General features: G+C 39.5%; 1 protein-coding gene across 2 annotated transcripts; it reads left to right on the top strand.

Annotated features, from left to right (window-relative positions):
- The first annotated feature begins 4,155 nt into the window (after positions 1-4,155).
- Positions 4,156-110,313, top strand: wnt7bb (wingless-type MMTV integration site family, member 7Bb). 2 transcript variants are annotated; one of them, XM_057837362.1, is made up of 4 exons: positions 4,156-4,775; positions 34,882-35,108; positions 96,736-97,007; positions 108,698-110,313. In XM_057837362.1, the coding sequence occupies exons 1-4, from the start codon at positions 4,702-4,704 to the stop codon at positions 109,175-109,177; spliced, it is 1,053 nt and encodes a 350-aa protein (XP_057693345.1). In that variant the 5' UTR covers positions 4,156-4,701; the 3' UTR covers positions 109,178-110,313. The 2 variants fall into 2 exon arrangements, with proteins under 2 accessions (XP_057693345.1, XP_057693344.1); XM_057837361.1 differs by lacking the exon at positions 4,156-4,775 and adding an exon at positions 9,585-9,936.
- Positions 110,314-125,110: the final 14,797 nt, after the last annotated feature.

The following is a 125,110-nucleotide window of genomic DNA, read 5'->3' as shown; positions in this document are numbered from 1 at the left end:
GAATCACGAATAATTAAGAATCGGAAATTTTGCACACCTCTAGTATATTTACACCAAAATATATTAACGGGTAACACTTTATTTGACAGTAGCATCATAAGACCAAATGAACCACCACGAAGCTTTGAGAACCAATTGGCTGCAAAGCTCCATTGCTTCAAGAAGCTACATTTGGCCATCACTGCTCCCTTAGGGGAGACAGTCAACCTCTGCTGCCTCCTGCTGTCAAACCGGTTGTCATCCAACAAGCCTCCTTGCATGCATTGCAGCGCTACAGATGTACTGTAAATAACAATCAAAGTTCATGTTCTGTGTTAATTATTTCTTTAGCTACTGTTCGAGTTGTTTCATTAATTGCTAGTTATGGTATTTGGTAACACTTTATTTGACAGTGGCGCCATAAGACTGTCATAAGACCAAATGAACCACCATGAAGCTTTGCAGCCAATTGGTTCTCAAAGCTGCATGGTGGTTAATAGCGTCATTGCTTCATGAAGCTTCATGAAAGGGAGTCCCTTTGGGGAGACAGTCAACCTCTGCTGCCACCTGCTGTCAGCACGGTTGTCATCCAACAAGCCTCCTTGCATGCATTGCAGCGCTACAGATGTACTGTAAATAACAATCAAAATTCATGTTCTGTGCTAATTATTTCTTCAGTTACTGTTTGAGTTGTTTCATTAATTGTTAGTTATGGTATTTGGTAACACTTTATATGACAGTTGCACCATAAAACTGTCATAAGACCAAACGAACCACCATGAAGCTTTGCAGCCAATTGGTTGTCAAAGCTTCATGGTGGTTCAAAGCTTCATTGCTTCAAGAAGCTTCATTTGGCCATCACTGGGAGTCCCTTGGAGGAGACAGACAACCTCTGCTGCCACCTGCTGTCAACATGGTTGTCATCCAACATGCCTCCTAGCATGCATTGCAGCACTACAGATGTAAACAACAATCAAAATTCATGTTCTGTGCTAATTATTTCTTCAGTTACTGTTCGAGTTGTTTCATTAATTGCTAGTTATGGTATTTGGTAACACTTTATTTTACAGTGGTGCTATAAGACTGTCATAAGATATTCATAATTGTGACATGACACTGTCATGAGCATTAGTGAATGCATATAACAGATGTCATTTAGAGTCATCCAGCAAATTATCTCACTTTGGAATGGATGTAAAAGATCCGAGCTGGACATAAATGGAGTTTGTGACATAATTTTCCAGATGACACTTAATGACATCTGTCATAAGCATTCAGTAATGCCTATGATAGTGCCATATCATAATTAGGACGTTCTTATGACAGTCTTATGACGCCACTGTCAAATAAAGCGTTACGATAGACTTAATAATTATCTTAACGGGACAGATTGCCCAGACACTGCTCCACCCCTTCTAGCAGGGGGCCGTCCTACACTCCGCTTCAGTCGGTCAAAGTCGGTCGGAGTTATTCTCAAAACACATGCAGCTATCCAACGCCGGATTTAGGTTGAAAAAGTATGAAAGCTGTACAGCATAAACAGGAAGGATTGTTTCAGGAGTGATTTGGTCGAGGAATCACAGTAATTATTATATTATTCGTACCATGCTTGCATTTTGAAACATTGTGAAAAAAATCAATGAGAGAAATTAGTCGCTATAGCATTGGCGTCATAGTTCGCAATATTTACGTAAAATAAATGCTAACTGCACGTTTTATTTATTTATTTTTGCTTTTAACCAAGAATCGGGGATGTTTTACATCCACATAAGAATTCAGGCATTTAATTATTTATTCACAAGAATTTTCAACGGAAAAAGCTCTTTGTTTTCATAAGGCGGCCACTACATTTGCTTACTAAGTAGCATCATAGTTCGCAATATTTACGTAAAATAAATGCTAACTGCACTTTTTTTTTTGTTATTAACCAAGAATCGAGACTGTTTTACATTCATGTCTATAAAGAATTTAGGGATTTAATCATTTATTCACAAGAGTTTAAAACTGAAAACGCTCTTTGTTTTCATAAGGCGGCTGCTACATTTGCTTACTGACTAGCATCATAGTTCGCAATATTTACGTAAAATAAATGCTAACTGCATGTTTATTTGCTTTTAACCAAGAATTGGGGATGTTTTACGTCCATATCTATCAAGAATTAAGGAATTTAAGCATTTCTTCACAAGAATTTTCAACGGAAAAAGCTCTTTGTTTTCATTAGGCGGCTGCTACATTTGCTTACTGACTAGCATCATAGTTCGCAATATTCATGTAAAAAAATGCTAACAGCACGCTTTTTTTTGGTGTGCTTTTAACCAAGAATCGGGGATGTTTTACGTCCATATCTATGAAGAATTCAGGGATTTAAGCATTTATTCACAAGCATTTTCAATGGAAAAAGCTCTGTTTTCATTAGGCAGCAGCTACATTTGCTTACTGACTAGCATCATAGTTTGCAATATTTACTTAAGATAAATGCGAACTGTACTTTTTTTTTTGGCTTTTAACCAAGTATCGAGACTGTTTTACGTCCACATCTGAAAAGAATTTTAGGGATTTAAGCATTTATTCACAAAAATTTTCAACGAAAAAAGCTATTTGTTTTCATAAGGCGGCCGCTACATTTGGTTACTGACTAGCATCATAGCTAGCATTTATTTAAGTAAATATTGCTAACTGCACGTTTTATTTATTTTTTTTGCTTTTAACCAAGAATCGGGGATGTTTTACATCCACATAAGAATTCAGGGATTTAATTATTTATTCACAAGAATTTTCAAAGGAAAAAGCTCTTTGTTCTCATAAGGCTGCTGCTACATTTGCTTACTGACTAGCATCAAAGTTCACAATATTTACTTAAAATAAATGCTAAATGCACTTTTTTTTTTTTTTTTTTGCTTTTAACCAAGAAATGAGACTGTTTTACGTCCATATTTGTAAAGAATTCAGGGATTTAAGCATTTATTCACAAGAATTTTCAATGGAAAAATCTCTTTGTCTGCGATTCCACTCAGTCAGCTTTGACAGCCACGCCAACAATGCAGGCCCCCAATTAATCGGCCCCGCGTCCTGTCAATATATTATGAAGTCTATGGTGTTACCTATTAACCCAAATAAATCAACAAATAAGCCACGCTGGACTATAAACCGCAGGATTCAAAATGAGGGGAAAAACAGTAGCGGGTTATAAAATTACGGTACATGTAACTCATTCAAAGTGATAGATGTCTAATTCATTTGAACTGGGAGCGACTGGCAGTGAATGATTGCTGCCAGCAGTCCCAGTCAAAATCATTGGATGACTATCGCTGTCAATGGCATAAGGTTAAAATGAAGAGCTGAGACAAAAAAAAAAAAAAAAAAAAAAAAAAAAAAAAAAAAAAAACATGTTTTTTTTTTTTTTTTTTAAAAATAAGACAGAAGGCAACTGTATTGGTATTTGTAGGTTGCCTTCTGTTGTGAATTTAAATTAGATTGTCGCCAGTAGATGTCCATTCCATTAGAACCGTGAGGGTGACAGCGAATAAGTGGTTCATTTGCTACCATTCTTCCCAGTTAGGGTTATGGCTTGGAATTCTACCCACATCAATTGGAGCCAATGAGTTAAACTTTCCTGTGTTATTATTTTTATTCCTTATTACACACGATTTAAATCCAGAACCTCTCAAGTGTGAGCCAGATGTGCCAAGCACTTTACTTTCATGCTTCTAGTCTGAAACATGAGTTTGCCTTTAAAAAGCCGTAAGCTCTTATTACATGCAAGGCTATTAAAATCCTAATTCAAACAAATAGTGTACTTGCATGATGCTTTCCTGAGTGGTTCCAATTGTCATCAGACGAGTGCTTCCCACGCTTTGTCAGCAGGGGGAGTCTTGTGACGTATACCCGCACTCAAACTTGGTACACATCTGCTCAGAACCCAACCGCAATCAACCCCGGGTGATGGGAACGTTTTTTTTTTCTTCTTCTGAAATAAATTTACGTCTTTTTGTGCGCAATTTATCACAAATCAGCGTGACTGACACATCCTAAATGACTCCTCCCGCATTTCTGACGCCAGTTGTGCGTTCTTCTCATTATCATTAGTCATTATTATTATTAGTCACGCTTTGTGGACGACATTCCACTTGCGCCTTAGGTCTACGGGGCGTGCTGTTGTGGCGCAAAAAAGCCGCAAAAGCGAACCGCTCGTATGCAAAGCTGCAAAAAAAGCCCCCCTCTCTTTTTGTGAGTATATAAAAGGCATCATTTCGCATCATCGCTTTGTTTTGTTGCAACACGGCGAGCGTGGAAGGAAAGCCCGGCCCCAATATCATCTGCATATCCACGCGTGGAAGGAGGAAGGCGGAGGAGGAGGAGAAGAAGGCGTAAACCTCTCCCGCAAGGCTTTCCTTACCTGTTTGGCAGCGGGACACTATGGAGTTAATTTAAAGAAAGGTGCTCAAGGAATAATCAAGCAGAGAGGCCTGGACGCAAAAAAAGTCCTCCATTCTTTTTTATTTTTGGCTCAGATCATCTCACCTGCTGCTTTTTCGGACCGGACCATGGACTGCACCCTGGGGACGGTTCCACACGAGCTGGGTGCCGCGGAAAAGAGTCGCCATGCGTGCATGTGGAAGGGATAGTTAATTCGGCTAGAGTTAGGAGGCCTTTTGTGGGTCGCTTTGTGGTTACGCATCTAGTACGTCCAGTGCATGGCCCACAGACGGAGTGGCAACGACCATGCACAAACCCCTCCGAACCTGGACCTTCTACCCCGTGTTCCTGTGTTTGGGCATCATCTACCTCAGACTTGGGTGAGTTTTACTTATCCTAATATATCAGTGATTGCACATTTTATTCATAGCTGCTTATCAACATTTAAATGCACATTGATTACAAAGCTTCAACCAGTGCTTTTTAGGTGTCATTCCCACCCATTCAAGTTGCTGTCTGCAGCCATGCATACCTTTTTTTCTTTAATAGCACCACACCAGAGTTGTATTTCCACATTCCATTGGCCCAGACTGAGTTTTTACCTGTTTAGCTTTAACTCTCCTCATCCCTCCCCTCACCGCCTCCGCTCACTTTAAAAGAACACACAAGAAGACACTCACAGTGTCGGGAATCACTGAGTGGAGGAAAAATTGACACCAATGTGCTAATAATAGGGTAGATTGATGCACTTCAAGGGCAGAAGTCTCCATGCGAAAGAAAGTACATATTAAAGTACATATGATGAATGGATGGGAAAAAAATATGGCAATCAGAAATATAAAAAAAAAATTTAGGCAAAAAGGAGGTGTGATTAAGTCAGAAGGTTATCAACTCAGTGATCAACTGTAATATATGTTTTGAATAAAAGTGCAAAAATGTGGAGATTTATCATACAGAAAAGTGGGATTTAATCCTAGAAATGCACCTACTGTGGAATAAATGTAGGCAATCCTACATCGAGATAAAAATTAGATTAAATCCTATATGTGCACATTCTATAGCATGAATATATATCCTGTGTGATTAACTAAATTTCCCTTATTAGACGGGGCTTTGCAAGGCTAAGGCCCAGATAGTAAAATTAGTATAAAATTCCTCATTCATTCCTCATTCCTCAATTCATTTTTTTTTTTTTTTTTTTGGATGGTGTTTCTTCGGCACGCCGCACAGCCTATTCAAATATCAAAATTTGCGTGACCCAGGGAATTTATCAAATGACCCTCAGAAATTTCCCGAGTTTAAAAAAACAAACAAAATGCATCACATCCTACAATTTTTGACCAAATCACATAATTTACACATAAAAAAATCCAGGACGTTAAGGGGCATAAATGTTGTATACTGAATTTGGCAAAAATGTATGGTTCCCCCAAAATGCGCCATGAATTTTTAATGATATGCCATTGACAGCCATGTACGTCCAAATTTCCCATTCATTTTCAATGGAAGAAAAACATAAGTCCTTGCGATTTTTGACCATTTACCATGACAGCCCATTGACATTCAACTGGCGCCCATGTAAGTTGATGCCATTGACAGCCATGCACGTCCATGCCATTGACGGCCATGTACGTCCAAATTTCCCATTCATTTTCAATGGCAGAAAAACCTGTGTGGTTGTGATTTTTGACCAAAAACTTACCATTACAGCCCATTGACTTTCAACTGCCCATGTAAGTCGATGTCATTGATAGCCATGGAACAGGACATGTCCCCAAATCAATAGGAGGTGACCTTATAGATCTGTATCTACCACATCAAAGCCCCATCATAATTCTCCAGAAATGGCCGTTTCCAGTTAAATTATAAAATTCTTTATTATCATTCAAGATTATTGAGTGCATTTTACACATTTTGTACTGTGTAGTTTATGGATGTATTTTGTGCAAAAGAGTGATTTTGGTGATTCATTCAGTCCTATAAAACAGTCAATTCTAAATATATTTTAGTGAAAATACACCTGCTGAATTCAATAGTTTTGGTACCTTGCACTGCAAAATAGATACATTGCTGTAATATACAGATTGATAGAAAGATATGGTACAAAGTACATGCTTATTTTTGTACAGTATCTTGCTAGAAGAGCATCCTCCAATTGTTTGTTTGCGCAGGTGTTCCTAATGGTGTGGCTGCTGGTGATCGTCTAGCCAGATAGGATAAATATATAAGTAGGGAGAATAAGGAGAAGCTCTTGTGGAGTGGAGCATGAAACACACTTCAAGCTCGACGGATGCTCATATCACATGACAGTGTACTTCTACTATGAATGTGTGTGTGGCGCGCTTACTATGTTTACTAAGCCCGACCATTTAGTTCATTCCTTCCATCCCTTTACTCTCACTAAATCTTTCATTGTACCCTCTTCATTTACGATGACTGGAGCCTGCAGGTGTTGACTGACAGACCCGTAGCAACACAATCGCACATGCACGCACAAATCTGTCCAACTATTTCTATTTTCTTGCCTGGGTCCATATCCAGCATGACAAGTTCATCTTCAGCAGCATTATTATTATAGCAATTGTGATTGCCGTGTATTGTACCTGCAAGGGTGTGTAAACTTTTATGCTTAAGAGCCTCGTTTCGTTTTAGTTCCCAATGAGATGGATGCGTTGGAATTGTTATGTTGTTAGACAAAATATGTGTCATTAACCTATAGCCCAAGTTATTTTTTTTTAACTTGATGTAACTATTTCCATGAAAAATACATGTTTGCTAAGAATCATGTTTTGAATGAAATTGGAATCGACGAAACTTTTGCTTTTTGAAATGGATTTGTATGTCAGTGTCATTGCTTTAGAGTCTGAATTAATGGGACTAAGACTACGTTCACAATGCAGGTCAATTTTTTTGTCGATTTTTTTCCCATATGCTGACATTTTCATGCAGTATGAACTGTCCAATTCTGACCGAGGCCTTTGTCATATGTGAATATAATTCCAATATGTATACAATTCCTTCGCACTATGACCACTTACATCTGAACTGTACGTCATTAACAAGTGAAATACGTCACCAATGTTCGACAAAACAAACAGCAGACGTGAACGGGCAATAGTGGAAAAAGGTGCAAAATAATAGCTTTTGTTTCTTGATACCGCACAAGAAGCTATCAGGCTAAAAATATGTTGGCTGTGGTCACATAAAATCCTCAGAAATTGCTTCAAAAAAAAAAAAAAGCTTCAAAGAAAAAAATAAAAACTCTGCGAATCACATGTTTGTGCAATATGAACAGATACACAAAATTATAGTAAAAAATCCAAATGACGTACCGCAAGCAACACGTCATTTCCGCTCATTAATATTCATGACGTTAGCAACTGTTGCTAAGGCGGACACACACTTCCGTTTGTTCCCAATAGTAAATGAATGGAAATAGTGTACGAAGGAGATTTTCACAGAGCTAAACCTACCAATTCTGTCCGAAAATGATGTCCCTGGTGCCAAATTCACTGGATTCCATTTGAATTTTTTCAGGTCATTCATTGTCAGACAGAAGCAGCACGGCAAAACACCACGCTAAAAATCTGTAAAAAATGTCAAAATGGCTTACCTCGTCACCCTCTGAAGGACCATGCCCCCCGACAAAATGTTTACTGCATATAAAATGTGAATGGCTTCACCTTGCTGGTGTTAAATGTCTGCGCAAGTTGATACATTCTTCACATTTTTTCAGTTTTTGGTAGAGGTGCACGATAATTATCGGTCCGATAATAGGAATTATGACGTCATCCCAATAAACCCGATAACATAATATATTATCGGCCCTTTTAATAATATTTTTGGCACGGTGTCGGATTGGGATGTATGTGTTTGTTTCCACTCCTGTTTTTCCTGTATGCAAAGCTTTGTTACTGTCTTTGTTTTGTTCATTATAATAATGTTCATGTCATCATGAAAATTCTGGTTCGGTCAAAGGCAAATCTATGCTGAATCAACCACTAGTATTTTTGACCTACAGGTGTTCAAAAACTCAGGTGAATATACATTGAAAAAGGATATATAGATTATCGGTTATTGTATCGGTATCGGCCTTGAGGAGCAGGAAGTTATCGATATCGGTATCGGTTTCAAAAATCTATCGTGCACCCCTAGTTTTTGGTTTCGGGAAACGTATGAAGAAAACATTCTTCAAATGTTGTAATGTCTAGAGTCGTTTCTACAAGTTCCATATCAGCAGCTTCAGCTTGATCGGCATGTTCGTTTTTGAAAGATTACTGGAGAAAACTAGCAGAAATATAATGGTTTGTATGCGAGGGCATGTCTATAATGTTCCACTTCCGCTTTACGATGCAACATCATGGTCTAAAAATAGCATTCGTGCGGTATGCTGGTGGGCATCATGCGTAGCCTAATGTAGCCTAATGTCTAAATTTTACACAATTCGTTCCAAAAACAAAACAAAAACAAACAAAAAAACATTTTTCATTTAAACTTCAATTAACAGCAATTAATTCAATACTGAAAACGTTTGAAAGGAAAATGTAAAATTTTTCAACTTTTTTTGTATCCAATGTGATTATTTACAACAAAACATACATTCTAATTAGAAAAACGTGGGGAAATTTACAATAAATATATAGGACTCTTGATAATTTAACAGCTAAAGTGGCCGGGTTACAAAACAAAGTCCCCTGTATATTTCCCACAGGCTATACTTTTCCCACCCCTAATATAGAGGCTCTTTCAACCAGGATTTCTGTGCAGGATAGTGCAACTTGGTGCTATTTTAGAACCCTAGACAGTGGTGATATGGGAATATTCGTCGTATTCCAGCCGAAAGCTTGCATATAACACCAACTTGTGGATGCCGACTGACTCATCCTGCCAAAAAAATGTGCTGATCCCCCCATCCCTACCCCACTTTTTTGCGCGCAGGGAAGCTGCGATGACGGTGTTTGTTGATGTTTGGGAGGGAGGTGCGCGGGGCAGATAGAGGGAGAGAAGTGCGGTGGGTTGATGATGAATGAAACCTCGGATCAGTGTCAGCCCCCCACCTCCCACCCCACCGCTTCCTATTGTCCCGCCGTGGCAAAGTGGGCGGACTGCAGTCGTCACCGGCCGCCCAATGGCAGCCGCGACTGCGGAGCCGAGCGCGCACAGGCACTTTTCTGCCATGCGAGGTCCCTGAACGCATCTCACCCACCACCACCGTCACTGCCGCGGAGATATGTCAGAGCCCATCCCGGCCCCGGCCTCGCATATACGGCCACTGCAGCTCGGAGCGGCGTGACTCAAGAGCTGGATTTTTTATTTTTATTTTTTAAGAGAAAACTGGGAATTAAAAGCAGAGAAGGAGTTTTTTTTTTCTCTAAACAATTATTTTTTTTCTTTGAAAGTGTATTTTATATCTCATCTGTCTGAGGCGCTTAAGGCGCTTTCGTTCCTCCATGTCATCATGATCCTGTTCTCGTCGCGCAGTGTTCTGCTGTCAGTCTACTATCCGCAGATCTTTCTCATCCTCACCAGCGGCAGCTACCTGTAAGTGGGCACCAATTGGCCGGACGCTTAATGAGCTCTTTTGCACGCATCAAATTTCCATTTATGTCATATTCTGTCATGCTCCTACTATAAAACTTCCCAATTTAACACACTCAATCAGACACCACTGGAACAAATTTTCACAAACTTCTGCATGCCGGCTTCATTTTGGCCACAGAGTGGCAGAGATGTTCAAGCACGAATGAACCACCCTCAAGAATTTAGGGGGGGAAGTATATTAGTGTTATCTTATGACCTCATCATCCCAGTGAGTCCATTCATCACTTGATTGACACCCTAATGCCCCGTGGCTTTTAATTAAACACCAATCATCCCTGCAGGATCCGGGCTTCCAAAGTAATTACTAAGCCATTCTTTCGCTCTTTTGCTTCCTTTCTTGCTTTCTGCCCGCTTCCTTTGCTGCCCGGAGACCCCAAACCTGCTGCTAAAATAGATGTGTGGCTTTTGGGGGGGTTTTCCAAGTTAAAAGTGGGCTCGCTCAGAGCGTACACACAACCCAATTCATGGCTTGCACATTAAAGCCATAAACGCATTGTTTATTCGGATCATGCAAGTTTCCTGTTGGGGTAGAATAGTGGTTAGCGCATCTGGCTTGCAGTTCTCAGGTTCAGGTTCAAATCTACCATTACAAAATTCTCCTATGTGCTTGTGTGGGTTAAATCCACCTCACTTTCAATGTATTTATTTTAGTGCAGTCAAATTTATCGCGTCAATGGGCAATAATTATTTTTTTTAAATAATCACGTTAAAATATTTGACGAATTTAACGCATGCGTGGAATGACCCACTCATGCAGTCCCTCAAACAGATTAAAATGACGCCCTTTTTTGCACATTGAGAGCTTAGAGGCAGAGAAAGGAGAGTCGACACAGGCGTTCATTGGATCTTGCCGTTTATTGGCATAAGCTTTGGCAACTCCTTCACAACAAACAAATGTATCATTTAGTGAAAGCACAACAAAAATAATATTCCTATACCTCTCAAAAAAAAAATAATGTTCACAAAAAGAAAAGCACTTCAATCTGTGTTAATGAGGCCCTATTCTCACACAGTTAAAAAACAATGCAGAGAACTGGTATTCCCAATCAAAATAGCTATGCAAAATACACATTAAACTTAGACTTTGGTCAAACTCTATTCAAAGATTTCGTTTAGCTCTCGTTTAGCTCAACCATACACTGGATGGCAATATTTAGTCACAATATACAAACTATCAGAGGTCTCGTACGTTGTGAAGGCAGCACTCAAATGAACGTGAATCACAATAGACCCAGTCTAAAAAAACAAACAGGGAGCTACAGCGTCAGTCGAGGGACAAAACGCACTCATTGGCTTGATTTCTAAGTAATTTAATACTCGCCATTGACACCTTGTGGTGTATTTCAATCAGCTCGCTGACGTCAACAATGGCGAGCTAATAGTTAATTTTTTGATTGAACATTTTACAAATTTTATTCAGGAGAAAACATTATGAGGGGTTTTAATATAAAATTACTATAACTTGTACTAACATTTATCTTTTAAGAACTACAAGTCTAGAAGGTATGTTAATAATGTTAATGCCATCTTGTGGATTTGTTATAATAAACAAATACAGTACTTATGTACAGTATGTTGAATGTATATATCCGTCTTGTGTCTTATCTTTCCATTCCATTTCCATTTACAGAAAAATATGGCATATTTTTGAAATGGTTTGAATTGCAATTAATTACGTTTAATTAATTTTTAAGCTGTGATGAACTTGATTAAAAATGTTATTTGTTTGACAGCCCTAATTTATTTATTTATTGAAAAGCATGAACGGTTTATTGAAAATTCCAAATTGTCCATAAGTGCTGCAGTTTTGCTGCCATTCTTCTGTCAGTTAGCTGGGATCGGTTCCAGTTCACCTGTGACCCTAATGCAGTGTTTTACAACCTTATCTGAGACAAGGCACATTTTAACATTGGAAAAAAATTTGCGGCACAACACAAACTAAAAATGTTCCAAAGTGACTTTCTGTACAGTATATTTAATCATAATACCGTATTGGCCAGAATATAAGTGTTTTTTGCATTGAAATAAGACTGAAAAAGTGGGGGTCGTCTTATATTCAGGGTCTAGGCATTATATTCATTCACGACGCTAGCTGGCGCCAGATACCATTGAAGCAATGTTCTGTCATGATAGATCTCAGCTACTCTCAAGTTTAACCAGTTTGCATTATTTTATTGCAATGTTTTTCCTTATTCAGATTTGTTTCAAGACGACAGTTACAGTTAGACTTCACTTTGATGGTTAATGCAGTGATTGCAATTTTGTTATTTTATCACACTAGATTGGTTTATATACATTTCAAAAACCAGAAGCCATTCATTTACAAATGTTATTGCACTTTAGTTTACATATTTAAATATTCAGGTATTAAGATTTGAATGAGGCAAATATCTCATCAAATATATTGTTATAATCAGGGGTGCACATAATTTTTTTGCCCAGGTTCTCAGAGGAGGACCTGGAGATGTGACCTGGTCCTCATTCAGCTTGAGAGCCGACCCGCCTGATGCGATAAATTTATGACAAGCTTTACTTAGAGCCAATTAACTTTAATTAATTATATTTACAATTAATGCTTGATTAACATCAACTGGCACAACAAAATTGCCATTACTTTGAAGTGAAATGTAAAGCACCATTTCAAAATAAAGGGCATTATGCGGCTCCCACATTAACTCCAAGCCTTTTTAAAAGTGGGATGTCCTCCTCATAAGACCTCATTGAACGTGCATGTTTAGCTTTGTAAAATGCGAGCAAAAACACGTTTGTCAGTGCATGTCGCTGTTCATTACCTTTATTCCGCCCTATTCCGCCACTTGTCCATAGGGCGAGTGGGGTCCTGTTTGACATCGATAGTTTGCTTAATTCCCACATGCTCTCTGTTTTTTTCGTGCTTTTCAAAGTTTGGATGGCTGAAATTCTTTGACCCTACATAAAATGCGCTGCTCTTATCGGCAACATTGGGATTCTCACGGCACATTTTGTACCGCATTTCCGTGCGAGCATCATTTGCTTCTAGCCATGATGCCTCCTGTAGCCACTTTTCAGCAAAAGTCCTTTTTTTCGGTAGCTCCGGTGACGTCTCTGTCGTCTGTCTGTCTTTAGACGGGGGTGGGGGAATACGGAAGTAATTACTCAGTGTGGCCTGCCTCTTCGACATTTTGAGAAGTTATTTTCTCATGTCCGCCGCAAATACAGTGGTCAGCCATTGGTACGCAAAAGCGTATGGAAGCCGTTGAGGGCCAGCGCGTTTGTCTACGTCCAGTACGCATGCGCGCATGCGGACCACTTATGTGCACCCCTGGTTATAATCATTTGTATCAGATGTACTGTAATTATTTTCTGGATAAAAATTAATTTGGTGTTCAAAAAGTCTTTTTACATACTTGAGTCTTGAAAAAGAGGGGGTCATCTTATAATCTGGGCCGTCTTGTATTCGGGCCAATACGGTATAATTCCTCAATATTTATACATACTCAGTGTTATGGATGGAATGTTAAAAATAATGAGGTAGGTTTCATCTCATCCCCGGTGAAAGTATATCTGAACGAAACATAGCTTTCACTGTATTGCTTTGCGTTTGAGTCTTCGCTTAAAAAAAAAAAAAAATCTTTATTTATTTTTTTATAGCATGACTCATACTAGGGCCTTCATCTCAGTCAGAATCTTGTGCAGGGTTCAGTTTGGATTTCAAAGTTGTCTTTCTTAAAAACCTATCCGTGTGTGTCAGATTCATTCTTGGCTGCGTACGAGGGAGCGAGGCAATTGCTCGTCTTGCAATCAAGAACTTCTCGGAATTTTATAGCCATCAGCCATCTTGCTGTCCGCGACAATGTGGACCCCAGCACGTCTACTGTACATCATTTGATTAGACTCGTCAAGTGTCGATATACACAAAAGTATCCTTTATCCATAGGACAGTCAATGCTCCCTCTGCGTTTTATTCCAACACATTGTTGTGGACAGCAAGGTGGCTGATGGCTAGAAATCCGAGCAGTTCTTGAACGGGACACGAGCAATAACTTGCTTGCCTGCACCTGTGGCTGATTGTCGTTCAAATTACTGCCAGGGGCTACCCTCATAGCGTTATAAATTAATTTTAAAAAAGCGATATTGGATCATTTCTCGTGGCACACCTGGCGATTTCTCATGGCACACTGGTTGAGAAACACTGCCCTATTGGACCTTATGCAGAACGTATTGTAACCCATGAAAACTGGTTGGCAGACTTTGTGTGCAGCGATAACTCCAGGCTGATGAAATGATGTAGTTTAAACTGATGTGGTGAGATCGTGATCGCTATCTTGCAGAAGCACAACAGTAGAGAGGAACATGTTTTTCTATCTAATTGTGTCAACTAAGATAAGCTGCTTGTTGTTTGTCATCTATAGACTTCAGCATTCATACTTAGTAGTTTTAGTATAAAGTATTTTGTGCTTTGTAAACGCAAATTATGATGGCAATGTAAGTAAAATGGACAGTACCTTAGTAGTCACATCTATGATGACGCATACAGCTTAAAACCTTGGTCCATTTCTGTGGCTGGAGTTTTAGCTGTCGCTTGAAAATGCGATGGACCATCGACACAAGTGATGAATTTTAACTTGTGCTAGTTTGATTTCATTATACTGTATAACCTTGCTTTACTTCCAAATTACAATACGTGACATTGTCGTACATTCAAACCTGGAGCTGTATGCTTTTTATACAGCTGTTGTTGTGGTTGTTCTTTTTAATGCAATATAAATATCTGAGTTGAGAGACACAAGTTAGGATATTATTGAAATATCCATATTAATACAGTGGGAGCTTGCAATGCGATTTTAGTTTATTCTGTGAAAACATTTGTGATGCAAAACCATAGGGGGAGTTTGACTTTTGGGGCAGGGGGGAGGGCACAACATGTTAAAGACCCCGAAACGCAGTGTCAACAATAAAATTAACTTAAAAGAATATTTATAAGTTGAAAATGAGCGTTTTTTTTTTTTTTTTCTTTCCCATCATTCTTGAGGGGAATTCTAAATCAGGCTGCTTAGGACAGCTATACTTTTCGCCAAGATCGTCATCCATTGAATATGGTACGCCTGGCGGTGTCGTGCCAATGTAGTTACCCCCGTAAAAACTGTATTCCCTGGGCGGAGCCACTGGGCTGCACTGATTTGCTTAATTTCCGTGTTTTGGTGATGTAGTTATCTACAAGGTTTTAAAACATGGTCCATCCATAAATAAATCTTTTTTTTCTGTCGTATAACGTACTGAACGTAAAAAAAGTTAATGTTTCACTGTTTTACACTTAGGATGACCTATAACTGTTATTACTGTAATTCAAGTCCTGTATGGAGTTTCTCCAGTTTAATAAACGTCAATGTCCAAAAAACAGGGTGTTCCAAAATGGTTGAACCCATTCTAAATGCCCATATCTCGGAAACTACTTTATGGATCTTAATGAAACTAAATACATTTTATGTTGAAAGTCATAGGTTTTATTGGTTACGGTAAATTTACAAAGAAAAGTACAAATATTTGTTGGTTCTATGAGAGATTTTCATAAATGTTCAATATGAGCGCGGCCTGTGACTCTGCACACGTTGAGTCGGTATTCGAGCTTGTGCCAAACTCGCTATAGCAGGTCTTCGGTAACAGTTTTCAGTGCAGCTGTAATTCTGTTTCAGTTCTGGTGCCTTCTTTGCAAAATTTGTGAAAAAGGCACGCTGCACTGTCTTCGGTGACCGAGTCTAGCAATACTCTTACACGCAAAATGCTTTTTCTTTTATGTGGCCGGCATTTCTTAACCTGAAAACATAGAAATGCCTAACGTTACACATAAAAACTAGGACTGTCAAACGATTAAAATTTTTAATCGAGTTAATTACAGCTTAAAAATTAATTAATCGTAATTAATCGCAATTAATCGCAATTCAAACCATCTATAAAATATGCCATATTTTTCTGTAAATTATTGTTGGAAGGAAAAGATAAGACACAAGATGGATATATACATTCAACATACGGTACATAAGGACTGTATTTGTTTATTATAACAATAAATCAACAAGATGGCATTAACATTATTAACATTCTGTTAAAGCGATCCATGGATAGAAAGACTTGTAGTTCTTAAAAGAAAAATGTTAGTACAAGTTATCGAAATTTTATATTAAAACCCCTCTTAATGTTTTCGTTTTAATAAAATTTGTAAAATTTTCAATCAAAAAATAAACTAGTAGCCCGCCATTGTTGATGTCAATAATTACTTACACAATGCTCATGGGTGCTGAAGCCTATAAAATCAGTCGCACCCAAGCGCCAGCAGAGGGCGGCAAAACTCCGTAAAACACAATAAACAAGTGAGCGTTTCACTGTACCGTCATTTAAATCTGTCTGAGTGAGGCATCTGCGTTAATTGCGTCTAATATTTTAACGTGATTAATTTAAAAAATTAATTAACGCCCGTTAACACGATAATTTTGACAGCCCTAATAAAAACGTGAAACGTTTCGACACAAGCTATGAAAATTTTAGGTCATTCCAACGTAAATTGTCAAAATTATTGGCCTACGAAATGGGGTCAAACATTTTGGAACACCCTATATATCACCATTGTTCTTTTCTTGCTTCAATTAATTTTCTAAGTCGACATACCTCATAACTTACCGTAATTTCCGAATATAAGGCGCGCCCGAGAATAACGCGCACCCCAAATTTACTTTTAAATCTAGGGGAAATTATTGTAAAATATTCTATAAATAGAAGAATACAAGAAAACAGAGCTCGTGTACAGATACAGAAATGTCATTTTACTGACTGGTGAAACACAGCACAAACATAGCACATTGGTAGTTCAAAACATTACCGTAAACTGACAATATGTATAATAATAATATGTATTATGATAATATAATTTGACAACTTCTCCAACTTACCAGAATCCAGGAGAGAACAAAACAGATGTGGCTTTTCTTTTGAAGGAAAACCGAAAGCGTGCATCGCTGTAGACTAACAAGAGGAACTGTTGTTATTTGGGTTTGAGTTTCCCGAGGGACAGATATAGTTGACGGACACAGAAAGTCTGTGTTGTGTTACATTTGTTAAGGTCCGAGTTGCGGAGCTGCAATAAACGTTGACTCAAATGAGTTCAAGAAACTAAATTCTGTGGTTTATGAAGAGTGAAAAAAGCAGAATTTAACACAGACGGAACCATTCGACCAATCAGAGGGAAGTATTACAGTGTTATACAGTGAATTTACCGGCGGAACTTATGTTGGCACGTTGTATAGTTCCCGGGGGGAGGTATTTTGTTGAGGGAACAGCCGGAAAGATAGTTATATTCCGCGGGTAGCATGTGAGACAGACATTGCAACCGTATTTTGTTGCAGCCTAAATGTCAATAAAGCAACGTGGATTAGCTCCGTTGTTGGATACTCCGCCTCTGACTCCTTCCCTAGCTCGCTATGACCGAAACAAAATGGTGACGTCACGTACCGTAATGGTCGGCAACGGATCGCCGCATACGTTTCTTCAACACAACATGGTAGTGTCAATGAAAAAAAATCGGTCTTTATATACCCGTTCATAATGCGCACCATGATTTTAGTACAAGTTGATTTTGGGGGAAAAAAGTGTGTGTTATATTCGGGAAATTACGGTATGTTTGTGTGTGCGCTCCAACGGCCAGGGGACACAATTTTTGATGGGGGTAACTACATTGGCAAGAGACCGGTCTTGGCTCTGATGTACAATTAGAGTCTTTAGTGGGGCAAATTGAAACTCCACTCACCATTTTGACAGTGCTCTCTGGCGTTTCATGGTCCACATTTTCAATTCTTTGTTCTTGCTTAGTAGTTGTTGTCGCTTTTGAAAGCTTAGGTTTGAAAAAAATGACATAAATCTATCTTGCCTCTTCGGTCCTTGGTGGTTTTGGCTAAGCAAAGCATATGGCCGTCTAAGGTGCTAGTCACATGATTTGTTCGAAAAATAATTTTGACCAATTATAAAAATATCTTTTTTGTGGTAATTTCATTCATATCTTTACAACTTTTAAAGACAATATTTGACCAGAAAACTCTTAATCTTAAAATCATATATAGGAAAGTCAATTACATGCAATGACACTTTTCGGCCACCGGGGGTTGGGGGGCTGGTCCCCCTGCCCTTTCCTTAAACTCCACTTATGTGCAAAACCTCATATTGTAGCTCAAATTATCTTCACAAACTGATATGAATGAAGTCAATCAAGTCACAAGTTTTTGAATAAAGAAAACCACTCTCTTTAATATTGTTCTCTATAAAATTGAAAAAAGTTTGAACGTAATTAAACTTAATGCAGAAGCTCTTTGATTATTTAAATTAAGTAACGATTTAATGCTGCAGTGGAATTCATTATGCCGCTCCTTCTGTTGTGCCTCTTCACGCCACCAGAGGGGGGTGTAATACAATGTAGCAGGGACAAATGAAGAAGACTTCAATACTTAAAATGACTTGTTAGATGTGGTAATAGGAGTCGTTTTAACTAGGGTTGTTCCAATCATTTTTCTTTGTTCCCGATCCGATCCCGATCGTTTTAGTTTGAGTATCTGCCGATCCCGATATTTCCCGATCCAATTGCTTTTTTTTTGCTCCCGATTCAATTCCAATCATTCCCGATAATTTTTCCCGATCATATACATTTTGGCATCGCATTAAGAAAAAAATGACTAAAACTCGGACGAATATATACAGTACATTTAACATACAGTACATAAGTACTGTATATGTTTATTATGACAATAAATCCTCAAGATGGCATTTACATTATTAACATTTTTTCTGTCAGAGGGATCCACGGATAGAAAGACTTGTAATTCTTAAAGGATAAATGTGACTTTGTATATTGTGACTAAATATTGCCATCTAGTGTATTTGTTGAGCTTTCAGTAAATGATACTGTAGCCATTTAACTGTTCTGGCCAAATGCATGATGGGAAGTGCAACCATGACTGTGCGTACTGGTACCAATTGATATATCTTCTCTGCATTGGAAAATAACATAGGGTGTTAAGAAAAAGATCAATTACTACCTTTCTTCCCTACATTGCTTCCCACGATATTTCTAATCGGAGGGAGAGGGATTGTAAGGCTTTAGCCAATTAAAAAAAGGCTCCAAAGGCTGCCAAAATTCAATCTACTCATTTTACGCTGCCTTATAGCTCTATATATAGGTAAAACGGCGCCATTACAGATTGAACGTGACAATGCGTGAGTGGGTCGTGCAGCGCATGCGTTAATTGTGTTAAATATTTTAACTTGATGAATTTTTTAAAAAATTAATTGCAGCCGTTAACGGGATAAATTTGATAACCCTACCTTAAGCCTAAACTAAAGACTCTGGATGAATGTAACATATTATGTCTGTAACGTTAAATACAATTAGAAAACGATTTAATCAAAAAAAAATATATGTTAAAAAAAGGCATGTCCGATATTTTTTTGGCCGATTCCCATACTTTGAAAATGACGTGATCGGACCCGATCGATCGGGACATCTCTAGTTTTAACTCATCCGCTGCTATTGCAAATGGACGTCGAATCCATTTGAACTGACATGCCAGCCCTCAAAGTTCAACTGAATTTGATCGCTATCAGCTCAATAGCAGCAAGTGAGTTAGTAGAGGACAAAAAATACATGCCTGTGAGGAGTGGTATATTATTATTTTACACTAGGGGAGTGACAAAATATTGAAATAGTGATATATCGTGATACTTTTCATCCCCAAAAGGTTATCGATACGCTTATGCCACGAATCGAGATATCATTTTCAAAAGGTGTCACTGTTTGGGAAAAAAAAAAAAAAAAAAAAAGGAACCAACAAGTTGCTACCAAAATGTCGTCATAATAGTGTCTCTGTTTACTCTTTAGCTGCCATTGACGGTGCTCGACGCCTAATCCATTAAGACCGGGAAAGGCGAGTTTCATTCAAAACCAGAGCATTCAGTCACTCTCTCTGATTTTTGGGGCATTTACAGGTCACTTTCTGTTCATTTTAAGGTATCTACAGGTCGCTTCCTGTTGAGTTTGAGTCACTGCTTATTCATATCCAGGTCATTTCCTGTTCTGTAGCCCAAAATCAACAGGAAGTGACCCTGAAATGCCCCAGAATCAACAGGACATGACTGAAAATCAACAGATTAGGCCCAAAATTACCTCGTTGCCTGGCATTGGCTGCCACTGCCATAGAAGTGGGAGGGGCTGTTTGAAGTAGGAGGGGTTAATTCACTGCCACCCTCCCAGTTGAAATGGGTTGGACATCTACTAGTGATAAACTTACAGCAGAAGGATGAAGATATTGTGTTTTTCTGTTTATTAGTTGTTTAGTAGAATGATTTCCTGACCAATGTATCGATAATGATTGTATCGCCTTATCATGAGATCGTTATCGTGAGCTTTGTATGGCAAATCGTATCATATCTTGAGGTACCCAGAGGTTAATTTACACCAGGTTCAAATATCCCTCGCTGTCAGTGCTGATTTTAGCGTGTCACTTCTGTTTTGTTACATTAGCATTAATATGACAAGGTCTTGTAATACATGATCTTTTGGTCTTACGTTTGGTTTGACAGTAAATATCAACTAGGAGTGCCATTGAACAACTTGATTTCTGTGTTTTTGATGAAGTCTTTGCTGTTTGCCAAACTTCTGTTCATTGTGAAGAGCATTGATTTGAGTTCACATGGTCGGATATCAAGTTCGTGCGTGAAAATCAGCACAAATTTACTCCAAAAACTCACGTCAGATTCATCCTTATCAAGGCATCAACTGTAGCGTCTTTTTATGCAGGGATACTTTTGAGAAGTGCATGCATCTGTCCATTGTGAGTGGAGCGAGAGCATCCCATTCAGCCCTAAAATTAAACATTTCCTGCTCTTAGGGTGGGGGGTGGAAGAAGTCCTCCATCAAAGTTAAAATGTGTCCCAGACATGATTTTTTGGAGTGCATTCCTCTGTAAGATTCATGCCTGGGAGCTGAAGCTGTGTCAGAGCGGCTCACACAATGTTCCATGTGACGCGGAGAAGGTAGCTGCGCAATAACGTCTGTCGTGACGTCGGCCGCCCACTTTGTCTCAAGGCCACACGACACAGTGATGTAAGACCCTCTCGCTTATATGGATGCCCCCCCACCTTTTTTTTTGTTATGCTTGTCAGGTCACGTTGGCAAAGATGTCAGCGGAATGTGGGTTTCCACTCTTAGTCACTCAGAACGGAAGCGGAGTTCCCATCCTCTCTTGATCAAAAATTCAGTTCATTCAGAGATAGAACGGATGAGTTTTTATTGTGGTTTTAGGTAGTATACAAGGGAGCTGCTTCATACCTCGCGTTTTTGACTCGGGGGGAGGTTAATGAGCAATCCACCAATGTTTTTATGCTGTTTAAGCTCGTAAGTGTTGCTGATATGGATGCACTGTTACGCCTTTTTGTGTTTAATTGTAATCAATTATAGTTAAAAACCCAGTTTTTATGAACATGGCTTTACTAAAAATAACACTGTATAGTAAGCCTGCACAATATTTCATTTGAACATCGTCATCGCAATGTGCGCATATGCAATAGTCACATCGCAACACTTGCAACTGTTTTTTTTTTTTTTTTTTTAATGTTAACTATTGTTTTACCTAAATAAAGCACCAACTGTGCAGATCCTGGAGCTTAGATCACTTTTAAATACAGCAAGCCTGGATTAAACGGCATTATTGATTTGGGGAGTCCCCGATCTGATCACGTGTTTAGAAATTGGGCCGTTCGCGTCATTTTTCAGAGGATCGGAATCGGGTGAAAAGGATCGAGTTTTTAGTTGAAAAAATATATTCATGTTATTCAGCTTCATGCTCGTACAGCATCACATCCTCTCACCAGGGTCACCAGTGCAGCTGCCGTTTGGTATTTAACGTTAAAGATGATTGACAGGTTTGTAGCTTATATCTGGCTTGAGGAGCCTCAGTAGCTCTACGATCAAAGTAGGGCTGCAGCTACCGATTATTTTAGTAGTCGAATAATCGATAAACTATTTAGTTCGAATAATCGAGTAATCGGATAATGAACATAAAAAATTAAAAATACCTGAGCTGTGCCTCGAACGGTATGAAAAAAATAAATAAGGATCTATGTACAACAAAAGAACAATTAGCTAACTTACATAACAAAAGTCCGCTAGCCAACTATTTTTTTTACAGTGCTAACTGTAAACTAAAATACGAATGTATTAAAAAAAAAAACTTTAGCGCAAACAGAAACTTATCTTAGGTTGGTCTTAACAGGGTGCAGCTGGATTCAGCCATGTGAAATGAGGCAGACTAGAGGGCAGTGTATCCACCCAAATCAATAAAGCTAAATGCAAACACTTTCAAAACAAACCATTACAACGCAACTTTAATTAAATGAATACTCGAAGTAGCAAAATTTAATTAGAGTATGTTTTTTCTAATCGAATACTTGAGTTAATCGATTAATCGTTGCAGGACTAAATCAAAGGCACTAATGTGTTAGTCCTTTTTAAACTTGTAGCCTAATCCTGGAGCGGCCGTGCCAACTCATTCATTGTGTAAGTCAGAGGCTGTTCTCTGCAGAGTGAGCGTCAAAGCGTGAGTGAATTTGTGTAGACTTGCTCAATGAAGCCTACAAGCATTTTATTTTATTTTTTTGAAATAATTCACATTATGAAGGCGGCACATTGGGACAGCAGGGTTTCCCCTTTAAACAAAAGATTGTGGTGCACTGCCACACCAAAATAATGCCATGCCTTGCAAATGAGTTATTATTATTATTTTTTTTAAGGCCATTTCAAACTAGCGGCAGCCTAGTGTGAAGGGTTCAATGGCAACCTATTCATTGTGCATTGTAATGTCCGTAACTAAGTGCTACCCCCTTTAGAGGCGATCGGACCGGGGAGCTGTGACGTAAGCGAGTAGCAAGAATGAGAGAACGGGCGAGATAGCGTGGGATAGCGATCGCATGTCGCGGCAGCCAGCTGTTGTTATGTTATAGTTTTTCTTTCTTATTTTTGCTACAATAAAGTGGGTAAGCCAATACCGACTCTTCTCCTTTGTCCGGCCGTCCGGGGCATTACAATATTTTGCATTGGACTTTTCGATGAAAGTGAGCGGTGGACGGCCGTTTTGGACGGAACGGCAAGTTTGAATGAATTTGCGCCGAGAGGCGGGGCCCAAAATAGAGCCTTGCTCTATTGTCACAGCGCCGCCGCACTAATGTCAACAATGCATCCAATAGCAGAGGGGCAGGTGTACTTATATCTGTGCTATCAGGCTGTGGCAGACAGATATACTCAACTACGGCAGATGAAACCTTGATAAATGTTCTTTTTTTCCAAGTTTCGGGAGCTCTGGGACACTCGGAAATTGAAGTTAATACCTATCCTTGCTAAGCTAAATGGTACCTCGATGTGTGTTTATGTGGAAATGTAGTTCATGAGCAAAAAAAAAAAAATTACCTTCTCACCGAAACTAGTAAAACTCTTTACACAGCTATTAGAATTTCCCCCTACTCCTTGAAATGGGTCCGTTAACAGAAGGACTAAAATTGTTTTGGTAATGTTGTAGGTCTTAATTACAATTTCAATTAATTCACACACACATTCATATTCACAAAGTGTACATCATTTCATAATGCTGAGCAAGGATCATGTGTGAGTCAGGTCTCCTTAAGAAGCTACTCATAGCTTATAACCAGGAGCCTGCTTACATTAATACAATCATAAGAAAAATTATAAGAAGAGCAGAAAGGATGAATTGCCGCATATTATTGTCTTCTCATACACTAAATACACTCACCCCCCCCCCCCCCCCCCCCACCACACACACAAAAAGAAATACTTCCCAGAAGAGGATCATTTTTTTTAGCATCGTTTTGAAGGAGGAGATGGATTTCAACACATTTAGCTTGTCATCGAGCTCATTCCTAATCAGGGCCAAATAATTGAGAAAATAAGGTTTATGAGATGTAATTCGTACTATTGCTACGAGAAAAAAAAGTCTTATAATTTCATAGAGTAATGTAGCTGTAATCAGCTACGCATTTTACGTACATGTACCGTACCAGAGAGGTACGACATTAGCCTGGCTAATGAAATATTTCAAATAGATCTTTGTTACGGTTCTACTTGGGAAAAAATGTGAAAAAAAAAATCTCATTGTCATGATATGACGCAATTTTGCTGTGAAACAACAAGGTGAAGCAGCCCACCACCATAGCTTAAAAAAATCCTATGGGAAACCCTTGACAGTGGTTAGCACGTCCACCTCACAGTTCTGGGATAGTGGGTGCAATTCCGGCTCCGGCCTTCCTGTGTGGAGTTTGCATGTTCTTCCCATGCCTGCGTGGGCTTTCTCCGGGTTCTTGCCACATCCCAAAAAATCGTGCATGGTATGCAGATTGAACGCTCCAAATAGTCCGCAGATGTGTGTGTATGCATGAATGGTTGTGTGTCTATATGTGCCCTACGACTGGCTGGCAACCTGTTGAGGATGTACCCTGTCTTGTGCTTGTAATTAGCTGTGATAAGCTCCAACAACCCCGCAACCCTCGTAGGTATAAGCGGTTCAGAAGATGAATAAAGGAAATAATTAAATGAATGTTATGGAGAGTGATTAAAAGTACATTTTGTGCTGGTGCACCTTAAAAAAAGTTATGTGCAACCAGTGCAACCAATGCAAAAAGTAAGTGTGGAGCCTTGGCAATTTCCGTATATTGCAATGTTAATTTTTTCTAATGTCGTTCAGGCCTATCCCAAAAAGAGCTATTCAAGTTTACTGGTGAAAAGTGTTCTAGTTTTATTTAGAGGTGCACGATATCCATTTTTTGACACCGATACCGATATCGATAACTTCCTGCTCCTCAAGGCCGATACCGATACGATAACCGATAATATAAATATATAATTTTTCAATGTATATTTACCTGAGTTTTTGAACACCTGTAGGTAAAAAATACTAGTGGTTTATTCAGCATAGATTTGCCTTTGACCAAACCAGAATTTTCATGATGACATGAACATTATTTTAATGAACAAAACAAAGACGAGAGCAGTTTTGACTTCAAAAAAGTGCTCATGTTAATTTTTTCAAATAAATATAATTTGAGTCAATCACAATCAGTAGTCAATATCATTGACTTCCCCTGTACAATGAGCACTGATCTAAAACAAACATAAACTCAACAGGGTTGTGCTTTGTCAGCAGATAAAACATTTGGTTCAACAGGAGAGGAGACTTTTGTCGTCTTGGTCCATGAAACAACTTTCTTAACATGGCAATTATAGATCAGCAAGCCAATCAATAACCAAAAGACCTCTCAAGAACTTGTAAACATAACACTGTAAAATGCAAACATTTGCCAATTGCCATAGTAAGGTTTATAACTTACTGAAGGAAAAATACACCCTCTAGAACGCTAACAAAACTTTGCATACTGGCAAAACAAGAGTGGAAACAAACGCTCACATCCCAATCTGACACCGTGCCAAAAATATTCTTAATAGGCCCGATAATATATAATGTTATTGGAGTTATTGGGATGACGTCATAATTCCTATTATCGGACCGATAATTATCGTGCACCTCTAGTTTTGATATCACAATATATCACAACTTCCCCAAAAATCGCAATGGTAGTTTTTTCCAATATCGTTCAGGCCCTATATAGAGTAACACATTGTATGGTCTGACTTTTTAATCCTTCAGTCCTTCAATTAAGGCCGTGTATTACATTAACATCTATCGGTTCTACTAATGAAGTTGATTTCGACCATTTTTTTTGAGTGATATTGGATGTCAATGCCGACACTTCAAATTCATTCTGCTCAAAACTATACTCGAGTGAAAACAGGAGTTCAGAACAGTCAAATAGGACAGGGCAGGTGTCTTCCATCCAGTCACAATTTTTTCGGTGGTCAATCAAAGATATTTTGTCGGTAATTATTCCTGACTTGCATGAAACTAAGTCGAAAAAGCCATTCATCGCCATTGACTGCAAGAGCGCATGTCGCCGATCGCACAAACTGCCGCTACGGCTGAGTTCTATTCATAGTCATCTTTGCGACCGCATTCAAGCGAAGGGGACGTTTAGTGTGTAAGAAAGTGGGAGCCAACACAATGAGACTGGTTTGTATGGAAGGGATGTCGCGGTTGCTATGGGCGACCACATATACTGCAAAGGGTGACGCCGGGGTCAGCGGAGCAGCAAGAGGGCAATGAGGTGAATGACACATACAAGCGAACAAGAATGACTTATTTCTTTTTACGAGAAGTTCGTTGGTGGTTCTGTCGTGGAAATTCAAAGTTTTTTTTTCTAATTTTACGAGATTTTAATTTTAACGAGGCAAGCACTTACTGTTTTTTGGCCTGCTCTTAGCCCCTGCAGCGAGGCAACGTCACTTTGCTAACAGCTGCAGTTGGGTTTCATTTAGTTTCAATGTCTGGTTGGAAAAAGCCGTTGTCAAAAAGCGAGTTCTGGCCATCCATCAAGTGTTTTGCTCTTAATCTCCGACCAAGAAAGTTTTGCATGTGTGTGTGAGAGCTCAAATCCCCACTGGAATAAGTGGTGGTGTCATGATCCTCTCCTGCATCGCCTCGCTATGTCAAACCGCTCTCTGTCGGCGACGTCATACTTGACTCGGGCTTCCAAGTACCCCCCGAAAGTTTGCATCTGTGTGGTTGCGAATTTGCGATGTCTTTACACAGTCACAGGCAGGGCCCAGTTGTGTTTGGTGCTAATCTGTTTGGCTGCAAGCATATGTTTGGTGGGAAGGCGTGGGTGTCATCTCATAAACGGCATTTAGTCACCTTTAGATTAAGTGTTTTGATAATGCGGCCCATGTGCATGTCGTAAATGTAAAAGCAGCTGCAAATCATAAGGAATGATTTATATTTATTCTTTTTTTTTTAATGATAATTGGCTACCAAATCAAGTCTGCATCATCATTGTCATCATCACACGTATCGAAACCCTGTCTGGCAGTGCAAACCTTCTCCAGTGGGAAGCAGCATATGTGGGTTTATCCAGGAGGTTTCGTTAGTGTTTTTTGACTGGTGAGGTTTCCATGGACATTGATGATCCATCTATTGAGTGTATTTTAAATGAGAGCATATGTGGGTGGTAACTACATGAACTGCCAGTTTACATTATATACATACAGTATGTTCTCATTCTATATGGCTATATTAAAAAAAAAATATTAGGACACAGTTCAGTCTATTTCTGTTGTGCATAGTGGCTGTTACCATTGTTAATTAATGGGAGGAGCTACTTCTTTTTATTTTATTTTGAGTCTGTTTGTTTCTAGATTTGTCCGATATTAATAAGTAGCTGATAATATCCGCTGATAAAAGCCCTTTATAATAAGGGTTGTTCCGATCATGTTTTTTTGCTCCCGATCGTTTTAGTTTGAGTATTTGCTGATCCCGATATTTCCCGATCTGATTGCTTTTTTTTTGCTCCCGATTCAATTCCAATCATTCCCGATATTTTTTCCCGATCGTATACATTTTGGCAGTGCATTAAGAAAAAAATGAATAAAACTCGGACGAATATATACATTCAACATACAGTACATAAGTACTGTATTTGTTTATTATGACAATTAATCCTCAAGATGGCATTTACATTATTAACATTCTTTCTGTGAGAGGGATCCACGGATAGAAAGACTTGTGACTTTGTAAGTTGTGACTAAATATTGCCATCTAGTGTATTTGTTGAGCTTTCAGTAAATGATACTGTAGCCATGCCCAAATGCATAATGGGAAGTGGAACCATGACTGTGCGTAGTGCTACCAATTGATATATCTTCTCTGCGTTGGGAAATAACATAAGGTGTTAAGAAAAAGATCAATTGCTACCTTGCTTCCCCACATTGCTTCCCATGATATTTCTAATCGTAGGGAAAGGGATTGTAAGGCTTTAGCCAATTAAAAAAAGGCTCCAAAGGCTGCCAAAATTCACTCTACTCATTTTACGTTGCCTTTTATCTCACTATATAGGTAAAATGGCGCCATTACAGATTGAGCGTGACAATGCGTGAGTGGGTTGTGCAGTGCATGCATTAATTACGTTAAATATTTTAAAGTGATACATTTTTTAAGAAATTAATTACCGCCGTTATCGGGATAAATTTGATAACCCTACCTTAAGCCTAAACTAAAGACTCTGGATGTGTGTAACATATTATGTCTGTAACGTTAAATACAATTAGAAAACGATTTCATTAAAAAAATATATTAAAAAAAGGCATGGCCAATATTTTTTTGCCGATTCCGATACTCTGAAAATGACGTGATCGGATCCGATCGATCGGGACATCTCTATTTATAATTATATCGTATCGGATAATATTGACATTGATTTTTTATTATCCGTTTTGGGCCAATATGCATGCTGCCTTCAAAATGAATGTGGAAGCCTTCTGCGTTTGTACAAGGGATGGTCACAGCTTAGCACAACAGCTATTGCCTATTGATGAAGTGGTGCAATATCGGCACTTTTTCCATAACTTTAATTGAAGTTGTTCTGTTTTTGTCACAGAATGTTTATTTGGAAAACATTGAAATGTTACATTTATCATTATTAAAGAATCCTGTGGGGTATAACAATACAATTAGCCATAATATGTTAAGTCCACGACCGCATATACAGTATCGGTTTGATATCTGTAATGGATTTTTGGTGTTGGACATTATCAGGATATCGGTTATCAGTTAAAAATTAATTATCGGACAACTCTATTTAGATTATGCAAGGTGGTTCTTATTTTGAATAATGTACAGTACATGCGAGGAGAGACACCCTAGTACAGTAGTTCTCAAATAGTGGGTGGCGCATGTGACCTCGGGGACCATACTTTTTTTCCCACTCTAGAATAAAGCGTAATTGCACATCAACTCAGTGGGTGGCAGTGGTGCTCTCATTTTCAGAGTGTGCGCAGTATTTTCGAACCGAATAAGAACACACAGAAAAGAGTACTGGAGATATGAAGAGCTAAGACGAAGAAATATGAAAAAGCGTATGTAGCATTTGGCTTTAAATACAGTGGGAGATGAGGACAGACCAGTCTGTTTACTTTGTCTAAAAATGTTTGCAGCGGACAGCGTGAAGCCAATCAATTAAGACGTCACTTAAAGACATTAGACCCCAATCACATTGATAAGCCGCCTGATTTTTTTTCAACGAAAACATCCTGAATATTGCAAACAATTGTCCGCTTTGTCAGTGTTACATCAGTAAACCGACAAGCACTGTTAGCAATATCATCATATAAGGTGGCATACCAAGTTGCTCAGTTCAATATAACCCGACACCATAGGAAAGGAGCTGCTGCTGCCTGCGGCAATAATAAAAACAGTCCTGCTGTCAATGACAGTTGTTTTGTTCTATTAATTTTTGTTTTTTCAGTCAAGTTGTTAGGCATATTGTCCTCATGAGTTAATGTTGCGAAGCAATTTGAATTAATATTTTTACAGCTTGGATGTGACTTTTTTTTTTTTTTTTAATTCAGGCAAATTGATGCGTTTCAAGGCTTTTCTGTTACATACAAAACAATGTTAATAAAGGTATATTTTATTGTAAGTTGATTCATGTTAGTTTTTTCTTGAATATTAAAAGGACACATATTATACATCCGAGTTGTACTTATAATCATAGTTTTATAGACAAAGGATACTAATTATAGTGGTGGCAGAGAGTAGGGGGGTGGGGGCACGAAAACTTTACTTCTTCACGGGGGGGGGGGGGTGGAACAGGAAATCATTTAGAAGCACTGCCCTAGTGTGTGTGATGCACATGTGTGAACCACTTAATAAAGACTTTTGTACAAGGTGGTGCTTATCTGGAATTACTATCAAGTGATTCCGACAATGGCATTGATGATGTGACGCATACAGTGTATGTGTTGTGTATTTTAAACTCTGTGGATTATTTCTGGTCAGTCTTGTTTTATTTTTATTGGGCAAGGTAGTGGAAAATGCATTGATTATATTAGAGCTCGACCAATATGGGTTTTTCAGAACCGATACTGATACCGATTGTTAATAGTTAGAAGGGCCGATAACTAGGGTTGTTCCGATCATGTTGTTTTGCTCCCGATCCGATCCTGATCATTTTAGTTTGAGTATCTGCCGATCCCGATATTTCCGATTGCTTTTTTTTGCCCGATTAAATTCCAATCATTCCCGATAATTTTTCGCGATCATATACATTTTGGCAATGCATTAAGAAAAAAATGAATAAAACTTGGACGAATATATACATTCAACATACAGTACATAAGTATTGTATTTGTTTATTATGACAATAAATCCTCAAGATGGCATTTACATTATTAACATTCTTTCTGTGAGAGGGATCCACGGCTAGAAAGACTTGTAATTCTTAAAGGACAAATGTGACTTTGTATATTGTGACTAAATATTGCCATATAGTGTATTTGTTGAGCTTTCAGTAAATGATACTGTCGCCATGCCCAAATGGATGATGGGTAGTGGAACCATGACTGTGCATAGTGCTACCAATTGATATATCTTCTCAGTGTTGGCAAATAACATAGGGTGTTAAGAAAAAGATCAATTACTACCTTGCTTCCCCACATTGCTTCTCACGATATTTCTAATCATAGGGAGAGGGATTGTAAGGCTTTAGCCAATTACAAAAAGGCTCCAAAGGCTTCCAAAATTCACGCTACTCCTTTTCCGCTGCCTTTTAGCTCTCTACATGGGTAAAACGGTGCCATTACAGATTGAGCGCGACAATGCGTGAGTGGGTCGTGCAGCACATGCATTAATTGCGTTAAATATTTTAACATGATACATTTTTTAAAAAATTAATTACCGCCATTATCAGGATAAATTTGATAACCCTACCTTAAGCCAAAACTAAAAAGACTCTGGATGAGTGTAACATATTATGTCTGTAACGTTAAATACAACTAGAAAACAATTTAATTAAAAAAAATATATTAATTAAAAAAAGGCATGTCCAATATTTTTTTGCCGATTCCGATACGTTGAAAATGACGTGATCTGACCCGATCGTTCGGCATCCCGATCGATCGGGTCATCTCTACCGATAACCGATTTTTGGAGCCGATATTAATTTGAAGTAAAAGTGTAAAAATTGGGGTTAAAAAAATTGAATAATGCAAACACTGAACTTCATTGGATTGCATAAAGCATGTTTATTGAATCAGACATATAGAAAATTACAGCTCCAGAATTGTCTGAATTTTCTAGACTAAGAAACATCTCTTATAAAGTAGAATAAAAGGTTGAATAAATAGCTCTCTGAAATGTATCCACAGCAAAGGAAGCCCTGATGACCTCATCTAAGTATCCTTGAGCATGATACTAAACCCCACATTGCTCCTGGTGCTGCGTCACCAGTAGGTAGATGAGAATATAGTGTGAAGCACTTTGAAGGCTTTAAAAAGGTGTAAAGGTGCGATACAAGTGTAACTCCATTTACCATTTAACCAATCAGAGGAATACTATCGCAGCAGACAGCAGGCAGGAGAGAGAGGTGTGGCTGCATCTAGAGCTGAAACGATTATTCGAATAAAATGAGTAACTCGATTTAAAAATTGATCAAGGAATCGTATAATTTTGCCAGCTGTAAGCATGACATTTGGCCCGGACTACTTTTAATGCAGCCCAACGCGTTGACGCCACTTGCGTACAGGAAGAAGGCAGAGGCGGCGGATATATTTGATTTCAACCATTCATAAATATAGAGGTACGACGAAGAAGCCGATGAAAGCGAAGAGAAAGGCACCAAGAAAAAGCAGAAAATGTCAAAAATGTGGGAGCATTTCAAGCTGGACACGGTTTCATGTATTCACTGTAAATCAGCGCTTGCATACCACTACAGCACGTCTTCAATGCTGCAGCTCCACTGAAGGCATCCACATTACTCCAAGAGAGGAGGAGCGACACTCAGGAGTCTCAGGACCAGGTCAAATTAAGTTAACGTAGCGCTCATAAATAAGATTAACGTTACTATTAGAGGCGTGCAAAAGTTCCGATTCTTAGATTATTCGCGATTCGGCCGTGGAAGATTCGAGAACAATTCACAAACATCCAAATTCTGATTATTAAATTATGCCAGGTCAAGCGGAACTAAAACACAGTCAGTGTGGTCTTCGGGATGCAATGAGGAACGGACCAAGATTAAATATAATATTCAACTCCTGCCGCTAGATAAAAAAAACAATAATACCTGACTGCGGCAGACAGCCTCTACAAATACCGCCCAGTTGCTACAAACCACATAATGCGACGGTAGATATCACATGTATATAAAACTACATGCGAAATAACAGACTTGCCGGCGTTAATAAACAGCCGCCATCTTAAAGCAGTAGACTTCTCTGGAAGGCTCTGTTGTAGGGAACCAAATTAACTTTTAATCTAAAATACTCCCAAATCTGCAAAATCTTGATTTTAATCGATCTTTTAAGGATGAAACAGTTTTAAAACTTTCACATGTCGAAAGTAGACAGAAGGGAAATTATGGAATAACGGGAGCAATTTTAACAACTTTAACGATTTATTTACAACATTACATTAATTGAGTGTAGTTTAAAGCTGCTGATACAGAATAGGGACTTGAGTATTTTATTTACTGTTTTGAACTGTTAACTTGATACTGAAAAAGTAGTTTGTTTCAGTCTGAGAGGATTTTTGGACGATTTTGGAATTAATGTACGAAACATTAAAAGCTGGGGGGGGGGTGCGTGCATCAATAATCGATTTATAATCGAATCGTAGCCTTTGAATCGTAATCGCGATCGAATCGCTAGGTGCCCCAAGATTCCCACTTTTAGTTACAGTACCTTGCTAACGTAACGTTAGCCCTGCGAGGGCTAGGTTTCTATTAATTATGACAACTGTCGATGCGTGGCTAAAGTGTCTTTCATACAGGCTTTATTTAATCTGTAAAAACACAGTGCTGTCGGGTGATGAGGGTGTAAAATAAAAACATAATAAAGCTTACTGTCAATTTTAGCTCAGTAGTCATTGATTGATAAAACAAGTAGCACTGGAGCCAAATGTGCTTCAATACAGCAGGTATCACACAATTATTTTGAACACTGCAAAAACTCCAACTCATATCAGGACTTACAATTTAGACTAATTTAAAACTTAATTAAAACTTAAAATTAGTTTTTTGAGTGAAAGCAGCGAATTTGTTTTTTTTTCTAGTCACATCTGAGATGCAATTGTTGGCTGTTTTTAACACTGTACATTTAGAATAAAGACATTGATTGTCTAAAAATGGTTCAATATGAGGTGAAATGTTTTTTTTTAGAATTGCTCTTTATCTAAAAAAAAATGTTTTACCCGGATTACTCGATGAAATTTTCAGTAGAATACTCGGTTACTAAAATATTCGATAGCTGCAGCCCTAGCTACATTTGAGATGAAATAACCCAGTTTTAAATGGATTTTTTCATATCGGCAGGTCGGATTAAAAGAAAAAGGCAGATACCGATATTCTGTACGTCAAATTTCCAAATATCGTCGCCGATGATCGGCCCGGCAGATAATCAGATAATCGGTCTATCTTTAGATTATATTACATGCACTGTATGTTCGGCAAGCATGTGATGGTGTGTGAGCAAGTATGCGTTGGATTTATTTATTTATTTATTTTTTAATGACTTCGGGGATAATATTGAACGGTATTTATTTATGGTGTATTCTCTTGATTAACTGGCAGAGAAATTATTTCTCTATTTTTTTGGGATGGAAAATCACAAATAGTCTAACTGCGGTGAACCCCCCACCCCGACGGGCTGGATGGGTGGGGGCCGTGGCCCTGGGTTGGCGCCTGCGTGGTGTCTCCGCTCGTCTGCGTGGCTGTCGCGCGCTTGGTGGGGCTCGCGTGCGGCTGGATGTGATAGGGCGCGCTCGGGTGGAGGGTGCCGGGTTCTGGTGGGGTGGCGTAGGGTCGTTCACAAACGGGCTTACACTCACAAGGGATTCACACAATTACTGGGTTTCAGATCACAGAGCGGATTTGTGTACACTCTACCCCTTTAAACCACTTAGCTTCTAGACTCCCCCACCCCCGTTCCCCTCTTTCCCTGGTCAACAGGCCCCCCACATGGTGTCAACCGGAAATACATCTAGCTGACGATAGCACCAACACATTAGTAGTTAGTGTAGACGATCAATGTATTTCTTGTTGTTGTTTGTTTGTGTTTCTTGTCTTTCTTCTCTTGTGTTTCTTTTCTTCTGTTCCCCCATAACCCCTTCCTGTTTGCTGCTTTGTCATAATAAACGAGGTATGTTGGATGATCACAATGGGAGAATGCCATACTCTCAATGTGAAATATTAAACCTGTTCAGACCAACCGGGCACTTAGACTTCCACTCTCCGTGTCAAACAGCTGAACAGGACAGGTTTTAAAAAAAAAAAAAAAAAAGTCTAACAATCAACTTTTTAAAAATGTAATGGGATAGCTTTTTTCTACAACTTTATAATTACAATTTAAAAATGTATGAGTGTTTGTGATTAACAAAAATTTAAAAAAATAAACAAAGTGTGCTATCCCGTAAGTTTCTACTTTTAGATGTAAGCCCCCGCTGTCATTTAGTTTTTTTTTTATTAGGATATGCGGCGGGCCAATAAAAAAAACTGCGGGCCTGGACTAAAGCATTACAAGCCTTTCACTTCACTATGGAAGGTGCATCAATCAGTGGTTGAAATGAATCACATTGCGGAGAAGCTCATGAGAGTAAGCAAGCCTACTTTTGGAAGGACGTTCCAAGAGTTTCAGTCACAGTGTGTTTGCATTCACGTAGTATTTTTGTCTGATGTTTTTTTTTTCCTTCTGTCTCTCCTTTTTGGCAGGGCCCTGTCCTCAGTCGTGGCTCTGGGCGCCAACATCATCTGCAACAAGATTCCCGGGCTGGCACCTCGTCAGCGGGCCATCTGCCAGAGCCGCCCGGACGCCATCATTGTAGTGGGCGAGGGCGCCCAGATGGGTATCAATGAGTGTCAATATCAGTTCCGCTACGGACGCTGGAACTGTTCAGCGCTGGGGGAAAGGACGGTCTTCGGTCAGGAGCTGCGTGTAGGTCAGTCTGGTTTCTATTGCAAAAGGCTGCAGTTTTTCGGTGTTGAGTGGCTTCTCCTGTTATTACTGGATTTGCAACTGCTGGTCAATCAAGTCTAGAAACTATTTTATCTGTGAATTGCTGCATCCTAAATGGCTGTTGGCTGGAACTTTGTTCGTCTTTGGTTGGATCCGTTCATAATTTTTTAGCCTGGTTTTTAATGCTTTTCTACAACTGGTAGTTTTAATACAATGGCAACCACAATTGTGCATTAACGTTAAACTAGCGAACATTTGAAAAATGACGTAGTTTACCTCACCTGGTTGTTGTAGTAACCCACCTGAAAACCATCGACATTGGGCTCTTTTTGAGGGACTGTTCAAAATCTGCCAAACTAGTCAGTTTGTATTTGCATATACAGCGCCCTCCATCATTATTGGCACCCCTGAAAAAGATGTGCTTTTTAGCTTCTAATATTTTTTTTAATTCAAATAATATGGGACCTTAATGGAAAAAAAGAGAAAAATCCAACCTTCAATACAAGTGCATTCATTCAGTGGGGAAAAAATCCCACATAAAGAAAAAAAAAATTGACATCAAATAATGTGTGTCACAATTATTAGCACCCCTGGTGTTAATCTTTTTCAGGGGTGCCAATAATTATGGAGGGCACTGTACATATGGTTGATTAAATATGACACTACAGAGCACTGAGATTAATCTACAAATTTTTCCGATCTTCGATTTCATTCTTAAAATCACCTATCCCTACTGTGTAGCATATTACAACTTATCATACTGAAACTAAGGAAACCCATAAACAACCAAAAAGATTTGATGTCTATCGCAGCAAATTACACATGTGCCGATTACCGGTTTCAAGGTATACCGTGGTATGAAAACGTCAAGGTTTCAAATCCGTAAAAATTATCCGTCATTCCGTCCCTAAGGTATTAGTTATTGTTATGTCCTAAAATGCATTGAGAAATCCCTCGCTTGCAGCTGCAAGGCTCAACCCTCCCCCACCGGTTGTTACTCAGTGTCAGTGAGTCAGCTGTGCTACACGATGGCTGGAGGAGGTGAAACTCCTGAACGTTTTTCTCCTATCGAAGAAAACAAAATCGCTGGTATGGGAATGCTTCGGCTACAGAAAAGTTACAGACGGCGTAGAGGAGGAGGGCCAACCAACATTTAAAACATGTTTGCGAAGGGTGGCTGCCGAGGAGGCAATACCTCCAATATGACTTGGGGATGGTGTGGCTCAGTGGTAGAGTAGTTGTCCCCCAACCCAGAGGTTGTGGGTTCGATTCTCCGCCCTGATGAACTCGCCTAAGTCATCCTTGAGCAAGATACTGAACCCCACATTTCTTCTGGTGCTGCATCACCAGTCGTTGGATGGCGATGTAATGTAAAGCGCTTTGAGCGCCATGAAAGGGGGAAAAGCGCTATACAAGTATAACACCATTTACACAAAATTAAAGGTTAGAAATACTGTCATGAATGTTTCCCACCTGCTACGAGAATTAACTCCAGCATGTTTAGTGTGTCTAGCGGTCGTAAAACGTGTGTTTTTCTCTCTGACAACTGTCTGTGCTGAGAAAGAAAGTGTGTGTATAATGTAAACATGATATGAGTCATACGCACATGCTTTTTATGGAAAATAATTCAATTATTTTTGTTCTGATGGTAATAATGTTGAGCCGTGGCTATGGGTTTAGGCTCACTTAAAGGACTGCATTTATTTTAATTTTATTGAGAATATTTCCGTTCTTTTTGTTATTTATTTATTGTTTTAAACTTAAAGTTATACTTATGTTCCAATTTGCTCATATGTTTTGAAAAATAAAAATCCTATTCAATGGAAAATGTTTTTTTGTTAACCCAGATATCTGAAAGTAACACATTTTTTAGCTGTAATTGCAATACCGTGATATCTTGAAACCGTGATATTTTGGCTTAAGGTTATCATACCGTCAAAATATCACACAGGCACATGCCTACTGCCAATGGCAGTGAAGAGTTAATGCACAAAGTACTACCTGGTCAGGGATGAACGTAGAAATTCATTTTATTGACTGTTCTAATATCTTTTACGAATGTTTTTTTTATGTTGGTCTAGCTAATGTTTGGACTGGACAATGTACATGACTGAGTACATTAGCTTTTGAATTTAGAGCTTGCGATCCTGTGGTCATGCTATTGAAACCTCAGCCTTTCCATCACGTCTGCAGCCATCCTATTGTCTCGCTTTGAGGCGTACGATTCAAAACGTGTGGTGGTACCAGTCCCTCAGTGGGACTGCAATGAAATTTGCCTCTTCAGAGGCCAAACCCAAGCTGCACACATCACACAGTCCAAAATTCAAACCAGTAACGCACAACACACTCTTTGACGCTCTATTGTATAACCGTTTTCGTTGGCTGCGCTCAACAGAACTTCACGTGCTACTGATTCGGGCCCACGCTAGTCCTCAAACACCACGATTTGCCTTGCTGAAATGGGTCGCTCACTTTGCTGGGACAAGCAAAGCCCTGCTAAAATCTACATTTGAAAAATGATATTGCAGATGAGGGGACAGCTAATAGTGGCGTTTTAAGCCAACTAGTTGGACACATCTGTTTTTAATTGGGTTCAGTTGGTTGCTCTGATTCTTCACGAGTGTAGAAAAAAGACGGGAAGCAGACATTTATGAAAAAATAGGCCCGACTGCATTGTTTTTGTTTTACAGTATATGTCATCTCGCTTTGTAGCTATTATGTTGTGGCCGGTTTTTGCATTCAGGCTGTTGGTTCTGTTTAGAATCACTCTGTCTTTGTTGTGAAGGTGCTGCTTTTTGTTTCAATGGGGCTCCTGTGCGTGTTCGACACAACTCCCAAATTTTCATCAATTCCACTGCTACATGTTGACTTGAGGAAAAACATGAGGCACGTCTGCTTTTAGTTGTATTACTGCATCTGTGTTGATGGATTTTAGTGATCGTTATAGTCTCAGCTTCACCTTAAGCTCCAGAAGCTTTTTTGTGTTCGGTTCTTGTATAAGTATTGTTCTGGAGCCCGCTTCCAAGGTCTTTACCTAGAAGCTTTGCGTGAATAATATTACCGCAAGCGCTAATGTTTCTGTAGTCAGATGTAAGTCTATGTTGAAATAAGATGGTGTAATCCTAGCGAGCCACGTAGAAAAATGAGTGTAGAAGACAGAAAATATCCAAAGATATTTCACACTTTACAATCATCAACACAAGGTAGATTTTGTAATGTTAACCTTTGTAATGTTAGCCAATTCAATGTTGCCTACCATAGCTGATGAAAACATACTGTACTGTCCCTGCAAGTGTTCAAGAATATACTGTGTATATATACAGTAGAGACAGCCATCGGTGGACTTTCAAGTAACAAAAAATTACAATCGATTTATGCTGCTGGAAGAGTTATTTCTTGGAAAATAAATCCTAAATATTTACTAGATCTGCAGCTATCAATAATTGTAGTAGTCGATTAATATATCAACTAGTTAGTTCGAATAATCGAATAATCGGACTAGGAACATGTACTACATTGTAGAATTAATTTCAGGAGATGTAAAACAAAGGCTAGCTAAGATTGCACTGTAAAAGGAGCATTAAATGTGAATACAAAATGAAATTCCCGAGTGTTTCTTCAAACTACTTTCAAAGCACTTTCATTGAACATAAATTAAAGTACTCGAGCTTAGCTTAAACCAGGGGTCCCCAAACTTTTTCCTGTGAGGGCCACATAACTTTTCCCTTCTCTGATGAGGGGCCGGGATCAGTTTGTAGTAGAAAAAGTGTGACGATTGCAGGAGTGCCTAGATGTAAAAAATTATTGTTTTTCAGAAAGCCACAATCAAATAACCCTTTCTGGATTCTTCACAGAACAAAAGTAAATAAAATAAAAATAAAATAATATAATATAAATAGGGCTGTCAAAATTATCACGTTAACGGGCAATAATTAATATTTTAAATTAATCACGTTAAAATATTTGACGCAATTAACGCACATGCCCCGCTCAAACAGATTAAAATGACAGTACAGTGTAATGCCCGCTTGTTACTTGTTTTTTGGTGTTTGGCGCCCTCTGCTGGCGCTTGGGTCCAACTAATTTTATGGGTTAGTACCATGAGTGAGCATGGTGTAATTGTTGACATCAACAATGGCGAGCTACTAGTTTATTTTTGGATTGAAAATTTTACAAATTTTAATAAAACGAAAACATTAAGAGGGGTTTTAATATAAAATTTCTATAACTTGTACTAACATTTATCTTTTAAGAACCACAAGTCTTTCTATCCATGGATCACTTTGAGAGAATGTTAATAATGTTAATGCCATCTTGTCGATTTATTGTTATAATGAACAAATACAGTACTTATGTACCGTATGTTGAATGTATATATCCAGCTTGTATCTTTCCATTCCAACAATAATTTACAGAAAAATATGGTGTATTTTATAGATGGTTTGAATTGCGAATAATTACGATTAATTAATTTTAAAGCTGTAATTAACTGGATTAAAAATTTTAATCGTTTGACAGCCCTAAATATAATATAAACACTATTAGTTTCATAGATAATAACCAAATAACCCTCTCTGGGTTCTTCACAGAAAAAGCCAGGAAATTAAAAAAAAAATTTAAAAAAATGTACAGGGGGCCGGACCAAATGTGGAGGCGGGCCGTGTCCGGCCCGCGGGCTGTAGTTTGGGGACCACTGGCTTTAACGGTATAAGAATAATAATAATAAATGTGGAAATACTGGTAAGTCCAACAAGAGAACGATTGGCCAACTAAATTATGAACGCATAAAAAACATTAGCTCAAACAAAAACTTACCTTATGTTGGTCTTAACTGAGAGGAGCTGGATTCAGCCATGTTAAATGAGTTATGTCATATTCACTGTTGCCAATGGAGGGCAGTGCATCCACCCAGATCAATACAACTAAATGCAAACACTTTCAAAACAAACCACTACGACCCCACTCTAATTAAACAAATACTTGAAGCAGCCAATATTAATTCGAATGATTTTTCTAATCAAATCTTATTTCAAATCGGAATACTCGAGTTAATCGATGAATCGTTGCAGCACTAATATTAACTGACAATTTTGCTTCTTTTGTGAATTTGAAGATACGTTTGGGATTTACTTGTGATTGTACTCACCTTGTGCAGACTTCAGTAGAAAAAGGTTCTTGTCATCAACAGTTGGGATGTTCCTAACATTAATGCAACGTTTCCTCCAGCTGTGGTGCGCAACACGACGTTTGGTTTGAGGTTGAAAAAGTGCTGCAGTCAAGTCTGTGGATAAGTTTAAATAAAAATGGGTTGCAAAAAGAAAAAAAAAATGGACGCAGCTCGGAGGTGATCCGAGCTGGGCTGTTGTCACTTTCAAGCCCAGAAGACAGGTTGTGGTGAAAAAGCCACCATAAAATAGACCAAACTACGTACACGATGTGACTTTAGGTGTTTACTTGTCACTTCAACTCCTCCAGTTTTATCCTCGAGTGCAAACCAAATGGAACGTACTAGTCAGTTTTTCTTTTTTTCTTTTTTCTCTCTTTTTTTTTAAACTTCATGCATGGAACCATACTGTGGTCATACTTACAGTATGTCTCACATATACTGTATGTGTGTGTAAACTGTATGGAGACAAAAAGGTGCCATTGGATGGTTGTCTTAGGCAATGAACACCTCTCGAGGTCATTTTATCTCCCTTTCCGAATAGGCTTGTCCAATTGGACAAAACAGTTGTTGCTTGTCGGACATTGGACCGCTCAGGCAGGCAATCCAGCGGACCTTTTTACATCTTCCAAAAGCTGCAGTTTGCCTCTCTGTACAAGGGACGGTGTAATAAAAAAAAACAACATTTTTTTATGTGGTGACATATGACACTACCGGGGCTAGGTGTTGGAGGTTGTTGCCAAAGCAATTTTTCCTTCTGCGCCTTCTTTGCGCCCACATGAGAGTGAGCCAATTCCTTTGCAAGACCCACCAAAAAGTCCACCCGTCTCTCTTGCCTTCCGGTGCATGCCTGATACAACACATATGTATTAAGTGCTGCCATGTCAGTCATATTGTAGAACACGGCAACTGGCCATCTCCGCGTTCCTCCATGTTTTACAAAGCAAAGGGAGCCCTGGATTTGCAAATATTTAAGATGCTAATTGCAGCTATCCAGAGTGAAACCGCCCCCTTCACACATAGGCAACAACTATACAGGAGTGTGTAGGGAGGTTGTATGCTTGATTGCTTGTCTGAGTGGTCTATTGTTTGAACAAACCAAGTAGTCAGTTTGGTATCGGGGTCATTTGACGCCTTTCTGTATAGCCCAAAAAAAAAACAACACTTCCAGTGTTTTAACGCTAATATCCATACCAATGGACAAATTACAGTGTTTAATTGATCTAGCGTGCATGTTTTCAGGATATGGGAGTAAACCAGGGTACCCAGAGAAAATCTACACGAGCTCGGGGGAATATGTAACATCCACACAGGAGGGCCAAAGCAATCCGTGTACTCCATTCCCTTGTTATGTTAAAGACAAGGTTAATGTTCCACCACTTCCAGAAATGATCAATTACAAAAAAATATATATATATATCTCAAATAACACCTGCAATCAACACGCTGAACCACGCCATGCTAAGGCCCGTTTGGGAAATTCTCATATCGGCTTGATGCTGTCCATACCAACAGAAATGGTCATATTTGAGCACTTGTAAAACATGAAATAAAACTTGAAGTTATGTTCAACAAGTGTGCAGGCTAAAGTTATGTTGTATTGTTTTTTTATTTTTAAAATAATGTGTGCTGATTTTTGTGCAGTCCTTAGTTACACTGATCACTAGGGGTGTAACAGTACACAAAAATCTCGGTTCGGTACGTACCTCGGTTTTGAGGTCACGGTTCGGTTCATTTTCGGTACAGTAAGAAAACAAAATGCAAAATATAAATGTGCTAGTTTTTTATTACACACTTTTGTGCTTTCAACAATTGGAACATTAGCCTATACAAAGCTAGAATTCTGCTCAAAAAGTAGCGGGTATTTAAAGATAATCCAACAACAATTTGCCTTTCAGACCCCGCGTTTTGGTCAGCTTTCTTTTTGAAAGAAAGAAGAAAAAAGAAGTCCTTTGCTAAAGAGAAAAGCAATCCCAATGACAAAGATTTTAACATGTATTTTACAAATGAAATGCCTCAACGAAACATTTTTTTCCCTTATGAACGGTTTTCAAAAGCTTTATTGGTGGATTTTCTCAAGTTAAAGCGCCACACAGAAATTAATAAATTTAATTGTGTAAGCAGGATGTGTGTATTCTTCTTATTATTTAATTACAGGTGTTTTGGCTCATTTCAATTTTTTTTATTTAAATGGGCTATTATTTATTTTATTATGTGTTTATATTTTACAAATGTGATGTAGTATTCATTTATATTGTATATTTTATGTTGTATAACTTTAGTTCCTATGTGAATATTAGTTCCTACTTGTTTTGTTGTGGTAGGAGGGTTTTGTATTGAACACGGGGCCGTGTTGGTTATTATTATAGCAGAGAAGACAGCAGTAAATCAACAAAGACAAGTCAACTGTGCCCCGATCTACCTCTCAAGAGATCTGATGGACTCAAAAAGTAGCCTACGATTGCATATTAGTTTGAAAATCGACCGCATCCACCGTATTTTTACATGAGTGACTTCCGGCCCGATCCTAGCTACCGGTAGTAGTAGTATTGACGCAGGAGGGCCGCGTCTCGCGTCAAATAATAAACTCTGCCGTTCTTTTCACGTGCGTCGCGTTGAGCCGCTTCTGGGACGCATCTAACACGCGGCCGCACTGCGACTGGTGTGCATTAGCTGATTGACTCTAACGCCGGCGTTTCACTGCGTTCCCACGGCGGCCACCTTGTCGCGCCGTTGACGTTTCTGGGTTATACTGTACTACCATGTTGGTCCTCGTTATAGCAGAGAAAATATAAGAGCAGAGTAAATATAATCTACACAAAGAAACTGTAACCTGATCAACTCACAGCCTCGAAAAGTAAGGGTTATATTAAGTCAGAAACTCGTTCGGTACGCATCCGTTCCGAACCGAGCACCACGTACCGAAATGGTTCAATACTATTACATGTACCGTTACACCCTTAATGATCACTGTTTTTTGTTTTTCGTGAGCGCATATATTTCCTGGAAGTGGAAACCGCAACCAGGAAACATGTCAATTTTGACAGGTGAAAAAGTCATGGAAGTCAAACTGATTGCGCACCTCTATGACTTGAGGTACCACGTAGTTCACTTTCGTGGTTAAATTTTCCCCTACGCTTTTTTTTATATACTCCAGAGCGCTCGGCATCGAGTTGGGAGGGGCCAGCCTCGACGCCCATCCCCGTGCAATCCGCGACGGGAGGACCACCATTGGGCACTGAATTGAAGCATATTATTGCGACGTACAGTACGTTTGAAGGCCCAAGAAAAATGTGTGAATGGACCATCAGCTCATCACAGCTCGTTCATGTCAAACAACTCACCCGGTTCAACATTTAAAATTACGGGTTGGCGAAAAGAGCCAGATGCACTCATCAAATATCTCGCGAGACATAGGTTTCTGACCTCTGGAATAGAATAACGTTTTGTTTTGTTTTGACAAAAGCACACATAAATGCAGAAGACATATACAGTTGTGGTCAAAAGTTTACATACACTTGTGAAGAACATAATGTCATGGCTCTCTTGAGTTTCCAGTTATTGCTACAACTCTGATTTTTCTCCGATAGAGTGATTGGAACAGATACTTCTTTGTCACAAAAAACATTCATGAAGTTTGGTTCTTTTATGACTTTATTATGGGTTAACAGAAAAAGTGATCAAATCCGCTGGGTCAAAAATATACATACATGGATCTGAAAAAGCGAATCATTGACCTGAACAAGTCAGGAAAGTCACTTGGAGCCATTTCAAAGCAGCTGCAGGTCCCAAGAGCAACCGTGCAAACAATTGTTTGTAAGTATAAAGTGCATGGCACTGTTTTGTCACTGCCACGATCAGGAAGAAAACGCAAGCTATCACCTGCTGCTGAGAGAAAATTGGTCAGGAGGGTGAAGATTCAACCGAGAATCACCAAAAAGCAGATCTGCCAAGAATTAGAAGCTGCTGGAACACAGGTGTCAGTGTCCACAGTCAAGCGTGTTTTGCATCTCCATGGACTGAGAGGCTGCCGTGCAAGAAGGAAGCCCTTGCTCCAAAAGCGGCACCTTAAGGCTCGACTGACGTTTGCTGCTGATCACATGGACAAAGATAAGACCTTCTGGAGGAAAGTTCTGTGGTCAGACAAAACAAAAATCGAGCTGTTTGGCCACAATGCCCAGCAATATGTTTGGAGGAGAAAAGGTGAGGCCTTTAACCCCAAGTACACCATGCCTACCGTCAAGCACGGTGGTGGTAGTATTATGCTGTGGGGCTATTTTGCTGCCAATGGAACTGGTGCTTTACAGAGAGTAAATGGGATAATGAAGAAGGAGGATTAACTTCAAATTCTTCAAGACAACCTAACGTCATCAGCATGAAGATTGGGTCTTGGGCGCAGTTAGGTGTTCCAACAGGGCAATGACCCCAAACACACATCAAAAGTGGTAATGGAATGGCTAAATCAGACTAGAATTAAGGTTTTCGAATGGCCTTCCAAAAGTCCTGACTTAAACCCCATTGAGAATTTGTGGACAATGCTGAAGAAACAAGTCCATGTCAGAAAGCCATCAAATTTAACTGAACTGCACCAATTCTGTCAAGAGGAGTGGTCAAAGATTCAACCAGAAGCTTGCCAGAAGCTTGTGGATGGCTACCAAAAGCGCCTAATTGAAGTGAAAATGGCCAAGGGACATGTTACCAAATATTAGCGCTGCTGTATGTATATTTTTGACCCAGCAGATTTGATCACTTTTTTCTGTTCACCCATAATAAAGTCATAAAAGAACCAAACTTCATGAATGTTTTTTGTGACAAAGAAGTATCTGTTCCAATCACTCTATCAGAGAAAAATCAGAGTTGTAGAAATAACTGGAAACTCAAGAGAGCAATGACATTATGTTCTTCACAAGTGTATGTAAACTTTTGACCACAACTGGATACCTCTCTGTAGTTTTGGCTAAAAACCACATTTAAAATAAAGTGACTGCCTGTCACTCTGAAGATTGGGACCCGTAAATCAAGGTACCACTGTACCATATTTTTTAGACTATAATTCGCAGTTTTTTTTCATAGTTTGGCTGGGGGTGCAACTTATACTCAGTAGCGACTTATGTGTGAAATTATTAACACATTATGATATCATTTCACATGTTATCTTGGTGTTTTGGAGTGACACTGATGGTTTGGTAAACTTGTTAGCATGTTCTTTATGCTATAGTTATCTGAATAACTTAATAGCTATGACCACGTTCGCGTTCTGCCTTTGGCAATGTGTGTTCAATTGTATTATTGACTTTTTTATATTGAAATGCATGCTTTTAGTTTGTGGCACTTTCACGCCCACGTGGGGGCGCACTCGCACTTGTTTACGTGAAGAAGCGTACTCACACGCCAGAAGACCGGCAGCTACGTAGCTCTGAGTGAGTGGGCGAGTTAGCGATAGAGAAACACGGCTACGAACCTACGTTCATTGTTTATGCTTGTAAAATATCTCTACAGAGGCAATGCCTGTGTGTATCATCTTTTCTGTTGTTGTTGTGTGTTTTCCACCCGCGATCGGACACTTAGAGCCTGTTGTGTTGTTGTTTGAACGATGCGCTAATGCTAGCGAACGCATGCTAACCGTTTGTGCCATGTCATTGCTGTAAAAGCACCTAATTATCATTTATTTACGTCGATGCGAACCTGTTTAGTATCGAGGATGAAATTGATTCAGCAAATTATACGGACTTCCAGAATCGTCATTTGGGAGTTTAGCCCGCTGAATAGCCGTAGCGTCCTGGTGAGGACATTATAATCGCATTTCGTTGTTCATGCACTGTAAACTGTACACTTATTCAGCATGTTGTTCTCTATTGTATTTTTATATTAAAATGCCTTTCAAGATGACATGTCTGTTCTATGTGTTGAATTTTATCAAGTAAATTTTCCCCAAAAATGCGACTTATACTCCAGTGCGACTTGCAAATGTTTTTTTTCTCTTCGTTGGGCATTTTATGGCTGGTGCGACTTCTACTCAGGTGCGACTTGTAGTCCGAAAAATACGGTACTTGCGTGAAATTTTGTTGTAAGGATTACTTTACTGTGGCAGGTGCATCAATACAGGTAGTCCCAAACATCATTATACAGTTGCGCTATCCCCCCCCCTTCTTCATTCTGCCTCAACGCGCAATACAATTTACACTATGTTTTAATTTTATTAAGATGGTGGAAAATGATGATGCTCAACAACCTAAAGTCAGTATAAGTAAAGCTCACTCTACGGAGCAGCCGCTGAATCATGCTTTTGTGGATACAGAGTTCCAGTGCAGTCGCCTGGATAGACTTTCCTTGGCTTTGCATTTCCGCCTGTGTGGTTTGTCATGAATAGATCCCGTTTCAAGAAAGTTGCCATGCATAGTGTAAATTGTACTATGAGTTTGAGCAGTGTGACGGCCAGAAAACTTCTCATTCTCCAGTGTCTTCAGTTGGGAAAAAACAACAACATTTTTCCAGGTCATAGCAGGTATTCAAACAACCGATTTGAAAAATAAAACTCCATCTTTAAATCAATAGTATAGTGCAAGCATCACTCAATAACACTTGCTATACAGATCACAGTTCAAGTAATAGTGGAGCAAACGAAGCCAATGGTGGATTGGTTGAGAGTTGTAAAGTTGAGGTCAATGGGTTGTTTATACAGAGGGATACTACGATTTAAAATGGCCGCGTACCAGGAAAAAAAGACAAAAAAGCTAAAAGTTGTGGTTCCATGTGTGTGCGTTTGTGTGTGTGTTAAAATTTACCTTATTTTGTTCGGTTGCAATCCAGGCAGGCAACAGTTCCAACAACAGGTCCAAGGAAATAATAATGGAATTTCTAAAACATGCTTCATAAATTAGCCTTCCAGGGACCATTAAATATCCAACATAAAATATTGTAGGCTGTGTTTTACTTTTCACTTTTCTTCCTTCTGGTTTCTTTTACTCAAAGCAAGCTTGAATGTCTTTTCCCTCCATCTACAGGTGCGTCACATTTGTCTCCTTCCCTCATATTCGCCTCTTCCTGTCTTTCACTTCCTGGGTCAGCCTAGCTAACCAAACATGTTCTTTTTCTCAGTTCAAAGATTCTCAGATGCAATATATACAAGGTAACACTTGGCCTATTTATTGTTTTTGCCAGCTAGAGTTTGTTGCTTTTTCTTTGAAAGGAGCAGTCAACTAGAAGAAAAAAAAGTTGATAGGAAGTAAAATTAGTTTTGTCTTAATGCTAGTTTGCATGGGTTTGTGAATAAAGTGCCAGTGACATCATTAAAAAAAACATAATTAGCATTATTATGTTAATTAAAATCATATTTTGAGATGATTCGAAAATATACAACAATTTGGCGAAGCGCAGATGATGAGAAATGAGTCTTTTAATCTGCCGTATAGCCCTGCCTGTCATTATAGCGCTCTAGCACCTCCATCTGGGTGATGACGTTGGCAGAGTAACGATTTCAGTTGATTTATAATCCAGCCCATTGAGGGGGATTATTCAGAATGAGGAAAATGCGACAGAGAGCACCAAATGTCATAATTGTTATAATCTCTCTACTCCAGTATTTTTGCAGGATATTCTTTTTTATCGAATTATTTTTCCCCGATTACTAAATAAATTGTATGGTAATGACAAATAACAGTCTTGTGCTAAATGGAATATGAAACATTAAAAATGGATTTATTCAGCATGACAGGGCTAAATTACCGCATAATGGTAAAAACTGCCGACTTCTTGAACCTCCTGAACGGTATTTTATGCGGCCCTTCTCATTTTCCTTGCCCTGGCTTCGGAGACGGAGGAAAGAGCGTAAACAAAGCAGGAGGCGTGAAAGCTCGGCGATATGCTAACCCGAACCGCTTTTCCAAGCTTTTTCCAAGCTTTTCCAAGTCTTTACCTCGCCTTTTGATAACGAAAAATCACATAAAACTACCCCGACTCATGTCACACATGGCGGCGGGTTTGATTGTCTTCACCGATCGGCCAGCCCCCGGCGGCGAGCAAGTTTCAGCTCGTCGTTCTGCTGTGGCCTCGGCAGGCAGGCAGTGCTCGTTGCTGGGGACGCAGATGGGAATGAATGCTGAAAATAGCGCATTCTCGGTGGACAAACTGACCGGCGTCGGAGCGCGTGGGTGCTCTAGCCCAGAGTATAGTGCTCTCCCGGCGGGCACACGAAGAGGACCGAGGGGGGTGGAAGTCTGGACACAGTCGAGAACTGGAGACGAGAGCGGGTGGCTACCCGAGCCCGGACGCTCATCGGCCGGTGACCACAGCGTGTGACAAGCCGCCGGTCGTCAGCCTAGTGGCCTTCTTGGTGGACTGGGAGCATTGTCACCTACAAAATGCAAGCCACTTCCCAATTAAAACGTTTGCCATGATCCCAGTATTTGACATAACATAAAACACGTAGCTTACTCACTTAGTCATCCGTCCAATGGTCTCTCGATTGTCAGACTTGTTTTGCCAATTCTTCATGATGGACAAATATCTTTTGCAGATCCAAAAAGCCTCACACCACTCTCCCTGGTGTAGCAACAAAAGCCTGAAGCACATTGGGTTAGCGTGATGCAAAACAAACAAATTAATCCGCAAAATCAGATGAATCCGCAGTCCTTTTGCATACTGCAGTGATGGCTTTATTGTGAAAATTATTAGTCTGCTGACATCACATTTGCATTCTTCCTCAATCCTCAACGTCACTCATTTTCATGGCGCAGGATACAAAAAAATTGAATAAATATATCGATAGCTTCCACACACATCCAAGCCGTCAATTTCATTCAAGAGCATAAAATACCGTGTGTAATATGAAATAAACATGCTTTTTTGTGTCACAGGCATTTCAAGTCTCAAAGAAGTAGGAGTCGATTTGTGTTTGGCTGTCGTAAGATTGTTGATATATCCATTAAAATTTTAAATTCATGGAAGAACATAGACAGTTTAGAATGTTTAAAATATCATTCATGCTAGAAGCGTGGCTAGAAGCGTGACTAAATCCTTAGCCAAAAGAAGAAACCCATTGGTTTTGAATGACATGAAATGACATGACAAGTGTATATAAGTCTGTTTATAGTTGTTGATTAGGAATTTCAGTCCAATCCAAGGAGAGATGCAACTCTGGTGCAGTAGACAGGAAGGCTACGCATTCACATTTGGCAGCATTTTTTTTAGCTTCCCACTCAGTCGCCGTGGGAGACCACAGACATGAGTGAAGAATTCCCTCGTCGGTAATAGACACTGGGGAAAAAAAACAAACACTTTAAACACCTGCCATCAACATCTTCGTCTGTTTTTTTTTCCGGGATTTGTCGCCTTACTTGAAATTGTCAAAGTGTATGTTATGGAATTCTTTAGCGGGCGTATGAAATCATGGAATACACCTCTGCATAAAAATGTTCCAATTCCATCCTGAAACCATCATCATCATCATCATAATTAAGTGCAAGGGAAAAGCTGTTCCGCTCCCATTTATGTTATAAACTCAAATCCCTCAAATGATGAACACTAAACCTTTCCCCCCACAATGTGATCCCGTCTTAGTTTTGGACTGCGAGCGCGGAGATGAATACCACCACGGCTTTGTATTTCAAGAGAGCACACTGAGGAACCCGAGTTGTATTGACTTTTTACTGTCAACACAGCGATCTCCTCTCTTAGTGTTTTTAGTAGGGCTGTCCTGATCACATACTTTTGCATGTGAGTTCGAGTCCCTGATTTTGAGGATCTTTCGATACCGAGTCCTGATCCGTTATCTCAGAAATGTGTCACGGAGGGAGAAAGTAAAATATCCCAATGTCTTTTTCCCCCTAATTTCAACAAAACTATTGCAAGATTCTAGCCATTTAAAAGGGTTAGTACGGGTAGGTTACGACGTACTTGACTTACGCGATTTCGACTTTACGAGTCTCATCCTTTTTCTCATCTTTTTCGTTTTTTTTGTTTTTTTTTTAGTTGCACCGTGAGGTACAATTAGATAGTGTTTGTATCTTATTTTTTACTTTATCAACATGACTTGTTCTATCTTCACTAAATGTGATGTTGTTCAGCTTGACAGACAGCAAACAAAGCAATCGTGCTTTTGGAAACTTTTTACTTCCTTCACTTTTGACAATTTGTAAAGCTGTAACACACATATATGTACACGTCTGTTCAAAACGACACGCATTTTAACAATAAAAAACTCACCACAAAACTTGCTGTTTAAACGTCCATCTAGTCTGACCAATATGTGAATTTAGTAGATTAAATTAGCCTAATTTATCTCACAAAGTCTGCTAGCTTAAATGCTACAAATGCTAACGTATTTACAATGGCGTACCGCAAGCAACACGTCACTTCCGCTCATTAATATTCATGACATTAGCTACTGTTGCTAAGTAGGGGCAAGCCCCCGTTTGTCCCTGATAGGAAATGAGTGGAAATCGTGTACGAAGGAGATGTTTACAGAGCTAAACCTACCAATTCTCTCCGAAAATGATGTGCCTGGTGCCAAATTCACTGGCAAAGATGTGGAAGAACATAAAAATGTTCAGTTAAAGAGATGGCTTGAGTGTCGAAGGCTGAAAAAGACGAAAAAAACGAGCCGACCTTAGCATAGCTTTAGCTTTTTTTATCGACGCGACTGACAATGACATTCTCCTGTTTCAACAAGCTATCCTTTACCATCAGCCCTGTCTTTCTTATATTTCCTCTAGTTGTCCTACGTCTCTTACCGTTCTTGGGGGTAATTTAGTTAGCTTTGTGTAGCGATCGCAAATGCTACTCAGTGACAGCCAACGAACACTTCTAATTTTTTCATTGATAACACATCTTAATTTTATAATTTATTTACACTTCCCCCTTATTAAAGTTGGTTTTTTTATATACAGTATATATTTAACAGAAACGGTAACAGTGGCAGTCAGATACCATTGTAATTCTTTTCAGGTCATTCATTGTCAGACAGAAGCAGTACGGCACAACGTTACGCTAAAAAAATAAGTTAAAAATATAAAAATGGCTTACCTCTTTGTCCTCTGAAAGACCATGCCAACCCAACATAATGTTTACAGCATATGAAATGTGAGTGGATTCACCGAGCTGGTGTTAAAGTCTGCGCAAGTTGATTCGGTCTTCACATTTTTTCCTCTCGAGTGTGTCGTAATGTCTAGAGTCGTTTCTACAAGTTCCAAACAAGCAATGCGTGATCGACATGTTCGTTTTTGAAAGATTACTGAAAAAAAGTGGCACAAAATACGTTGTGTCTATGCGAGGGCGGGTCTATAATGTCCCACTTCGGCTTTACTTCCGCTCTACGATGCGACGTCATGGTCTAAAAATAGCCTGCGTGCGGTACGCCATTCTCATAGCAAATAGCTCACACGTAACTCCACAAACTGTAGTTCTAAACTTAATTACAAATGCACACACAAACAAACTGGATATTAACTGAAGCAACTTACAGCCTTATGTGGGCCAAACCAGAGCGCAGTTACCCTTTAGCCATGTGAGGTGCCTGAGTTCTCCTGTATGGAAGCATTATTCCAGTGTTTTTCAACCTTTTCTGTGTCACGGCACGTTTTTTTCATTGGGAAAAAATGTTCCAAAATTACTTTCTGTACAGTATATTTAATTATAAAATTATTTCTCAATATTTATACTTACTCAGTGTGAAACTTGAGCCTGTATGAATGAACACAAAGCCGATATCCTGGCAGGAATCTTCATCAACAGCGGTTAGTCTCTCTCTGTTTTTATTATTATTATTTTTTTTTTTTATAGCATTTAGGCTTGAAAAGCTCAGAATTTGTTAGACAGGGGGACTTTAGAAATGTCTTTAATCGCATCAGGGGCAAGCATCTCACTGACAGTGGGTTTGCAGGCAGGTAGTATTGTCTCTTTTTGGATTCAGCAACAGTTTAGCAGAAGTTTAGCAACAAGGTAACTGGCTTTAAGGACATTCTCATTTACCTTTGTAGTGTTTCTCAAAAAAGTTGCCTTTTTTCTCTCTGTGTTTTCATGGAGGCGAACAAAATAGTCAATCGGCTTGTTTTGAAACGAGACCAAATGCAACTGCTCGCCTCAAGTTCAAGAACTGCTCGGATTTATAGCCATCAGCTACCTTGCTGTCCTCAACAATGACTTGGAATAAAACACAGGGGGAGGATTAACGGTCTCACATATGGATGAAATGGAATGGACACTTCCGTGTATATTGACACTTGACGACTCTATTCAAATGATGTACAGTAGACGTGCTGGGGTCCACATTTTCGCTGACAGGAAGATCGCCGATGGCTAAAAATCTGAACAGTTGTTGAACGCGACACGAGCAATACCTTGCTCATTTGCACACGACCGCAAGCTTCTACCTACTCCTCCTTTCCTACTGCAACTTGTAATGCGTGGTAAGTAGGATGCATGCATAAAGTAACAAAAAGCGGAGAAACTTCCACTTATGCACATTTATTCACAAAATAATAATAAATCCACCTTGACCACTCTTCACCCGGGAGCTCAGCTGTTAGCACACACTCCAACATAAAAGTAAGCAGCAACAGAAGACCATATTCAATGTAAATAAAGCAACGCCACCGCGTGGTGGATGTCGGGAGGAACACCATTTAAGGAGGTGACTGTTACAAACTGCCCGATGACATTAAAAAAAAAAAAAATGCGATATTGGATTACTTCTCGCGGCACACCTGACGATCTCTCACGCCACACTAGTGTGCCGCGGCACACCGGTTGAAAAACACTGCATTAGTCAACGACAGTCCAGCTAAACCTAACGCTGCCACCAGAGGGCAGTGTATCCTCCACCATTAAAGAAAATGAAATACTTTTGAACTTTTTGGATAGTGTTTTTGAATTTTTAAATGGTTAATTCCGATTTATGCGGAAATTTGGGTTACGTATATATACGTATATATATACGTATATATACGTAGCATAGGAACAGAACTCTGTTTCAATAAAGCAAAAAAAAAAAAAAAATCACATGCCTTATTTTTTGCAAATCAGTTGTGCAGTACAAAATAAAGTTGGTAACAGATTATGTGTATACAGTACATTTAGTTTTACATAATAATAAGCCTTTGTAAAAATAAAGTTGGTCATACATTGTGAGAAAATGAGTTAATTTGGTTTGATTTTCTTGACTTTTTTTTTTTTTTGTTGCTATTGCTGGGCATTTGCTTTTTTTTCTGTATTTTTTAAAAATATACTTATACCGCTACATTATTTTGTTGCTTGTAGCCATTATCTCATTTCCTTACATGGACACCAAATCCATTTTAACAGGGAAGGCTGAAATTGAGTGATCTCGTTTTCATGGCATTGACGGCCATAAAAGTCCAATCCATTTTGACTGTGAGGTCTGACAGCCCCCCAGTCAAATTAGATTGGACGTCTATGGCCGTCAATGGCACCCAATGAGTTATTACCTAAAAATGAAAACACAGTGGGAGACCCCCCGCACTAATCGAAAATTTGTGGAGTATAGGGGGATCTTATTTACATTTAAAAAAAAAAAGAAAATTGGGGTGTGTTCAATGTATTTATTCAAATTCAGCATTTAAAAAGAGATACATATAAGGCATGTTTTTCCCCCTATTTTCCCCCAAAGTATGTATAAAAAAAAGTATTATAAAAAAAAAAAGTATAAAAAAAACAAGCTTTTCATGTATATGCATATTTTAATAAATGGTTTTTAAGCACTTCCAAAGTAATAATTCTACGTCTTAAACATGTTACTGTCCCATTGAATTTTTTAAACAAAAAATAGCATACCAAAATTCTTGTCTTTATTAAATGCTTCATTGAGTGAGTCCACTCAAATCCGCGCATTCTGCTTGAGAGCACTTACACAGCCACAATGAGTTGCCACAGCACACTACCGCTAGTGTTTAACAAGCTAAATGACTCGGCTCCATTGAAGGCAGCGCTCCCAAGCTTCTCTGGCAAGATCAAAGCTTCAACGCCTGTCACTCATTGGTAACTTTAAAAAGCATGTCAGGCTGCCCTGGTAAATGGTAAATGGTGTTATACTTATATAGCGCTTTTCCACCTTTCAAAGCGCTCAAGAGTAAGAAAAGCAGCAGAAGGGAGGGTGAAAGGCTGTACGTGATCAGATCGGGACAGCTCTATAAAATACTGTATTTATTTATTTTTTAATTGAAAAAAAAAATCCGCGATGGACTGAGGGCACAAAGTTTGAAGCGCGAAGTAGCGAGGGATCACTGTAAATACAGTGGGGCAAATAAGTATTTAGTTAACCACTAATTGTGCAAGTTCACCCACTTGAAAATATTAGAGAGGCCTGTAAATGTCAACATGGGTAAACCTCAACCATGAGAGACAGAATATGGAAAAAAACCCAGAAAATCACATTGTTTGATTTTTAAAGAATTTATTTGCAAATCATGGTGGAAAATAAGTATTTGGTCAATACCAAAAGTTCATCTCAATACTTTGTTATGTACCCTTTGTTGGCAATAACGGAGGCCAAACATTTTCTGTAACTCTTCACAAGCTTTTCACACACTGTTGCTGGTATTTTGTCCCATTCCTCTATGCAGATCTCCTCTAGAGCAGTGATGTTTTGGGGCTGTCGTTGGGCAACACGGACTTTCAACTCCCTCCACAGATTTTCTATGGGGTTGAGATCTGGAGACTGGCTAAGCCACTCCAGGACCTTGAAATGCTTCTTACGAAGCAACTCCTTTGTTGCCCTGGCTGTGTGTTTGGGATCATTGTCATGCTGAAAGACCCAGCCACGTCTCATATTCAATGCCCTTGCTGATGGAAGGAGATTTTCACTCAAAATCTCTCGATACATGGCCCCATTCATTCTTTCCTTTAAACAGATAAGTCGTTCTAATCCCTTTGCAGAAAAACAGCCCCAAAGCATGATGTTTCCACCCCCATGCTTCACAGTGGGTATGGTGTTCTCCGGATGCAATTCAGTATTCTTTCTCCTCCAAACACGAGAACCTGTGTTTCTACCAAAAAGTTCTATTTTGGTTTCATCTGACCATAACACATTCTCCCAGTCCTCTTCTGGATCATCCAAATGCTCTCTAGCGAACCGCAGACGGGCTTGGACGTGTACTGGCTTCAGCAGGGGGACACGTCTGGCAGTGCAACATTTGAGTCCCTGGCGGCGCATTGTGTTACTGATAGTAGCCTTTGTTACTGTGATCCCAGCTCCCTGTAGGTCATTCACTAGGTCCCCAGGTGTGGTTCTGGGATTTTTGTTCACCGTTCTTGATATCATTTTGACGCCACAGGGTGAGATCTTGCATGGAGCCCCAGATCGAGGGAGGTTATCAGTGGTCTTGTATGTCTTCCATTTTCTAATAATTGCTCCCACAGTTGATTTCTTTACACCAAGCATTTTACCTATTGCAGATTCAGTCTTTCCAGCCTGGTGCAGGTCTACAATTTTGTCTCTGGTGTCCTTCGACAGCTCTTTGGTCTTGGCCATAGTGGAGTTTGGAGTGTGACTGACTGAGCTTGTGGAAAGGTGTCTTTTATACCAATAATTTGTTAAAACAGGTGCCATTCATACAGGTAACGAGTGGACTCGTTAGACCTCGTGAGAAGAAGTTAGACCTCTTTGACAGCCAGAAATCTTGCTTGTTTCTAGGTGACCAAATACTTAGTTTCCACTCTAATTTGGAAATAAATTCTTTAAAAATCAAACAATGTGATTTTCTGTTTTTTTTTTCCACATTCTGTCTCTCATATTTGAGGTTTACCCATGTTGACAATTACAGGCCTCTCTAATATTTTCAAGTAGGAGAACTTGCACAATTGGTGGTTGACTAAATACTTATTTGCCCCACTGTACATTTTAAAAATCCGCTCTTTTTTACCCGGTTCTACTTCTCTGAAAATGACGTGATCGAGCTCGATTTCTCGATTTATGTGATCGGATCAGGAACATCACTATTAACATTTTGAATCTTGAATTGTATGAAGACACTTTTTTTTTTTTTTTTTTTTTTTTTTTTTTTTTACAGTTAATCATCATGGCACATAGTCAAACCACAACTTTCTAAAAAATAAGCTAAAGTTAAAAAAAAAAAGTATGCTTCTCGTCCTGTGCGGTATATGAATGAATAAATACTGTTTTCTTGTGAAATGGGGGTGGGGGGGGTGGGGGGGCTTACAGGCAGGTGCGTCTTATAGTCCGAAAATTATGTAATTGTTGGGTTGGCATTGACAGATGGAAAAATATTCATCACAAATATATAGTTTGTTGTGAATGGATATCAATTTTCTAAACAAACATATTTTTAAAAGTAGTACGTAGGCCTGTCGCGCTAAATTTTAGTGTGCGATAATTATCTCATAAATTATTGCGATATGCGATATTATTGCGCCCCCCCCCCAATTTTTTAAAACCAATTTACAATAAAACAGTGAGAATACAGTATATATTAATAGATCCAGTATAGCCATTTAAACGTGATAAATGTTTATTCTTACATTAAAAAATACTTTTTAAGAAATCACAACTAAAAACAATAGACCATGCATCTCCAAGTAAAAGACAACAATATTAATACCGCACAGAAACACAGAATAAAATGTATTTTCCAAGAAAAAAAATTAAATTGCACTTTATAACTTAAGCATTTAGGCAATTGAAAACTTTTCCCCTCATAGCTTCTGCTGTGGCGTTCCATGTGTAATACTCTGATTGGATGTTTTCCGAGGCAACCTGAAGCGCACGCAACGTGATTGTTGTTTTGTTCATGTGATGCGGCAGTGAGAGACACACAGCCTGCTGAGAGACTCCGGTTGAGGAAGTGTTGTTAGCGCCATGTGTTAGTAAAAAACATGCCTTTTTTAAATATATATATATTTTTTAATTAAATTGTTTTCTAATTGTATTTAACATTACAGACAAAATGTCTTACACTCATCCAGAGTATTTAGTTTTGGCTTAAAGTAGGGCTATCAAATTTATCTCGTTAACGTAGGTAATTATTTTTTTCTAATTAATCACGTTAAAATATTTAATGCAATTAACGCATGCGCTGCACGACCCACTCACGCATTGTCGCGTTCAGTCTGTAATGGCGCCGTTTTTTCTATATATAGAGCTAAAAGGCAGTGTAAAATGAGTAGAGTGAATTTTGACAGTCTTTGAAGCCTTTTCTTAATTGGCTAAAGCCTTACAATCCCTCCCTCACCAATTACAAATATCATGGGAAGCAACATGGGGAAGAAAGGTAGTAGTTGATCTTTTTCTTAACACCCTATGTTATTTCCCAACGCAGAGAAGATATATCGATTGGTGCCACTACGCAGTCATGGTTGCACTTCCCATCATGCATTTGGGCAGAACAGTTTAATGGCTACAGTATCATTTACTGAAAGCTCAACAAATACACTAGATGGCAATATTTAGTCGCAATATACAAAGTCACATTTATCCTTTAAGAATTACAAGTCTTTCTATCCGTGGATCCCTCTCACAGAAAGAATGTTAATAATGTAAGCCATCTTGAGGATTTATTGTCATAATAAACAAATACAGTACTGTATGTTGAATGCATATATTCGTCCGAGTTTTATTCATTTTTTTCTTAATGCATTGCCAAAATGTATATGATCGGGAATAATTATCGGGAATGATTGGAATTGAATCGGGAGCAAAAAAAAAAGCAATCGGATTGGGAAATATCGGGATCGGCAGATACTCAATTTAAAACAATCTGGATCGGATCGGGAGCAAAAAAACATGATCGGAACAACCCTAAGAAAAACACAATAGGTCACCATACAGCTGCCTTTTTCATGTTGTCATTTTATGATGATCTGCTGCATCATAAAGGACTTTGTGACTTACCACCTTCATGATGGAGCGTTCTTCGTCCATGCTCGCTGGTTAAACCGTGAATAAGTAACTGGGCTGTTGACTCCAGGTACGGCTCCGCCGATTTTGACGGCTGCGTCTTCGGCAAAAATAGAAAATAGCCTATGGTCCGCAGTCAATCCGGTGCACTGACGCGGCCGGTATACGTTGAACAATAGGATATACAGTGGTACCTCTACATACGAATTTAATTCGTTCCAGGACCTTGTTTGTAAGTCGAAATGGTCGTATGTCGAGCAGGATTTTCCCATAGGAATACATTATAATTCCATTAATTCGTTCCAAAGCCTAAAAACATACACTAAATTCTTAATAAATACTGCTGGCACTGTTACAAATGGCAATTAAACATAGAAAAACAAATAAGTTATAAATAAATAAGTCAGAATAATATAATAATAAGAAGAATAATTAATAATTATTCCTGTAAATAATGTAACGAATTGGATTCTAATATGGCGGACACTTTTTACTGTCCCTGAACGCACCGCGAAGCTGACGTCACGGTGAGATAGGTCGGTGCGGTAGAGATAATACTTTCGTTTTCTTGAGAGCAGTCAACTGCTTAAGACAATGGGCGTTTTGTGTTGGATAAGTTCTTAAATAAATGATAAAAACGTGACGAAGCTGGCGATTTCCTTGGCAATGTTACCACAATAATAATTGTCACCTTAACTTATAAATAGTGGCGAACGGTGGTCGGAAGAGGACAATGGAGCTGTATTGTTGAGCCAGTTCAGGGACGCGCACACCAAGCTCATATTTTTCTATAACTTGCATCTTCATTTCAAAGGTAAGCATCACTTTTTTCCTTGTTTCTCCAACTGTATCAACTTTTTTTGAAAACTGTGTTGATTTCTCACACAAGAAAATCCACCGTGCGTTCGTTTGCAGTGCTGTCATGTCGTCGTATTTCGAGCAACTCGTCGGATGTAGAAACAAATGGCGGCTCAAATTTTACGTCGGATGTCGAAAAGATCGTGTGTCGAAGTGATCGTATGTAGAGGTACCACTGTAATGGGAACGGATTGGCTCCGGCGGTATTTTTTGCCCGACCCGGATCGAAGATGCATTTTGCGTAATTGGCAACAAGGAAGCCGAACTTTTAATAGCACGTCTGCCGCACGCGCACAGAAAAAGGCGCAAAAATTACCGCCTTCATTTTGATTCCCCGTGCGATAAATGGAATTATTGTATTGCGACAGGCTTAGTAGTATGAGTGGAGCCTCACCGGAAAATGTTGATAATCTGCCATGCTACACAAGGCTCTCAGAACTCGGCTCCACACGGTGTTTATTTTGTTATTTTAAGTTCAGGGTGGGCAATATTTGGCCTCACCTGTTGTTCAAAAAGCACTCCTGTTGCATTTATTCAACAGCGAGGGAAGTTTTGCACTCAGGTTTTGGCCTTTAAAGTCCAGTCTTAAAAGAGACATTTTGACCTATTTGCTCTCTTTCAAATAGAAATGCACTTGATGTCGGTGACTGGAGCTTGAAAATGGACACCTTTCAGCGACTACACTCAGCATCAAAGACCGGCATCATAAAACGGAGCGCTCTGGTTACCCTCTGTTTGACTTTCCAGCCAGTTTGTCACCGGCCTCACTCGGGCTTCGCCTGGCTTGAAAGAGCTTTGTTTTGTTGTGCCGGTAGTGAGGTATTACACAAGTTTGATGTCGCTGTCAGTGAAGAAACGAATGGATGCGGTTGCACTTGTGCAGGTCAGCTTGCTTTGCTGAGGGATGGCTGCTATGCGTTTCGGTGGTATGTGTAGTTTCAAACAAACGGAAGCTGCATGAGTTTTAGATCAGTGTCTTTCAAACAAGGTTCCTCCTGAAGTCCATGATGACCTCTTTGGTTTTGGTGGCGTTCCGAGCCAGGTTGTTGTCTGAGCACCAGGCTGAGAGTTTGTGGACTTCCTCTCTGTAGGGTGCCTGATCATCCTGTGAGATTAGTCCAACCACTGTGGTGTCATCAGCAAACTTGATGATGGTGTTGCTACTGTGGACTTAAAGAGCATACGACAGGAGAAAAAAAGCCTTAAATAGCATTATTATGCGAATTAGAATCATATTTTGAGACGATTCGACTATATACAACAATTTAGCAAAGCGCAGATGACGAGAAATTAGTCTTTTAATCTGCCGGTTAGCCACGCCTACCATTATAGGGCTCTAGGTGGATGACGTCAGCGGGAGACTGGGCTCATCGGTTTTACTATTCAGCCCATTGAGGGGGAATTATTCGGAACGAGATAAACGCGACGAAGAGAGCCGCAAAATGTAATTTTTTCAGTCTCTCTACTCCAATATTTTTACAGGATATTCTTTTTATCTAAGTATTTTTCCCCAATAGCTAAATAAATGGCTTGAGAGGGACCAGTCAGCCCGTCGAGAGGGAACTATTCACAACGAGGAAAACGCGACGAAGAGAGCTGCAAAATGTCATTGTTTCTGTCTCTTTACTTCAACATTTTTACAGGATATTCTTTTTGTCCAAGTATTTTCCCCAATTGCTAAATAAATGGCATGGTCATGACAAATAACAGTCTTGTGCTAAATGGAATATGAAATAATACAAATGCACTTATTCAGGACAACATGGCAAAATTACTCCATAATGGTCAAAACTGTCGACTTCACCTTTACTGTCGCACCTCCCGAACGATATTTTATGACACCTAAATCGGACAAATGTCATTTCCCTTCCCTTTCCATTTCCCTTCGGAGAATGTAAACAAACCAAGAGGCGTGACAGCTAGCCGACATGCTAACCCGAACCGAGTGATGTTTCAAAGTCTTCGAAGCGGAAAATCACACATAACTAGCCCGGATTATTTGACGTGACGACTGGGTTGTCGATTGTCTATGCGGATCGGCAAACCGCCCGGCGGAGAGCAATTTACAGCTCGTTCCCCGGAGGAGGGCGGCTGCAGTTGTTGTGCAGCTAACGTGCAGCTAATGTGCATGAGGAGAGCTTTTTACATTCCTATCAATGATCAAACATAAGTAGTCCTTTATTTAAAGAAAGTTTGTAGTGTTTGCTTTGTAATCGCTGTATTCGTATTTGACATAATACAAAACAAGATGTTTACTCACTTCCTCGTAAGTACAATGGTCCCACAGTAGTAGGGCTTGTTTTGGCCAATATCCACGGTGAATGGGAACCTTTTGAAACTCCAAAAAGGCGCACACGCCTCTCCCTCATAGAGCAAGATTTTTCTGCAGCCGTTTGGCTGCCGTGATGCGAAAAATAAACGTATTAATCCGCAAAATCAGCTGAATCTTTAGTCCTCATACACAACAGTACTGCTGTATAGCTGTATAGTGAAGAGGACTCCTTCTCCCGTACACGTCACAGCGCCCTCCTCCTCAATGCAAGACCGAAGCCGGAAGTCACTCATTTTCATGGCGCGGGATTCAAAAAACTAAATAAATATAGTGATCGCTTCCACCCACATTCAAGCGGTCCATATCATTCAGGAGCATAAAATACCGCGTCACATGCACTTTAATGACTCGCTACCAGCAGACACTTAATAGTAATGAACTCGAACTCTGTTGCAAAACTATAGGCTAATCAATACATTGCTTCATTTAGTAATAAAAGCTCTGACCATTTTTTATGATGCTTCTACATTATTTAATGGTGGTTATTATTATATGAAAGACTAAGCATTTTCTAAATAGTCTTGTTTCCCCAAAAATCTGTTTTTGATCCTAATTTGAGTTGTTGGAATGACCAGTATCTACTCATTGATCTCCCATTCATTACAGTACAGAAAAGTTTAGGTCTACAAGCTACCCAAATATTTTCACGCCACTGTACAACACTGACATATACACTCATGGATTATTTATTGTTTATTTAACCCAACCTAATGTTTTTAGAACATGAGTGGAGTTTTAAGTACACAGAGAAAACCCATGCAAACTCCAAACAGTAATGCCAGAGCCAAGATTCCAACACAGACATCACGACTGTGAGGCAGACATGCTAAAATCCAGCCTCTATTGTTTCTAACCATTAAAACATATAAAAATGATAGACTAAAGATAACCTGAATTGACTCATTGTTGTACCCTAAAGTAGGGATGAACGATATTGGAAAAAACTGACATTGCGATTTTTTGGGGGGTTTGCGATATAGGTGCACGATAATTATCGGTTCGATAATTATTAGGGCTGTCAAACGATTAAAATTTGTATCAAGTTAATTCCAGCTTAAAAATTAATTAATTGTAATTAATTGCAATTCAAACCATCTATAAAATATGCCATATTTTTCTGTAAATTATTGTTGCATTGGAAAGATAAGACACAAGACGGCAATATACATTCAACATACGGTACATAAGTACTGTATTTGTGTATTATAACAATAAATCAACAAGATGGCGTTAAGATTATTAACATTCTCTTAAAGCGATCCATGGATAGAAAGAGTTGTAGTTCTTAAAAGATAAATGAAATTTTATATTAAAACCCCTCTTAATGTTTTCGTTTTATTAAAATTTGTAAAATTTTCAATCAAAAAATAAACTAGTAGCTCGCCATTGTTGATGTCAATAATTACGCTATGCTCACTCATGGTACTAACCCATAAATCAGTTGGACCCAAACGCCAGCAGAGGGCGCCAAACACCAAAAAACAAGTAATAAGCGGATGTAACACTGTACTGTCATTTTAGTCTGTTTGAGCGGGGCATGTGCGTTAACTGCGTCAAATATTTTAACGTGATTAATTTTAAAAATTAAGTACCACCCGTTAACGCGATAATTTTGACAGCCCTAATAATTATAGGTCCGATAATAGGAATCATGACCTCATCCCAATAAATCCGATAACATTATATATTATCGGGCCTATTAATAATATTTTTGGCACGGTGTCGGGTTGGGGGGTGTGCGTTTGTTTCCACTCCTGTTTGGCCAGTATGCCAGTAAAGTTTTGTTACTGTTCTAGAGGCCGTATTTTCCTTCACCGAGTTATAAACCTTACTGTGTCAATTAGCAAATGTTTGCATTTTACAGTGTTATGTTTACAAGTTCTTGAGAGACCTTTTGGTTATTGATAGACTTGCTGTTCTATAATTGCCAGGTTAAGAAAGTGGTTTCATGGACCATGACGACAAAAGTCTCCTCTCCTGTTGCACCAAAGGTTTTATCTGCTGACAAAGCACAATACCTGTTGGGTTTATGTTTGTTTTAGATCAATGCTCATTGTTCAGAGGAACACATCGTCAATGACATTGACTGATTGATTGTGATTGACTCAAATTATATTTGAAAAAATTAATATGAGCACTTTATCTGAAGTCAAAACTGTTCCTGTCTTTGTTTTCTTAGTCGTAATAATGTTCATATCATGATCTATGCTGAATCAACCACTAGTATTTTTTACCTACAGGTGTTCAAAAACTCAGATGAATATACATTGAAAAATTATACTATCGGTTATCGTATTGGTATCGTCCTTGAGGAGCAGGATGTTATCGATATAGGTATCGGTTTCAAAATATGGATATCGTGCACCCCTAGTTTGCGATATATATTGCAAAAATTAAAGCTAGAAGAATTCTCACCAGACTTGAATAGAAGGATTTTTAATCTAAAAAATATATTTGTTTTTCTAGTTCATGCTCGTACAGTCTCTCACACTCCCTCCTGAAAAGCAGTGCGACCGAACTTTTTTTCTCGGTCACCAATGCAGCTGGCGTTGCGTAATTAAAGTCAATGATGATTGACAGGTTTGTAGCTTTGATCTGGCCAGGCATGCCTTGGTAACGCTACGCTCAAAGGCACAAATGTGTTAATCATCGTTAAGCTTGATACACAGTCTAAAGCAGGGGTCTCAAACCGGTCCTCAAAGGGCCGCAGTGGGTACTGGATTTCATTCCAACCAAACGAGAACAATCCCTTTTCACCAATCTGGTGTCTAACAAGTGTAATCAGTTAATTGCAGTCAGGTGCTGCTTACTTTAGCAGAAACCTCATTGGTTGAACTGTCTGTTTTGGATCTGTTGGAACAAAGACCAGGACCCACTGCGGCCCTTTGTGGAATCGGTTTGAGACCCCTGGTCTAAAGTGTGCTCTGGCAACTCATTCATTGTGTAAGTGAGAGGCTGCAGTGTGAGCATCACAGCAAAAAAACATTTTTTTTTCCGGGATCGGATCGGAACTCATCGGCAGATTCTAAAAATCGGGTTGCCTGGACTCTGACTCGGGTGCAAAAACACGCGATCGGGACATCGCTAGTATACTACCATATAATACCGTTTAATCCAGGCTAAGGGGGTTTACAGTGCCCTCCATAATTATTGGCACCCCTGAAAAAGATGTGTTTTTTAGCTTCTAATATATATATATATTTTTTAATTCAAATAATATGGGACCTTAATGGAAAAAAAGAGAAAAATCCAACCTTCAATACAAGTGCATTCATTCAGTGGGGGAAAAAATCCCACATAAAGACAAAAATATTTGACATCAAATAATGTGTGTCACAATTATTAGCACCCCTGGTGTTAATACTTTGTACAACCCCCTTTTGCCAACAAAACAAGGTCTGGGGACTGAGATGGCCATGGGAGGAGCTTGATTTTGTGTCTGGTGAACCATTTCTGTGTAGATTTGGCCATATGTTTAGGGTCATTGTCTTGCTGAAAGACCCAATGACGACCCATCTTCAGCTTTCGGGCAGAGGGCAACAGATTTTGATTTAAAATGTCCTGGTATTTCAAACCATTCATGATGCCATGCACCCTAACGAGGTTCCCAGGGCCTTCGGAAGTGAAACAGCCCCATAGCATCACTGACCCACCCCCATACTTCACAATGGGTATGAGGTGCTTTTCAGCATGCGCATCTTTCGTGGCACGCCAGACCCACTTAGAGTGTTTGTTGCCAAAAAGCTCAATCTTGGTCTCATCTGACCAAAGCACACTGGGACCGTGTGTATTTTTGTGTGAGACCAAGGGTCAGTGATTTCTTTCCCCACTGAATGAATGTACTTGTATTGAAGGTTGGATTTTTCTCTTTCTTTCCATTAAGGTCCCATATTATTTGAATTTAAAAAAATTATATTAAAAGCTAATAAAACACATCTTTTTCAGGGGTGCCAATAATTATGGAGGGCACTGTATCTGTGAATGATGATGATAATGATGGTGTATATAAAAGGGATCCAGGAAGCCATGTCCGCACAATTGCTGCTTTAAGAAGAAAAACAAAAGTTTACATTAAAAACAAAACAGAACAAAACAAAAAACAGTCGCACATCCTGCGATGGGAGTAGTGCGCATGCACACATTGCAGTGGCGATGTTCAAATGATATATTGTGCAGGCCTACCTTAAACGCAAACAAATTTCTAAAAAAAAAATACAGTTTCACTTTTCAGACCTACTTTCCCATTCTTTACTGTGTTAATTACCCGTAACAAATAAGAAGAAAGAAATGTGGAGCCTTAAAGTAGAGACTAGCTGGACAATAACAGGCGTATTCATGTCTGTATTTCCCCATCCTCCCACGATTGCAGCGACTCCCTGGCAGCCTCCTTGTCTTTCATCTGCCATCCGCAAGCTAGTGGGCGAATCCACCTGCCAAGGGGCCCAAAAAAAAAAAAAAGTGCGTCCAGTCAGATAAAGGATGTTTACGTCAGCGCCTTCATTGAAAAGCACTTGTGTGGAAAGAGCTGCTGGAGACCGGGGGGATGCAGTGGAGGGGAAAGGTCAGTGCAGATAGAGTGAGACAGAAGGAGGAAGATCAGTGCAAAACAGGCCAGACTCATTCTGCTAACTTGTTATTTGTCTCCGCTCTTATTTAGGGAATAAGGCCCAAGTGCTGACAAGTGCATTCTTGCAGTGAATGAAAAAAATGTACACCATTTTCTCAATAGTCACGCTAAATGAAAGACATGCAATTACTATCCCCCTAATTGCCATTCTATTGTTATGGGAGTAGCCATTAATTGCGAGCTGTGGTCTCCGGCGCGACACAATGCTCGCACATTTTAAATGCATTATGAGAGCGCCCGCCCTCTTCTCGGAATCACTTGATGGCCGTTTGTGGTGAAATCATATCCTCGCATGTATGACAAGCGCGGTTCGACCAAAAGCTAATAATGAACTGGCAACAGGAGGTTGAGATGTATTTAAATGACCGCTATGTTCCATTCATGCTTTATTTCCTCGGCCTGACAAAGGCAAAGGAAATGGGAGATGAAGTATTAAGTTAGAACGCTTGACACTGTTGAAAACGCACATGGGAATATTGTATTGAAGTTGACGTTGATGTTACATTCTAATGCATACACTGCTCTGCTTTTAGTATTGGGATAGCCGAAAAGTCCACCAACTGTGCAATGTACAGCGGTCAATGTAAAACAGTATGGACAACAGCAATGGTAAAGGGTTTTAGGAAGGAAAGATGCTAATTCAGAACTGGACAACATTAATTGAAAAATAAGCAAGGACAGTTTCCTCTCAGAGAGGGCCTCTGGTGTGAGACAATAAGCAAAAGCTATCTTTCATTGGGATTTACACTAGACTGTAAAGAACAACTGAACATAGTGGAATCACCACTCATTGACGATCAGTGTTGGGAATAACACCGTTATAAATAACGCCGTTACATAATGGCGTTATTTTTTCAGTAACGGGGTAATCTAACGAATTATTTTTTCCGCCGTTACAACGCCGTTACCAATACTAACGATCAAAAGAGGTGCGTTACTTACTCTGAATAAATTGCGTACCGCACGCAGGCTATTTTTAGACCGTGACGTCGCATCGTAAAGCCGAAGTGGGACATTATAGACCCACCCTCGCATAGACACAACGTAATTTGTGCTACTTTTCTCCGGTGATCTTTCAAAAACGAACATGCCAAACACGCATTGCTTTTTTGGAACTTGTAAAAACGACTCTAGACATTACGACACATGAAGGATGTTTTCTTCATACGTTTCCGGAAACCAAAAACTCGGGAGGAAAAAATGTGAAGACCGAATCAAATCAACTTGCGCGGACTTTAACACCAGCTCGGTGAATCCATTCACATTTCATATGCGGTAAACATTATGTTGGGTTGGCATGGTCTTTCAGAGGACAAAGAGGTAAGCCATTTTTATATTTTTAACTAATTTTTTTTAGCGTAGAGTTGTGCTGTACTGCTTCTGTCTGACAATGAATGACCTGAAAAGAATTACAATGGTATCTGACTGCCACTGTTACCGTTTCTGTTATATGAATTTGGTAAGGGGGAAGTGTAAATAAATTATAGAATTAAGATGTGTTATCAATGAAAAAATTAAAAGTGTTCGTTGGCTGTCACTGAGTAGGATTTGCGATTGCTACACAAAGCTAACTAAATTACCCCCAAGAACGGTAAGAGACGTAGGACAACCAGAGGATATATAAGAAACACAGGGCTGATGGAAAAGGATAGCTTGTTGAAACAGGAGAATGTCATTGTCAGTTGCGTCGATAAAAAAGCTAAAGCTATGCTTAGCTCGGCTCGTTTTTTTCGTCTTTTTTCAGCCTTCGACAATAAAGCCATCTCTTTAACTGAACATTTTTATGTTCTTCCACATCTTTGCCAGTCAATTTAGCACCAGGCACATCATTTTCGGAGAGAATTGAAAGGTTTGGCTCTGTAAACATCTCCTTCGTACATGATTTCCATTCATTTCCTATTAGGGACAAACGGTGGCTTGTCCCTACTTAGCAACAGTAGCTAATGTCATGAATATTAATGAGCGGAAGTGACATGTTGCTTGCGGTACGCCATTGAAGAAACTACCAGCCGTAGCGAGTCTACTCTGCTCTATTTATCTGTCATCCAAGACTTGGGGTGCGTTCAGGTTCGAGAATAGCGCACGTGTTTTGTTTTGTGCTTTTCCTTAGCATAGATATACCACGCAGGACGTGCTGGCACTCTGTTTCTTTAATAGCACATATAACTTCAACATTAACACAAACGCACGGCTCTCAGCAGGCCGTGTCTCTAACTCACTCCCGCATCATGTGAGCAAAACAATAATGGCGCCGTGTGCACTTTAGGGTGCCTGGGATAATTCTGTATCAGAATATTACAGCACGTACTTCTTATGACTCCAGGCTGTTTGTCCCTGCTCATTCAATTAGACAATGCTTTCCACAGCTTGCTAACGTTTCTGTGTTTGTTACACCTGGATGCTAGCCATGTTCCCATCCCCCACCGTTAGCCAGCAAGAATGCTGCTTCCATCTTGAGACGCTTTGAGGGTGACGGGAGGAGTAGGGGGACGAGGCTACCTGAATGCAACCCTTGGATGGATGCGATGGAAGTGATTGTGATTGGCTGAAGGGTTAGAGTCATGTGTCATGGTAAGCCAATCAGAGCCGGTGTTTTCACACACAAACCGGAACAGCGCGTGCGGCAAACACACACACGCAAAATAGATGCAGAGGGATATTATGGAGAGCATTCAGAGGAAAATTTGTCTGTTACGAGGTGGAGATATAAACACTATTTCAAGTCAAAAAACTTGAAGTACACTAGCCCATGTCTACTTGACCAATTGTCTCCAGTTGTGAGAGATTTCATTTATTAAACTCACTTTATATTGTTTACTGCTGATTGTTATTTTTTGTTGTTGTTGCACTTCAAGTGTAGGATAAATCTCTTGCTGGTGAGGTGCAATAAATATTACAAGGTTCTATAACACAACTACCTGTCTGTTCTTCTCTATTCAACTGACTCGAATACTGCTCAGAAAATTTCAAATTCTTTGACATACAACAACTTCTTTTTAAAGTAACGGAAATAGTTACTTTCCCTGGTTACTAGTTACTTTTACTATACAGTAATTCAGTTACTAACTCAGTTACTTTTTGGAAGAAGTAGTGAGTAACTATAACTAATTACTTTTTTAAAGTAACGTGCCCAACACTGTTGACGATGCAGACTTACCTACTCCCAATACAACAAGCTCAGGTGTCTGAGTGAGTGTGCTGTGGCTAAAAAATGGTTGAAAAACACTGCTTTATAGTCACATTTGTAAGCACAACACGTAAGCACCCCTTCATCAATTTTGCTTCAACAGAAATGGCTTTCCTTAAACTCCTGGAAGCATGTATTGACCAAAAATGTCTTTTTATGGTCAAAAACAACACCTAATTCATTGGTGCCAATAGATGTCTGTGATTAATTGTCATGTCCAGAGTGTATGTTGCTTCTGTATGTTATGTATGTTGACTATTCATTTAAGGCAACTAGGGCTGCAGCTGTCGATTATTTTACTAATCGGTTAATCTATCAATTTGTTAGTTTGAATAAGCAAGTAATCAGATTAGGAACATTTAATGCGATGCAGAATAAATATTAGGTGATGTAAAACAAAGGCTTGCTAAGATTGCACTTTCAAAATAGCATTAATGTGAACACAAAATAAAATTTCTAAGTGTTTCTTCAAACTATGCAGAAATGCACTTTCATTAAAAAATACCTGAGCTTAGCCTCAAACGGTATTAGGAAAAAAAACCCACACATATATATATATATTATATATATTAAATGAGGATCCAAGGTCAACAAAAGAATAATTGGTTAACTCGCATAGCAAAAGTCCGCTAGCTCAAATCCTATAAGATGCAAAAGTTTTTGGGGTTTTTTGCAATGCTCCTAACAAATTGTTCAACACACAAATTCCCACAAAAAAACTGCTAAGTATACCTATAAACTAAATTAAGAAATTACGCTAAATTATGTTTGCTCAAACAAAAACTTACCTTTTGTTGGCCTTAACAGGGAGCAGCTGAATTCAGCTGTGTTAAATGAGTTTTATTCATTTAACACTATTGCCACTAGACAGCCCTGTATCCACCCAAATCAATAAATTAAATGCAAACACTTACAAAACAAACCATTAAAACACCAATCAAAAAATAAAAAGATCCTCAAATCAGCAAAAAGCTCTTTTTCTAATCAAATTACTCAAGTTTATCGATTGATCGTTGCAGCACCAAAGGTAACGTTTATTTTGGGGATATGAGGGGAACTTAAGATGTCTTGAACAATCATTTATGAATGGGGAAAGCATAAACACTACACAAGAAGCCAAGATTTGGACCACCAACGTCATATCTCAGACAAACTAGCCATTATTCTGCTCTAATGGCAAAAAAATGTTTAATGTCACGAATCCATACTCAACATCTTATTTGAATTTGGTCATAGTGATGTCACTGCTGGTGTAGCGGTGCGCTCACCTTACTTTGATCCTGACAGGATTGGCTAAATTCCCACTCAGTGCACTGTAAATGTGTCAGTCTGTCTCCATTTGTGCCTATGATGGACTAAAAAGCACAATTTGCCTTTAGTCCAAAGTCAGCTGGGATTGTCTCCAGCTCAACGCAACCCGAAACAGGATAAATAGAATAGAAAGTGAACAGATTGATAGCTGCTGTGGCAGCAAGTTTAGCGGAAGTGGGCAACATGTTCAGAGCAGTGCACTGAAGGCCACTTGCTGGTCAGCTTCTGTCTGCCCTTTTCCAAACACTGCTCTTTCCCACATTTATGATGCATGATTTATGGGTCAGGTTAGTATTACAGCGTCGTGCTGTGAGAACCGATGCAGACTCAGTTGTCTGATAGCGTGTGGCTGAACATGTGGTAATGATGCGTGCATTGTGCAGAGGTGGAAGAGTAGCGGCGGCGGTGGCGGTGGATGGATGGAGGCCTATTTTTCAGCCCATCATCATGTGGTTGCTCACGATCCTGTCTGACCATCCTCTGTGCGCAGGCCAGAGAAAACACCACGCTCGTGTTTGCAGTCTTTCCTTTCACTGTGTCAGATATCCGAGCGGGTTGCCTCTTTTGTTATCCGGTGCGTGGGCTCGCCAAAGGTCATCACTCGCATCCCACGACATGTGCCTGTATCTAGGGCGGGACCTCCCTTCCCCGCCTTCAAACGCTGATGTGATTGTTCATTCATTAACTAGCTCCCAAAGTGCGTGGTTGAGTCAGGAGTGTCACTCCTCAGTCTGCTGACGGGGCCCCTGGGGTCGCTCTGTGGACCCCCTTCCCCTCTTGCTCCCCACGTTGCTGTGTTATCGGTGGGATCTGCGTCCGTCTGTGTCTGCCAGCACCGCTAGACGCTGGAGGAAGCAGGATGCGAGAGGATCAACTGTAATCTCACTACTCGCTTTGTTCGGCACAATCACTGTATTCTCTACACGCTGGACATTTACATGTGCCAACAATCACAATACTACTGGGCCACTTAGGTGATGGGTTGCACTAGGGGTCAAGCGGGGACTGAGTGCAAAACAGTGCATCGGTAATGGTTGAGCTGATTGACTGTAAGAAGTTTCTGTAAGAATTTGTGCAGGGATGTTTTACCAACAGTCATATGGCTGGGTGATCTGGCCAAAGAAAGGATCAGATTTTTTTTCTTATCTTCCTTTCATGATTCTTTTCACAACTTTATTTTAGGGCGTATTCAAATTTGTGGTGAACACCTTTTGGGCTGGTGTGAATACAAACCAGCGAACTCTAGTGCGGACCAAACAACCAGTCCGAGACCTTGCTGAAGAGGCGGTCTCGGTTCCTTTCTAAGCAGACCGTGGTGCGGTTCGCTATAGATGTGAAAGCGACCGCTCCGTGGTCCAGACCATAGCTGAAATCACATCCCTTTTTGCAAGTCACTGGCTTCTGTAGCAAGGAAATGTTGTTTGGTTAGCGTCGCAGTCTGTGGTTAGCGGTCCGTTGACTAATATGAGTTGTGGTTCAACGTGGAGCAATGATGAGCCGAATGTCTCCTGTTCCTGTAAAATGAACGTAGCATCAAAGACCTCTGATGGTCCAAATTTCCCGCAAACACTTTTAATTGGATAAAACAAATCTTTATGAGCACGTTTGCAGTACTCTGGAGCTCCGTGATTTTTTACTTCCTTATTTTACTGTGTTACCCCACCCAGACCGTTTTGTCCAATAATTGAACGTTTTTTTCTCATGTGAAGGTTTGTTGTCAAATCCTGGGTCGCTTGCTCAAATTGCAATGTGAAAAGGAACCACATCAAAAAATTCCGGACCAAATGTATTTTGGTGTGGCCCAAAGAAAGCGAACTACAGTGATCCCTCACTTCAAACTTCGTGCCCTCAGTCCATTGCAAAATATTTTTTTAAATTAAAAAATAAATACATAAATACAGATGAGTTGTCCCGAGCCGATAACGTAGTCTCTCTTGCCCTTCTGATGCTCTTTGTCTGTCAGGCAGTGCACTGGAGTTGCTTATTAAAGTAAACGATGATTGACAGACGTTAAGGTTTGATCTTGCTACAGATGCTTGGAAGCCAAAAATTCAAAGCCCCGCATGCGTCAATCATCGTTTAACTTGTTAAACAGTTGCAGTGGCAACTCATTGAGCGTAAGTGAGCAGCTTGAGTGGATTTGAGTTGACTCACTCAATGAAGCATTTAATAAAGTCATTCATTTTTCTACTTTATTCTTGTTTAAAAATAACTCGGTGGGACAGTCACATGTTTAAAACTTATCATAATTATTACATTTGAAGTGCTTAAAAACCATTTGTTAAAAAATATACATACAGTGGTACCTCGACATCCGATCGCTTCGACACACGATCTTTTCGACATCGGATGTCAAATTTGACCCGCCATTTGGTTCTACATCTGACGATATGCTCGAAATACGACAATCTGTGACAGCGGCGCAGTTTTTTTTCCCCCACAAGATGGACGCATGAAAGATTTTCTTGTGAGAGCAATCAACATGGGTTCAAATCATGGTAGTGCAGGTGGTGAAAATAAGGTGATGCTTACCATTGAAAAGTTGGAAATAATAGAAAAATATGAGCGTCGTGTGCACATCCATGTACTGGCTCCACAATATGGCCGTAGAGTGTCTACTGTCGACGGTCCTCCTCCGACCTCCGTTAGCCAGTCTTTATAAGTTAAAGTAAACCATCAACTTGTGCAACACAACACACTTACAGTCCCCCGCAGCTGACCGTGTAAAGTGAAAGTGAAAAGTCCTCCCTCACTCTGGCACGTCAACCACACGGTGCGTTCAGGTACACCACGCAAAATTACATCTGCCACATTAGAACCTGATTCGTCGCATTATTCCAGGTGTTATTATTATTATTATTATTACTATTAATATATTCTTATTCTTATTTTTATTCACAATGTACTTGTTTTGCTCTGTGTAATTTTCTTTTTTTTTTTGGCCGGTGGGGGGCTGGTGCTACTTCACAGTTTTTCACTTATCACGGCAGGTTCTGGTCCCCATTAACCGCGTAAAACGAGGGGTCACTGTATACCCTTTCCTGGTGTAAATACGCCCTCTTAAACTTTTTTATTCTTTAAGAAGCTAGAGAGTAATTTATTTTTACCGCCAGAAAATTGTTGGAGCTTAATAAAATATATTTTTTTTTAATTGTTGGAGCAGAAGAATATAGCTTTGTATCATATACCTTTTTAAAGCACACAAATTGCACATAAATATTTAGTGTTATATTTCTTGTCTATGAATGTGTTTGTGAATATTTATTGTTTGGAGAGTTAAATAATTCAAATCGATGCTAATCTAAGTCAGCATGTAAGCTAACGGGCATTCAAAAAAAAAAATGTCTCGGTATTTTAATGAACTGTGCGTAGTTTTCTGTATGTGTGTTTAGTTTTACAGTTTCATTCAACTGGAGTGGAATAAAGTGCTTATAAACCAATAACATTAGACCTTTTTTTGAAGGAGTATTAGTATCCTGCCAAACTGTAGTCGTTTTGCATCTTGTCCATATTTGTAATACGATTGGAAAAATGATTCGAATTAAATTTTGCTGCTTCGAGTATTTGTTTGATTAAAGTACCACTGTAATGGTTTGTTTTGAAAGTGTTTGCACTTAGTTTTATTGATTTTGGTGGACACACTGCTCTCTAGTGGCAACAGTGAATATGACATAACTCATTTCACATGGCTGAATCAAGCTGCTCCCTGTTAAGACCAACATAAGCTAAGTTTTTGTTTGAGCTAATGTTTTTTAATGCATTCTTGATTCAGTTTATTGGTATATTTAGCCGTTTTTTTGTAGGAATATGTGTTTGAACCATTTGTTGAGCGCATTAAAAAAGCTTCAGCATTTTATAGCATTTAAGCTAGCAGACTTTTGCTATGTAAGTTAGCCAATTGTTCTTTTGTTGTACTTAGATCCTCTTTTATTAATTTTTTGTAGCATTTGAGGCTCAGCTCAGGTATTTTAATTTTTTTCTATGTTCCTTATCCGATTACTTGATTATTCGAACCAGTTATTCAATTAATCGACTACTAAAATAATCGATAGCTGCAGCCCTAATTTGCTCTATTAAATATGTCATGGTTGATCACCAAGATCGACGTTTATTTATTTATTTTATTTCAATGTTTGATCTCAATCTTATTATAAAGCCCACCAAATGGTCTTCATTGTTTCAAAAACAGGTCTAGATAGTGTAGTGCTTGACATAGTGGATGTTGTTGCAAGTGACATGGGAATGTCCAACACTTTTTTACGTACTTTTTACCTACAACTCAAGAGTGTCTTCAATTAACCAATTACATAAAAGGTTAGTGTTTTTTGCTCAGTGTTTAATTGATTGATGAAAGCATTCCCAACTGAAAACTATCTTCAATGCTAATAAAGCATGTCACTGATAATGTAGTAATTAGCAAATTCCGAAGGGTTTATGTTCCATGCTGTCATCTCTACAGTACATTTCCACCTCTGCATAGTCAAAGTCATGCTTCAGGCTTAGTATTAGGATAAAAACCAGAGGAATGGAGTTTTCTGTGCCTGTTTTGACAAGTCAGACAGCTCCATCTCCACCTCAGGGAGATTTGAGGTGCTGTCTGCCAGGGAGGCGGCTCCCTTCTCACCGTTCCATTGGGAGTAATTGTTTTAGCTTCACAGCTATTCCACCAGTCTAGCGTATAGGTGCCTGTGGTGTATGTCGCCGGGCCATGAGCGTGTCACTTCCCCCCAAGCAGAACGTGGGACCAGGATGTTTCTGGTAGAACAATATTATTTTTAATGGAACAGAAACACGGCTGTACTAATAATTCAAGCTGCAAACCTCACGGACCGCAACTTTGTAATTTGCTAGGAGCGCACTGTACGTTCATAGCAACGGTACAGAAAAATTGGAACAGAAAACAGTAGCAGCCCATCGGTACACAAAACAAGGGGTTTTCCTTCGACTTTCCTGCCGCCCCCCTTTTTTTTTCTCGAATGGGCCTCTCAGATGTGGAGACAGTGCTGGCATGGCCACATTGGGACTCTATTCTAATGCAAAGTGAGGAAAATTAAGTCAGTGAGGGTGGCTTTTAATTGACGTGGGGAAAAATTACTAAATCAGTCTTACTGATGAATAACAAATCCATTTTTGCATTCATTCATTTGTTTTCTGTGTTGCTTATCCTCACGAGGGTCGCGGGGCCATTTTCACTTATTCGTATGAATTTCAATGTTATGCATATTGTACTAGTAAAGTAAGTTTGAACTTAGAAATAATACAAAAATGGTTACAATTAGGGTTGTTCCGATCGTGTTTTTTTGCTCCCGATCCGATCCCGATCGTTTTAGTTTGAGTATCTGCCGATCCCGATATTTCCCGATCCGATTGATTTTTTTTTGCTCCCCATTCAATTCCAATCATTCCCGATAATTTTTCCCGATCATATACATTTTGGCAATGCATGAAGAAAAAAATGAATAAAACTCGGACGAATATATACATTCAACATACAGTACATAAGTACTGTATTTGTTTATTACGACAATAAATCCTCAAGATGGCATTTACATTATTAACATTCTTTCTGTGAGAGGGATCCACAGATAGAAAGACTTGTGACTTTGTATATTGTGACTAAATATTGCCATCTAGTGTATTTGTTGAGCTTTCAGTAAATGATACTGCAGCCATGCTCATATGCATGATGGGAAGTGGAACCATGACTGTGCGTAGTGCTACCAATTTATATATCTTCTCTGCGTTGGCAAATAATATAAGGTGTTAAGAAAAGGATCATTTGCTACCTTGCTTCCCCACATTATTTCCCATGATATTTCTAATCGTAGGGAGAGGGATAGTAAGGCTTTAGCTAATTCAAAAAAAGCTCCAAAGGCTGCCAAAATTCACTCTACTCATTTTACACTGCCTTATATCTCTTTATACAGGTAAACCGGCGCCATTACAGATTGAGCGCGACAATACGTGGGTGGGTCGTGCAGCGCATGCATTAATTGCGTTAAATATTTTAACGTGATACATTTTTTAAAAAATTAACTACCGCCGTTTTTGGGATAAATTTGATAACCCTACCTTAAGCCTAAATTAAAGACTCTGGATGAGTGTAACATATTATGTTTGTAACGTTAAATACAATTAGAAAACGATTTAATTAAAAAAATATAGTATATATATTTAAAAAAAAGGCATGTCCGATATTTTTTTGCCGATTCCGATACTTTGAAAATGATGTGATCGGACCCGATCGATCGGGATGCCGATCGGGATGCCGATCGATCGGGACATCTCTAGTTACAATGCATAATTATTCTAGTTCTTTGAATGTTAGGAGATATAGTGGGGGAAAAGAAGCTTGAATTAGATGGAAAAACTGAATAAAATGTTAATTCCCGTCCAAATTTTCAGCTAATATCTGAAAAAAAAAAAAAAAAAATTAGATAAATAACACATTACATATGCATGATTGCTACTGCTTTTCATTTGTTTTATGTATGTTTTTTCTGTGTGTTTTCCTGCCAAAACACAAACAAAAAACAAACATGAAGTAGAAAAACACCCCAAAATTGGATCTGCCACCATGTTCTGCACTGGTTATAGGTGTCAATGTGAATTTAAATGGTTTGGCTTTACAGATAGTACCCGGGTTACAAACATGTTCCATTCCTACGCTGTTGGTGTAACCCAAAATTCCACGTAAATCGGAATTAACCTTTTCAGTTCCCCTAAATACCCCTTAAATCTCAAAATAACTATCAAAAACATGTTTTATACCTCATATTAAAAAAATAAAGTAAAAAAAAATGATACTGTGAGGTACGCTGTGGTAAATGCTGTTATATTCAATGATTATTTGGGCTTTTCTCGCGCGTGAGTCGCCTTGCTGAGAGAAAAAGGCGCTGTAGCAGTGTTGTTTTTGTCAACGATGACGATAACGAAAATTTTTCGTCAACAAAGAATTTTCTCATTACATTGACGTCACGATGGTGCGGTGAAAACGTGCCTTGGGAGACTAAAACATAACGAGATGGATGCCAGTTGTCGTCTGACGACACGAGAACGAGGTGAAAATTCGCTGTTGGGGCCGTTTACATGGTGACTCTCCAAGAATACGAAAAATTTCAAATTTGCATTTATATGGTTCCGTCTCCATTCGAACAATGTCGCAATTCCGCGTAAAATCGATGTAGTATTCATGCCAAGCCCTAGGGAGCAGTGCAGATTTACAAGGCGGCAGCCACTGATGCACTTTCACCTCATCAACCTCCTCATCCTGGAAGACAACATACCCGCCTGCTCCTAGCAATGGCATTTTTCTTTTGCTCCAAAAGGAACCAAAAATGAGAACATTCAACATATTTGAATTAAAAATATTATAAAAACAGTAAATTAAAGCCGAAACTCCGCCATATTTGCTGTTTTTAATGCTTAGTAGCACCGCTAAGCACACCCAATGTGACGTGTGCGAGTGCTGACATTATCGGCGCGGGAGTTTTCCATTTATTTGGATTCGGAGTAAGCCCCTGCAATTGAGTCCTTCCAGTTTGGAGCCCAGATTCTGTGATTTGCATCTTCGTCTTCCGTTTTCGCTGACACCATATGAAGGCGAGGCCATTCCGCAACACAGTCATTGCGTCTTGGTGTCGCAGAGTCGCCATGTAAACTGCCCCGTACTTTCCGTCATAAATTCACAATGTGTGATATTTTCTTATTGTATGTGTAGTTTGCACGCATTTGGTTGTGTTTGGTCGTGTCACTCATGTGACGTGCTGTGCCTGCCCTGCTCCACACACACACTTACTCACCATTCCACCATTCCACGCTTATTTTGTGAAACATATGTGTCAGGTTCTGCTTGGTAAGTTTTGCTTTTTTTATCTTGCCTACGCCGCAAAAAAAAAAAAAAATGACTGAAGATGAAATGCAGATGAAACTCCGGCGTCGTACAGTCGAAATCACGTAAGTCGGGTATGTCGTAACCTGGGGACTACCTGTATTATGTTCTGTGATTGGTTGGCCACTACTGACATGGCTGGGATAGCCTTCAACTCACTTGCACCCCGACTGTTCTTAAGTAGTGTAGAAAATAGATTGAGGAATAAACTGATTTAATAATCCATTAAATGTTTATTATCATGCGTCTTTAGCATTTCTGGGCTTCAAGTGTTCAAGCAGGCCATTCATGGCCTACAGGCCACACACGCCCTTGTCCAGTAAGTACCAAGTATTCAGTATTGCAACGGCAGGATCCATCCAACCCATTTTAACACTGGTCCTCAGTAGCTTCCTGTGCGGACTGGAGTGTAATCCCAGGTGTCTTTTGAGTGGTAGGGTACACTCTGGACTGGTCGCAAGCCAATCACATGGGACATGGACAGAAAAACAAGCACATTCAAACAGCAAAAGTAATGCCAGGGCCATGACCTATGATCACATTTTTAAACTGATATGCTTACCTCAATTTATATTTATAGCAAAATCAGGTGTAGAGACTCTCAACCGCCAGCAGGTGACACTTTTTCCTTTGTTCACCGCAGTGCCATTTGTTTGCTCTGCATGAGCTTTCTGAGCTGTACTAACATTCAGTTCATGTCTGTGTGTGCATTTGTGTGTAGAGGTCGTGAGTGCATGTCCATGATGGCCTTTAGACAGCTTTGGCCTTCCTGGCATCCATCAAAAGGCAGGGAAGCAATTCAGTGGCAGTCTTCGGCTCTACTGTTAATGTTTTGTATGTGTATGTCTGCACAACAGTGCAGTTTAACGTCTGTGCTGCATTTCATTGAAATTCCCTTTTTGATCGATATTTTGTATGATTTGGCGACCTGATGGAGAGAAGCAAATTTTTAGGCAAACGTCTTAAACTGTTGCAAAATCTTTAACCATGCGAACATTATATACATTTACGTCTCTGACTTTGTCAATATGCTAAAAGCTGTGCTTTGTTGGTTTAATAAAGATAAATCAAATCCATATTTTTTTATAAAGAATTTGTAACTTTTTTTTTATGGTAGTGGTGAAGGTAGCAGCCGAGTTTGATTGTTTTGTGTCAGTTGCCTCTGAATTGTTGTTTTCACCTGTGTTGTGATGTCCTGCTCAGGTAGAATAGAGCAACTAGCAGCTATAACTCAGTGTTCTCAATTCAAAACTGTTACAGTGGAAAGTAAAAACATTTTCAAGAATCTGGGGGGAGATCACGTGAGAAAAATTACTAATTGATGGTAAACGAAATGAATTTTACTTTTTTACTTGAGTTAATTTTAGGGTACTCTTTTGCTTAAAGGGATCCATGGACTTAAAGACTTGTAAGCTCTAATAAGCTACAATTGTTCTCTTTTACTAAAATATGTTATTAGAAACACATAAAATATTGCCATTGATTTAAAAATCTATAATATTTAGTATATATTTTGACCTACGGAAGGCGCCATGTTTTATGGACGCTCGGGGTTATGGCGTAGTCATTGTCACTCGACGAATACTACCGGGTTATTACAATTCCTTCTACGCAGCGAGACGTGCGCACATGGCTAAATACGGCAGGTACTTACTTATATGTGTTTTTATTGTGTCTTTTATTCATTTTCATTGCCTCAAAATACTTTTTGCATGTGCTTCCCTCTCATACTTTTAAGCATTGTGTTTTCTTGTCGTAGCTTTAAAGAGTGTTGATCTGTTGACCACATTAATTACACGTAGCATATTTAAACCACCCTTTTTTGATATTATTATGTTTAAGTATTTTCATAAGGCATCTTTAGTATGTTCTGTCTGTATGCATCTAAAGAAAACAAGCTGAAAGGGCACGATGGTACTTTGAGTGTCAAATTAGCCTCTTTTAAAACGTTTTGCCGTTGTAGCAAATTTTTTAGCACCGTTTTTCGTTTTGTTTTTCCTACTCTCGTCACATCTCATCCTGTCTTTCCTGTTCATTTTGCTTTTGCTGCTCGTTTTGTGAAATATTGATAGTGCTGTCATGGTCATTAATGTTCCTCTCGGGTTCAAATTGAAAGGGTTGAACAGATGACATGTTTAGGTCGCTAGAGTCATACTCTGGAAGCCCGGCAACGTAACCATGTGATGTCACTGCACTTCGACATGAATAACAATGGCGATCTACCAGTTAAACTAATTTTACAAATTGTATAAAAACGAAAACATCAAGAGGGGTTTCAATATCAAATTGTGTTTAACACATACCGTATTTTTCGGACTACAAGTCGCACCTGAGTATAAGTCGCACCAGCCATAAAATGCCCAACGAAGATGAAAAAAACATATATAAGTCGCACCGGAGTATAAGTCGCATTTTGGGGGGAAATTTACTTGATAAAATCCAACACATAGAACAGATAAGTCATCTTGAAAGGCAATTTAATATAAAAATACAATAGTGAACAACATGCTGAATAAGTGTACAGTGCATGAACAACAAAATGAGAATATACTGTCCTCACCAGGACGCTACTGCTCGGTCCTGGCTATACAGCGAGCTAAACTCCCAAATGACGATGCTGGACGTCCATATAATTTGCCGAATCAATTTCGTCCTCGATACTAAACAGGTTCGCATCAACGTAAATAAATGATAATTAGGTGCTTTTACAGCAATGACACAAACGGTTAGCATGCATTCGCTAGCATTAGCACATCGTTCAAACAACCACACAACTTGCTTTAAGTGTCCGATCGCAGGTGGAAAACACACAACAACAACAGAAAAGATGATACACGCAGGCGTTGCCTCTGTAGATGTTTTACAAGCATAAACAATGAACGTAGGTTCGCAGCCGTCTTTCTCTCTCGCTAATTCGTCCACTCACTCAAAGCTGCGTAGCTGTCAGTCTTCTCCTGGCGTGTGAGCGCTCTTCTTTGCGTAAACAACTGCGAGTGCGCCCCCACATGGGCGTGAAAGTGCCACAAACCAAAAGCATGCATTTCAATATAAAAAAGTCAATAATACAATTGAACACACATTGCCAAAGGCAGAATGTGAACGTGGCCATAGCTATTAAGGGTTATTCAGATAACTATCATAAAGAACATGCTAACAAGTTTACCAAACCGTCAGTGTCACTCCAAAACACCAAAATAACATGTGAAATGATATCATAATTTGTTAATAATTTCACACATAAGTCGCTCGTGAGTATAAGTCACACCCCCAGCCAAACTGAAAAAAAACTGTGACTTATAGTCTGGAAAATACGGTAATAACGTTTATCTTTTAAGAACTACAGTGGGGAGACCAAGTAGTTGATACACTGCCGATTTTGCTGGTTTTCCCACTTGCAAGCCATGTAGAGGTCTGTAATTTGTATCATAAGTTCTCATCAACTGTGAGGGACGGAATCTAATACAAAAATCCAGAAAATCACATTGTAGCATTTTTAAATAATAAATTTGTATTTAACTGCATGAAATAAGTATTTGATACATTACCAACTAGTAATATTTCGGCTCTTATTTCTTTTTTAAGAACCCCTCCTGTTCTCCACTCATTACCGGAAGTAACTGCACCTGTTTGAAATTGTTACCTGTATAAAAGACACCTGTTCACATGCTCAAACAAACAAACTCCAACCTCTCCACAATGGCCAAGACCAAAGAGCTGTGCAAGGACATCAGGGATAAAATAATAGACCTGCACAAGGCTGGGTTGGGCTACAGGAAAATAAGCAAGCAGCTTGGTGAGAAGGTAACAACTGTTGGAGCGATTATTAGAAAATGGAAGAAGTTCAAGTTGACGGTCAATCTGCCTCGTTCTGGGGCTCCATGCAAGATCTCACCTCGTGGGGCATCACTGATCATGAGGAAGGTGGGGGATCCGCCCAGAACTACACGACAGGACCTGGTCAATGACCTGAAGAGAGCTGGAACCACAGTCTCGAAGAAAACCATCGGAAACACATTACGCCGTCATGGATTAAAATCCTAAAGCGCATGCAAGGTCCCGCTGCTGAACCCAGTGCATGTCCAGACACGTCTAAAGTTTGCCACTGACCATCTGGATGATCCAGAGGAGCAATAGGAGAAGGTCATGTGGTCAAATGAGACCAAAATTGAACATTTTGGTCTAAACTCGGCTCGTCGTGTTTGGAGGAAAAAGAACGATGAGTACAACCCCAAGAACACCATCCCAACCTTGAAACACTTTTTTTGGGGCTGCTTCTCTGCCAAGGGAACAGGACGACTGCACCGTATTGAGGGGAGGATGGATGGGGCTATGTATCGGCAGATCTTGGCTGACAACCTCCTTTTTTCAGTGAGAGCCCTGATGGTGGATCGTGGCTGGGTCTTCCAGCATGACAACGACCCAAAGCACACAGCCAAGGCAACTAAAGAGTGGCTCCATAAGAAGCATCTTAAGGTCCTGGAGTGGCCTAGCCAGTCACCAGATCTGAACCCGATAGAAAATCTATGGAGGGAGCTGAAAGTCCGTGTTGCCCGGCAGCAGCTCCGAAACCTGAAGGCTCTGGAGAAGATCTGCATGGAGGAGTGGGCCAAAATCCCTGCTGCGGTGTGTGCAAACCTTGTCAAGGACTACAGGAAACGTTTGGTATCTGTAATAGCAAACAAAGGTTTCTGTACCGAATATTAAGTTCGATTTTTGTGATATATCAAATACTTATTTCATGCAATTAAATGCAAATGTATTATTTAAAAATCATACAATTTGATTTTCAGTTTTTTTTTGTATGAGATTCCTGTCCTGTCACAGTTGAAGAGAACTTATGATACAAATTACAGACCTCTACATGCTTTGCAAGTGGGAAAACCATCAAAATCGGCAACGTATCAAATACTTCTTCTCCCCACTGTACAAGTCTTTCTATCCATGGATCCCTTTAAGCATAGAAGTTGCACTAGAATGTCTACTTTTAACTTTTTTTAGTAACTGTACTTGTACTTAAATACAGAGCGTGGCTATACTTTTGCCCCTCTGCTCGATTTTGCTGGCAAAACAACACTACGGAGTTCATTCTCCATGCTGTTTGTGCCTTTCTTTGTCCCCTTGTGTCAGCAGCCGTGACTTGACCGTCGCCTGCAGGCGGCGAGGACAGCGAGGCCAACTGAGGTCAGCCGGCCCAGCTTCTTCCACCCGCCGATACAAGTGTCGACACTTGTAAATCTTCCTGTGCCGTGTCATGAGAAATTTGTCCCAGCGACGCGCCCGCGTCCTGCTCCAAAAATGCCAGACTGGAGCTCCAGTGGCGAGCCGCGACATCTTTTTGCGTCCCCCCTGCTGCTGACGTCACGGGCACTGCCGCATAGGCAGGCAGGTGTCCAATGTGCTGTGGTCAGCACATATGGAGGCTTCCACCAGAGTTAGTCACTTACACTGGGATGCAAGAGTTTTATCACAACTACATTTTTAACTGGGTGAATTTATTGGGGTGAATTTATACACCAAGTTAATCTAATAAATAAAAACTTGCATTCAAAGAGAGTTTAAATACAACCAGTTCTTCGTTCTGGTCTTGGAATTTTGCCTCACCATTACAACCACCTGTACCTGCTCAGAATGGCGCCCTATTTAAACTTTTCTTCATCATAGCCCCCCTTTCTGCATATTGTATCAGACACTTGCCTCTAAACTCCATTAGACATCTGTTTTAATATTCCGCCATTCTTCTCCTACTTGTTTCCAAGTTCACTGAGGTTTTTATGGTCAGTCCAATTTTCCACTGGCAGCAAACGAGGCAACCCCAGGGTGGTTCCTCCTGGAGGTTTTTCAGGACTCTGGGGCCGGCCTCTTGAGAGTTATACGGGTGCCTTTTTCTCCACAGTGGCTTCCTCGCCAAAAGAAGGCCCTTCCTCCTCTAAGGGCACGGCGAGTACACTCGCACGCACATCAACACGGAGGAAAGGCGCACTGCTGTTACAAAACAGTGTTGTGGTTGGATTTTTCGCCACCCCACCCTTGTGTTTGGCGGTGCTTGAGGCAAATTCTGAACTCGGGATCGAGGTCTTCCATAACTCTGATTTGGGTGGAACACCTTTGATTTGTTCTGTGATTGATGGCGCGGCAGCCTCGAAATGACAAGTAACAAATTAATTTATTCTAAGTGATTATAAGAGGACCTACTATATGACTAAATAATAAGTTTTATTTGTTTGTATACAAATAGTTCTCAAGAGTGCCTGACCACCCATTACGAATGATCGGGAGGTCAATAGTAGTTTCCATGCAGAATGAGTGAATGTTAAAGGGAATGAGAGGAGCCAATGTAGGTGTTGGTCAATGGCTGTGCTTGCACAGTTGCGGAAACCTTTATCAAATGTGTCAGTTTGCATGCATCAGAGATATTAAACTTGTAGTCTAAAACTGATCCACACAGCGTTGAGTACTGTTGCATCACACCGGATTTGCTCTTGGCAAGAAAACGGCTCCATTTCAGTCACAATCAAATCAATCCTTGCAACCTAGAATAAAAAATAGTATTTTCCCTCAATCCAGGAAGTGCCCTTCTAAAATATTGCGGAGCAAATGAACACAAATCACTTTTAACAACTGATCAACCTTGGCGGAGGTCTGTGCTCCAAGGCACTCTGTGAGTCATCACGGATTGAGTCATCACCCTCACAACCCAGAATGTATGGTAGAGCTCCGTCGTATTTAAAGAAGAAAAGTTGCCTGCTAACTGACAGATAGAATACTTCTTTCACATGACTGTTTATCATCTTAAATATGCTTACTTTTAAAGGGAACCAAGGACTTAAAGACTTGTAGGCTCTAATAAGCCACAATTGTTCTCTTTGTCAGGGAACGCAGGCGGGCAGGTGGTGTGTGGACCCAATTGCACGGAAAGGGAGGCGAGGCAAATAGACGGTGCAAAAAGTAATTTAATTAAGGCAAACAAAAAAACAAAGTACCAACCAAAACGACCGGGGAATCCAAAAACTCTTAACAAACAAAAGTCTGGATTTAAAATCAACTTACTTTCAAAGCGGGACGAGGAACACGAGGAACTGGGAAAAAATGCTGACATGAACGTGGACATGCACATTAACAATGTCGCGAAAAGACTCAACAAAAACGGGGAGCTTATATAAACACAGAGACAGGGTAACAAGTCAACGAGGAACAGGTGGGTGACACAGGAGGATGCCGGTTGGAGTATACACTAGGAGCAGGCACAACAGGTGAAATCAATGGGCAATCACAGGGACAAGTCACACTCGGAGAAAACAAACACAAAACCTAACACTCTTTTACTAAAATATGTTATTAGAAACACATAAAATATTGCCATTGATTAAAAAAAATCTATAATATTTTAGTACATGTTTTGACCTATGGAGGGCGCAATGTTTTATACGTGCAATGAACGTTCGGGGTGATGACGTAGTTTATCACTGTCACTAGATGAACACTACCGGTGTTCTGCAATTCCGTCCTACGCAACGAGACGTCCAACAGATGCGCACATCGGTTAAAAGAGTCTTTTATTACCTTTTATTGCCTCAAAATACTATTTGCATGTATTTCCCTCTCATACTTTTAAGCATTGTGTTTTCTTGTGGTAGCTTTAAAGCAGATTGTAATCTGTTGACCACATTAGTCAGGTAGTGTATTTAAACCACCCTTATTTGATATTACTACCTTTAAGTATTTTTTTAAGGCCTCTTTTGTATGTTCTGTCTGTGTGCATCGAAACAAAACAAGGTGAACGCGCGCAGTAGTACTTTGGGTGTCAAATGCCCCTCTTGTAGACGTTTCGCCGGTGTAGAACATTTTGGCAGAACACAGGTTTTGTCCTTCTCTCGTCTCATCTCATCTAGTCTTTCCTGTTTATTTTGCTTTTGCTGCGAGTTTCAAAATCGAATTATTTTAACTCATAATAACGTATGTCTTTTAAGAACTACTAGTCTTCCTATCCGTGGTTCCCTCTAACACAATGGCTGCCATTGACGGCGATAGACGACCAATCCATTTTGATTGTCCGATCGCTGCCACCCCCCAGTCAAACTGGATTGGATGTCAATCTCTGTGAATGGCCGTGAAACATGATTACTGAATGCCAGTCGGCCCAGTTGAAATGAATTTGATCTCTATGACTGTCAATTAGACTTGTCCGATATTATCGGGCCGATAATATCGGCCGATAAAAGCATTTTAAAATGTTATCGGATCATGTCGACATCGATCATTTTTGGTTTTGGGCCAAAATGCATGTTTTCTTCAAAGTGAATGTAGAAGACATCTGCCTTTGTCCAAGGGCTGGTCTCAGCTTAGCACAGCAGTTATGCTTGTTGACCATTAGATGTCCCCAAACTAAGATGCTTCGGATTTGTTATGTGAGCAGAGTGATTTCAACAGTAAATATTCATTCATTCATTCATTTTCCATGCCGCTTATTCCTCACGAGGGTCGCGGAGGTGCTGGAGCCTATCCCAGCTAACTTCGGGCAGTAGGCAGGGGACACCCTGAATTGGTTGCCAGCCAATCGCAGGGCACAAGGAGACACACAACCATTCACGCACACACTCACACCTATGGACAATTTAGAGTGTTCAATCAGCCTACCATGCATGTTTTTGGGATGTGGGAGGAAACCGGAGTTCCCGGAGGAAACCCACGCAGGCACGGGGAGAACATGCAAACTCCACACAGGAAGGCCGAAGCCCGGGATTGAACCCTTGATCTCAGAACTGTGAGGCAGACGTGCTAACCACTCAGCCACCGTGCCGCCAACAGTAAATATAGTAGTGCAATTTAGGCATTTTTTCTATTAGGTCAGTTGAAGTTGTTCTTTTATTTTTCACAGAATGTTTATTTGGAAACATTCAAGTTGTTACATTTATCATTATTAAAGAATCCAGTGGGGCATGACAAAACAATTAGCCATATTACGTCCATGACCGCATATATCGATATCGGTTTGGTATCGGATTTTATGAGTTGGATAATATCTGGATATCAGTTATCAGTTAAAAAGTCATTATCAGACAACGCTACTGTCAATGGCAGTGAATGAATTAAGGGTATACTCACTTTTGTTTCCAGTAGTTAGACATAAATGGCTACAATAGGTTAAGTGGATGAAAAAAATTCACTGTGCTGCAAATTTTGCAAAAATACCTGTATTTTTTTTTTTTTTAATTCTATAAACAAAATAGACAAATTATTTACAAACACTAGGGGTACCTTCGTTTTTTTGCGATACTGTACATGTGTTGAGTCAGTCTGTGCATTCAGCTGTATGGGTAACAGGGTGGTGCGTCTCATCACCACAGACTCGTGCGTCAGTCCCCAACTGGGCAAACCTGTGGTTTCCCTATTAGTACTGCAGGATAGAAAACTACTGGGTGGCTTCTTTTTTTTTTTTTTTTATCTGAAGAGAGAAGCGAAAATATCTCCAACAGTTTAAAAAAATGCCTCTGAGATTACAACGAGGTGAATGAGGAGGAAATTAAATGGAAAACAGATGCACAGTAAGCAATGAGACTCAAGTGAGCTTCCTGTAGTCTGTGTTACCATGGAAGCTGACATGATTTGATGGGCTTCTCTGAGCAAATGGGTTCCAACCCAGCAAAGCCAAATATTTGCAGGAGAGTGTATTACACAACAGACATCAAAAGACGCCTTGAAACGCTTTGTGCTTCTCATTGTTTCTGCTGCTCTGAGCAAGCCTGGATGAATGAAGGAATGACTGAAGGGAGGCTGGTGCCATCATAGCCTTCGGTCTGTTTCTTGCCTTTTTAGACAAGAGGCCTTTGTGGCCATTAGGAGAGTAGCTGAGGACTCTGAGATAGCTCAGCCTCAGTTTTTGTTTATTACTACTTGTTTTGTATAGTACTGACTGTATTACAATAATGATTTGTTTTATTGCTGTTATTGTTGCCAAATACAGCTGATTTTAAATGAAAGTCAGACTACAGACATCACCACTCAGTGCAATAGACATCCAATTCATTTAAATTGGGATGTCTGGCATTGAACTATAATGTTTCAGCAGATCGAACGATCACTGCCAGCCGACCCCAGTCGAATTAGTTTATGAAATAACATGAAAGCCGATTAATCAGTAGCATGGTTGTTGATGTATTTAGTGCTGAACAGAGGTGTGTAGTATTAGTAATGCGTTACATGTACTCTGTTACATTTACTTGAGTAACTTTTTGAGAAAAATGCACTTTTAAGAGTAATTTTACTCAGCCATACTTTTTACTTTTACATGAATAGATTTGTGAAAAAAAAAAACAAACAAACAAAAAAACGCTACTCTTACTCCGCTACTTTGGGCTACACAGGAGTCGTTAAATTTTTCCTCTTTATTCTACATTGTAGATTTCTTTCTTTTTTTTTCCAGCGATGCCAAGAATGGCTCTACCAATTTCACCGATGAGACGTCACAACAATAATCACGTGACTACAATATAACAATCAAGCTTGCCGTTCTATGATCGCACCTGCCTGTTCAATCATGTGGCGTCTTTAAAGCACCGTAAAAAATCTAGTATTTGACATAGAGCGTTGCCCTCAACGTGACTCAAAAGCGGGGATTTTAAACCCCTCTCCCATATTTTATTTGGCACCGATTGACTATGGAAAACCGGAGATATGATCCTTTTAATTTCATAATAGTAACCATGAAGGAACTACAGCATTCACTATTCAAGCTAGGAACTATTCTCTCCACTAGAGGGCAGTCATGCTCTTTGGAATAATAATGCTTCATTTCTGTCATTTTTTCCCTTGCCGGAATTCATTTATATATTTATTTTTTTGCACATCTTTGGCTTAATGTGGTTACGTAATAGGTTGTTGTTCAGTATCATTATAACAGCAGTTCATATACATAACTTTGTGCTTAGAAAAAAAAAAATACCATTGTTAAAAAAAAAAAAAAAGAAACAAATTTATAAGCAGCTACACACAATGTTACGTGTTACTTGAGTATTCTTTTCACCATTTTTTTTTTACTTGTACTTGAGTAATTTTTTGGATTAATTGAGTAATTTTATTTTAAAGTAATGCTACTCTTACTTGAGTACAATTTTTGGCTACTCTACCCACTTGTGCTTAAGGTTCCTGCATGGTCAAACGCTTCATTTTTAAAGCAACTGTGGTTCATCTAAGACAACTGGGTCCATTTGACCATTCACTCAAAATATACTATATATACAGTTGTGGTCAAAAGTTTACATACACTTGTGAAGAACATAATGTCATGACTCTCTTGAGTTTCCAGTTATTTCTACAACTCTGATTTTTCTCTGATAGAGTGATTGGAACAGATCCTTCTTCGTCACAAAAAAACATTCCTGAAGTTTGGTTCTTTTATGACTTTATTATGGGTGAACAGAAATAAGTGATCAAATCTGCTGGGTCAAAAATATACATACAGCAGCGCTAACATTTGGTAACATGTCCCTTGGCCATTTTCACTTCAATTAGGCGCTTTTGGTAGCCATCCACAAGCTTCTGGCAAGCTTCTGGTTGAATCTTTGACCACTCCTCTTGACAGAATTGGGCCAGTTCAGTTAAATCTGGTGGCTTTCTGACATGGACTTGTTTCTTCAGCATTGTCCACAAGTTCTCAATGGGGTTTAAGTCAGGACTTTGGGAAGGCCATTCGAAAACCTTAATTCTAGCCTGATTTAGCCTTTCCATTACCACTTTTGATGTGTGTTTGGGGTCATTGTCCTGTTGAAACACCCAACTGCGCCCAAGCCCAAATCTTCGGGTTGATGACGTTAGGTTATCTTGAAGAATTTGAAGGTAATCCTCCTTCTTCATTATCCCATTTACTCTCTGTAAAGCACCAGTTCCATTGGCAGCAAAACAGACCCACAACATAATACTACCACCACCGTGCTTGACGGTAGGCATGGTGTACTTGGGGTTAAAGGCCTCACCTTTTCTTCTCCAAACATATTGTTGGGCATTGTGGCCAAACAGCTCGATTTTTGTTTCATCTGACCACAGAAGACTCCAGAAGGTCTTATCTTTGTCCATGTGATCAGCAGCAAACTTCAGTCGAGCCTTAAGGCAGGGGTTTTCAACCCAGTCCTCAAGGCACACTGTGGGTCCTGGTTTTTGTTCCAGCCGATCCAGCAGAGACAGTTGAACCAATGAGGCTTCTGCTAAAACAAGCCACACCTGACTGCAATCAACTGATTGCACTTGTAAAACACCAGATTGGGGAAAAAGTGTTGTCATCTTGTTTGGTAAGAATGAAATCCTGCACCCACAGTGTGCCTTAGTGGAATAGGTTGGGGACCCCTGCCTTAAGGTGCCGCTTTTGGAGCAAGGGCTTCCTTCTTGCACGGCAGCCTCTCAGTCCATGGAGATGCAAAACACGCTTGACTGTGGACACTGACACCTGTGTTCCAGCAGCTTGTAATTCTTGGCAGATCTGCTTTTTGGTGATTCTCGGTTGAATCTTCACCCTCCTGACCAATTTTCTCTCAGCAGCAGGTGATAGCTTGCGTTTTCTTCCTGATTGTGGCAGTGACAAAACAGTGCCATGCACTTTATACTTACAAACAATTGTTTGCACTGTTGCTCTTGGGACCTAAAGCTGCTTTGAAATGGCTCCAAGTGATTCTCCTGACTTGTTCAAGTCAATGATTCGCTTTTTCAGATCCATGTATGTATATTTTCGACCCAGCAGATTTGATCACTTTTTCTGTTAACCCATAATAAAGTCATAAAAGAACCAAACTTCATGAATGTTTTTTGTGACAAAGAAGTATCTGTTCCAATCACTCTATCGGAGAAAAATCAGAGTTGTACAAATAACTGGAAACTCAAGAGAGCCATGACATTACGTTCTTCACAAGTGTATGTAAACTTTTGACCACAACTGTATATATTATATATATATATATATATATATATATATATATATATATATATATACATACACATATATATATGGCGGAAAACACTCAGGTGACTTGAAGTTCCGCTCCGAGACCCCTAATTAAGCCAACTTTCAAAATTGTCTGATTTGCATGTGTGATACATCATTGGAAAGCTTACAATCTCAATTTTCTGGAGGAATACAAATTTTGAACAGGAGGGCATTTTTTTTTAAATTGTTTTTTAAACAGCAAAACCCCATCTGGAGGCGAGAGCACGCGAGAGCAAAATTACAGACACCATGACTTTAGCGAGATATTATCGAGTGCTTACCTTGTTTTGATCAAAAAACTCCATGTAGCATGTATCACTGAGTGCCAAGACACAGCTGTGAATGGCCACAGCTGGATTTTTGGGGGATTTTATGGGTGAAACATGGTAATTTAACAGGGGTCGCGATGCAGAAATCGCAGACATCAAGGAGTGGTCGAGAGTTTCTTTTTCATATATTTACCCTTTTAAACTTTTTTTTCAAAATTTTTTTTGTTTGGGTCGATTATTTATCATCTAAAATATCGGAGAAAATGCGAGAGTAACAAAAAAAATACAATTAAGCGATAGTTATGAGGTAGATATCCGCGACTTTTTTACAGACGCCATTTTTTTCATTGTGGCATAATTTGTTTAAAAGTTTAAAATATGCGAGTGAATAATTTTTTTAAGTCGTTTTTTTTTTTTAAACGAAATATGAGACATCAATTAATGATTCTAAGCTAAAAACGACAGACATTTTGAATAATAAATATAATTAATTACCTTCGTTTTACGGCTGGGTTGAAACAAAAGCAGTTGCGCGACGTCTGTAAACGGGGGTTTTCAGGGTAAAACGGACAAATTAAAAATAGTTTGGGGGCTTCATGCGCCATGAATCTGCTATGACAGCATATAGACATGTTGTTCTATCAAACACAACAGTTGTTTTGGCTTCAAATACAGCTGTTTCTTTTTAAGAGGAGTGCAAGAGCAGAAACCGCTTTTTCAGTCTTGTCTGTGTTTTCCGCCATATACATATAAAATACACACGGTCCCAGTCTTCAACTGGGACCGTGTGCTTTGGTCAGATGAGACCAAGATTGAGTTTTTTGGCAACAAACACTCTAAGTGTCTGGCGTGCCACGAAAGATGCTCATGCTGAAAAGCACCACATACCCACTGTAAAGTAGGGGGGGGGGGGGGGGGCGGTCAGTGATGCTGTGGGGCTGTTTCGCTTCCAAAGGCCCTGGGAACCTTGTTAGGGTGCATGGCATCATGAATGCTTTGAAATACCAGGACATTTTAAATCAAAATCTGTTGCCCTCTGCCCGTAAGCTGAAGATGGGTCATCGCTGGGTCTTTCAGCAAGACAATGACCCTAAACATATGGCCAAATCTACACAGAAATGGTTCAGCAGACACAAAATCAATCTCCTCCCATGGCCATCTTAGTCCCAGGACCTTGTTTTGTTGGCAAAAGGGGGTTGTACAAAGTATTAACACCAGGGGTGCTAATAATTGTGACACACATTATTTGATGTCAAATAATTTTTTCTTTATGTGGGATTTTTTTCCCATTGAATGAATGCACTTGTATTGAAGGTTTGATTTTTCTCTTTTTTTCCATTGAGGTCCCATATTATCTGAATAAAATAAATAAATAAATAAATAGAAGTTAAAAAACATCTTTTTCAGGGGTGCCAATAATTATGGAGGGCACTGTATATACACACATACATATACATATACATAATTACATATATATTAATATATATTAATTATACATATATACAGAATGTTCCTGTATTTGGCTGCATCCATCTTCCCATCAATTTTAACCATCTTCCCTGTCCCTGCTGAAGAAAAGCAGGCCCAAACCATGATGCTGCCACCACCATGTTTGACAGTGGGGATGGTGTGTTCAGGGTGATGAGCTGTGTTGCTTTTACGCCAAACATATCGTTTTGCATTGTGGCCAAAAAGTTCAATTTTGGTTTCATCTGACCAGAGCACCTTCTTCCACATGTTTGGTGTGTCTCCCAGGTGGCTTGTGGGAAACTTAAAACGAGACTTTTTATGGATATCTTTGAGAAATGCCTTTCTTCTTGCCACTCTTCCATAAAGGCCAGATTTGTGCAGTGTACGACTGATTGTTGTCCTATGGACAAACTCTCCCACCTCAGCTGTAGATCTCTGCAGTTCATCCAGAGTGATCATGGGCCTCTTGGCTGCCTCTCTGATCAGTTTTCTCCTTGTTTGAGAAGAAAGTTTGGAAGGACGGCCGGGTCTTGGTAGATCTGCAGTGGTCTGATGCTCCTTCCATTTCAATATGATGGCTTGCACAGTGCTCCTTGAGATGTTTAAAGCTTGGGAAATCTTTTTGTATCCAAATTCAGCTTTAAACTTCTCCACAGCAGTATCTCGGACCTGCCTGGTGTGTTCCTTGGTTTTCATAATGCTCTCTGCACTTTAAACAGAACCCTGAGACTATCACAGAGCAGGTGCATTTATACGGAGACTTGATTACACACAGGTGGATTCTATTTATCATCATCGGTCATTTAGGACAACATCGGATCATTCAGAGATCCTCACTGAACTTCTGGAGTGAGTTTGCTGCACTGAAAGTAAAGGGGCCGAATAATATTGCACGCCCCACTTTTCAGTTTTTTATTTGTTAAAAAAGTTTAAATTATCCAATAAATGTTGTTCCACTTCACGATTGTGTCCCACTTGTTGTTGATTCTTGACAAAAAAATTAAATTTCATATCTTTATGTTTGAAGCCTGAAATGTGGCGAAAGGTTGCAAGATTCAAGGGGGCCGAATACTTTTGCAAGGCACTGTATATACATATATACACATATACTGTATATACATATACATATATACACACACATATATATGTATATACACATACATATATACACACACATATATATATAAATATACACAATGAAACACATCAGTCTTCCATGTTCAAAAAGAAATGTGAAAGAATGAAGTCATGTCCCTAAACATGTCCAGCTCTGATAAAACTGCTGCCATGGCAACAGCTACCCTTTTCTCTCTAATCGTTACCATTTCTCTAAGACTTCCAGTGACTTTTCTCACACTGTTAGTCCACTCATTGCATCAGCTTTAAGCCAGGCAGTGTGGAATTGTGCACTCATGCCAATCTGGCTCCCTCTCAGGGTCAAAACTGGCAGGCATGCAGGAATTACAAAAAAAACCTGAATAAAACAAGATGCTTAAGTGCCTTAATGGTCAACGCTGAGGCAGCGGGACCCGAACACAGCGGTCTTTTGCAGTTCGGGTTGCTGCACACAAGGTGCTACCGTTGAGGAATTCAGCACTTTGGACAGCACCTAGACCAACTCTCACCGCACAAAAATTCCAACACTACACTCCCAAAAGTGGGGCTTGAAATGCTTTGCGGTCAGAATGGGGAATGCATTCCTACAAAAGGGGCTGGAGTCAAGACAGAAGGGCATTCCATGTCTTATCGAGTAATAAAAATATAAATTCTTGTTACTAATTGACGGCGATCAAAGAGTGACCAGCTGTGTAGATCATAAATATATTAGGGCTGTCAAACAATTAAAATTTTTAATCGAGTTAATCACAGCTTAAAAATTAATTAATCGTAATTAATCACAATTCAAACCATCTCTAAAATATGCCATATTTTTCTGGAAATTATTGTTGAAATGGAAAGATAAGACACAAGACGGACATAAACATTCAACATGCAACATGCAACATAAGTACTGTATTTGTTTATTATAATAATAAACCCACAATATGGCATTAACATTATTAACATTCTTTCTGTTAAAGGAATCCACGGTTAGAAAGACTTGTAGTTCTTAAATGATAAATGTGAATACAAGTTATAGTAATTTGATATTAAAACCCCTCTTAATGTTTTTGTTTTAATAACATTTGTAAAATTTTCAATCATGAAATAAATAGCTCGCCATTGTTGATGTCGCTGAGCGGGACGTCACATGGGCTCCCTGCCGTTCTTCCACAGTGTTTTTAACTACGTACGGTTGTGATTGAAATACACCTCAAGGTGTCAATGGCAAGTTTTAAATTAATTAGAGATCTAGCCAAGGCAAAGTCTGAGTAAGTTTTATGTGTATTTTGCATAGCTATTTTGATTAGGAATGCCAGTTCTCTTTGCATTGAGCGCTTTTCTTTTTGTGAGTATAATTTTTGTTGTGCTTTCACTAAATGATACTGTAGCGACCTAACTGTTCCACTCAAATGCATGCTGGGAAGTTGGGCAAACATGACTGTCATTGGTGGCTGCTAACTGTATATAGTATGTTCTGCTTTGTGTTCAGTTAAGTGTGTTAAGAAAAAGATTGTCACCTGTGAGAGATAGGAATTTTAATTTTGTTGTCCTTTCGCTAAATTATACTGTAGCGACTTAACTGTTCTGCCCAAATGCATGATAGGAAGTTGGGTAACCATGCCTGTCAGTGGTGGCTGCAAATAGTATACAGCATGTTGTGCGTTGTGTTCAATTAAGCGTGTTAAGAAAAATATTGTTTTGCTTTCACTAAACGATACTGTAGCGACTTAACTGTTCTGCCCAAATGCATGACGGGAAATTGGGCAACCATGACTGTCAGTGGTGGCTGCAAATGGGATACAGTATGTTCTGCGTTGTGTTCCATTAAATGTGTTAAAGAAAAGATCATCACCTGTGAGAGAAAGGAATATTATTTTTGTTGTGCTTTTACTAACTGATAATGTAGGCACTTAACTGTTCCGCCCAAATGCATGATGGGAAGTTGGGAAACCATGACTGTCAGTGGTGGCTGCAAATGGTATACAGTATGTTCTGCGTTGTGTTCAATTAAGCGAGTTAAAAAAAAAAAGATTGTCTCCTGCATTTTTCCCTGCGTTGTTCACAATACTTATATTTGTCAAGTAATTTTGCCAGAGCTTAAGCCAATAAAAGGCACAGTCCAATGAACGCCTGTGTCCACTCGCATTTCTTTGCCTTTTCGCTCTCAATCTGATAAAATGGTGTCATTGTAAACTGTTTGAGGCAACGCATGAACGGGTCATTCCGTGCATGCGTTAATTGCGTCAAATATTTTAACGTGATTAATAAAAAAAATTCATTACCGCCCGTTAACGCGATAAATTTGACAGCACTATTTATAAAACAACAGAATAAGCATTTATTAGTCTGCAATGGCAACACAAAGTCTAGCATTCCTACATTCATACTTCTGTCTACTTAGTATTTTTGATTGAAAGTAATATCTGAGAAAATCTTGAGAAGAAATTAGGCTTTAAAGGACCAAAATTATGCTAAAATGTTCACTGCATTGCCAATGTTTCTTTTTACATTACCCATAAGCTCTGGTTTTCTAAACAAAGCATGCATTTCCTTTCTTGCAGGCAGCCGGGAAGCAGCGTTCACTTATGCCATCACGGCAGCGGGCGTGGCCCACGCTATCACGGCGGCGTGCAGTCAGGGCAACCTGAGCCAGTGCGGCTGCGACCGGGAGAAGCAGGGCTACTACAATCAGGAGGAAGGCTGGAAGTGGGGCGGGTGCTCAGCCGATATCAAGTACGGCATCGAGTTTTCCCGTCGATTCGTTGACGCTCGGGAGATTAAGAAGACTCCACGTCGACTCATGAACCTGCACAATAATGAGGCGGGACGAAAGGTATTAAATTGAAGAGATTCCAGTACTTATAAAACTGCTTTTTGTTAGCATCTGTGCTAACCGCTCCGATTACGTCACAAATGTTCTGCAGATGTTTAAATCCTAACAGTCTTGGAATGAACTTTTACTTGACTGTGTGTGCACGAGTGGATGCCCAGATGTGATGATGTCTTCAAGTATCCACTTATGAAAACATAATATAGCGTGAGAGACTCTTTGCATGATTGATCCATCACGCTCTTGTTGGCTCCCGGCACATTTCTGTATGGCCTTTTCTTTTCGATCACTAGCCAAGCTAACGTCGCTTGTCAATTAGTCACTCCAGCTGACAAGGGAGTGTGAAGAACAAAATCAAGTGATTTAATATTGACAAATGGAGCTACATAGAGTCAGCAGCGGTGTGTGATGTCTTAGAATGGAACACGTCATTCCAAATTCATTTTGTTTGGTTGAAGTCAAGGACGACAGTGTTGCTTTGAAGGCCTATCGCACACTGATTGGGATTGAAATGGGAGAATCACAACCGATTTCCATTTGGTGACAACCCACTGCACACCTGGCGATTTCCAACCCTAGATTTCTTAAAGGGGGCAAGGCTTAAAGAGCACTTCAAAACATCAACATGACAGAATTCATTTAATTTTTCATCTAGAAAATGAAATTGACACTGAAATCTTGCTGTTTTGTTTTTAACAGTTCATGGTCTATTTAAAATACCGTAATTTCTCGAATATAGGGCGCACCAGTGTATAACGCACACCCCAAATTTACTTGTCAAATCTAGGAAAAATTATTGTACCCGTGTATAACGCGCACCCTAATTTTAGCACCAATAAATAGAAGAATACAAGAAAACAGAGCTCGTGTACAAATACAGAAATGTCATTTTACTGACTGGTGAAACACAGCACAAGCATAGCACATTGGTAGTTCAAAACATAACGGTAAACTGACAATATGTACGGTAATAATATAATTTGACAACTTCTCCAACTTACCAGAATCCAGGAGAAAACAAAACAGATGTGGCTTTTCTTTTAAAGGCTGCTGTATAACTTGCTCATTTTATCATGATGAATAAATGTTTCTTCCACGGATAGATACGGTAAAATAAAAGTGAGGCTAGAAGTCGGGAAACCAAAAGCGTGCATCGCTGTTGACTGACAAGAGGAACTATTGTTATTTGGGTTTGAGTTTCCCGAGGGACAGATATAGTTGACGGACACAGAAATAATAATAAACGCATATAGCAATAAATCTTGACTCAAATGAGTTTAAGAAACTAAAATCCGTGCTTTATGAAGAGTGAAAAAAGCAGAATTTAACACAGACGAAATCATTCGACCAATCAGAGTGAAGTATTACCGTGTAACGAGTTATAACAGAAATCTCACCGGCGGAACTTATGTTGGCACGTTGTATAGTTCCCGGGGGAGGTATTTTGTAGAGGGAACAGCCGGAAAGATAGTTGTATTCAGCGGGTTGCATGTAAGACAGACATTGCTACCGTATTTTGCAGCCTAATGTCAATAAAGCAACGCGGATAAGCTCTGTTGTTTGATACTCCGCCTCTGACTCCTTCCCTAGCTCGCCAGGACCGAAACAAAATGGTGACGTCACGTACCGTAATGGTCGGCAACGAATCGCCGCATACGTTTCTTCAACACAACATGGCCATGTCAATTAAAAAAAAAAAAAAGTCTTTATATATATATATATATATATATATATATATATATTTATATTTTTGTCTCTATCCCTGTACCCGTTTATAATGCGCACCATGATTTTACAAGTTGATTTTAGGGGGGGGGGCGTTATATTCGGGAAATTACGGTAGTTATCACTAAACGCCCACCTTTTCTTCAGTGAATTGCTCAACCAGAATTGACGATTGTGCCTAGAATTCTAGTGTTGCGCTTGTGTAACGGGTGAACGCAGGTGCGTTGTGTGTGTTGCATTGAAACCTCCCTCCCGATGCCTTCAAGAGGGCGCCCTGGCAGCCAATGCTGCGAGCCTGGGGTTTTAGCTTAGCGGCTAAGCACGCTCTCCCGCCATGCTGGTCGCACCGTGAGTCCTGATTAGTTGTTCTGGTTGTTCAACGCGGGTCCACGTAGACCAGTTACATTGGTGCCGTGACCCGGATCGGCAGTGAATGTTTTGGGGGGTGAGAATAACAGGTGCGCACAGGTCCGTTGTGTATGTTGCATAGAAACGTCCCTCCTGATGCCTTCAAGAAGGTGCGCTGGAAGCTAAAGCTGTTAGTCTTGGGTTTTGGCTTAGTGGCTAAGCGCCCTCTGGACGCACTGTCCGGCGCAGATACAAGGTAAATGGCATTGGCAAATGATAGAACAGTCACACAGCGACAACTGAATAGATTTTTTTTGCGTAGCATGCTAGCTCTGTTTGTGAAGTCCGCTCCAATTTTTCGATTTTTTTAGTGGGCGGGGCCTCAGCAAGCAGCTATTCTGAGGATTAGAATGGATCTGCTTTCGTGATGAATCCTTTTCATTAGCCTTTAGCTTTTTTTTGATGGATTTGTCAAAAATATGGTCTGTTGTAATTAGAGGTGGGAATTTTAGGGCACCTAACGATTTGATTACGGTTACGATTCAGAGGCTAGGATTCGATTTTAAATCAATTATTGATGCACAACCCCCCCATGCCCCCCCATCTATTAGCTGCTTTTAATGTTTCGTACATTAGTTACAAAAAATGTACCAAAATCCTCTCAGGCTTAAATAAACTACTATTTCAGTTTCACATTAACAGTTCAAAACAAAATATCAAAATAAAATACTCAAGTCCCCATTCTGTATCAGCAGCTTTGAACTACATTCAATTAATTTAATGTTGTGAATCAACCGTTAAAGTTGTTAAAATTGCTCCTATTATTCCATATGAATGTTTTAAAACTGTTTCATCATTTAAAAATAGATTCAGGTCAAGATTTTGCCGATTTAGGAATATTTTAGATAAAAAGAATTAGGTGTGCTCGGAAGGTTGGCTGCAACAGCCTTCCAGAGTAGTCTACTGCTTTAAGATGGCGGCTGTTTTCTAACGCCTGCGAGTCTGTCATTTTGCATTTCTATACATGTGCTGCTCACGCTGCCGAGTCTGTCATTTCGCAACTAGTTCTTTATACATGTGAGCTCTACCGGAGCATTATGTGGGCGTACTTTGTAGCGGCTGTCAGCTGTAGTCAAGTATTATTATTATTATTTTTTATCTATCGGCATGGGATGAGCCAAAACCGTGAGTTGAGCATTGACGTTTACTCTCTCCGTTCCTCATTAGATCCCGAAGACTGCGCTGACTGTGTTTTAGTTCCGCTTTACTTGGGATATTTCATTAATCGGAATTTGGATGTTTGAGAATCGTGGTCACACCAATGCAGAAATCGCAGACATCAAGGAGTGGTAGAGATTTTGTTTTTCATATATTTACCCTTTTAAACGTTTTTTTACAACTTTTTTTTGTTTGGATCAATTATTTATCATCTAACATCTCGGAGAAAATGCGACAGTAACAAAAAAAAAATATAATTAAGCTATAGTTATGAGGTAGATATCAGTGACTTGTTTTACAGACGCCATTTTTTTCATTGTGAAATAATTTGTTTAAAAGTTCAAAATATGTGAGTGAATTTTTTTTAAAGTCGTTTTTTTTTTTTTTTTTAAACGAAATATGAGACATCAATGAATGATTCTAAGCTAAAAGCGACAGACATTTTGAATAATAAATATAATTAATTACCTTCGTTTTATGGCTGGGTTGAAAAAAGCGGTTGCACGGCGTCTGTAAACGGGGGTTTTCAGGGTAAAACGGACAAATTAGAAATAGTTTGTGGGCTTAATGTGCCATGAATCTGCTATGGCAGCATATAGACATATTGTTCTATCAAACACAACAGTTGTTTTAGCATAAAATACAGCAGTTTCTTTTAAAGAGCAGTGCAAGAGAAGAGAATAGAGAAGAGAATCTCTGGCATGAAGCCGATTAGATATGTATCTAGATACACAGGTTACGATTTGATTAAAAAAACGATACATTTTTAAGGCCGAGCGATTCGATACGATTCGAAACAGTTTAAAAACTATGCGGTTCGATACAGAGTGAAAACGATACGATAGTAAACATTTGTTGTGTGTGTTCGTACAGTATTTTAAACATATAAAAAAAGATTAAAGATTAAATTAAACAACATAATTTCATACCAATGTTATGTTTAGATTTTTTTATGGAAAAAAAATAATAAAGATTACTATTTGACCGTCATTTTGTTGGATGGGATTGATAATAAATTAAAACTCCAGTGACAGACAACAATAACGTGCAGTAATTTAATTACTGTATTTCCTGGTGTTTTGAACACAATAGGTAAGTAATTTAAGTGCAAACTTTCAACCTAAACATCTTACAAGCAAAAAATATTAATTATATGCAGCATCTCTAGAAAAAAAATTAAACCTGCTAGTGTTATCATAAATAAATAATAAATTATGCTTTACCACTGGTATAACTGGGGGGAAAAACATGGCATTTTAGACAGACAGGTCTATAATCATTACTTTAACCTTATACACAGCAAAGTAATTCACTTATGCCTGTGCTTCCGCATTTGTTTATTCCTCATCACTGTCTATCTTTTTTGAAGGGCAGATTTTTCTTGAGGAAGATCAACTGATCCACATGTTCATGTTTAAGTAGACTGCCTTTCGTGGAAACAACATGCCGCCCTTTCCACCATCGTAGTGGGTTTTTTTCAGGGTTAAAAAAATCACGGTCTCTGTACCGCTTCACACTAGCTCTGTCCCATGCGAACAGATCTGGCTGCCTTCGTCACTTCAAAGTCCAACTTTTGTTTTCCGGGGTGCGTTGAAAATTAATCGCTGCACGTCGCTGGCGTGGTGCGCAAACTGTCCATTGTTTTAGCATGTTGCTTCGTTGCCACTACTAGTTTTGTTTTGGGCTGTGAAGAAAACACAACGGAGCGTGCGTTACAGTGGTTTTGTTAGCTCTCGGGTTGTTATGACACGCCCGTGACGATCGGTTAATGACGGCGACAACTCGCGGTTCTGCCAAAATGAATAGAGGAAGTCGGCGTGATGTCACGATGACGTCACCTCGCTTAGCAACGGGTTGCCATTTTGCGAAGGGGGAACGCTAAACATTCCATTGACAAACGTCTGAAATTCATATATTTCAGGTGTGTTTTGCATCTTTTTTCCTAAAAACGTCTTAAACATGGCTTACTATTATCACGAGTCACTGCCGACAGACGCGAGGAGGCGCTACAATTTAAAATTACCGTGTATTGGCTTGGAAATTTGCCCTTACAAACTTGCAGCCGATAGCTGGATGAACAATCAAAAGGAAAGGCCTGCAGTGGAGTTCGGAAACATCTACAACTACCTCATAAAGTCACCCAGTAAGTTGACCTTTATCACTTCCAGGTGACGAATACTCACTATTTTTATTTTTATAAAACCTTTTCATTGCCTTTAAGATACTTTCTGCATGTATTACCCTCTAATCCTTTTAACCATTGTTATTTTTGGGTTAGCTTTGAAGCAGTTGACCACATTAGTCACATAGCGTATTTAAACCGTCCTTATTTGAAATAACTACATGTAAGTATTTTCTTAAGGCATTTTTTTAGTACGTTCTGCCTGTATGCATCTAAACAAAACAAGTTTAGAGCGCACGGTAGTACTTTGGGTGTCAAATTTGACTCATGTAGGACGTTTCGCCGATGTAGCACATTTTGGCAGAACACGGTAATTCAGCTCCAAGCGTTATTTAATTATTTAAGTTACGGTAATAATAACCGCTGCCTAGTCTATTGAATCATAGCAGCTAATTGGGGAAAAAAAATAAATCGATTAAAGTTTACTCACCAGTAATAAAATGTCGGCTTCAAACGTAAATATGCTTGGATTTAGGCTCCCACAGGCGAGAATAGTCCACGGAACCGTCTTCTTTTACTGTTCCTCGATTAATTGCTTTCAGCCATTTGTTTCTCCTTTTCTTCTCGCGAGGAAGAATGAAGAACTTCAAATACTGCTCCGAACTCTTCCTTGTGTGACAATGGGTTGTCACACAACACGACAACTTTTAGCCATTCCGACGGAAAAAAGACGGCAAATAAGAAGAAAGTTCAATGCGTTTGTATTACAAGTGACTCGTCTTTTGCCCCATTGTCAATATGGCGACGCTTTGTTGTGGCTGGTGACATCATTAAATGCCCGGATGTCCGACTGCTTCTATGGGAAGTTGAGGCAACCACGACAGCAGTCACAATCTAAGTGCGCTGTGTGGTGAATGACACAAGCGCAGCATGTGAGGTAAAAGCTAAATTATTATCATATTAACTATTGCATTGAACTATGCATTAGAAGCCGATTCTTGCGTTTGCGATAGCCGAATTCTATCTCTACTATCGGTTCATTGAATATTTAATGGCTAATTTCTGTCGAATGGTAACTTTACTATCGATACAGCTGTATCTCTCGCATGTAAAACCGGATATCCGGTCGTATCAGTTTATCGTTCTCAAGCTTACTTTTTAAGTCTTGTCTGTGTTTTCTGCCATATACAACAATAGAAACAAGGCCCTTGAATAAGACTCTGGCTCTTAGACTAGATGGCTTTGATGGCAGGGCCCTCAGGAACATCAAAAACATCAGGTGGCCCCAGCGGATTTCCAACTAAAAGCTCAGAGCCTGCATTTGCCAGCCGAGTGCATTTTCCTGGCTGCACAGCGCCGCATCTGCTGGTTTGGTCATGTCCTCCGCCATTCAGCAGTTCGGCCTATAGGTCACTGGCTTGAAGCGAGGCAAGCTTTACGTTCGATGGCTCGATGTCATCGCAGATGACCTCCAACACTATGGGGTTACTCTGGAGGATGCAGAACTCCTGGCTCAAGATCGCTAGCAGTAGAAAAAAACTGGTTTATCTGGTCGGCTCAACGGACAACGACGGGACGCTGCCCCAACCGCAACCGTTTATTGACTGATTGATACAATATTATCTTGTAGCTGACCATTTGCGGATAAGCAACCTTAAAAAAACATGTTTTTGTCATCATTATCAGTTTGAGTTAGCGCTAACGAATGGATGAATATGGTTACTATCAGCAATAATATGTTTCTCAGTGGGACTTAACAAAACATCCCCAAACTGGATCAAAGCATCTTCCGGTGGATTGTCCATCATTGTGTATTTCCTCGCGTGTGTGCACAAGCCAAGAAATTCCATATAAAAAGGGTCTGCGCAGTCATAAAATCAAGACGAACGAGCTGATAAAAAGGATCTTTTACAGGGACCGGACTGTCATAAAAAGCTCTAAAAAGCACATAAATCAGCCGTCTTAGTTTCATGTGACGGGCGGAGTGTGTGTGCATGTGTGTTGTAACAGATGAGAGGCTTTGACAGACATGCTGTAAGTAGACGTTTCCATCTATTTGTCGGGAACTTCAGTGCACCACATTCCTTGTGGCTTCTCGCTCTTTACATTTTTGGAAATCCGCACCACACAGACCGGATTGGATTAGAGTGCGAGTTTGGAGAGAATCAACAAACAACTCTCATTTTGCGTGATTGTTCGATAGGGACAATGAAGTGGCGGAAAATATCCACATATTAGTTCAATTTTTAACTCATTGGTTGCCACTGATGGCGATGGATGTCAGTCCCATTTTGACTAGGACGCAGTCAAAATGGAGCGGACATCTATCGCCGTCAACAGCAGTGAATGAGTAAAATGACACCTGCAGCTTTAACCACAGAATTGCTGCTTCATTATTACTGCGTCTAGACTTATAGACCTTTTCACCATGATGTCACACATACTTCCGAGTGGAAAAACTCAAGCGTTCCCATAGTAAACAAACCATTACATGTCATTTGTCAAAGGCACTCAACTGGTTCCACTGAAAACCACATATACAGTAGGAAAGTCTAGACAGTAAAAAGCGCGGGTGCCATGTTATTACACAACTTGTCACTATGCAATGCGATGGAACACAATTGATTATTTCCAAAATTTGATTATCTGTAAGACATGGGTGCCTTGGATGCAATAACATGTCTGTAAGTCCAAACGCTTTGCAAAAAGAAAAAAGCATGACTGCAAACTGCAACAACACAAAATGCCAAAGCATGAATACAAATTGGCCAAAGCATGAACCCCAATTGCCACGATACGAACCCCAATTGCCCGCAAATGACTCGCAACACGACTGCAAAAAGCCACAGCATTAATGCAAGGGGAGTGCAAGTAGACATGAGGACTACAACTCCCACCCTGCTGCTGCCACGTAACCACAAGTTCCACAACACAATCACATCACATCCCTACATGTGCAGAACTTGAAAACATAAGTTATAGAAATTCACGCACAAATTGGTACCTCGACATACGGTCGCTTCAACACACAATCTTTTCTACATCCAACATAAAATTTGACCCGCCATTTGTTTCTACATTCGACGACATGCTCGAAATACGACGATGTATGACAGCGCCTAAGACGGATGTACGGCTGATTTTCTTGTGAGAGAAATCAACATTGGTTCCAAGAATGTGAGTGCAGATGGTGAAAAAAGGAAAAAGGTGAGGCACACCGTTGTCGGGGAACGAGGGCGGACGAGCGATGTGGGCCCAAAAGCAGGGAAACAAATGTGAAACAAGGCCGGGTGGCAGTGAACTAAAAAATGGTTTAATGATAATTAACAAAAACACAAAGTACCAACAAAAGGACAGTGGATCAAATAAAATGCATCAAAACTTAAACAGGGAATGCAGAAACACAAGAGCTTAGGCATAGATATCAACCACACTGGGATAGACATCGACAGTGACGCAACGAGGAGTGAACAGAATCTGGGAGTTTAAATACACACAGACACGGGGTAACGAGACAACGAGGAACAGGTGGGTGACACAGGAGGATGCAGGTTGGAGGATACACAAACACAAAGTACCAACAAAAGGACAGTGGATCAAATAAAATGCATCAACACTTAAACAGGGAATGCAGGAACACAAGGGCTTAGGAATTGATATCAACCACACTGGGATAGACATCGACAGTGACGCAACGAGCAGTGAACAGAAGCTGGGAGTTTAAATACACACAGACACGGGGTAACGAGACAACGAGGAACAGGTGGGTGACACAGGAGGATGCAGTTGGAGGATATACTAGGAGCAGGCAAAACAGGTGAAATCAATGGCCAATCACAGGGACACACTAGCAGGTAACCAACACAAAACCTAACAACCATTTAAATGAAGATGAAAATGATAGAAAAATACAGTATGAGCGTGGTGTGGATGTCCGTAAATTGGCTCGAAAAAAACGGCCGTAGAATGTCAACGATCTCAACGAACCTACTCCGACCTCCGTTCGCCAGTCTTTATAAGGTGACAATTATTAGGGCCCGAGCACTAAGCGTGCGAAGGCCCTTAACACGAGTGCATTGAAACATTACCCATTAGGCCTAGCGCCCCCTAGTGGGAACAGGAAATGCCTTTTTTTACTAAACAGGCTCCTCCTCCAAGGAAAAAAATATATTCACCTGAAACCTGCATCAGGGGAGCCATAAGACATGTGTTCAGGTGCCTGATGAAAAATACTGAGGTTTGGTTGAAGCAGAAGAGTCCAACAGGCGAAGTGAAAATGACTGAAGCCATTTCGTCTCACCACAAGTTTTGAACAGCCATAACTTCTACAACATATCTGCACCAAACATCTCGTGCTTGTTGAGTCATACTCTGAAGGGTCCTGTAGGGGTCATTTGCATCAACCCTACAGCGCCAACTAGTGGCAATAGAAAGTCACTCAGTTTTCTAATATATGTCCAGTTCTTTTCAGGTAGGTCATTGTAGTTTCTAGACCTTTTGAAATACTTATTTTACGGCCCGTGTCCACATGTCTCTGTCTGTTGCAGTGACGACCCTTTATTCGCTCCTTTTTTGTAGTACTCGCTCCAATAGGGGTTTTTACCTCTTAGGTGTGTGAATGTAAAGAGGCGACTTTCGAGCATGTTAGGTTCTAATGAGATGATTAGAGAGGACGATCTGCCACCACCCTGACCTACACACTGTCCGAGTTGCGTGACGTCCCAGTTGCGCTAGATTGCGAGGGCCCGTTCAGTTATTAGTTATTATTAGTTATTATTGTAACATCGCCAAAGAAATCGCCAACTTCGTCAGGTTTTTAATCATTTATTTTAGAACTTGTGCAACACAACATGCCTACTGTCCGCCACACCTGACGCCAACAACAGAACATGAAAAGCGAAACTAAAAACTCTCACTCTGTCACGTCAGCCACGGGGTGCGTTCAGGTACACCACGCAAAACATGAATCATAACATGATTACAGGTATTATAATTATTATTGTTATTATATTATTATTATTCCAATATTTGTATATAATTTAATTGTTTTGCTATGTGTAATTTCCATTTGTAATAGTACCACCAGTGTATGTCAAATATTTAGTGTAGGTTTTCGGGCTGTGGAACGAATTAATGGAATTATAATGTATTCTTATGGGAAAAATCCTGCTCAACATACGACCATTTCGACTTACAAACAAGGTCCTTGAACGAATTAACTTCGTATGTAGAGGTACCACTGTATATTGCTTTATGACCATCTCTACGGTTGCATCAGTGGAGCAGCAATGGAATTTAGTCTACTTCTGGGGCTTCCTTTTGCATTTCTGCTGTGACTTTTTGCAGTTGCGTTTCTAGCCCTTTGCACTCGTGTTGTGAGATCTTTGCATTCATGTTGCGATCCATTTGTATTCGTGCTGTTGGCAATTGGGGTTTGTGTTGCGGGCAATTGGGGTTTGTGTTGAGGCAATTGGGGTTTGTACCGTGACACACAGGGTTCGTGCCGTGACACATGGAGTTCGTGTCGTGGCTATTTGCATTTAAGTTGTGGCTATTTCCAATCGTGCTTTGGCCAATTTTGCATTTGTGCTCTTTTTTTTCGCATAGCATTTGGAATTTGCATTCCAATTGCATTGCAATTATGCAAAGTGTTGGGACTTGGCAGTTAACCTGACACTTCAGGGCCACCGTACTTTCTCATGAGAAGACAATTCCTGATGAGTGGCTTTATGAAGGGAAAAACGTGTTGTTGTTTTTTTAGTTGACTGCTGTTGTACATTACTGTTGTAATGTGAGCATAATGGTCATTATCTTGGATTTTTTAACATCTTTTAACATGTCAAGTCTTTTCCAGCAAAATGTTAACTATTGTCAAGTTATAGTATTTTGTAGAAGTATAAAGATACATAGATCGGTATCAGTATATAGATTGTAATAATCAAATTGAAATCAATAATCAATCAAAAATAGGACCTTCAATGGCAGCCAATTGGTTCATTCTAACTGATTATGTTAAATGTGTACATAATAAAGTTTTAATTCGATTGAAGGTTCTTTAACCCAATCAAATTGAATCAAGGCTGACTTTCTAATATCAGCAAATATCTTCTTCCAAAGAATCAAATTCGTATTGTCTTGAAATTGGTGATTGACAGCCCAATGTTTTTTTTTTTTTTTTTTTTTTTAAATGAGAAGAAATGTGAACTTTTACTTACAGTTCAGCGCTCTTTAATCTTAAGGCTCAATATATTTTACTAAACTGGATCTCTTCTCCCCACAGGTTCTCGAAGAAAGAATGAAGCTAGAATGCAAGTGCCACGGCGTGTCGGGCTCCTGCACCACCAAGACGTGTTGGACGACGCTCCCCAAATTCCGAGAGATCGGCTACGTGCTCAAAGACAAGTACAATGAAGCCGTGCACGTGGAGGTGATGCGAGCCAACCGGCTGCGGCAGCCCAGCCACCTGAAGGTGAAGCAGACTCAGGGCTACCGCAAGCCCATGGACACGGACCTCGTGTACATCGAGAGGTCGCCCAACTACTGCGAGGAGGACGCGGCCACGGGCAGCGTGGGCACCCAGGGCCGCCTGTGCAACCGCACCTCGCCGCACACGGACGGTTGCGACCTCATGTGCTGCGGGCGGGGCTACAACACGCATCAGTATACCAAAGTGTGGCAGTGCAACTGCAAATTCCAGTGGTGCTGCTTCGTCAAGTGCAACACGTGCAGCGAGCGGACGGAGGTGTTCACCTGCAAGTAGAGGATGAAGAGAATTTTGCCATTGACACTATCAGCTCTTCACGGCATCGTTTTGCACACAAGAATCTTTAAATTGCTTTCCACAGAGTAAAATCCAGTAGGCGACATCACGCGAGGACGTACGCGCGAGAAGAGTGAGACGTGCACTCTGGGATTTTAGGACCCACAAGTGACATTAGCGAAAAAACCGAAGTAAATAAACACGATTGGTGGACGCTGGAACTCGAACCAAAAAAACAAAACAAAACAAAAAAATAAAAAGCTGAGAACTCTGAGAAGCCTCTGCTGCCAACTGGAATACGGTGGAGTTATTGTTAGTCTTCCAGTCACACTGGAACTGTCTGTTCTGAACACTGAAAAATAAATTGTTTATTTATGTAATAGTATCTTAAACAAAAACAAAGCACTAACGGGTAGAGATGTCTTTTTTTGTACTAAGTGTAAAGAAAGTACTTTAGGAGCTCTGACTGAAGCTGTTCATCTTTAAGAAAACACCCCATCCGACCCTAAAACACCTCATGTTCTCTTGTTCAAAAGAGCATCGTTAAAACGTGTCTCGCATTCCCGACGCCCCGGCTCTATTTAAGTGTTGCATCGTTTGTTGTTTTGCGCGGTAACGTCTTGTCGGATGTCCGAGCAGCGGGAATGTTCCTGGAAGCTGGATGTTGTTGTCGAGTGCTGCACTGATACTTTCTCTTCAGTCGTGCTAAATAAAAGTCCCCATTTGGAAAGTACTCGCAAAGGCACTTTTATTGATGTCAGCGTTGACCTTTTGGTTGCCTCGACGCACTCACTTAGTATTACATTACATTACAATGGCATTTACCCGTTTAGTGCGGAACCTGTGGCCTCAAATACCCTAGCAATATCAAAGAAATCCACACAGGGTCGCGGAATGTACAACCTCAGACGTTCCACTGAGTGTTTCATCATCGAAGTTCAAAATAAGAGTATTAATAGAAAGGTTGCAATCGAGCCATTAATCGGTGACATTCATGCATGACAAAATCAGTGTGCAAAACTACTGACGACTGCCAATAAAACATGACAACTCCCTGAACAATGATCACGATAATTTGTGTGTGTGTGTGTGTAGTTATATTAGTGTTTTTCAATCGGTGTGCTGTGAGAGATCGTCCGGTGTCCCATGAGATATTATTCAATATTGCTTTTATTTTATTTTATTGTTTTTTAAATATAATTTATAACATTATTAACTCATTCACTCCCAGCCATTTTCACCGCTGCAACCCCCTTCGCCCGTTTTACTGGATTTTGACTGATTTTGCAAGGCCCACAGACAATTCTGTTCTATTGCTATATAAACATGGAACCCACCAAAAGAAAGATTAGACTCTCTTCTCTCAGCAGAAAAAAAAGTTCATAACTTTTTTAGGGCTGTCAAACGATTAAAATTTTTAATTGTGTTAATTACAGCTTAAAAATTAACTAATTGTAATTAATAGCAATTCAAACCATCTATAAAATACGCCATATTTTTCTGTAAATTATTGTTGGAATGGAAAGATAAGACACAACACGGATATAAACATTCAACATACGGTACATACAGTGCCCTCCATAATTATTGGCACCCCTGAAAAAGATGTTTTTTAGCTTCTAATATATTTTTTTATTAATTTAATATGGGACCTTAATGGAAAAAAAGAGAAAAATCCAACCTTCAATACAAGTGCATTCATTCAGTGGGGGAAAAAATCCCACATAAAGAAAAAATTATTTGACATCAAATAATGTGTGTCACAATTATTAGCACCTCTGGTGTTAATACTTTGTACAACACCCTTTTGCCAACGAAACAAGGTCTGGGGACTGAGATGGCCATGGGAGGAGCTTGATTTTGTGTCTGAGGAACCATTTCTGTGTAGATTTGGCCATATGTTTAGGGTCACTGTCTTGCTGAAAGACCCAGTGACGACCCATCTTCAGCTTTCGGGCAAAGGGCAACAGATTTTGATTTAAAATGTCCTGGTATTTCAAAGCATTCATGATGCCATGCACCCTAACAAGGTTCCCAGGGCCTTTGGAAGCGAAACAGCCCCACAGCATCACTGACCCACACAAAAATACACACGGTCCCAGGCTTCAACTGGGACCGTGTGCTTTGGTCAGATGAGACCAAGATTGAGCTTTTTGGCAACAAACACTCTAAGTGGGTCTGGCATGCCATGAAAGATGCGCATGCTGAAAAGCACCTCATACCCACTGTGAAGTATGGGGGTGGGTCAGTGATGCTGTGGGGCTGTTTCGCTTCCAAAGGCCCTGGGAACCATGTTAGGGTGCATGGCATCATGAATGCGTTGAAATACCAGGACATTTTAAATCAAAATCGGTTGCCCTCTGCCCGAAAGCTGAAGATGGGTCGTCACTGGGTCTTTCAGCAAGACAATGACCCTAAACATATGGCCAAATCTACACAGAAATGGTTCACCAGACACAAAATCAAGCTTCTCCCATGGCCATCTCAGTCCCCAGACCTTGTTTTTGTTGGCAAAAGGGGGTTGTACAAATTATTAACACCAGGGGTGCTAATAATTGTGACACACATTATTTGATGTCAAATAATTTTTTCTTTATGTGGGATTTTTTTCCCCACTGAATGAATGCACTTATATTGAAGGTTGGATTTTCCTTTTTTCCATTAAGGTCCCATATTATTTGAATTAGAAAAATATATATATATTAGGAGCTAAAAAACACATCTTTTTCAGGGGTGCCAATAATTATGGAGGGCGCTGTAAGTACTGTATTTGTCTATTATAACAATAAATCAACAAGATGGCATTAACATTATTAACATTCTCTCAAAGCGATCCATGGATAGAAAGACTTGTAGTTCTTAAAAGATAAATGTTAATACAAGTTATAGACATTTTATATTAAAATCCTCTTAATGTTTTCTTTTTAATAAAATCTAAAATTTTAAATAAAAAAAATAAACTAGTAGCTCGCCATTGTTGATATCAATAATTACACAATGCTCATGTGGTGCTGAAACCCATAAAATCAGTTGCACCCAAGCGCCAGCAGAGGGCGACAAAACGCTGAAAAACACAAGTAACAAGTGGACAATACACTGTATTGTCATTTTAATCTGTTTGAGCGGGGCATGTGCGTTAAATGCGTCAAATATTTTAACGTGATTAATTTAAAAAATTTAATTTCCGCCCGTTAACGTGATAATTTTGACAGCCCTAATCTTTTTCCATTCTTTAGAAATCAGCATTAGAAAATAGCTTTGTTTGAGCAATTTTCCAATTTCTGATGAAAAAACAGGGAAATTGAGCTTTTTGTAAATGCAAACATTTCAAACATAACTTTGACTTTAACACAGCAATTTTTTCCTTTAGTTACATCCCAAACATCGGAATAATGTTTTCCTTTTAGAAAATAACATAAATAGAGCTTTTGATAGCAAAGTAACAATTTATTTACACATAACTAACTGAGACATGACGCTGTTGTGGCCGCGACAGCAGGGGTAAACTTCTCCCTCATCGCCGCCTGTCTCATAAAGACGGATTTTTTTTTAAGTCTTTCTTTTGTGGTGACCACTGCCTAGCCCCTTAATACCTAAATTTATTTCCAATAATAAAAAAAAAATGTTTTGGGTGTGTTTTTAGTACCTTCAAATAGATGCTAAATTAAATTGAAAGTGATAATTTGAATATAGCCCATAAAATAGGCATACATTTAGGTATGATGCAGATTAGCGACAACAGGCAATTAAGTAAAAGAAATGGCAAACAAAAAGGCAAATGTTCCCATCTCAGGTCTGAACACACTTTTATTGATACATCTTTTTTCACTGCTTCTGAAATTCAGAAAAGCAATTATTGTTTCTGTTTAAGCACAGATGTACATTGCACTTTTCACATTTGAAAACGCTCTGCCCCTTACAGTTTGGGAGTTTGCAACACAGCTGCGCATTTTGAGCATTCGGCACAGTGTTACCACTGGCTCCTATGTCTGGTTGGCTTGGTACCGGATCTATTTTCCCTCTGAATACCGTTCAAAAGTGCCATACTGCCGGTTGACTCTTAATGACATCTGTCATGTCATAACATGATGGTCTTATGACGCCACTGTCAAATAAAGCGTTACCAAAAACAAACAATTGTAGATCAATCATCCTTGTCTTGGTCTTTGGATGAAAATTCTGATGAGTCTAAGTCATTTCAAAATGTGTTCGACTTCATCTAGTTTTAGTTGACGGACTCTCAAATTTCATCCAGTCTTAGTCAACAGTTACTCAAAATGTGTTCTTCTGTAAAATTCAAAAGTTTTAGTCCAAGAATAAATATAGGTTTCCAACAATTTCAAATGAACATACACATATTTGTAGCGCCTACAAGGACAACGTAAACTTCGTGATGATAATACACACTAAGCAGGAAAACCATAAAAATTATACTCACCTGGACGCCACGAAGTGTATTTAAAAAAAGAAGTCTGAGAGTTTAAGACAACGCCATGCTAAATGTTAAAGCTAACGCGAATGCCATGCTAATGCTATGAGTTACATTTAGTGTGTGATAATCCCTCAGCACAGAACTTTAAAGGCTAAAGCAACATTGCACAGTCTTTCTTGCCAAGAAAAGGAATCAAATCTTACCATGTGCTTCAAAACAAGCAAGTGGAGCGCAGCCTAACTTTCAGCATATCCTAACACCACAGAGGATGGGGTAAGGGGGTGCAGCCCCTCTCACGTGAGTGACATGACCCACATACATTATGAAAATGTCATGCGTGGCCAGCATTTGACAGAAACTCTTGCATTTTCCTCTTGTCAGACGAAAATTGTTATTTGTCTTGTTATGTTTTAGTCCCACATCCTACATTTGTAGCTTGTCACTGTCACGTCACCGTCATGAAAAAATTGTTTCTTCCGCGAAATATTTATATAATAGTCATCCTTGACGAAAACAACAATGATGACCGGAAAAAAAACGACATACCTGTACAAAAATTTCACTCAACTGCAACAATAAACACCTTTTAGAAATAAAACATGACAAAGATGCAAGAGTATTGCTTTTTACCAAAGCGATCCATTTTTCCAGCAAAACAACACAAGACAACACGTCTTTGGAACCCAAAGTCAGGAATCCGCATTTTTTTGTGTTTTACTGCTAAAAGCAAGTTGCAACAAGAATTTTCTCGCTCTGTGTCGAGTGGCCCCGCACATAACCAAGCCTATTATTTCCATAAATCCTCTCCCCTTCGAGGAAAAAAAAACACACATTAAAATCTGGTCATTGTGTGTGTATTGAGCCAAACGTCATGTCGACGTCTGTTATTCGGCATTCCAATACGGCTTAATACAGCAGCTGGCAGCTTTGTTTGGAGGTATAAATCATTAAAAATGAAAGATAAATAAATCAAGCCGTGTGCTGACTTGGACATGCTGGTAATGCGCTGCGGTTGTGTGTCTTCATTGTGGCGTGCATGCAACACGAGTCCATGACCTCTCTCATCATGGAGAGGAGCTTCCTCCACACATTTCACATGGGACGAGCAGCCAAATTCCATTTTATTGCTGTTTCAGTGAGCACAAGAATCCCCTCAGTTTCGAATCCCCAGGAATATCTAATTATTTACTGTCTGTACAGTCAAATTATATCCATCATTCCATCCATTTTCTCCTGCTAACCCAAGGTCGGGTCGCGGGGGCAGCAGCGTCAGCAGGGAAGCCCAGACTTGCCTCTCGCCAGCCACTTCATCCAGCTCTACTTGCGGAATCCCAAGGCATTCCCAGGCCAGCCAGTAGACATAGTCTTGCCAGTGTGTCCTGGGTCGGCGCCATGGCCTCCTCCCAGTGGGACATGCCCAAAACACTTCAACAGGGAGGCGGCATCCTAATCAGATGCCCGAGCCACCTTATCTGGCTCCTCTTGATGCGGAGGAGCAACGACTCTACTCCGAGCCTCTCCCAGATGACCAAGCTTTTCACCTTATCTCTAAGGAAGAGCCTAGACACCCTATGGAGTCAAATTTTATTGAACAAAAAAAACCCTAACAAACAAAAAGAGTATTCATTTTTCATTCAGAGCCAGGGGTGAAATTGGCAAGAATTTCTTGCCGGAATTTCCAGACTTGAAAGTCACCATTGAGTCAGAATTATTATTATTATAGTTTTTTTTTTCTTTTTATATGGGGGGCAAAACCAGTGAAAATCAGACAAAAACGCTTTTAGCACAGTTATACCGTTAGTACAGTAATACACATGCATTAAGCTACTGCATACGCACTAGGCATTCATGAGAAACTGATTTTCATTCAAAATTGTATTTTTCTTAATGATTTGCAAAATAAAATAAAAACAGCAGTAACCCCACCTCCATCTCCTAATTTTTATTTTCCCTTATATCCCCACATCTAAATGCAAAATCTCAATTTTAAGTACTTAAGAAAATAGGATGTACATTAAAATTGAAGATAAAGTAAACATTTACTTTTTTTCTGTAAATAATAAAGATATAAAGTAACATACATTCACAAAAATAAGTACAAATGACTTACATTATGCAAAATGAAATGGAATATGTTTTTAAGTTCACGCTAACATTTTTAAATTACAGTGGTACTTCAACGTGCGCTCCCTTCGACACGATCTTTTCGGCATCCGACGAAAAATTTCACCCTCCATTTGCTTCTACATCCGATGACATGCTCGAAATATGGCGATTTATGACATTTGTTTTCCCACAAGACGGACGCACAGCGGATTATCTTGTGAGAGAAATCAGCATTGGTTCCAAGAATGTTAGTGCAGGTGGTGAAAAAAGAAAAATGGTGAGGCTTACCATTGCAATGAAGATGGAAATGATAGAAAAATATGAGCGTGGTGCGCGTGGCCGTGAACTGGCTCGACAATAGAATGTCTACGATCTCGACGGTCCTCCTCCGACCTCCATTCGCCAGTATTTAGATGTTAAGTTGACAATTATTATTGTGGCAACATTGCCAAAAAATCACCAGCTTTGTCAGGTTTTTAATCATTTATTTCAGAACTTGTGCAACACAACATGCCTACTGTCCGCCGCAGCTGAACAAAGTCAATGTAAAATGTCCCCCCCCACTCTGTCAAGTCAGCCACACGGTGCGTTCAGGCACACCACCAAAATACGACTGCCACATTAAAACTCGATTCATTACATTATTGTGGGTATTATTGTGATTATTACTGTTATTATATATATAATCCAATTTTTATTCATAATTTATTTGTTTTGCTCAGTGTAATTGCTATTTGCAATAGTACCAGCAGCATTTGTTAAAGATTTAGTGTAGGTTTTTGGCCTGTGGAACGAATTAATGGAATTTTAATGTAATCTTATGGGAAAATCCTGCTTGACATACGACCATTTCTACTTACAAACAAAGTTGTGAAACAAATTAACTTCATATGTACAGGTACCACTGTATAAGAAAATAAGTTACCTAACATAAATGAACAAAAATAAGTCCAAAGTGACATTGACATGGAAGATGTTCTGAACCCCCCAATCAGAGCAAATAAAATAAAATAATGAAAATAAGTCTCTTCAACTCTTTCTTTTCTCTTAAAGATCTGATCAATTTTCTATTGCATTGCAGTTTTTCATCGCATTAATTCAACAAGCTTGTTCTTCTTTTGCTTTTCTGGAAAATATGTGCATTAGAATCAGTCACAGCTAACTACAATGGCGTGGAAAAAGTATCTGAACCTTTTGGAATTTCTCACATTTCTGCATAAAATCATCAAATGTGATCTTATCTTTCTTAAAATCACAAAAACCGTGTCTGTTTTAACTAAAACAACCCAAACATTTATAGGTTTTCATATTCTAATGAGGATAACATGCAAACAATGACAGAAAGGAAAAAAAAAAAAAAGTAAATTAACCCTCTCCCTAAGGAGACTTAAAGAGCAATTAAACCCAATTTTTACCAAACAATTTAAGTCAGGTGTGTGCCCAATCACTGACGAGTGGTTTAAAGCTGACCTGCTCACTATAAAACACACACCTGGTAAGAAATGTCTTGATGAGAAGCATTGTCTGATGTGCATCATGGCTCGATCAAAAGAGCTGTCTGAAGACCTGCGATCAAGGATTGTTGATTTGTATAAAGCTGGGAAAGGATACAAAACCATCTAAAGTCTGGATGTTCATCAGTCGACAGTCAGAGAAATTGTCTACGAATGGAGGGAGTTTGCCACAGTTGCTTCTATCCCAAGGAGTGGTCGTCCACCAAAGATGATGCCAAGAGTTCAGTGCAGAATACTCAGAGGGGTAAAAAAAGAACCCTAGAGTGTCTGCTAAAGATGTACAGAAATCACTGGCACAGTCCAATATCTCTGTGCACACGTCAACTATATGAAAAACTATGGCCAAGAATGGTGTTCATAGGAGGACTCCACAGAGGACGCCACTGCTTTCTTAAAAAAAAAAAAAAAAACATTGTTGCTCGTTAAATGTTCGCGAAAAGGCACTTGGACACTCCACAGAAGTTTTGGCAAAATATTTTGTGGGCTGATGAAACCAAAGTTGCATTGTTTGGGAGTAACACACAACGGCATGTATTGACGGAAAAACGGAACAGCTCACCTACATCAACACCTAATCCCCACCGTGAAGCATTGTGGAGGGAGCATCATGATTTGGGGCTGTTTCACTACCTCAGGGCCTGGACAACTTGCAATCATTAATGGAAGAATTAATTCAAATGTTTATCAGGATGTTTTGCAGGAAAACCTAAGGCCATCTGTCAGACAGTTGAAGCTAAAAGGAGGATGGATGCTGCAACAATACAATGATCCAAAACACAGAAGTAAATGAAATTCATAATGGTTTCAAAAGAACAAAATACACGTTCTGGAGTGGCCAGGTCAAAGTCCAGACTTGAACCCCATTGAGATGCTGTGGCATGACCTAAAGCAGGGGTGGGCAAACCGGTCCTCAAGGGCCGTAGCAGGTCCTGGTTTTTGTTCCAACTGATTCAGCGCAGACAGTTTAACCAACAAGGTTTCTGCTGAAACAAGAATCACATGACTGCGATCAACTGATTGCGCTTGCAAGACACCAGATTGGTGAAAAGGTTTCTTCCTGATGGGTTGGAACAGAAACCTGCACCCACTGCGGCCCTTTTTGGAATAGTTTGCCCACCCCTGACCTAAAGACAGCGATTCATGCCAAACATCCCAGGAATCTGACTGAACTACAGCAGTATTGTCGAGAAGAATAGGCCAAGATTAGTCCTGATCTATGTGCCAGACTGATCTGCAGCTAAAGGAAATGTCTGGTTGAAGTTATATCTGCCAAAGGGGGGGAGGGGGGGGCAAAATATATTAAATGTGATGGTTCGTTTACTCATTTTCCACCTTCTGTCATTGTTTACATACTATCCTCATTAAAATATCAAAACCTAAAAATGTTTGGGTGGTTTTAGTTAAAGCAGTGTTTTCATCTGTGTGATTTTGACAAAGATATCACATTTGATGATGATTTTATGCAGAAATGTGGGAAATTCCAAAAGGTTCAGATGCTTTTTCCTACCACTGAATTTATGCTGATCTTATGTCAGTATGTCAGACATCAGCCAATTGACTGGACATTTGAGACCAAGGTGGCTTGCTGCGCCCATGCGCACATTGATGCAACTCGTCAGACTCAGATAACTGCTGCAGTTTGGGAGAGCTCTGTGCCGTCCGTGGAATAAATAAATGATAAATATCAACCGAAACAGATTACACTACACAAGCACTTTGTTATGCTTGTTCTTAACACTTGTGTATATAAATCTGACATTGATAGATTGTTTTCTTCTTGGAGATGAGATGCGAGTATGGCAGCCAGGCAGTTTTTTTTTTTTTTTTTTTTTTAAACAGAGGGTTTTGACAGTTGCTGTCATATTTTTGGGATCAAAGCACCGTTTCAGCCCACTTACACCCCTGGTCTTAGAACTAGGACTGATCCTTAAGAGATATTTGAAGATGCCAGGTTAACGTCTGGCACTCGCTGCTTTGGCACAGCTGAGCGGAGTCGCTCAACGAGTTGAAGAGCGTTATGCAAATGAGTTTTGAAAGCAGCTCAGTGTCCTTTTTGTTTCTGGACACACAGGATCTGAAAAAGTTCTTGTTGAGATGGACGGGATGGCTCGGCGGAAACAAGGACGTGCATGTGTAGGCCGGAAAAGTGTGAAAAAGACCCGTTATGGAGCAGTAGAATGAGTTAATTGAGAAGAGTTGGCAGACAGGCTAGACTCCAATGCGGAATCAAGCGTGTAAGGCATGCTAATGCTAAAGCGCTGTTAGAAAAGACTATAGAGAATACCTCCACTGAATAACGCTAATTTGGATCCGCAATCAGCAGTTTTAAAGTACATGAATTCCTCCATTGTATTTCCATCATGTTAAGGAATCACCTTTTTTTGCTAAAGCTGCAGTTGCATGTTGTCATATTTCCTACACAGTTGCCAAACTTGAATGCGGTGCAGTTATTAAGGCAATAAAAATAAAATGTAAAACACACACGAGGTGACGTATAGAATAAGATTCTACTGCTGTAGCCAAATCTTTTTTTCTTTTCCTTTGCATGATCTTCTTGAATGTCTTATGAAGTATTTTCTTCACGTCAGTGCTTCGCTTCATTCTTGCGCTGCAAAAAGACACCATTGAGGAAGGCCAGTAGAGCAGAAGTAAGATGGGTTTTGTTAAGTTGTCTGAAGCCTTTGGGCCCGGAACTGCAAAAACTCCATCACGCTGTATTGCGGATGATGTAATAAAAAACAAAAAAAAATCTAATATTGAGCGACATCAATACCAGCAAATGAGTTAATGTCATACGTATTCGGCATGAATCCCCCACCCACTGCTCTTAAGCATCTGTTTTCTGAGTGAGTCAGCAGCGATGATCGCCAACAAGAGGCCAGGCAGCAACTTTATGCAGATTATGCAAATCCATCACACGATCCTGCATGTCACAGTTCATCGACGAGTCACGTCACTACATGGCTGTGAACCTGAACTGACGAGAGACACCGAGTCCAGAGCTTGGAAGGGATCACATGGAGAAAACAAGTTTAACATAACCACGATTGGGCCTGTTCGGTTGTAAGGGGAACAGACCATAAATCCGAGTGGGATCACTCACTGTATAGTTAAATGGCTCATATAGTCCGTGACGTCCACTCAGGCCACATTTCCTTCAAGCAGTTCAGTTTAGGTTGACGGAGGATGTTTTGGAAGCCTTAAACCTCCTGTGGATCCTTTTTCTAGCACACATGACAACAGTGCCGATTGCGGCCTACCAGTGCATTGCAAAGATAGTGTGCTTGAGCTCATGGCCCTTGTTGTAGTAGCCACATATTTTCTGCAGAATATTGCTTGCTTAACAATGTAGACATCATAAAATTTCAGCAATGTGTGTTTAATAACTGCTGATCATTTCCACCCTCATGTACAAGTAGCAACTGATGATAAAACACTCATACATGCAACTGAATTTCGCTCATTAACACTACTGAAACGCTCACCCACACAATACTAAAATTTTATTGCACACCATCCACCGATCTATTGCTCTCAAATACACTTTTCAAAGACTCTCTCATAAACACCTGACTTTCATGTGCCTTTCATGTACAGAATTATAACTTTCACCAATCATGTTTACTCATATTAAACTGATATGTTCTTTCACTTTACTGAAAGGCTCTCAAAATGATTACTAACATGCCCCCAAATGTACACAAATAAAACCCTCATACAAATTAAAACAATACTGAAAATGTATTTACCCATATCCAATGATGAAATGCTGCAACAAGCTTCTTAAATGATTCCTCATAAACATTTGTTTTCGTTCATATACTCAACTGACACCTCTGTCACTATTAAAACGCTTTCATGTACATTACTAAAACTGTTTCACGCTAATATTTGTCTCTTATTCACTGGTCAACTGTTCTCTCACATACGGATATTCCCAAATTGACTCATGACTTTTTATTTTGCACGCAAGTGAAATGCTCTCATACACACTCATTCACAACAATTACAAGAAGCTGTTATACACAACAATGAAACACACCCACACACACCCAAATAAAAAGCTCTCACACATACCGGTACTACTAAAATGCTCTCACAAATGCGTTTTTTTCACTCACGCATTCTCATCCATGATTAATGGTAAAAATGATCATCGAAACAATATCGCAACAATTACTAGAAGCTGTTATACACAGGACTGAAACACACTCACACTTGAATAAAAAGCTCTCACACATACTACTGAAATGCGCTGACAAACATTAATGCCTTTAGTTCACTCAGACATGCTCACCCATGTTCAGTGGTAAAAGTGATCAGAATGACAATATCACAACAATTACTACAAGCTGTTATACACAGAAGTCAATCACTAACACTCACGTATTAATAAAAAGCTCTCACACATTCTCACCCATGTTCAATGGTAAAAATGATCAGAGTAAAAATATAGCAACAATTACTGTTATCCACAGTACTGAAACACTCACACGCACACATAAATCAAAAGCTCTCATACATACTACTGAAATACTCTCACAAATATTAATGTTTTTTCCACTCACACATGCTCACCCATGTTCAATGGCAAAAATGATCAGAGTAACAATATCGCAACAATTACTAGAAGCTGTTATACACAGTAATGAAACACTTCCACGCACACACAAATAAAAAGCTCTCACACATACTACTAAAATGTTCTCACAAATATTAATGCGTGTTTTCCACTGACACATGCTCACCCATGTTCAATGGCAAAAATGATCAGAGTAACAATACCGCAACAATTACTAGAAGCTGTTATACACAGTACTGAAGCACTTCCACGCACACACAAATACAAAGCTCTCACACATAGTATTGAAATGCTCTCCCAAATATTAATACGTTTTTTTTTCACTGATCACCCATGTTCACTGGTAAAAAATGATCAGGGACGATATCACAATTACTAGAAGCTGTTATCCACAGTACTGAAGCACTCACACTCGCATATTAATAAAAAGCTCTCACACATACTACTAACATGCTCTCAAAAAAATTAATGCATTTTTTCACTCACACATGCTCACCCATGTTCAATGGTAAAAATTATCATTGTAGCAATATTGCAACAATAACTCGAAGTTTTTTTTTGCACGCAAGTAAAATGCACTCATACGCACTCATTCACAACAATTACAAGAAGCTGTTATACACAACACTGAAACACACCCACACACACCAAAATAAAAAGCTCTCACACATACTACTGAAATGCTCTCACAACTTTTAATGCGTTATTTTCACTGACGCATACTCATCCATATTTAATGGTAAAAATGATCATCGAAACAATATCGCAACAATTACTAGAAGCTGTTACACACAGTGCTGAAACACTCACACATATAAATAAAAAGCTCTCACACATACTACTGAAATGCTCTGACAAATATGAATGCCTATAGTTTACTCACACATGCTTTCTCATGTTCAGTGGTAAAAACGATCAGAGTTACAATATCACAACAATTACTACAAGTTGTTATACACAGTAGTGAACCACTAACACGCACGTATTAATAAAAAGCTCTCACACATTCTCACCCATGTTCAATGGTAAAAATGATCAGAGTAACAATATTGCAATAATTACTGTCATACACAGTACTGAAACACTCACACGCACACATAAATCAAAAGCTCTCATATATACTACTGAAATACTCTCACAAATATTAATGTGTTTTTTCACTCACATATGCTGACCCATGTTCGATGGTAAAAATGACCACAGTAACAATATCGCAACAATTACTAGTAGCTGTTATACACAGTACTGAAACACTCCCACGCACACATAAATAAAAAGCTCTCACACATAGTACTGAAATGCACTCACAAATATTAATGCATTTTATTTCACTGCTCACCCATGGTCAATGGTAAAAACTGATCAGTGATGATATCACAACAATTACTAGAAGCTGTTATATACAATACTGAAGCACTCACACTCGCGTATTAATAAAAAGCTCTCACTTATTCTACTAAAATGCTCTCACAAATATTAATGCATTTTTTTTCACTCACACATGCTCACCCATGTTCAATTGTAAAAATGATCATATTAACAATATTGCAAGTTACTAGAAGTTGTGCTGAAACACACATACACATAAATAAAAAGCTCTCACACATACTACTGAAATGCTCTCACAAATATGAATGCGTTTTTTTAACTGCTCACCCATGTTCAGTGGTAAAAATGATCAAAGTGGCAATATGACAATAATTACTAGCAGTTGTTAAACACAGTACTGAAGCACTCACACTCATATTAATGAAAAGCTCTCACACATACTACTGAAATACTCTCACAAATATGAATGTGTTTTTCACTCACACATGCTCACCCATGTTCAGTGGTAAAAATAATCAGAGTAACAATGACGCAACAATTACTAGAAGTTGTTATACACAGTACTGAAGCACTCGCATTCACAAATTAATGAAAAGCTCTCACACATAATACTAAAATGCTGTCACAAATATTAATGCGTCTTTTTTACTCATACATAATCACCCATGTTCAATGGTAAAAATGATCAGTAGAAGCTGTTATACACAGTACTGAAGCACTCACACTTCCATATTAAAAGCTCTCACATGCACTACTGAAATACTCTCACAAATATTAACGTGTGTTTTCCACTCACACTTGCTCACCCATGTTCAATGGTAAAAATGATCAGTAGAAGCTGTTATACACAGTACTGAAGCACTCACACTCACGTGGTAATAAAAGCTCTCACACATACTACTAAAACGCTCTCACAGTTATTAATGCGTTTTTTTTTTTTCATTCACACATGCTCACCCATGTTCGCCGGTAAAAATGATCAGAGTAAACAAAAGTGAAAAAAAAAAAATTTGAATGTGATGATCTCAACGAGAGTTCTTCGATATTGACTTTTTAACCGATAACCCTATATCGTATAACTGCAAAAATCCCATACTGATATCAAACCGATACCGAAATATGCGGTTGTGGACTTAAACAATAAATGATTGAAAAAATATATGTTATTCCAAATTTTTGCACTATGAATTAAAATGGTCTGCTCATATAACAAATCCCAAGCATCTAAATTAGGTGACATTTTATGGTCAATAAGCATAACTACTAGACTAAGCTGTGACCAGCCCTTGTACAAAGGCAGAGACACAAGGCTTCTGCATTCCCTTTGAAGGCAACATGCATATTGGCCCAAAACTGATCATGGAAAACCGATATCGATATTATACGATATTGTTTTAAAATGCTTTTATCAGCCGATATTATCGGACAGCTCTAATCAGCTCTAATGAACTGTTAAAGCGAATCCACAATGTAACACTTGCAATTTTATATAAATTTAAATTAGCCCCTTGGTGTTTCAAGATGAGAAATATCGAAAAATATTGCCTTATGTAACACGATTTTGACCCACATGAATGGATGGAAATCAAACAAGTCAGAGTTCTTCTGAGTTGACATCTGATATTAGCCAGATCCCAAGTGAGAAAGTCTTCCAGAGCCACTCTTCAATTATACCTCTGTCTGTGTCCTCATGTCCAGGAAACTCATTTTCAATAGTCCGGTGGATGATGGATTATTCTGGGTCAAACCTTTTAAATGTTATTTCAGGACATGGAGGTGACAGGAACCCTTCAAATCGCCACTGGCCTCAAAATATTTTGAAAAGCAAGCTTCGTTGTAGTTGTCAATAAAAGGGGCGGCTCCGTACGCAGCCTGCTGCAATTAAGACGATGAGCTTTGCGTCTTGCGTGTTCCTTTAACTTTGTTTTGACTGCTCCATCATTTGCAGGGTTCTCATCATCTGCTTGATA

Source organism: Corythoichthys intestinalis, chromosome 5, assembly GCF_030265065.1.
Source record: "Corythoichthys intestinalis isolate RoL2023-P3 chromosome 5, ASM3026506v1, whole genome shotgun sequence".
In the NCBI taxonomy this organism is placed as follows: domain Eukaryota; kingdom Metazoa; phylum Chordata; class Actinopteri; order Syngnathiformes; family Syngnathidae; genus Corythoichthys; species Corythoichthys intestinalis.
This window is presented reverse-complemented; position numbering and strand designations above follow the sequence as displayed.

Bases quoted from the DNA above. Each gene is read 5' to 3' on its own strand.
- wnt7bb (XM_057837361.1), top strand. From the start codon at position 9,854: ATGATCCTGTTCTCGTCGCGCAGTGTTCTGCTGTCAGTCTACTATCCG. The intron at 35,109-96,735 runs GTCAGTCTGGTT...CCTTTCTTGCAG, and splicing joins CGGTCAGGAGCTGCGTGTAG to GCAGCCGGGAAGCAGCGTTC. The intron at 97,008-108,697 runs GTATTAAATTGA...TTCTCCCCACAG, and splicing joins ATAATGAGGCGGGACGAAAG to GTTCTCGAAGAAAGAATGAA.